This window comes from Panthera tigris, chromosome X (assembly GCF_018350195.1).
Source record: "Panthera tigris isolate Pti1 chromosome X, P.tigris_Pti1_mat1.1, whole genome shotgun sequence".
In the NCBI taxonomy this organism is placed as follows: domain Eukaryota; kingdom Metazoa; phylum Chordata; class Mammalia; order Carnivora; family Felidae; genus Panthera; species Panthera tigris.
This window is the reverse complement of record NC_056677.1, coordinates 94,404,746-94,548,924: the sequence shown is the minus strand read 5'-3', so window position 1 is coordinate 94,548,924 and position 144,179 is coordinate 94,404,746. Positions and strand designations below refer to the sequence as shown.

At 42.0% G+C, this 144,179-nt stretch overlaps 1 protein-coding gene across 4 annotated transcripts; it reads right to left on the bottom strand.

Moving 5' to 3' along the window:
- Positions 1-37,145: 37,145 nt before the first annotated feature.
- On the bottom strand, positions 37,146-128,138 carry PLS3 (plastin 3). Of its 4 annotated transcripts, none has more exons than XM_042974026.1 (17): positions 128,059-128,138; positions 83,795-83,879; positions 81,740-81,820; positions 68,434-68,597; positions 61,609-61,738; positions 61,195-61,327; positions 58,100-58,181; positions 56,574-56,739; positions 54,018-54,160; positions 51,293-51,388; positions 46,818-47,013; positions 45,201-45,279; positions 43,663-43,777; positions 43,306-43,439; positions 41,941-42,064; positions 41,616-41,740; positions 37,146-38,341 (listed from the first exon to the last, which is right to left on the bottom strand). In XM_042974026.1, exons 3-17 carry the CDS (start codon positions 81,810-81,812, stop codon positions 38,209-38,211), a joined length of 1,893 nt encoding a protein of 630 aa, XP_042829960.1. In that variant the 5' UTR covers positions 81,813-81,820; positions 83,795-83,879; positions 128,059-128,138; the 3' UTR covers positions 37,146-38,208. The 4 variants fall into 4 exon arrangements, with proteins under 4 accessions (XP_042829960.1, XP_015391360.1, XP_042829961.1 ...); XM_015535874.2 differs by lacking the exon at positions 128,059-128,138 and adding an exon at positions 97,267-97,335; XM_042974027.1 differs by lacking the exon at positions 83,795-83,879 and having other exon boundaries at positions 128,059-128,136.
- Between the last annotated feature and the right edge of the window lie 16,041 nt (positions 128,139-144,179).

Sequence of the window (144,179 nt, the reverse complement as noted above, 5' to 3'; positions counted from 1 at the left end):
AGCCCTACATCGGGCTCGATCTCATGAACCATGAGATCATGAACCAAGCTGAAATCAAGAGTTGGAGGCTTAACCAACTGAGGCACCTAGGCACCCCAAGGAATCTAAAACACAAATGAATAAACAATAAAATAGACTCTTAAATACAGAGGACAAACTATCAATTGCTAGAGTGGTGGTGGGTGAAGGGATAGGCAAAAAGATAAAGAGGATGAAAAGGTAAAACCTTCCAGTTACTAAGGGTTCCTGGGTGACTCAGTCAGTTAAGCTTCGACTCTTGGTTTCAGCTTAGGTCATAATCTGACGGTTTGTGCGTTCAAGCCCCTCATCAGGCTCCCGGCTGAAAGTGCAGAACCTAATTGCGATTCTCTCTCTCTCCCTCTCTGCCCCTCCTGTGCACGTACTCTTTCTCAAAATAAATAAATAAACTTAAAAAAAAAAACTTCCAGTCACTAAGTAAATAAGTCATGGAGATATAAAGTACAGCATAGAAAATGTAGTCGATAATATTGTATAGTGACAGTGGCTATACTTATAATGGTGTGCTGGGAGTAATGTACAGAAACTAATATAATATCATATGTCAATTACACTTCAGTAAAAAAATTTAAACACACAATGTGCACGTACATACACAAATTAGCAGATCTTTCAGGAAATTTCAGGAAAACTTTGAAATCATTCTTAAGAGCACCTGGACTTAGGGAGCTCCATGTCTCTTCCAATTTTGCTCATCTGTGATTCTAGTATCTTCCAGCATTCAAATCATATAGGCATAATTTGAATTAGCATAATAATAATTTCTAAGGATGGCCAGCAAAACACAAGATCGGGATGCTTTTTGCCCTGATTACTTAGCCACATTTTTCCCTGGTTGCTTTGCCTCAAACACACAACTTTTGGGTTTTTTAAAAAAGCTTTATTAAGGGGCGCCTGGGTGGCTCAGTCGGTTAAGCGGCCGACTTCGGCTCAGGTCATAATCTCGCGGTCCGTGGGTTTGAGCCCCGCGTCGGGCTCTGTGCTGACAGCTCAGAGCCTGGAGCCTGTTTCAGATTCTGTGTCTCCCTCTCTCTGACCCTCCCCCGTTCATGCTCTGTCTCTCTCTGTCTCAAAAATAAACGTTAAAAAAAATTTTTTTTTAAAAAAAGCTTTATTAATAGAAATATAACCGACAGAACATAAACTGCCCCATTTAAGGCGTACAGTTTATGGGTGGCTCAGTTGGTTGAGCGTCCAACTCTTGATTTCAGCTCAGGTCATGATCTCATGGTTCGTGAGATTGAGCCCAACGTCAGGATTCTCTCTCTCCCTCTCTCTGCCCCTCCCCCGCTTATGTGGGACAGCTCTCTCCCTCTCAAAATAAAATAAACTTAAAAAAATAGAGTGTACAATGTATAAAATCAATATATGTTACACCTGAGAAATGATCGCCATAATCAAAGTAACAAACACATGCATTACACCATGCTTCATAATCCTTTGGAACATATAGTAAGGAGGACTACACTGTTGTTCCAAAGAGGTGATTTAGTTATTTACTTCTTGCTTAACCAGGGATAAGTTATTATTAAGGCAATTACATATATACTTTAAAAACATGCATCTGGTGTATTTGAATGCACCTGAGAAATTTCTTATGTACTTGGCACTTTCTGCCATAGATCAAATTTTATTTAAGTAATCCTTTCATAAAAATCCTGAATTAATGAGCGTTATTGTATGTCCTATCACTGATTTTGGTTTAAGGGTACTTTGAGAATTAATTGTTGTAAATATAGACTCTTTGGCATAGTTCCAACCATAAGAAATTATGAAAGAGGGGCGCCTGGGTGGCTCAGTCGGCTGAGTGTCCGACTTCGGCTCAGTTCATGATCTCACAGTTTGTGAGTTCGAGCCCCGCGTTGGGCTCTGTGCTGACAGTGCAGAGCCTGGAGCCCGCTTTGAGTTCTGTCTCCTTCTCTCTCTGCCCCTGCCCTGCTCACGCTCTCTCTCAAAAATAAACATTTAAAAAATAAAAATAAATAAATTATGAAAGAAATTTTATAGAATTCTATAATCAGAAAAATTGAAATTATTTGGAGTTTCTTAAAAATAGCAAGAACCTGGTCAATATATGTTCATGGATGCTTGGTTATGGTCCTGGAGAAGCCTCATGTTAAACTCAGTAAGTCAGCTAAGGAAACAGCAGGTACTGTCTTATGTATTATGTATGTAGTATGTGTTATGTGTGGTATGGCTCAATTTCTCTTTAATGGCAATTGGGAAAGTGACTGTCTGAATAGAAGTATAGACTGGCAGCCACCTTTTGCCTGAGGTGTCTGATACAATAATTTCTTTTTTTTTAATGCTTATTCTTATTTTTGAGAGAGAGAGAGACACAGAGAGAGACAGAGCATGAGCAGGGGAGGGACAGAGAGAGACACACACAGAATCAGAAGCAGGCTCCAGGATATCAGCACAGAGCCCGACGTGGGGCTCGAACTCACAAACTGAGATCATGACCTGAGCCGAAGTCAGACACCTAACCAACTGAGCCACCCAGGCACCCCATCTTTTGTGACACTTTTTAAATGTTATTTCAGTTATACAGTGCTTAACCTTTGTGGATTCAAAACATAACCACAGATACTGCTTATTTTTTTGGTAGCATGATAGGTAAGCACTGTAAACAAGTGAAATATCTATCAACTGGCAATAATGATAAGAAATAAATGAGAAATCTTACCAACCATGAAATATGAAGCTATTTATCTGTAGCTTTATAATTCGGAATTATAAGTATTAATACATCATGAAAATAACATATATAATTTAATAAATGCTGATGTATATGCACATCTGTGATAACATCACTAAATCAACATAAGGAACATATTCACTGTCCCCTGAAATTACCTTTTCCACTCTGTCATCCTCCCCTCACACATTCCTGTCCCCTAACCACTCCTGGAAAGCCATTGATCTGCTGTATATCACTATTCAAAATTCTACATTTTCTGGAGTTTTATATAAATGAAATCGTAGACTGTGTGCTCTTTTTTCTCTGCCCTTTTATTTTTTTAAACATTTTTTTAAAGTTTACTTATTTATTTTGAGGAAGGGGGGGAGAGAGAGGGAGAGAGAGAGACTGCAAGTAGGGGAGGGGGAGAGACGGAGAGAGAGAATCCTACGCACGAACCCCTGAGATCACGACCTAAACCAAAATAAAGCTAGATACCTATGTGTGTGGGTCACTGTGTAAACATTCATTTCATATGCCTTAATTTCTACTGAGATATACCTATGGTAAAATTCATTTGCAAAGTGTACAAAATTGTACAAGTTTGGCAAAGGTATATAGTCATGCATCCACCATCACAATCAGGATATGGAATATTTCTATATGACTCCAGAAAGTTTTCTCAGGTTCCTTTGTTGTCTGTGATCTCATTCTACTTCCAGCCCTTGGCAACTACTGATCTAATTTCTGTGTCCATATAGTTTTTAAAAGTCATATACATGGAATCGCAGAGCAATAATCCTTTTGTTTCTGGCTCCTTTCACCTAGCACAACGCTTCTGAGATTCATGCATGGTGCTTCCTATATCAGTGGCTCATTCACTCATTTTATTGTTGAGTGTCTCATTGTATGGATATATTTTATCTAATCACCAGTTGCTGGACATTTAAATCATTTCCGGGATTCGGGGTTTCTGAAAAGCCCGGATATAAGGGAGAACTTCAGATCTTCATATGGGTTTGAGTTCCAGTCTAGAATGCTTTTTATTTCAACCTAAAGGGTTTCCTTTCGCATTTCTTACGGGGCAGATGGAGTGGTCATGAACTCCCATTAGCTTTTGTTTATCTGAATTTCTCATTCCGTTTCATTTCGCTCTTTTGTTGTGGTTTTGTCCCGGTTCTTTCATTTGATTCTGTGTGTGTCTCTCTCTTTGTCCTGCTATCTTTCAACGAGAAGATGGAAAAATGTGGTCTTCTCACTTTGTCTGATCTTGAAAGCAACGGCCTTGTGAAGGTGAGGTCCTGGCGTGGCCTCTCCTGTGGTGCAATGTCCCCTGTTCGCCAGAACTAGGCACTTTAGGGGTGTCTCCTGTGTGTGCCCTGCTGTTGTGGCTAAACCACGTGGCATTCCTTCAGGTTTCACTTCCTTTCAACAGGTAGTTCTTTGTAGAACTGCAAGATAGTAACCCACTTCTGTCTGCTGTGGTCTCCAATGTCACTCCTCTCCATAGCCACAAAATGATGTAATCTCTCTCTTTCTCTCTGCTTAGAGTGAACGCTTCTTGGCTTTCTTGAAGAATCTAATTTAAACATTTCAAATGAGGGGCGCCTGACGGGCTCCATGGGTAGAGCATGCGACTCTTGATCTCCGAGTTGTGATTTCAAGCCCCACGTTGGGCATGGAGCTACTTTAAAAAAAATTTAAATAAATAAATAAATAGGGCACCTGGGTGGCTCAGTCGGTTGAGCGTCCTACTCTTGATTGTGGCTTCTCTCTCTCTCTCTCTCTCTCTCAAAAATAAATAAAAATAAACTTTCAAAAACTATTCAAAGTTATAATGAGGATCAAAGGGGATAACAGATGTGAAAACTTTGATAAGCATATATTACTATACAAATGGGTATTACTTATGTTATTAGAAGACAGCTGGGTCGCTGGTGCTGTGAGGCACACTGTTTAAAGCTAATTGGCTCCCAGGGGAATCAAACCATGACCCTATATTAATTATCCATAGTTGAACCAACTAGTCTAACAGGCCCAAGCCATATAGATTAATTCTTCTTTATAGTTGTTCATCGTGAAATCTAATTTTGCATTATTTTGGAATACTATTTCACAAAGCTTTTGATCAGGGTGCCAACCCTTCTAGCATTACTGTTAGCAGAAGTAGGCATCCTGCGGAGCTTAAAATGCTTATCAACTATCTATAGAAGTCGTTTGCATATACTGTTGCTAAATACCTTGAATGGTGACAAATAACAAAAAGCACAATAAAATGCTTGCATCACCTTGAATGTGTAAGAAAACACAAATGTCTACCATTATGAATTATTTGCTACATATGAAAAAAACTTTTTTTGTACATTTATTTATTTTAGACAGAGAGAACACTAGTAGGGGAGGGGCAGAGAGTAAAGGACACAGAATCGGAAACAGGCTCCAGGCTGTCAGCACAGAGCCCGACGCGGGGCTCGAACTCACAAACCGTGCAATCATGACCTGAGCCGCAGTCAAGACGCTTACCCGACTGAGCCACCCAGGCGCTCCTATTTGCTACATATTTTACTGCAAGCACTTAAACACTGGATTATTTATATTACAGGAACCTGGACCCTCAGGTTGCCCATAAATTTCAGGACCTCTTTGACCACATTCACAGGCAGATGGAGAGCCACGTCCACAGCCACCTCTGCACCTGCCCCCTCTATCCTGAGGAGTTGCTCCTTCTCTTCCAACTTCTTTACCTAGAACAAGTGGTAAACCATCACCACCACCATCACCTTTGTTGGGGAACCTCCTCTTCCGGTATCACCACTTGCTGTCTCTTATGGAATAAAACAGAAATAAATGTGTAAATCTCAATTCAGTGTATTAATTCTTGAATTGCATGAGTTGGTTCTCCTTTGCAGGAATCAACTCGAGAATATAAAATTGATATAGAAAGGAAAGGAGAATTAATAAAGTGGTATAGAGAGGGGCGCCTGAGTGGCTCAGTTGCTTAAGGGTCCGACTTCGGCTCAGGTCATGATCTTGCAGCTTGTGGGTTCGAGCCCCGCGTCGGGCTCTGTGCTGACAGCTTGGAGCCTGGAGCCTGCTTCGGATTCTGTGTCTCCCTCTCTCTCTGCCCTTCCCCCCGTGTCATTCTCTCTCTCTCTCTCTCTCTCTCTCTCTCTCTCTCTCTCTCTCTCTTTCTCAAAAATAAATAAACATTAAAAAATTTTAAATAAATAAATAAATGAAGTGGTGTAGGGATAAATATATTCTTTTCTAAGGTTGCCATAATAAATTCCTACAAACCGAATGGCTTCTAAAAACAAAATCTTTTCTGTCAATTCCGAAAGCCAGAAATCCCCCATCAAGGTGTTGGCAGGGCCCCACTCCCTCTGGAGGCTCTAGGAGACAACCTCTTCCTTGCGCCTTCCAGCTTCTGGTGGCTGCTGCCATCCCTTGACTCATGGCTTCATCTCCCTTTGCTCGGTGTTCACAGGGCCATCCCCTCAGCGTCTGTTTGTAATCTCCTCCTTCCTCTCTCTTATGAAGATACATGTGGTTTAAAAAAAAAGATACATGTGGTTTGGGGGCGCCTGGGTGGCTCAGTCACTTAAGGGTCCAGCTCTTGGTTTCTGCTCAGGTCATGATCTCCCAGGTTCACGGGTTCAAGCCCTGCGTCGGGTTCTGGGCTGGCAGTGAAGCCTGCCTGGGATTCTCTCTGTTTCCCTCTCTCTCTGCCCCTCCCCATCACCCACTTACCCCTCTCCCCCACCCCCCATCAACCCTCAGTTTGTTCTCAGTATCCAGGAGTCTCTTATACATTTAAATAAATAAACGTTTAAAAAAGATACATGTGATTGAATTTAGAGCCCATTCAGATAATCCACGATAAGACCCAATGCTGTAAAAAAATTTTTTACTTTTAATTCCAGTATAGTTAACATATAGTGTTATATTAGCTTCAGATGCATAGTATAATGATTCACCAATTCTGTATATCACAAGATGAGAGTGCTCTTAAACCCCTTCACCTCTGTCACCCATTGCCCCATGCACCTCACCTGGTATGATGTCATGCCACAGGAAAGCAAGCTTGAGTAAGTCAGAAACGAAAACAATCATGATGATGTCTGTGGTCGATGGGATCACTGGTCCCAATCTTCACTCCCTTGCGCATCCACACCCTTTGTCATGTGACCTTGCTGTTTCTCTCAGGAGAGTGAGAGTATATTTTCACATTTTCCAGTTTTGTCTCAGAAATAGGGTTGGCATTTGCCAAAGCCATGTGAGAAGTGACGATAGCCAGTTCTGAGCCTAGCCACCCGGCTGAGCCTAACTCAAATCATCCAACCACCAGGCAATCTGCAAATGCATGAGCAAAAACTAGGTTTACTGTCAACATCACTGAGATTGTGTAATTTTCTCTAGGCCATGATAGTTACATAATACAGTACACAGCAGTGCTCAGAAATACAGAACAAAAATTGAGAGGCAATGTAAAAAATGGCTATGAGCCCACATTTGGGGAGTTGAAGTCCAGATCTGCCATTTACTATCTGTGGGAACATCAAGAAATCACTTAAGCTCCCCGTTCCTCAGTTTCATTTGTAAAAAAAAAGAAAGAAAGAAAGAAAGAAAGAAAGAAAGAAAGAAAGAAAGAAAGAAAGAAAGAAAGAAAGAAAAGGATGATGACAGTTTTTTGTACCTTGTCATACCTTGTTGGGATAGCATATGATTATACTGATATATAAAGTACTAAGAATATTAGCTTGCACACAGGAATCACTACATGTGTTTGCTATAATTATGATTATAATCATCATCAGGGGTTGAGGATCCAGTGTGATCTACAAACTAGTCTTGAACCAGTCACAGGTGTCATAGAGAATTGCCAAAATGTAGTATAAATATTTGTTCACAATGTACATTCTCCCCAACGCTGGATGAAAGTTGCCTCGGTTTCACCAATACACCTAGATATAATAATCCTCAATACCCTACAAATTGATCTGAAGACTGAGAACAAAGTCCACAACTAAAGGGAGAGAAGAGGCCAAACCAAAGAAGATAAAAAGTGCGGAGATGCAGTTTGGGAGAGAAATGGATTATGGCTGCTGTGGGGGGGGGGGTGTGTGTGAGTTGCAGTCACATAGAAAGGTAAGAGATGAACACACAGGATAGCACGGCGAAAATGAATCCCCACAGCAATTGGCTTGGAAAGCAAGCAGGGATGAATTTCTTGACTTCTGACAACCAGTGGGGTTCAAAGCCTGGTTTTCAAAAAGGTCAGCGAAGATGTGGTTTATATATACGATGGAATACTACTTGGCAACGAGAAAGAATGAAATCTGGCCCTTTGCAGCAACATGGATGGAATTGGAAGGTATTATGCTGAGCGAAATAAGTCAGTCAGAGAAGGGCAGATATCCTATGTTTTCACTCATATGTGGATCTTGAGAAACTGAACAGAAGACCATAGGGGGAAGGGAAGGGGGGAAAAAAGTTACAGAGAAGGAGGGAGGCAAACCAGAAGAGACTCTTGGATACTGAGAACAAACTGAGGGTTGATGGGGGGTGGGAGGGAGGGGAAAGTGGGTGATGGGCATTGAGGACGGCACCTGTTGGGATGAGCACTGGGTGTTGTATGGAAACCAAGTTGACAATAAATTCTATTTAAAAAATAATGAAAAATAAAAGATAAATAAATAAAAAAGGTCAGCGAGCTTGACTGAGATAGAGCCCAGAGGGAACTGCACTATTCTTGGAGAGAAGGCAAACAACCTGCAGATGTGCAGCATGGAAACCACAATCTGAAGAATGCCTGGGGCACACACTGAGGAGGTAATTTGCTCATTTCAGAGCCACACTGGGGAGGTGATTTGCTCACTTCAGAGAGCGTCCTGGAGAGGCAGCATTCATGGAGAGACTCCTCCAGGGACAAAGGAACATGTGTGAGTTACACATAGACCCCAGATAGCCTAAGCAATCTTGAAAAAAGTAAAGCAAAGCTGGAGACATCACAACTTTGGACTTCGAGTTATATTACAATGCTGTAGTAATCAAGACAGTATGATACTAGCACAAAATAGACACATAGATCAATAGAACAGAATAGAACAGCCAGAAATAAACCCACAACTATGTGGTCATTTTATTTAGTCTTTGAGAAACAGTAAATATCCAATAGGAAAGACTCTCTCTTCAACAAATAGCGTTGGGAGGGGTGCCTGGGTGGCTCAGTTGGTTAAGCATCTGACTTCAGCTCAGGTCATGATCTTCTGGTTCGTGGGTTCAAGGCCCCGTATAGGGCTCTCTGCTATCCGCACAGAGCCTGCTTCAGATCCTCTGTCCTTCTCCTTCTGCCCCTCCCCCACTCATTCTCCCTCTCTCTCTCTCTCTCTCTCTCAAAAGTAAAATAAACATTAAAGAAAATAGTGTTGAGACACCTGAGCCTAGCTCAAATCATTTGCAACATGCAAAAGAATGAAACTAGGCCACTTTCTTATACCATACACAGACTTATATAAATTCAAAGTGGATTAAAGACCTACATGTGACATGTGAAACCATAAAAATCCTAGAGAACACAGGCAGGAACTTCTTTGACGTTGGCTGTAGCAATGTTTTTCTACATATGTCTTCTGAGGCAAGGGACACAAAACCAAAAATAAACTAGTGGGAGTACATCCAAATAAGCTGTTGCCCAGTGAAAGAAACAATCAACAAAACTAAAAGGCAACCTACGGAATGGGAGAAGATATTTGCAAATGACATATCCAATAAAATGTTAGTATCCAAAATATATAAAGAACTTACACAACTCAACACCCTGAAAACAAATAATTCAATTAAAAACGGACAGAAGACGCGAACAGACATTTCTCAAAAGAAGACATCCAGGTGGCCAATAAACACCCAAAAAGCTGTTCATCATGACTTACCATCAGGGAAATGCAAATCAAAACTAAAATGAGATGCCACCTCACACCGGTCAGAGTGACTAAAATCAACAACACAAGAAACAAGTGTTGGTGAGGATATGGAGAAAAAGGAACCCTCCTGGACTGCTGTTTACAAATAGAACTACCCTGAGACCAAGCAATTGCACCACCTAGCATTTACCCAGAGAAACACTAATTCAAAGGGATACACGCACCCCTATGTATATAAGCAGCATTATTCAGAAAAGTCAAACTATTGAAGCTGCCCAAGTGTCCATTGATAGATGAATGGATAAAGAAGATGTGGTATATATGGACAATTGGATATCATTCAGCCCTAAAAATAAATGAAATCTTGCCATTTGCAGCTATATGGATGGAGCTAGAGAGTACAATGCTGAGCAAAATAGGGCAGTTAAAGATAAATGTCCTATGATTTCACTCACACGGAGAATGTAAGAAACAAGCAAATGAGCAAATGGGAGGAAGAGGGGAGAGAGAGAGAAACCAACTCAAGAAACAGACTCTTAACGATAGAGAACAAACTGATGGTTACCAGAAGGGAGGTGGGTGGGGGGTGGGTGAAATAGATGATGGGGATTAAAGAGGGCACTTGTCTTGAGCACCAGGTGTTGTACGTTGTATGTTTAAAAAAAAAAAAAAACGAAGTAACTTCTTTCATTTATAAAAAAGCTCCCATTTGTTTACAGCCTCACAAACAATAAGAATTATCTGGTTGTGGCTTTGGCTAGTCTGATAAGGGAACCACCGGATTTCAGTATTGTTTTCTTTTCTATTTTTGAGATGGGGGAGGGGCAGAGAGAGAGAGAGAGAGAGAGAGAATCCCAAGCAGGCTCCATGCTGTCTGTGCAGAGCCCTACATGGGGCTCAAACTCACGAACCCGTGAGATCATGACCTGAGCCGAAATCAAGAGTTGGACACTTAACCAACAGAGCCACCCAGATGCCCCTCAGTGTTGTTTCCTAAAGGCATACATATAAACACTAGCCAGATGAAACATCGATTTATATATTTATAGCTTATTCTATTTCCTTTTCTTTTTAAAGTTTTTAAATGTTCATTGTTTATTTTTGACAGAGAGAGAGAGAGTGCAACCTAGCGGGGGAGGGGCAGAGAGAGAGGGAGACACAGAATCCAAAGCAGACTCCAGGCTCTGAGCTGTCAGCACAGGGCACAACAGTGGGGCTCGAACTCACGAACCGCAAGCTCATGATGTGAGCCCAAGCTGAAGTCAGACGCTTAACTGAGCCACCCAGGAGCCCCTATTTCCTTTTCTATGAGGTGCCTGATCATATCTATGTCCTATTTTTCATCAGGATGTTTGTCTTTAAATACTTATTTTTCAGAATCTATCATTAAATGCATTCAGCTTTTGTCTCTTCTTTTTGAATTTCTCAAAATTTAGTATTTAGTTTATGGCATGTGTCACAGTTTTTTTCATCTAATCAGATTTGCCAAACTCTTTCTTTTAATCTTTATTTATTTTTGAGAGAGAGGGTGAGCGGGGAGGTGCAGAGACAGAGGGGGACAGAGGATCCAAAGCAGGCTCCGCCCTCACAGAAGAGAGCCCGATGCGGGGCTTGAACCCATGAACCATGGGATCATGGCCTGAGCCGAAGTGGCCACTCAACCAACTGAGCCATCCAGGCGCCCACCAAACTCTTATTAATGCAGGGCTTTGGGTGAGGCTTAGGAGCCTGTTGAGGACAGATAGCCAGTCAACACAGGAGTTACACATACAAGCTTACAATCAGGCAGATACGATGTGAAATCTGGCTCTGCCACTTGATATGGGCATGATCTTAGGCAAGTTTCTTAATCACTCCTTACACTAGTTGTCTTCTTCGTAAAATGGGCATAATATACTTAGCTGACAGAGGACTGGTCTCACTAACAAATCTGGCTTTCAGATTAAGCAGTAAACATGCTTCTACTCAGTACTATTTTTTTTGAAATTGTATCTTCTTTTTTAGTTATGGTTTTAAACAGGCTCTCCGTCCAACGCGGGGCTTGAACTTCCAACCTCAAGATCAAGAGTCGTGTGCTCTATGGACTGAGCCAGCCAGGCATCCCGGGTCCATAGACGTTTTAAATAACATGCATTTAAATCATATAGTTGCACGGTTTTTAGTGTAGTCACAGACATGTGAAATTATCACCAGACTCAGTTGTAGAACATTGTCGTGAAATCAAAAAGCAACCCTGTACCCTTTAGTTACTACTCCCCAAACCTCATGCTTCTGTTGACCCTAAGCAACCACTAATTAACTCTGTCTCTATAGGTTTGCCTATTCTAAACATGTTATTAAAATGGAATCATAGGGGCATCTGGGTGGCTCGGTTGGTTAAGCCTCCGACTTTGGCCCAGGTGATTATCTCATCGTTCGTGGGTTCAGGCCCCGTGTCCGTCACTGTGCTGACAGCTCCCTCAGTGTATTGTGACATAACTTGCACACCATAAAATTCACTCTTCTTAAGTGTATATTTCAATGGTTTACTAAATTTACAGAGTTGTACAGCCATCATCATAATCAAGTTGATAACATTTCTATGATCGGGGCACCTGGGTGGTTCAGTCGGTTCAGCATCTAACTCTTGATTTCGGCTCAGGTCATGATCTCACAGTTTGTGAGTTCAAGTCCCATGTTAGACTCTGCACTTGACAGTGTGGAGCCTGCTTGGGATTCTCCCTCTCTCTCTCTCTGCCCCTCCCTCACTTGTGCACTCTCTGGAGGGCTCTCTCTCTTAAAATACATAAATAAAATTAAAAAAAACAGTTTAGAACATTTCTATGATCCCTAAAAGATCCCTCCTGCCTGTTTGCTGTCACTTCCCTGTCCCAGCCCCAGACCTAGGGAATCACTAATCTACTCTCTGCCTCTATGGATTTGCCGTTTTTGGACATTTCATATAAATGGCATCATACAATATGTGCTCATGTATCTGGCTCCTTTCATTTCCCATGATGCTTTTGAGGTTAATCCATGTTGTAGTTTGTACCAGTAGATTGTTCCTTTTTATTAATGAGTGCACTCCAATGTATGGAGACATGACATTTTGTTCATTCATTCATCACTTGATGGACATTTAGATTGTTTCTACCTTTTGATTATTATAAAAACTTTAAAATTTTTAACAACTTATTATGAAAAATTCCAAACGTGTTGAACTCCCACAGACCCATCAACCAGCTTCAACATTACCAGTAGCATGTGCCATTGTTATTTATCTAGACCCTTCTCAGACATCTTGTCATTTTACTCTTTAACTTTGTCCTATAAGTATATGAATTTTTATTTAATTTTCAAGAGGTAATATATTCGTAGGATTCTCAGATCAAAGAGTAAAAAGATATACAGTAAAAAGTTTCTGGAAACATCTATACCCCATCTGCTCTGTTTTCACTCAGTACCTTCCAACTACTTTTATTTTCACGTACTCTTCTAGAATGCATATACAAGAAAATATGAATATATAGTCTGCCTACTTTTTAAAATATTTATTATTTTTTTAATTTAAATCCAGGTTAGTTAACATGTAGTGTAATAATAATTTCAGAAATAGTATTTAGTGATTCATCACTTACATATGACACCCAGTGCTCATCCCAACAAGTGTTCTCCTTAATGCCCTTTTAGCCCCATGCCCCCACCCAATACCTCACCAGCAATATTCAGTTTGTTCTCTATATTTAAGAGTCTCTTATAGTTGGGGCACCTGGGTGGCTTCGTCAGTTGGGCATCCGACTTCGGCTCAGGTCATGGTCGCGCGGTCCGTGGGTTCAAGCCCCGCATCGGACTCTGTGCTGACAGCTGGGAGCCTGGAGCCTGTTTCGGATTCTGTGTCTCCCTCTCTCTTTGCCCCTCCCCTGCTCATCCACTCTCTCTCTCAAAAATAAACATTAAAAAAAAAAGAGTCTCTTATGGTTTGTCTCCCTCTCTGTTTTTATTTTATATTTACTTCCCTTCCTTTATGTTCATCTGTTTTGTATATTAAATTCCACATAAGAGTGAAATTATATATTTGTCTTTCTCTGACTGACTTATTTCACTTAGCATAATACCTTCCAGTTCCATCCACATTGTTGCAAATGGCAAGATTTCATTCTTTTTGATCACTAATATTCCATTGCATATATATACCACATCTTTGCCCATTCATCAATCAATGGACATTTGGGCTCTTTCCATACTTTGGCTATTGCTGCTAGTGCTGCTATAAACATTGGGGTGCATGTGCCCCTTTGAATCAGCACTCCTGTATCCCTTGGATAGATACCTAGTAGTGCAATTGCTGGGTCATAGAGTAGTTCTATTTTTAATTGTTTGAGGAACCTCCATACTGTTTTCCAGAGCGGCTGCACCAGTTTGCATTCCCACCAACAATGCAAAAGAGATCCTCTTTCTCTGCATCCTCACCAACATCTGTTGTTGCCCGAGTTGTTAATTTTAGCTATTCTGACAGGCGTAAGGTGATATCTCATTCTGGTTTTGATTTGTATTTCCCTGATGATGAGTGATGTTGAACATTTTTTCATGTGTCTGTTAGCCATCTGGATGTCATCTTTGGAAAAGGGCCTATTTGTGTGTTTTGCCCATTTCTTCACTGGATTATTTGTTTTGGGGGTGTTGAGTTTGAGAAATCCTTTATCGATTTGGATACTAGCCCTTTATCTGATATGTCATTTGCAAATATCTCCCATTCCATTGGTTGCATTTTAGTTTTGCTGGTTGTTTCCTTTGTTGTGCAGAAGCTTTTTATCTTGATGAGGTCCCAATTGTATAGTTTTGCTTTTGTTTCCCTTGTCTCAGTCACAGGTCAAGTAAGAAGTTGCTGCAGCTGAGGTCAAAGAGGTTGTTGCCTGTTTTATACTGTAGGATTTTGATGGCTTTCTGTCTTACATTTAGGTGTTTCATCCATTTTGAGTTTATTTTTGTGTATGGTGTAAGAAAGTGGTCCAGGTTCATTCTTCTCCATGTCGCTGTCCAGTTTTCCCAACACCACTTTCTAAAGGGACTGTCTTTATTCCACTGGATATTCTTTCCTGCTTTGTCAAAGATTAGTTGGCCATACATTTGTGGGTCCATTTCTGGTTCTCTATTCTGTTCCACTGATCTGAGTGTCTGTTCTTGTGCCAGTACCATACTGATTTGATGATTACAGCTTTATAATACAGCTTGAAGTCTGGGATTGTGATGCCTTTTGCTTTGGTTTTCTTATTCAAGATTGCTTTGGCTATTTGGGGTCTTTTCTGGTTCCATACAGATTTTAGGATTGTTTGTTCTAGCTCTGTGATGAACACCGGTGTTATTTTGATAGGGATTGCATTGAATATGTAGATTACTTTGAGTAGTATTGACATTTCAACGATATTTGTTCTTCCTATCCAGGAGCATGGGATCTTTTTCCATTTCTTTGTGTCTTCTTCAATTCCTTTCGTTAGGTTTCTATAGTTTTCAGTATATAGATTTTTTTCACCTCTTTGGTTAGGTTTTTTCCTAGGTACTTTATAGGTTTTGGTGCAATTGGAAATGGGATTGATTCCTTGATTTCTCTTTCTGCTGCTTCATTATTGGTGTATACATATGCAACCAATTTCTGTACATTGATTTTGTATCTTGCGACTTTGCTGAATTCACGCATCAATTCTAACAGTTTTTTGGTGGAGTCTTTGGGTGTCCCACATAGAGTATCATGCCATCTGTGAAGAGTGAAAATTTGACTTCCTCCTTGCTGATTTGGATGCCTTTTCTTTCTTTGTGTTGTCTGATTGCTGAGGCTAGGACTTCCAACACTATGTTGAATAACAGTGGTAAGAGTGGACATCCTTCTCGTGTTCCTGACCTTATGAGGAAAGCTCTCAGTTTTTCCCCATTGAGGATGATGTTAGCAGTGGGTCTTTCATATATGGCATTTATCATCTTGAGGTTTGATCCTTCTATCCCAACTTTCCTGAGGGTTTTTTTTTTAATCAAGGAAGGATCCTGTAATTTGTCAAATTCTTTTTCAGCATCTATTGAGAGGATCATGTGGTTCTTATCTTTTCTTTTATTAATGTGATGTATCATATTGACTGATTTATGGATATTGAACTAGCCCTGCATCCCAGGGATAAATCCCACTTGATTGTGGTGAATAATTCTTCTAATGTATTGTTGGATCCGGTTTGCTAGTATCTTGTTGAGAATTTTTGCATCCAAGTTCATCAGGGAAATTGGTCTGTAGTTCTTTTTACTGGGGTCTTTGTCTGGTTTTGGAATCAAGGTAATGCTGGCCTCATAGAATGAGTTTGGGAGTTTTCCTTCCATTTTTATTTTTTGGAACAGCTTCAAAAGAATAGGTGTTAACTCTTCTTTAAATGTTTGGTAGAATTTCCCTGGAAAGCCATCCAGCCCTGGACTCTTGTGTGTTGGGAGATTCTGATTACTGATTCAATTTCTTTACTGGTTATGGGTATATTCAAATTTTCTATCTCTTCCTGTTTCAGTTTTGGTAGTTCTTATGTTTCTAGGAATTTGTCCATTTCTTCCAGATTGCCATTTTATTGGCATAGAATTGCTCATAATATCCCCTTGTTTTTATTTCTGCTGTGTTGGTTGTGATCTCTCCTCTTTCATTTGTGATTTTATTTATTTGGGTCCTTTCCTTTTTCTTTTTGATCCGTCTGTCCAGGCGATTATCAATTTTGTAATTCTTTCGAAGAATCAGCTCCTGGTTTCATTGATCTTTAATACTGTTTTCTTGATTTTGATATCATTGATTTCTGCTCTAATCTTTATTATTTCCCTCCTGCCTGTTTTGGGCTTTATTTGCTGTTCTTTTTCCAGCTCTTTACGGCATAAGGTTAGGTTGTGTATTTGAGAACTTTCCTCCTTCTTTAGGAAGGCCTGGATTGCTATATACTTCCCTCTTATGACTGCCTTTGGTGCATCCCAGAGGTTTTGGGCTGTCGTGTTTCCATTTTCATTGGCTTTCATGTACTTTTTAATTTCCTCTTTAATTTCTTGGTTAACCCATTCATTCTGTAGTAGGATGTTCTTTAATGTCCAAGTATATATATCGTCTTTCCAAATTTTTTCTTGTGGTTGATTTTGAGTTTCATAGCGTTGTGGTCTGAAAGTATGCAAGGTATGATCTCGATCTTGTACTTGTTGAGGGCTGCTTTGTGTCCCACTATGTGTTCTATTCTAAAGAATGTTCCATGTGCACTCGAGAAGAATGTGTATTCTGATTTAGGATGAAATGTTCTGTATGTATCTGTTAAGTCCATCCAGTCCAGTGCGTCATTCAAAGCCATTGTTTCCTTGTTGATTTTATGCTTAGGTGATATGTTCATTGCTATAAGTGGAGTGTTGAAGTCCCCTACTATTATGGTATTATTGCCAATGAATTTCTTTATGTTTGTAATTGGTTTATATATTTGGGTTATTTCATGTTGGGGGCATAAATATTTATAATTATTAGAACTTCTTGGTGGAGAGACCCCTGAATTATGATATAATGCCCTTCTTCATCTTGTTACAATATTTATCTTAAAACCTAGTTTGTCTGATATAAGTATGGCTACTCCAGCTTTCTTTGGACGTCCATTAGCATGATAGACGGTTCTCCATCGCCTCACTTTCAATCTTCGGGTGTCTTTAGGTGTAAAATGAATCTCTTGTAAGCAGCATATAGATGGGTCCTATTTTCTTATCCATTCTGATACCCTATATCTTTTGATAGGAGCGTTTAGTCCATTGACATTTATTTTTTTTTAATGTTTATTTATTTTTGAGAGAGGGAGAGAGAGAAAGAGAGAGCAAGCAAGGGAGGGGCAGAAAGAGAGGGAGACACAGAATCCGAAGCAGCTCCAGGCTCTGAGCTGACAGCACAGTGCCCGATGCGGGACTTGGGCCCACAAACCATGACATCATGACCTGATTTCTTGTCTTAATGTTTGTTTTTGAGAGAGAGATGCATATACAGATCTTTTTTTATTTTAATTTTTGAATTTATTTTTGTAAGCTTTATTTTTGAGAGAGAGAAAGACAGAGTGTGAGTGGGGGAGGGGCAGAGAGAGAGGGAAACAGAACCCGGAAGCAGGCTCCAAGCTCTGAGTCATCAGCACAGAGCCCGACTTGGGGCTTGAATTCATGAACAGTGATATCATGACCTCAGCCATGAAGTTGGATGTTTAACCGGCTGAGCCACCCAGGGGCCCCTAAAGATCTTTTTTTTTTTTTTTTTTTTTTTTTTTTGAGAGAGAGAGCACGCGTGCATGAGTGGGGGAGAGGCAGAGAGTGAGGGAGAGAGATCTGAAATGGGCTCTGTGCTGACAGGCTGATGTCCTGACGAGGGGCTCGAACAAACTACGAGATCAAGCCTTGAGCCAAAGTGGGATGCTCAACTGACTAAGCCACCCAGGTGCCCCAGTATCTTTTAAAACATTCTTCTAAAGAGCTCCATAGGCCTTTGGGTAACCTCGGCTATTTGGTTACTAAACAATGGACTGTGCTGATATCTTTGTTACTCTTTTTATTTTATTTTATTAAAAAAATTTTTTTTTAATGTTTATTTATTTTTGAGACAGACAGAGCATGAACGAGGGAGGGCCAGAGAGAGGGAGACACAGAATCTGAAGCAGGCTGCAGGCTCCGAGCTGTCAGCACAGAGCCCGACGCGGGGCTTGAACTCACGGACCGCGAGATCATGACCTGAGCCGAAGTTGGCCGCTCAAACGACTGAGCCACCCAGGCGCCCCGACTCTTTTTATATTCATTGACAAATGCAATCTTTGCTTGATTGCTTTTCAAAAGAAAACATTTTCATGAATACAGATGTGTTTCAAGGGAGACTTTGAAGTCATCACACCTTTAAGACCAGTGCTGTCCAGGCTGCTCCCAGCCTGACTCAAGCTCTGACTCACAGACCCTTTTTCTCACCCTTTCCCTTGCTGTTTGGGTCGAGGTGGGTGGGAATTTCTAGGGCCAGAAGGAAGGAGGACAATAACTACGCTGAAGGGCTGTGTCCTGGCCAGGCAGCTGTTTTTTGTTTTTTGGGTTTTTTTTGTTTGTTTGTTTTTGAGAGAGAGGGAGAGAGCGCGAGTGGGGGAGGGGCAGAGAGAGAGGGAGACAGAGAATCTGAAGCGGGCTCTGTGAATGTGGAACTCGAATTCATGAGCCGTGAGATCATGACCTGAGCAGAAGTCGGATGTTTAGCCCGACTGAGCCACCCGGGTGCTCCAGGCAGCAGCCTTTTTGCATTTCAGGTCAACACCGGAAATCTCACAAAACCCAGCTGCCTTCCACTCCCAGGGGTGAAGGGAGGGGTTCATTCCCTGCCTCCCTCTCCCCACCTGGCAGAGTGGTAAATGAAAGCGTTTCCACCTCCTCCCCTGGTGGGATTACCTGACCAGCGCCTGGGCTCTGGGTCTCGGCTGCGCCTCTGGATTCCTCCCTTCACGTTAGGGAGTGGGGGTCATTTCCTCATGCAGAGATCCAAGCCAAAGCCTTTTTCTATTCCCATTCTCCGGGCAGAGACCAATTCACTAACTACTAAGTACTCACTGTACCAGGAAACCGAGGTCTAAATGGCTCTGCCGTTGTGAGCCATACACACGGGGCTCTCAAGCTGCAAAATCCATGGCTCTCTCCTTGCAATAAGTGGACATTTGATTTCACCTTAGGGTGGAGACCACTTTGACCTGCAAGCCTCCGAACACTGTCCTATTTCAATACTAATAAAGGCAAGGTCAGTATCCTCCAATTTCTTTCTCAGCCACAGGTCAGGCTGAGTTTTGCTCCAGTTTTGCCTGTGCTCAGGTCCTGAGCGATCAATTCGCCCAGCTCCAAATATCCCTAAGTCCTAGCTGGCCAATGGACTCCTTACACCTGGACACAGGCACCAAAAAAGGAAGATTCTGGGGGCGCCTGGGTGGCTCAGTAGGTTAAGCGTCTGTCTTCGGCTCAGGTCATGATCTCACGGTCCGTGGGTTCGAGCCCCGTGTTGGGCTCTGTGCTGACAGCTCAGAGCCTGGAGCCTGCTTCAGATTCTGCGTCTCCCTCTCTCTCTCTGACCCTCCCCTGTTCATGCTCTGTCTCTGTCTCAAAAATAAACGTTAAAAAAAATTAAAAAAAAAAAACAAAAAAGGAAGATTCTGTACATTCCCATGCCTCCACACCTTCCTCCCCTTAACTACAGCCCCCCACCGCTGCCTTCTGATAGACAGTCTCTCCTTTGTGGTCAGTGCCCAAACTTCTATCTCCTTTGTTCTGCCTTGGGTGAATTCTTTCACTCCCTGCGCCTCTGGCCTCCACCCATGAGGGCTGCCCCGCGTGCCTTAATGTGGATGTTTTATTAGACTAAAAGCAATCTTATCTTGACAACAGCCAGACCTCTGGGGTCCTGTAAACCTCACTTTTGGCATGAAGAACTCCCTTAGAAACTTATGTTATCTGTGCCCCACCTCTCCTCCACAAACTTCAAAGTATGTAATCAGTCACTTCTCACAACCCCAGTGCAGCTCTTTCTGCCCACGGGTCCCATCCCATGCTATAACAAAATCACCTTTTTGCACCATAAAACGTCTCGCGAATTCTTTCCTGACTGCTGTGTTCAGCAATCCTGCATCATTTTTGGTGGCCAGTTCAGGTGGGGTATCTGCATCTTCCTGCTTCCGGACTTCAAGCCTTGTGCAAACTTGGTAAGCTACTCCCTCCACTCCCTTTACTTTCATTTTAAAAAGCTTTTCAAGGAGTACTGGTCTTATTGCATCACTTTCGTGTCTATTGCACAGGCTGCAATCCTCTTGTCCCCACGGCTGTTCTGCAGGGAGGAACAAAAGCCTACCTTTTGACTGGAGGCTAGGACTTTGGCTTTCTTGGGCACAAGACAGCCACTTAAGTTACTAGGACGGTTACCAACCTTAAGACTCCGGTGTTAGGTTTCCTTCTCATTGGTCCAAGGCGAGCCCCTCCACGTCCCTGCTCCAGCCACTTCCTGCGTAAGACCTCCCCTGGGAGCCCAATGAAACCAGTAGCTGATTGAATTAAAACCATTTCCTGGGGAAGTCCACTATAAAAACTACATGTGTTGGATTTGTCAATGTCCCCTACTGACTACTTAATTGTAACATTAGGTATATCACCCTGCAAATTCTTAGTGTCTCCATGAGTTAAAACAGCGGGCTCTCTTGGTCCATCTACTGGTACCTAATTTTTTAATGTTTATTTATATTTAAGAGCGAGAGAGAGCATGAGCAGGGGAGAGGCAGAGAGAGAGACGGAGACACAGAATCCAAAGCAGGCTCCAAGCACAGAGCCGGACGCGGGGCTCAAACTCACAGAACGCGAGATCATGGCCTGAGCCGAAGTTGGATGCTTAACCGACTGAGCCACCCAGGTGCCCCTACTGGTACCTATTGTGTCCAGGAAAAAATAGGGAAGTTAAGGGACATCCACATCCCTTCAGTAGGACAGCTCAGTGTTCATAACTACTTTTTGAGGGACACTTCTGGTCACTTTGAACACTAGGAAACTTTGACATTAACCTGAGTGGGATACCACACAGGTGCAGGGGTAAGGGGGTGGGATTATGGTAATGGACTTTTCTTCTTTGGTCCCCAAGAATTCCCCCTTAGGGTGTCTCTTAACCCACTGGAGCCAACTTGGATTCCAAGATTTAAAGAAGAAAAGATTCATCTTCTGCAATAATGCATGGACTGAGTGCTCCTTAGGAGACGAGGAAAAATGGCCCATTAATGGGGCCTTAAATTTCAATACTATTTCTGCCAAGATCCTATACTTGCCTCCCTCTTTCTCTGGAATTACTCATCTCTTCTTTGTTTGCTTCTTTTGTGTGTCAGATCTGGAATATATCTTGAAAGGACTGAATCAGCGTGGCCGGACTCTTGTTGTATGGAGGGGTCTTCTCCCTCATTCATTTCCCAGGTTAACGGCTTTGAGCCTTGGAGCTAATTGTCTGGTTAGTCCACGTCGGGATGGGGACTTTAAGGAATATTCCCAAGCAGCTGCTGAAAACCCTTTTGTTTGGGGGAACTTCCCCATCTTCTCCAGCCCAACAGGGACTGCCTATTTTCACTTTTTTCTTGGTGGGAAAAAAACGTGCATCTGTTCATCTGTCCGAGCTGATAAGCTTTAGGAATGGGAGTCCCCTTTCTTCTGTCTGGGCTTCTATCTGCCTCCAGCCTTGCTGGTGGCACCTCACCTCTTCTGCCTTGCCCTCCCCCTGTTTCTGCACCGTCATGGGTACAGCTTGAATAAGCGGCTCCTAAACGATCCTCTGTGCCTCTGCCATTGGCTCTGGCTCCTCCTATCCTTGCTATCAAAGAGCAAAGAGCACCCCTCCCTGGACTTACACTGCCCACTTCAGATTCTCCCTTTGGTGCCCCAGTTAAAAATTGACAATGGAATACTACTCGGCGATGAAAAGGAATGAAATCTTGCCATTTGCAACAACGTGGATGGAACTGGAGGGTATTATGCTAAGTGAAATAAGTCAATCAGAGAAAGACAGATATCACATGATTTCACTCATATGTGGAGTTTGAGAAACACAACAGATGAACATAGGGGAAGGAAAGGAAAATAAAAACAAAGGGAGGCAGAGCACCTGGATGGCTCAGTTGGTTGAACATCTGACTTTGGCTCAGTTCATGATCTTATGGTGAGTTCAAGCCCTGCATCGAGCTCTGTGCTGACAGCTCAGAGCCTGGACCCTGCTTCGGATTCTGTGTCTCCCTCTCTGTCTGCCCGTCCCTCCCCCCCTCTCAAAAACAATAAATAAACATTTAAAAAATTTTAAGAACCAAGTACATTGAGTAAACAAAAAAGGTTGAAATGAATGGATTTTTAGGGGCACCTGGGTGGCTCAGTCGGTTGAGTGGCCGACTTCGGCTCAGGTCATGATCTCGCGGTCCGTGAGTTCGAGCCGCGCGTCAGGCTCTGTGCTGACAGCTCAGAGCCTGGAGCCTGTTTCAGATTCTGTGTCTCCCTCTCTCTGGCCCTCCCCCGTTCATGCTCTGTCTCTCTCTGTCTCAAAAATAAATAAACGTTAAAAAAAAATTTTTTTAAAAAAAGAAATGAATGGGGGTGCCTGGGTGGCTCAGTCGGTTAAGCGGCCGACTTCGGCTCAGGTCATGATCTCGCGGTCCGTGAGTTCGAGCCCCGCGTCGGGCTCTGTGCTGACAGCTCAGAGCCTGCAGCCTGTTTCAGATTCTGTGTCTCCCTCTCTCTGACCCTCCCCTGTTCATGCTCTGTCTCTCCCTGTCTCAAAAATAAATAAAACGTTAAAAAAAAAATTTTTAAAAAAAAATAAAAAAATAATTAAAAAAAAATGAAAAGAAATGAATAGATTTTTAAACTATAAAGATACAGGGCCTCCTGGCTGGCTCAGTCAGTAAAGGGTGCAACTCTTGATCTCAAGGTCATGAGCTCAAACCCCACTTTGGGTGTGGAGCCTAGTTAAAGAATTTTTTAAAAATAAAGTACACTGATACAAAATTCAAATTCTGCATTTCTCTCTGATAAAAAGACAAAATTTTCTCGGATTGTTGGTCTGCTCTTGATAAGAAAATGTAAGTTTTTTTTCTCTTTCCTTTATTTGCCCAGAAAACCAAAGCTTCTATATTTTGTCTTTATCAGGTCTTTGATTACAGGAGAAAGTTAAAACTTCTCATTGTTAAAGGGGCCAAGTTTTGCTAACAACTATATAGCTTCCTGTAGACTCCCTTATTGCCACTTTGGTTTAATGTAAATATTAAAGTTATAATGATCCATAATGCTATTTAGGCATGTGCTTTAAAACTGTCTGAAGGTTTTAACAACCTTTCCTGATATGTGAATTGTAAAGTCTTTTTGACTCATTAGGCTGGTTTATTTGGTGTGTTAAGTTACTTTGGAAGCACTGTCAAACAAATAATAAGCTTTAGGTTGTATTTTTTGGATAAATGCTGTAACTGTTCGAGACATGATACGATATTCCTAAGGTTTTTTTTTTTTTTAAGTTTATTTATTTTGAGGGAGAGAGAGAGCATGAAAGGGCGGAGAGAGAAGGTGAGAGAGGGAATCCCAAGCAGGCTTCACATTGTCAGCACAGGGCTCGAACCCACGAACCAGTGAGATCATGACCTGAGCCGAAATCAAGAGTCACATGCTGCACTGAGTGAGCCAGCCAGGTGCCCCGAAATTCCTACAGTTTTAATAAATTTTGGTGTGAGGTCGTCACTGGACATTTTAATTATGGAAGTGTTATGTATCACAGAAATAACCGGATCTCCTTGTCAGCTATATTATAATGAACTCTCATCCCAGGTTTCTAACTGTGGCCATTTTTAAAAGTCTTTTGGCATTTATTGTTATTGCTCTTGTGCCCTTGCAACAGGTGTTTTGTCCTCAAGGAGAGTCATGAAAAGGACTTCTGACAAATACAAGTTTATGGTCTTTAAGATCATTAAACTGGGTAAGAATTTCCTGAACTGATGGAAAAGCTTCATTCAAACAGAATAAGAATTTAAGAACGTGGAACTGAAAGAACTGAGAAGATGATTATAGTTTTCATGACTCGTGTTTGAAACATTATTGGTTCCCTAATGTTTGCTCTTCTAGATTACAGAATCTTTCTGTTAAGATATCTATGATATGCAGAAATATGATAAAATATCCCTTTGCAAACAAATTGAAGCATTTAACTTTTCTCCCTTCCTGAAGTCTCTGAAATTCAGACACTCTCAGTGCATTCTTTGTCTCATGGCAATTGTGTCTGCGTAAGTTCAGTGAGAATCTGTTCTCCTTGTAACAGGACACCATTGGAAACATCGGTTACGTTTATCAAGACTTTGACTGGAATCATATTTGAGACACACGCATAGACTCAGATATGACGCTACGGCTCTAAGGAACTAAGGTTGACTTTATGAAACCCGGAGCCATAAAGCCCCTTGGAAATGTTGGCCTGATACCTTGCTCACAGGGTTCCCAGCAGGCTTACCAGGTGCGTAAAGAATGTCACTTCCTGGCAGGTGCAGGAACCTCAGGATATTTTGGGGACCTCGCGAAGAGGAATTTGCCCAAATCTACAGATTGCAGGCAAGTCTGGTGACTAGTATTTGGCTTGGTTTCTGGCCTTGAGAGGATTTTAAAATTTCAATCTAGAGATTCCTTATAGGGGCGCCTGGGTGGCTCAGTCAATCTTCCGACTCCTGATTTTGGCTCAGGTCATGATCTCAGGATCCAGCCCCGTGTGTCAGGCTCCTGGCTGGCATGGAGCCTGATTGAGGCTCTCTCTCTCCCTCTCCCTCTCCCTCTGCCCTCCCCCCCCACCCCCCACCAAATTTTTCCTACTGGCAGCACTTTAGGCTCAGACACTGGGTTTGTATGTGGCTCCAAACGTTAACCTATATTTTTCTTTTGTTTCCATAAAAGTGCCTATTATTACCCGATTACTTGCTAAACAAAATAGAGTCTGTATGATGGCTAACATCACCTGCTACACAATTAAGGCCTTACACGACTCTCAAAATAGCATTACGTTGTTGTATGTGGAAATAACTCAAATGCGTAAAGCAGCTCTGCAAAACGGAATGGCATTCGAGGTCTGGACAGCTGCACGAGGAGGAACATGTGTCACCATATGACAAAAATGTAACAGGATTGCATAACATAAAATAGAGTAAATAAAGCACCAATCTGAGTAGCCATATCTTTTAGCAATCCTGTTACATTTTTGTCATGGAGCCCGGCGTGGAGCTTAAACTTGCAACTCTGAGATCAAGACCCCATCTGAGTTCAAGCCTCAGATGCTTGGCCGACCGAGCCACCCAGGCCCCCCTCAAATTGGTGCTTTAAACCATCCCTCCCTCTCCTTTAATGATTGGTGGGACTGGAGGAGGATTTTGGTCAACTCTCCAGGATCTTTTCATTGGGCCTCTTTGTCTCATAATAATATTTATCTTGTTATGTTGTCTTCTCCAATGTCTCTCTGCCTGTTGCCGAGACTCCCTCACTGCCGTAACCTCAAGCTGACAGATGATCCTTTCTACATAAGGAGATTCCTGTTTGTTGCCTACCTTGGATTCAGCTGCCTCTGCCTTTCAAAACTCCTGCATCCCCAGCTGACCAATGTTGATCCACCGGTAGGGACATCTGTAAGTCCCTCTTCGGTAGGAAGAAGTTACAGAAGAGAAGACCTTCCACACTCAGCAACCTCAAAGACTGAAGGGTCAAAATTGTTTAGGGGGGAAAATGACGAGAACTAAAGCAAGGGAAATGGTAGCTGAAATTAAATCCCCTTACAACTTGCAGCCCACTGAGAGACACCTGAGCGTGACCTTCCTCAAGGAACTCATGGCTGCCTTAATGTTGTGGTTTCTTTCAGTAGAGACTAAAAGCAACCTTATCTTGACAATAGCCAGACCTCCAAGGTCCTGTAAACCTCACTTTCAGCACAGAGAAATTCCTTAGAAACTTACGTTATCTCTAACCCCTCATCCTCCACAAACTTAAAAGGGTGTATAATCAGTATATCCTTCACTGGGATCTCCAATCCCAGTGAAGCTCTTTCTGCCCACAGGTCCTATGCCTCTGCCATAATAAAAGCACCTTTTTCTACCATAAAACGTCTCAAGAATTTTTCTTGACCATTACCCTTGGTGACCCTGCATCATGTGGACACATTCTGATTTTCAAGTTCAATACTCAGTGCATCAAGTTCACTCCCCTGGACTCTGCATCCCCCTTAACTCCACAGATCTGTCTGGCCTTCTGGGACACAAATCCTGACCCCCACAGGCTTGGCTGCACCCTTGTGGGGTTGGGGGGAGAGTAGGAGAGGCTAGTCTGGCAGAATGTTCCTGAAGTCTGCATGCTCACCTGTTGTAGGCAGGCAGATGGGTATTTCAGGACAAATACACACCCATGGTTGTGGTCAAAGGGACCTCAACTTCAAGGCCAAATCAAAAATTTTCCCAGATGAAGCCTTTTGTTTTCCCGCTAAAGGAAGACTATATCCAAAGGTTTAAAATGTTCCTTGCACCTTGAAATAGACGAGGCTTTGTTATTGTTTCATCCAAGCACGAGGAGCGTGGTGAACTTGCGGGGCTCTGTTAAATCTTTGGCTCCGTTTTACGTATAAAAGTAGCACCCTGTAATTTGGCCACTAGATGGCAGGAGTCATCAAACATAACGTGAAAATGGCTCACAACACCCCCAAGTGGTCACCAGCGCGAGTCCCAGACAAAGCAAGAGGAATTAACCAAGTTTTGATGAAAGGCATTCGTCATATGTGGGTCTTCCCAAGTTTATCCTTATCTTGATAATGATGTTAGCAAGAATAATTCTGATCTAGATTGTTTCCACACGTCTCCATATTTAAGAACCCTTCTAAGAAAAACCACTTTTATCAGAAAAAAAAAAATCTGAGACTTTTTATGGAAACATAGGGCAAACCCAGAGGCTCCCCTTTTGTGCAAAAATGTGTTTCCAAGGAAGTCTCCACGAATTAAGTAAATTCCCTGAGCACATGTGAATTCAATCATGAGGAACTGATTCAAATTTCATTCAGAGCAATTACTCACAGGTTGGTTGGTTGGTTGGTTGGTTTGTTTGTTTTACAGAGAACCCATTCTCATTCATTCATTCATTCAAGTAATCTCTACATCCCACATGGGCCTCGAACTCACAACCCCGAGATCAAGAGTCACACATGTGATCAAGAGTCACAAGAGTCACACATGGGAGCCAGCCAGGTGCCCCCCAGTTAGATCTTTAAAATCATTAGTTTCAGAGCACCTGGGTGGCTCAGTCAGTTAAGCGTCCAGTTAAGACCTCGGTCAGCTCAGGTCTTGATCTTAGGGTTGTGAGTTCAAGCCCCACACTGGGGCCCGAACTGGGCCTGGCGCCTACTTAAAAAAAATTTCACGGTAAGTTCTTCAAACTCTTTCCAAGGTGAAGTGAATGGGTTGCAAAATTGGTTACCTCTTTTTAGAAAATAAAGCCAGAGGAGACAGGAGTGGGCTGAAGGAAAACTGGAGACAAGGAGACCAGTGCTGGGCTCTTGGGAAGGGGGTAAAATGTGAGTGCATTTTCTCATTGCTTTCCTTACAAACCACCTGGAGATGCAGGCAGGGGTTTCCAGGGTCTGTAGTGAAACATATGGGAATTATTGCTTATTGAAGGAACCACGAACTGCCTCCATAAAAGGGTGTTTGAAAGGACTTCATTTACGGGGCACCTGGGTGGCTCAGTCGGTTAAGCGTCTGATTTTGGCTCAGGTCAGGATCTCGCAGTTCGTGGGTTCAAGCCCCACATCAGGTTCTGTGCTGACAGCTCGAAGCTTGGAACCTGCTTAAGACTCTGTGTGTCTCTCTCTGCCCCTCCCCGCTCACACTCGGTCTCTCCCTCTCTAAAAAATAAATAAGCATTACAAACTTTTTTAGATAAAGAAGGGACTTAATTTAGGATTAGAATTTGTATGAAATGGCTTCATAGAGAGCTTAAAGAATTAGTGCTTTGCCCTTGCTTGGATGCTGTGATCTATTAAGAAATAAATATTTGGTCTTTGGTTGCTGGCACACTGTTCCTATAACCGTTGGAATCTCCTGGGTGATGAGTGTGTTTTATATGCTAATGAGATGACAGGATGTGGGGGCCTCCAATGAACTTCCTGACAGGGGCTGGTCCCAGAAAGACCAAAGCCTGAAGTAGAGAGTTGAACCTTGCAGCCCCATCCTCTGACTTCCAGGGAGGGGAAACCTACTGGAAGGTGCATTCAGTCACTCTGAGGAGTGACCTGGCATCATCCCATCCGTGGAGAACCTGAATAGAACCAAAAGGCAGAGGAATGCGAATTCTCGCTCTTTCTTCTTGAGGTAGGATATCCATCTAATTGTGTCTTCAGATATCAAAGCTTCTGGTTTTTGGGCCTTCCAACTCTAGGAGGTAACGATATTGTAGTCTCCGCAGAGTGGAAAGGCGATTCAGTTAGAGGATCAGTAGACCGTGAGTACTCAGGTAAGGGAGGACGGAAGGGAGCGGTAAAAGTCTCACAGTCTTGTTTTAGGGGCCTCTTGTATCTTTGATTTTTCATTAGCCTTTTGCAACGAATCTTCCAAAGATGCTCTTTTGGCATTTTGAAGCCTTTTAGAGGCTTTTTAATGCCAATTAAAATAGGTAACCCATTCTGTTTGATTTTTTTTTTTAACATTTATTTATTTTTGAGACAGAGACAGAGCATGAACGGGGGAGGGTCAGAGAGAGGGAGACACAGAGTCCGAAACAGGCTCCAGGCTCCGAGCTGTCAGCACAGAGCCCGACGTGGGGCTCGAACTCACGGACCGCGAGATCGTGACCTGAGCCGAAGTTGGCCGCTCAACCAACTGAGCCACGCAGGTGCCCCTGATTTACTTTCAAATGCACTTCTTAAATGTACAATCTTGTCTAATTGGAACGTTTCCCCATGATGGCTGTTGTGGTTCTTGGTTGTATTAGTAGAACTTTGCCATTTTTGTAAATATCTACGGCTTCCAGGCACTGTTGTTCTTTTTTTAATGCTTATTTATTTTTGAGAGCGAGTGAGAGAGCAGGGGAAGGGCAGAGAGAGAGGGGGACAGAGGATCCGAAGCAAGCTCTGTGCTGACAGCAGAGAGCCCTATGCGGAGCTTGAACTCACAAACCGTGAGATCGTGACTTGAGCAGAAGTCAGACACTTAACCGACTGAGCCACCCAGGCGCCCCCGGAAAGATTTCTTTATAGTGGCAGATGTCCTATGGTTTTTACTAGTTAAGTTGTGCCTACTTAGATTTTGATGTGCCTTTGGTCAAAACGGTCTGAATTTCTTGTCTTAATTTGTTTCCCCAAGTCCCCCAACAGTTTATGCTGTGCATTTAGCTCAAGGTGTTGTGAATCCCCTGATGGCTGCCATCTTGCTTTCTTAGATTGAGGGATACCCATTATTTTCCCTTATTGAAATAATCCTTCCTTATTCAACCAGACTTACTGTTTCTGGCTGCCTGTGCACAATTCCTGACAGTTGTAAGGACCTTCCAAAGCTTTTTACCATGTAGGTGAGGCCAGCCACAAACCCAAATGTTGTGGCTCACTAAGTCCCACCTGGAAAAATCTGGCGCTTCTGACACCCCAATCTCCCACCCAGAATGATTAGGACAAACAAACTGGAAGAGCTCAGGATGCAGAATGAGCAGAACTTGATCTGAGAGAAGCTTACCAGAGATCCCGCAGAGCAGCTGAAGAGTCAGCAAACCAAAAGGGCTCTGTGGGTATCTTCACCGCCATCTTGGAGCCATCCCTGGAATCTTCAGCGGCTCTCCTCAGGTTCCATCTCATTGCCAAAACTGTCAAATGACAAAACTAAAGCAATTTGGCAATGAGTCTGATATCCCTTATTCAAAGGAAAACAATCCATGGCTTGGGGGCATACGCTCCTCACAAACAGTTGGGAGCTCTCCCTGAGGATTTGGGGCAAGAGCAAATTTTACAGAGAGCGTTACAAGAGGCAGCTCGGAAACAGGCCAGGATTGGGTAGGAGGTGGGGGATTTCCCTATAAAAGCTAGCAGGTGTTATTTTCTGGGGTGAAGGGCAAGTAGTTAAAGCTTAGTTGGAGGATGGTGGCTGGGGTATGTTTGGCTTCCTGGACAGGTGTTTCCCATAAGTGCGGGCTGACTTAGGTTTAGATTTGTGATGTGGCCAGACCACTGGGACAACTTCCTTTTTGTGGGTCCTGATGTACAAATGAACTTTATCGGTTTATCAGCAAGCAGTGTTTGCTACAGCATCAATTTCCCCTTGACCAGGTAAGAGGTCATTGAGGACCACGTGATTGCCCATAACAATCCTAGCTAATGAGATTAGGCTAATTTGTCTTTCAGAGTTGAAGTTGTGTTACTTACGATTTTTGTCAGGGCCGAGGCAAATTTGGGGCCACGTTTGCCCTAACAGGGGGATTGCAACTTATATGGTATGCCTAAAACCAGAGTCAGGTATGCCTTCTGGGAGTTTGTTGTTGTTGTTATTTTATTTTATTTATTGATTTTTAATGCTTATCTATTTTTGAGACAGAGACAGAGCGCGAGCGGGGGAGGGGCAGAGAGAGAGAGTGGGAGACACAGAATCCAAAACAGGCTCCAGACTCCGAGCTGTCAGCACAGAGCCTGACACGGGGCCGGAACCCACGCACTGTGAGATCACGACCTGGGCCGAAGTCAGATGCTCAACTGGCTGAGCCACCCAGGTGCCCCTGTTTTGTCTTGTTTTTGTTCTTGTTTTTTTTTAAATAAGCTTGTGTGCTTGGAAGTTTCTGGTAGTATTTTTTCCAGAGGACCATGTTCCCCTGGAGGGATGGTACATTTTAATATCTAAAAATCCACAATTATATCAAAGTCTGCAAAGTATCTAATATCACAATTATCCTGAATACACAGGATAAATTAGTGTATGGCTGAGCAGTATAAGCCTATCCATATAAAATGTAGTACCCCAGTTGGGGGTAAACTGTATTGGGAATATAAGTATCATTTATCACAACAAGTAAGCCAGTTTCCTGTCCTTAGTGGTAATTTTTTTTAATGGTTATTTTATTTAAAAAAATTTTTGTAATGTTTATTATTTTTGACAGAGAGAGACAGAGCATGAACGGGGGAGGGTCAGAGAGAGAGGGAGACACAGAATCTGAAGCGGGCTCCGGGCTCCGAGCTGTCAGCACAGAGCCCGCCGCGGGGCTTGAACTCACCAACCATGAGATCATGACCTGAGCCAAAGTCGGACTCGTAACTGACGAAGCCACCCAGGCGCCCCGATGTTTATTTTATTTTTAAGAGACAGAGAGCATGATCAGGGGGGTGGGGAGCAGACAGAGAAGGAAACAGAGGACCCAAAGCGTGCTCTGTGCTGACAGCAGAGAGCCCCATGGGGGGCTCGAACTCCTGAGCCTTGAGATCTTGACCTGAGCTGAAGTCAGATGCTCAACCGACCGACCCAGGCACCCCCTGGTGGTAGATTTCTTGAGTGAAGCTAGAAAAAATTCAGCAAAGCAGGGAAGGATGTGTTTTTCTGGAAGTAATTTACTGACTTTCGTGGTCGGGAGAGTGTCAATAGTACGGTCTACTCCCGAGTGGCTTGGTTTTGCTGATAGTATTATCATATAGCCTTAGCAGAAGCATTCTGATAATGTGAGGTCAAGGTCTATTTTCATAAGGCTGAAGGTCAGGACTAATGATAGGAGGGAAGTTTATTACATACCAGAAGGGGCCTATAAAAGGGAATCTACCTTCTGCGATGTTGAAAGGAATTGGTATTAAATCACGGTCAGCGGGGTCTGCTGGAGGATGTTAGATCCAGCCATTAGTTAAATTCAGAGCAGTTGCTACGACCTGGGAAGAAAACGTATAAGAGAATTTTGTTTTCCCTCAAGTGCCAGAGGAAGACCACTGGGGGGTTCAAAACAATACGATGAAAATAAAGGAGGTCACATTAACGTGCTAGAGGGCATAAAGAAAAGTCAGAAAATTAATCTCATTCTGTCACCTTGGCTGGAACCTCTCCACTTCTGATGTCAACGGCTTGTTTTGTTGTCGGGCGTAAGTCATCCACTTCTGCTGTCAGCAGCTTCTGGAGGATTCCTAAGAACCTTCTGTTGAAGGTGTTCTGATCGAATGGATTCCAGAGGAGTGGGAGGAAGTGAGGCATATGTATTAAAAGTTTTATATGTTTACAAAAACTCAAGTACCAATGTCTTGGGGTTTTACGGATAATGCCAGTTGTTGACCAATACCAAGTAACAAGATACTTAAAAAAAAAGTTTATTTTTAGGAGAGAGAGAGAGAGAGAGAGAGAGAGGATCCCAAGGAGGCTCCGTGCTGACAGTGCAGAGCCTGATGTGGGGCTCAAACTCATGAATCGTGAGATCATGACCTGAGCCGAAGTTGGCTGCCCAACCGACTGAGGCAGGCACCCCAACATCTCAAGGTCTTTTAACTCAGCATTTATTTTATAGGGGTTCCTGGAGAGGTCAGGAAATCTCTTTGTTTCTAAGCCATGTTGACATTGTGGACTAACCTAAAATCACATACTTACTATCCATGTAAAGTATCCTCTTTTTATATTTTGTCAGACGGTAAGTCTGAGCAAGGGCAATTCATTGAGCCATCTGAACCAATTTAATTTCCATGAGAAGCTTATATTTTAAGGAGAAATTTAAGATTGCGATAGCATATCCTGTTCAGCAATTTTTAGCTTTCCTTTTTTTGTGTTCGAACCGTTAACAACTACAACTAAAGCATCGTCATTGGAGAGTCTTTAGAAGGTCTGTCTAGGGCATAGATAATCTCCTAAGGGGCACCTGGGTGGCTCAGTCCATTAAGCATCCTACTCTTGATTTCAGCTCAGGTCATGATCTCATGGTTTGTGAGTTCGAGCCCCGCGTCGGGCTCTGTGCTGACAGCTTGGAGCCTGAAGCCTGCTTCGGATTCTGTGTCTCCCTCTCCCTCTGCCCCTCCCTTGCTTGCACTCTCTCTCTCTCTCTCTCTCTCTCTCTCTCTCAAGAATAAATAAACATTAAAAAAATTTTTCTTTCTTAATTTGAGAGAAAGCAAGTACGCAAGCAAGGGAGGGGGCAGAGGGAGAGACAATCTTAAGCAGGCTGCATGGTCAGTGTGGAGCCTGCTGCAGGGCTCGATCCCATGACCCTAGGATCTGGACCTCAGCCAAAATCAAGAGTCAGCTGCTCAACTGACTGGCCACCCAGGTGCTCCAGAATTGTCCTTTCTTTTACAGGAACAATCTTTGTATTCTCTAATGGCCATTTCAGGAAACCCAAAGATATTTGAAGCATAAAAGACCTCTTAATAATTTTATTATGTAGTCTGAATTTGAAGCCTGCATTTGGGAAAGGTGAAATCAAGAATAGTTGTTAGAGGGGTGCCTGGGTGGCTCAGTCGGTTAAGTGTCTGACTTCGGCTCAGGTCATGATCTTACAGTCTGTGGGTTCGAGCCCCACGTCGGGCTCTGTGCTGAGAGCTCAGAGCCTGGAGCCTGCTTTGGATTCTCTCTGCCTTTTCCCAATTTGTGCTCTCTCTCTCTCTCTGTCTCTCTCAATAATAAATAAACTTTTTAAAAATTATTAAGAAAAGTTGCTAGAGACACAGTTTAAGTCGTAAGTGACTAAAGACAAGAAATATTTACAATCAACATTGCAAAACCATACTAGATTATACCCAGGCTCAAGCTGTACTGGGAATGAAGAAAAAGCAGCAGCAATATCTCATATCAGCCAGGAGAGGGAGATGTTTGTTCATTTCTGAGAGTTGGATAGCGTTCCTATTTTGTCTGCCTTCATCACCAACACAGAGGATGCTGGTGTTCTACGAATGCGTTTATGCTCACAGGAGAACAAGGCATAGCTGTGAGTGCCAGGCCAGTTCCCATACGTCAGGGGCTATTTCCATTTTGCATTGGTGATTTTGGACTGTGAGAAGGCTGTCTTACGTATGTGTCTAAGCTGTCCAGCCTTAGGAGGAGCCCCTTCTGTGAAATCTGAATGCAGCAGTTTTGAAATAGGATTTTGAAACCAGGAAACAAGGATGGGTCAAATCTGGACCTCAAAAAGGAACCTGCAGGATTAAAAACCTACCTACCTGGCCCTTTTTATCGCCCGTCAAACTTGTAAGAAATGAAGAACCAGCCAAAGCATCACGTCGCATTGGGGATTTTACTGATCGCCACCATCTCTAACCCCTACGCATTCTGTCTGCCACTGTAAACATTATATTTTGAGAGAGAGCGTACAAGCAGGGGAGGGACAGAGAGAGAGGGAGGGAGAGAAACCCAAGCTGGTTCCATGCTGTTGGAAATCCTTAACCGACCGAGGCACCCAGGCGTCCCTACCACTGTAAAAATCTATACTTTCTGACTTTGTGCCCCTGCCTGATACAAACTTCCCTTGTTCCATTTGACGTTATGATGAGTGTTTGTGTCCCAGATGAGCAACTATAGCACCCAAGAAAAAGAATGGGCTTCATGCAGCTCTCTATGTTGTTTAATTTCCTGTTGGGTGTGGAGGTTACCTAAATACAACCTTAAAGAATTTTTTTACATGGGTGATGGGGATGAAGGAGGGCACTTGTGATGAGCACGGGGTGTTGCATGGAAGTCTTGAATCACTCTATCGTGATTCAACTAATTTTACTAATTTTACACTGTATGTTAACTAACTGGAATTGAAATAAAAACTTCAAAACGATGCAATGAACGGTTTCCAAAACAAGTAAAAAATCCTTGATGTTCCACTCCACCTCCCCAAGTAGAAGTATATTTGTACATACTACCATTAATTTTTAAAAGTGGGGTAGAATGAGACATCTTTCCTTACATAGTCATAGCAGTTTTTAAATTTACTTATTTTTATTTTTTAAAGTTTATTTGAGAGTGTGTGTGTGCATGTGTGCGAGCAGGGGAGGGGCGGAGAGAGGGAGACAGAGAATCCCAAGCCGGCTCTACACTGTCAGCCAGAGCCTGATGCAGGGTTTGATCTCACAAACTGTGAGAGCATGACCTGAACCGAAATCGAGTCAGACGCTCAACCGACTGAGCCACCCAGGCACCCCCCACAGCAGTGTTTTTAATGACTACCAAAGTATTGCATTACGTAGCTGGACTTGTTTCATTACAATACAAGATGTATCATAGCACATTGCTATATTTGCTGGCTGCCGAGTGGAAAAATACGACCGTTTTCAGTTTGGCTGTAGTTACCAAATTGCCTTCAACCAGCCGTAAACTGATCATTCTTCCATCTGGGCATTAGAGAAAGCCTGTATTTGCATACCTCCACCAACAGATCATTTATCATTGTTTTTTTAATGTTTGTTTTTGAGAGAGACAGAGACGGAATGCGAGTGGGTTAGGGGCAGAGAGAGGGAGACACAGAATCTGAAACAGGCTCCAGGCTTCAAGCTGTCAGCACAGAGCCCGATGCGGGGCTCAAACCCACAAGCTGTGAGATCATGACCTGAGCCAAAGTCCGACGCTCAACCGGCTGAGCCACCCAGGCGCCCCACTTTTTTTTTTTTAATCAATGAAAGGCAGTTTGTTAAAAAGGCAGTTCTCTCAAATGTTTCACTAAGTGAAAAAGCCAATCTGAAAAGGCTGAGTACCGTATGATTCTAACTATAGGATATCTGCAAATGGCAAAACTAGGGACACACTAAGAAGATCAGTGGTTTCCAGGGCTTAGCAGATGGGGAGGGATGAATGGGCAGAGCGCAGAGGAATTTTAGGGCGTTGAAACTATTCTGTATGATGCTGTAATGGTGGGCACGTCATTATACATTCGTCAAAACCCACAGAATGTACAACAGCAAGGGTGAACCCTAACGTCAACTATGATCTTTGGGTGATTGTGATGTGTCAATGTAGGTCCAATTGTAACAAATATACTGCTCCAGGGAGGGGTGTTGATAGTTGGAGAGGCTATGCATGTGTGGGGGGAGGTGGTACAGAACTCTCTGTACCTTTCCATTTTGCTTCCAACCTAAAACTGCTCTTAAAAGCCGTCTAAAAAAAAAAAAAAGTAATTCTTGGTTTGTTTCAATTGCATAATCCTCATTACTTGTGAGAACCAGCATTCCCTTTATATGTTCATTGGTTATAATTTTTTGAATATCGGACTCCTTTGCCCATTTTTTTCTTTTTTTAAAAAGATTATTTTTTAATATTTATTTTTGAGAGAGAGACTGAGTGTGAGTTGGGTGTGGGCGGGGGAGCAGAGAGAGGGAGACACAGAACTTGAAGCAGGCTCCGGGCTCTGAGCGGTCAGCACAGATCCCGACTCGGGGGTCGAACTCATGAACTGTGCGATCATGACCTGAGCTGAAGTCAGATGCTTAACTGAGCCACCCAGGAGCCCCTAAAGATTTTATTTTTAAATAATCTCGACACCCAACATGGGGCTCAAACTCACAGACCCCTGAGATCAAGACTTGCGTGTTCCACCAACTGAGCCAGCCAGATGCCCCTGCCCATTTTTCTAATGGAGCTTTTTCTTTAGAAGACAGGTCGTAAGATGTGATTGTCCTTATCAGTTACTCCGGTATGTTTGCAGTAAACTTGTCTTGTAGTTATTCCTTAAAGCCGTTTTTAAAAAAAAAAAAATTTTAATGTTTATTTTTGAGAGAGCAAGAGAGACACAGTGTGAGTGGGGGAGGGGTGGAAAGAGAGGGAGACACGGAATCCGAAGCAGGCTCCAGGCTCCGAGCTGTCAGCACAGAGCCCGACGCGGGGCTCGAACCCACGAACCGCAAGATCATGACCTGAGCCGAAGTCGGACACTTAACCAAGTGAGCCACGCAGGCGCCCCCACAAACATCATTTTATATAGTGTGCCAGAAAAAGAGAACGTTGGGGTGGGGGGGAATCTGGCAAGCGCTACTGGCAAACTAAGGGGCAGAAACATGAAGAGACTAATTATTATGTAAATGCCTTTATTTGAACTAATACATTGCTACCAGATTACATCACTTTTCAGAGTTAGAGTAACATTATGATCTTGAAAACTATAGCAAATAGCTGGACAAAGCAAGAGTACATTAAGTCCTACATACATATTTTTATTCTTTAGTGACCACATCTCCTTGTCTTAGGTGTAAAACTGGAAAATTGATGGTACACTTAGCATATCCTGTCTACGGTCCGAGCACACTCTCTCCTCAAACGTGTCATTCAACAACATTTTTAAATCCAAAGAGAGAGTCTGAGGATACAGGTTGTAACACAAAGAAGCATATACTGAACCAAGTGTTTTAAGATAAGATGCGTCAATTGTTTACAGCTTGGGTGTGAGAGGCCAGGGTATGCAAATTGGAAGGTCCGTTTTGTTCCTCTACCTATAATGTATGGTTTTTACTTACTTGAAGACCCCTTAAAAAAAGTAGCAAAATCAGCAGTCTTATTTAATGTAATCAAAATATTCTTAAATGTACAAAAAAGATCATGTAGAAAGAATACTGTAAAAAGATACTGATTTTCAGAATAAAAGAATACGAAAAGCTTCTATTACACTCTGCACAGCCAGTTACTTCTGCCAATTTTCAGTACTACGAAGAGAAAGCAAAAGGTACTCCTATCCAAATACCCTCCGACCACAGTTCTCGAATGAGAACGAGCATACTGGATGGAAAGCAAAATTATGGTCTAAGAATATTCATCTCCAATCATCTAAGCACGTCTCAAGATGTGGATGTTCTAGGAGGGAAAAAGATACACAGACATAACATACAGCAATGGGAAGTATCCAGGGCAGCAATCTAGGAGGAGAGAGTAAATGAGTTGGCCGTGAGCACATTTCAGGGGTGCCTGACAAATCCAACCTCGGCGATGGGAAAGGGGAGTCGTTTTCATTCAACCCCTTTCCCCTGTGGGCTCTCAGGATGACCAACAGTTCCTTAAGCCATGAGCACATCACCTGGAAATAGCTGACCTGGTAACCATGCACCTGGGAGCAAGGCTGTTTGTATTCAAATTGGTTATTTTACACTCTCTTCATTCCCCTGCCCATCAAGCATGCAAACACGGTCATGACCATCTTGGGCTTTACTTCCACAAGGTCTTCGGGGAGAGCATACACCCGGGCTCCAATTCTTCTAGCCATGGACACCGCGTACCTGTTTTTGGAGGAAACAGAAATTCAGATGAACTTCTTGTTAGCGAAGGACAGGAGAGGAGACGTCGGTTTCCTCTTATCATTTGGCTGGGATGCAAAACTTTCATAGTGTGGGAGTTCGGATGGGAACATTTTGCTTTTTTTGTTCTCTGTTTTGTTTTAAAGTTTATTTCTATTTATTTTGAGAGAGAGAAAGAGAGAGTGCATGCATGTGTGGGAGAGGGGCAGAGAGAGAGGGAGACAGAATTCTAAGCAGGCTCTGCACCATCAGCTAGAGCCTGATGTGGGGCTCGATCTCACGAACTGCAAGATCATGACCTGAGCCCAAATCGAGAGACGGACGCTTAACCGACTGAGCCACCCAGGTGCCCCTCAGTGCCGCTTTTTAAAGGCATACCTATAAACACCAGCCAGGTGAAACATCGATTTATGTATTTATAGCTTATTTCCTTTTCTATAAGGAGTCTGATCTATCCACACGTCCTATTTTTCATTAGGATGTTTGTCTTTAAATACTTATTTTTCAGAATCTATTATTATAAGTTCAGCCCTTGTCTCTTCTTTTTCATGCAAACAATTTTCAAAACTTAGTATTTAGTTTATGGTGTGCGTCACAGTTTTTTTTTCCAGACGCTTAATCAACTGAACCACCCAGACGCCCCTGGTTTTGTTTTGTTTTGTTTTGGTTTGGTTTGGTTTGGTTTTTTTGATGTCACTCTTAAGTGACACCAGATTTTTAAGCTCTACTATTTGGGACAGATTTTATCCACTCCATTTCTCCAATATGCAATGAGAATTAATTTTGGAGCACTGACATGACATGACAATGAAAAAATATGTATATATAAAATATATATTATATATAAAAAATATATATAATTATCCAGACTGGCTATATAATCAATGTTGACAGTTTCATTGAACACGTAATAGGATAACAGACACTCTCATGTGATCTTAGAGAAAGGGGGTGGAAATCTGTGTCACATGTCAAATCCAAGCTGCTTTGGTGGATACAATGAATACTTCCAAAAAGTCAAGGGCAGGGAGTCTACACGGTACATGAACGGAGTGGTCAGAATAAGGAACGGAAAAGGTACACAAAATACGGGAAGAAAGAACTGATGTGTCCAGTGGAGGAAATTTGCAAGAGCACACTTCAATTAATGCATGAGACATTTCTAGGTGTTTTGTGACACAAATCTTTGAAGAGGACCAAGTCACTGAAAAAGGAAAGTTTTTCGGTGGGCTCATTTTCAGTGTATGCTAGTCAAGCTTTCATGGGTCACCTGTAAAAGCAAGTCACAGTCTAGGTCTTTGGTGGGGAAGGGAAGGGACAGGTGGAAAAGCCCTTGTCAATATCGTTGGCTTGCAGAAAATTTTCAAGGCATAGGTAGTTTCAGTGGAGGGTTAAGCATCCTGCTCATTTAGGGACCAAGATAATAAACTCAACATATGTAGTAAAGGTGCTTTATGCCCAGTAAAAAAGACATCAGTAAATAATGTGTTTCAAAAAAGAATATTTCTATCTACTCTTATCTGCGGCATGAATGTTTTTTTTTCTTTCTTTTAACATTTATTTATTTTTGAGACAGAGAGAGACAGAGCATGAACAGGGGAGGGGCAGAGAGAGAGGGAGACACAGAATCTGAAACAGGCTCCAGGCTCTGAGCTGTCAGCACAGAGCCCGACGCGGGGCTCGAACTCACGGACTGTGAGATCATGACCTGAGCCAAAGTCGGACGCTTAACCGATCAAGCCACCCAGGCGCCCCTGTTCTTTTTTTTTTTTTAACGTTTATTTATTTTTGAGACAGAGAGAGACAGAGCACGAATGGGGGAGAGAGAGGGAGACACAGAATCCGAAGCAGGCCCCAGGCTCCGACCTGTCAGCACAGAGCCCAACGCGGGGCTTGAACTCACGGACTGCGAGATCATGACCTGAGCCGAAGTCGGACGCTTAACCGACTGAGCCACCCAGGCGCCCCGGCATGAATGTTCTTAGCTCATTTTCCTCTTGTAAGTCTGTAGCTGAGTCACATTAAAACCCAAAGTATATTATTTCGGTAATTCCCCAAAGCAACAACTGATTGAGCACCTACTATGTCAGGCACAATGCTAGGCTCATATATATTTTATTCATTTCAAAATCTCTAAGTATTATTTGTTCCCAATCTACTGATGAGTCTGAGGCTCAAAGAGGTATCCTCAGGTGACACCATTCTTCTTTTTTTTTTTTTTTTTTTTAATTTTTTTTTTCAACGTTTTTCATTTATTTTTGGGACAGAGAGAGACAGAGCATGAACGGGGGAGGGGCAGAGAGAGAGGGAGACACAGAATCGGAAACAGGCTCCAGGCTCCGAGCCATCAGGCCAGAGCCTGACGCGGGGCTCGAACTCACGGACCGCGAGATCGTGACCTGGCTGAAGTCGGACGCCCAACCGACTGCGCCACCCAGGCGCCCCCATTCTTCTTTTTTTTAAGCTTATTATTAAAAAAAAATTTTTTTTAATGTTTATTTGTTTTTGAGAGAGAGACAGAGAGAGTGAGCGAGCATGAGCAGGGGAGAGGCAGAGAGAGAGGGAGACACAGAACTCGAAGCAGTCTCCAGACTCTGTGCTGTCAGCACAGAGGCCGACACAGGGCTCGAACTCAGAGCTGTGAGATCATGACCTGAGCCAAATTTGGGCACTCAACCAACTGAGCCACTCAGGCACCTCTATTTTTTTTAAGTTTATTTATTTTGAGAGACAGAGAGAGAAAGAGAGAGAGAGAGAGAGATCACAAGCAGGGGAGGGGCAGAGAGAAGGAGAGACAGAATCCCAAGTAGGCTCCACGCCATCAGTGCAGAGCCCGATGTGGGGCTTGAACTCACAAACTGTGACATCATGGCCTGAGCTGATATCAAGAGTCGGAGGGACCCTGAACTGAATGCGCCACCCAGGCGCCCCTTTAAAGTTTATTTTCATTTACTTTGAGAGAGACAGAGAGAGAACAAGCAGGGGGAGGGCAGGAGAGAGGAAAGAGAGAATCCCAAGCAGGCTCCACGCGGCCAACGCAGAGCCCAATGCAGGGCCCGAACTCACGAAACATGAGATCATGACCTGAGCTGAAACCAAGGGTCGGACACTTCACTGACTGAGCCACCCACCTGGGCGCCCCTCAGATAACGCCATTGTTCAGCGGCAGAATCTGAGCAAGAATGCGGACGTGCCCGGCTCCAAAGCCTGTGCTCTTGCCAGGATATTAATCACTACTATCATTGGTATCTCTTACTTGGCATTATTATGCTTGTCATCTTCTGTCAGATTGCCACTCTTAACAAGGTCGTAGTTTATGCAGCCCGGCTGGATGGCATCAATTAAATCCACAACCGCCAAGCTGGAGCTGATCGTCTTGTCCTAGTGTAAAAAGGACAATGAACCTGAGAGTTTCAGTATGCACAAATTAACACGTGATTACTTATAGATTGCTTATAGATTACAAAGCCCAGTGAATTAAGAGAGTCTTGCACTGACGAAGAAACCCAACGGCTGCCCTTCCAAATTACTGGCACTTTCCGGCAAACATAACGTCTAAGAGTCAAATGTGGAACTCTTACCTTAAAACTCTGAATGGAAGTTGATTTTCCAGCCTCACTCAATGTTCTGTTCACCCAGCTTACGATGATGTCGTCATTAGCTTTCTGCCCATCTCCAAGGTCTTCCAGAACATTGAGGGTATATCTGAAAGAAGAAGCAGTGTTGTTGTAAGTGATGAATCACCGAATTCTGCTGACGCCAATATTGCACTGTATGTTAACGCACTAGAATTTAAATAAAAATTTGAAAAGAAAAACATGAAATTTGGGGGGGGGAGCCTATGTAACTTAGAACTGTAACATAAACTAATAATAAGGAAAACAAAAATAGAGGAGGTGGAAGAAAAGGTCCTAATCTACTTAAAAAAATTATTTATTTTGAGAGAGAGAGAGAGAGAGAGAGAGAGAATCCCTAGCAGGTGCCACACCGTCAGCACAGAGCCGGACGTGGGGCTTGAACTCACAAACCTTGAGATCATGACCCGAGCTGAAATCAAGAGTCAGATGCTTGGCGCCTGGGTGGCTCAGCTGTTTGACTCGGGTCATGATCTCATGGTTCGTAGGTTTGAGCCCTGTATCAGGCTCTGTGCCGATGGTGTGGAGCCTACTTGGGATTCCCTCTCTCCTTATTTCTCTGTGCTTTCCCCACTTGCACTCTCTCTCTCTCTCTTTCTCAAAATAAATAACACTTAAAAAAGAAAAGAGTCCGATGCTTAACTGACTGAGCCACCCAGGCGCCCTAGGTCCCAATCTATTTTAGGGAAAAATATGCAAACAATAGAAAGGTGCTTTGTCTTCTATTTCTTTTATCCCTTGGGTTTGAAAGACTAAAGATTTCATGGAAGGAAATTCATATTATATGAAAAAAAAATTCAAATGGATCCAGGGACTGTTCATAATTTTTGCTTCTTTTTTTTTTTAATTCACTGACACTAAATGAAGCTCAAGTCTGCATGCCAGGCTTCCTAGTAAAACAGGTGAACAGGGGTGCCTGGGTGGCTCAGTTGGTTAAGCATCTTGATTTCAGCTCAGGTCATGATCTCATGATCTTATAGATCGAGCCCCACGTCAGATCTATGTGCTGACAGCCTGTGTGGGATTCTCTCTCTCTGCCCCTCCCCGACTCATGCTCCTCTCTCTCAAAATAAATGTAAAAAACTTAAAAAAAATAAAACCAGGAAATATTCACAGTTCTGCTGCCTGGCTTTCAAGGAGGCATCTCCCACTGAACACCCAGCATGTATTCGTTACTTAAGCCCACTTAAGAGTCTAAATACAAACATTTCAAAGACATAGTCACTGACACGTCTGCCTGAAAGTAACAAGAAGTAGATCACAGACCATTGATTGCAGCGAAGCGTGAACAGCTCGAACTGCGTACCGTACCTTCTCATCAGCTGCCAGACCAAAGCTAAAGTCAGAGTTTGGTTTCCATCATTCAGGTCCTGCCCTCCAATACCGACCAGGGAGAATTTGGCAGGATGCTTCCCCAGTTCAACAGCATAGTTGCAGTTTTCCAGCTGTAAACGCACAGAAGGTAAACGGTTAAAGATTTCTCATCTGTTTACTCCGCGCACATACGTGAGTACGTGTTTGCGACGCGGGGTGCTCCACACATCAAAAGAAGTCAAGACACAGTTCCTGTTCTCAAGAAGCTCAGACTCAAGAGTGTTCTAAACGAAAGAAACACACGGAGAATAAAAACAGCCCGTAACAAATCTGTGTGGCGACTGAATGATCTACCTTTTTCATGTTGGCTCCGAGTTTTGGGTATGGAGGTTTATTGACCTTACTCCAGTCAACAGGAACTTTAATTCGTTCATACAACTGTAAGATTACCAAGGCGTCTTGTAGGTCACTAAAGATTTAAAAAGAATTCAATCAGTGTTTTCAGACAGCCAGACTTGGTTTCATGAAAAGCAGTAACAGTACAGTGGTGACTAAAACATAGAAAACCTGACCAACGATGGAAGAATAGCTGAAGAAGCTGTGGTATATATACACAATGGAATATTACTCAGCCATCAAAAAGAATGAAATCTTGCCATTTGCATCAACAGGGATGGAACTAGAGCGTATGATGCTAAGCGAAATAAGTCAGGCAGAGAATGACAAATATTGTATGATTTCACTCATATGTGGAATTTAAGAAACAAAACAGATGAACATAGGGGAAGGGAAGGAAAAATAAGATAAAAACAGAGAGGGATGCAAACCATAAGAGACTGAAATACAGAGAACAAACTGAGGGTTGATGGGGGAGTGGGAGAGAGGGGAAAATGGGTGATAGGCATTAAGGAGGGCACTTGTTGGGATGAGCGCTGGGTGTTGTATGTAAGTGATGAACCACTAAATTCTACTCCTGAAATCGTTATCACAACTATATTAACTAAATGGGATTTGAATTAAAAAAGTAAATAAAACCTAGAAAACCACAGATAATACCCCAGGCTCCTATTTTCTATCAGTCTGTCCCCAAAACAAAGGTAACATCATCTTGCTCACTTGAAATATTTATTGAGAGCTTACTTTTTGCAAGGGACTATTCTAGAAGCTGGGCAATAGGACAAAAATTCCCTGGCCTTACTTTAGAGTTACAGAGAGAGACAATAAACAAGTATATGGATAAACAGATCATTTGATTTGGGGGTGTATATAACTGCTATGGAGATAAAAAAGAACTAGGGTTAGGGTTAAGGAGCGTTAGGTGCTGGGCCGGGTCTGAATTCGTGGTTTGAATATAGTAAGGGAGTAAGGCATTAGAGGCAGAAAAGAACATTCCATGCTGAGAGAACAGTGAACACGAAGGCCTCAAGACATCATGGATGGTCTACCTAAGGCATTTCTTGGTCTCTGTTTCAAAATATTAACTATCTGTTCCCTAGGGTGTTAGAAAGACATCCTTACATTCTTTCACTTAATGATCATATAGAGAAATAATCTGGGCTTCTGCATATCTGGAAAATAATGATGGATGTCACCACTAAGCATTTTCCACTATAAATGACCATTGTAAACTAACTTTTTTTGAGAGAGAGGGAGAGAGTGCGTGCAAATGGGGAAAGGGGCAGAGGGAGGCAGGGGAGAGACGGAATCTTAAGCAGCCTCTACGCTCAGTGCGGAGCCCAACACGGGGTTCAATCTTGAGCTGAATTAGGAGTCAGCCACTCCACCAGGCACCCTGTAAACTAACATTTAGAAAATGTTTAGAGCTGTAATTATTTCTGTGGCATCCACTCATGACGTTCCTAATTGTTTATAAGAAAAGTAGAAAAGCTTACGCATAGAGATGGTTTACATGGGGATTAACACCAAGAGAGTTCATCCAGTTACGGAAGGTTCTTTCTTCACGAGTTTCTCCTATTAAGAATATTCACAAAGTTTATATATTAATGCAACACCTTGTATATGTGCATATAATATGAAAGCATATGTAAGATTATTTCATTTCCTCTGTACAGATCTAGAGGTTTTCTCCAATATGAATCTCCAAACATTCTCTACACGTTCTCTCTAGATACATGCTTTTTACTGTTTTTATTTTTTTAAAGTTCATTTCTTTATATTGAGAGAGAGAGAAAGAGAGAGAGAGAGAATCCTAAGCAGGCTCCATGCTGCCAGTGCAAAGCTTCAATGTGGGGCTCAGTCTCACAAACCATGAGATCATGACCTGAGCCAAGATCGAGAGTCGGACACTTAACCAACTGAGCTACCCAGGTGCCCCCAGATACATGCCTGTTTTTAAAAATCTATTCATTTTATTTTAAAATTAAAGAATGCAAATTTATAATCAGTTAAGCAATTTAGAGGTTTATGAAGTTTTAATAATCTTCTGTCCCTTGTAATCCTTCCCCAATATCTCCCAGAAGTAACTGATGTGATCAGTTTTACATTAAAAAAATTTTTGTGGTTAAATGAACCCTCTATACTCATGAATTTACTTCTTCTTTCTACACATTTATACATTCTAAGCTACACACGAGTACTCATTTTACATGCCTATAATACTACACCAATAAGTTACTTGAAACTGGAAAAGCATAAAGAGAGGGAGACATGGAATCCGAAGCAGGGTCCGGGCTCTGAGCTGTCAGCACAGAGCCCAACGCAGGGCTTGAAGTCACAGACCGCGAGATCATGACCTGACCCGAAGTCAGATGCTCAACCGACTGAGCCATCCAGGCACCCCATTATTATTTTTTTTTAGAGAGACAGCATGTGAGCAGGGAAGAAGGGCAGAGGAGAGAGAAAGAGAATCTCAAGCAGGTTCCACGCTCAGCACGGAGCGTGACGCAGGGCTTGACCCCACAACCCTGGGATCACGACCTGAGCTGAAATCAAGAGTCGGGCTCAACTGCCTGAACCACCCAGGCGCCCCTTAAAGATTTTATTTTTAAGTAATCTCTATACCCTACGTGGGGATCAAATTCAAAATCCCGAGACTGAGACTAGCACGCTCAACTGACTGAGCCTGCCGGGCGCCCCTAGTATTTTTTGAGTAGGGGAGTAGAAAAGGAATCGGGGCTAGTTCTGGTTAGTTCAACCATGGATGAATGAAATAATACTGTAAATTTATAGGTCAAATTTAATGCATATGTACATTTGCGGGGGGAGAGGTTTAAAAAGTGATCCAATTCTAAAATATTAAAATAAAGCACTGGTTTACTAAGTGGCCTTAAGCTAAGTGATCCGTGACTCCTTTACAAGTTTCCTTGTGTCATCCTTTTCTATCAGCTGCCACTTTGTACTCAGACTTTGGGTCTACTTCCAGCAGATATTTGCTAAGGGAAAGTGGATAAGGAAACGTATTAAGTCAAGATCCTGAAATCATCGTGGCCTACGTAAGATATTTCCACTCTGCAGTCCTGCACATTAGAATGTGAGAAACCTTCAGTTACCTTCCAATAGAGTCCAGTCAATATCCTGGTTCTCTGGCTTCGTTAGTGCTGGGTATTTATTGAACAGGTTAGCCACAAAGGCCAAGTTCAGTTTGGGGTTTCCACTGACAACATCAGCAGGGGTAACAAACTGTCTGCAACCTAACTTGTCTGCTTGTTGAAGCATACTCTCTGCTCTCTTCAAATCATCTGTTTCCTGTTGAAGTAAAGTAAGAAGACATATTGTAAAAGGCTAAAAGTACTAAAAATATAGAAACGTTTCCCTACAATGATAGGCTGGATATACAATTCTACTTTCTCTTAGCCAACACATGGTATTTATTATAAAATTGTTTGTGGAATGCAACAGAAAGTTGGCTGTATTTGATTGCAGTACCTTAAAAATACCCTAGGTGGCACCAGATGATTTATCTAAGGATGATACATTTAATTCCATTGGGATTACATCTGCTAAAACTCATCAAGAAAAAAGCGAAAACTGCTCAGATTTTTCAGTTGGGCCCTAAGGGAGGTGTAAGACTGAAAAAGAGAAAATAATTATGAGAAAATAATTTAAAAATAATAATCAAGAATCGCAGTCTCCAATGATTTGATTTCAGGTTTAAATTGTGCATTTCAAATTGTAGTTTTTCTCTTCAGGGATTTTTATTTTAGTTTATTTTATTTGTTTACGGTTTGCTTTACTTAACTTTTCCACCCAGGAAGAAGCAATGTTGTGCATTTCTGCAAAGAATACTTACTTTCGACTAATTCCTAGGACTCCCAACTTGTTACCTTCTTCCCCATTCTATTTTTTTTAATGTTCATTTTTATTTTGAGAGAGAGAGAGAGCACTAGGGTGAGTCGGGGAGGGGTAGAGAGAGAGGGAGACAGAATCTCAAGCAGGCTCTGCACTGTCAGCACAGAGCCCAACGCGGGGCTCGAACCCAGAAAATCTGAGATGACTGAGCCGAAACCAAGAGTCAGAAGCTCAACCAACTGAGCCACCCAGGTGCCCACCCCATTCTATTTTTTTCCCTTTTTCTTTTCCCCCCTGGAAAGATGCATGCTGAGCTCTTGATCAACATAGGGTTTGGTGAAGAATGTGAGTTACCCAATCATTTCAGACCAGTGTCAAAATTAGTTTCTCAGACGCCCAGTATTCCTGCCTCCCAATGCTACAAGCAAAAAAACCGGGAGCTACAGGAGGCACAGTTGCTTTGGGATTTTCTGTGTCTAGTGACCTATGTTTCGAAAAGAACACAGCAACACTCTGAGAAGTTCCTATATCTGTACACTACAGTTTGTCCCAGGGCAAATGTAGCACTTCTGGACAACAGTGTCCCCTATAAAAAGGTTTTACAATTGGTGGGAAAAGAAGAGATAAAGCTAAAGGAAGCTTGAGGAATGTTACTTTTAAAGTAACGCTGCCCAGAATGTATAATTTGAGGGTTTTAACTTTGTCTTCAAAATTTTTTTTTAACGTTGATTTATTTTTGAGACAGAGAGAGACAGAGCATGAACGGGGGAGGGTCAGAGAGAGGGAGACACAGAAACAGGCTCCAGGCTCTGAGCTGTCAGCACAGAGCCCGACGCGGGGCTTGAACTCACGGACCGCGAGATCATGACCTGAGCCGAAGTCGGCCACTCAACCGACTGAGCCACCCAGGCGCCCCTTAACTTTGTCTTTAATGGGTGATGCTCCTTAGTTTTTTAACCTCCAGTGCGATACCTTGACTGTGTAGGACTCCGGAACAATGTGTATTCATTGTGTTACCCTTGTAACCTTCTGCAGCCAGTAACCACCAGAAGATTGGCAATTGAGTGGGATTCAACGTTTCTTCAGGATTCTCTGTGAGCATATAGTGAGTTCCTCTCAGAGCCTTTTCTATTTCTTGTAACCTGTCAGTTATTACTTTAATATTGTTTGATTTATGCTATTTACCAGCTTTATCTTAAAATCCCTTCTTCACTGATCATCCTGGCATTCTTAATGAAGCATTGACATAATATTGGAACAGAAGGAAGCTTTAAAATAGATGAAAACCAAAAACTTAAATAGTCAAATATACAATAGTGAAATAAAAATAATCAAATCCAAAAAAATATATATGCAAAAATAACTTCAGCTCCTATCTTGCACTATATTCAAAATTAACTCCAAACATATATTTCTAAATGCAAAAAGCCAAACTCTAAAAACCTCTAGGAGAAAACATAGGAGGAAATACTTGTGACCTTGTATTATGCTAAAATTTCTCAGATACAACATCAAAAGCATGATCCGTAAAAGAAAAATGACTAAATTTGACTTGGCTAAAATTAAGAACGTCTGTTCTTTGAAAAACGTTGGGAGAAAACAGTTGCAAATCACATATCCGATAAAGGATTTGTATCCAAAATACATAAAAAACACTCAAAAGTTGCTAATAAGAAAACAAACAATGCAATTAAAAATGGACAAAATGTTTGAACAATGACGATACATGGATGGTAAATAATCACAAAAAAATGTTCAACATCACAGGTCACTAGGGAAATACAAATTAAAACCACAATGACAGATCTTTTAACACCTGTTAGAATGAGCCAAGTTAAAAGGGCTAACCACACTGAAGTGTTAGCGAGGACGTGGATGAACTGGAACTTTCATACACTGCTGGTGGCAATGTAAAATGGTACAACCCCTTTGGCAAATGAATTGGCAGCTTCTTCAAAAAGTTAACCGTCACCAATAACCATACCCCATCACTCAGCCATTTCACTCCTAGGTACTTCCCAAAGAGAAATGAATGCACATATTTACACAAAGACTTCTATATGAATGTTCATAGCAGCTGTAGTTGTAATAGCCCCAAACTGGAAACAATCCAAATGTTCAACAAGTGCGTGGGTTAACAAATTGTGGTATGTCCATTCATCGGAATATAATTCAGCCTTTAAGAAGGAATGAATTTATGATACATGTGACAACATGAATGAGTCTCAAAATAATTATGCCAAGCGAAAGGAGCTACACAAAAAAAGAATACATACTACAGGGGTCCATTTATATAAAATTTGCAAATATTCAAACTAATGTAAAGTGAAAGAAAGCAAATGGGCGGTTGCCTGGGAAGGGGGAGTAGGGGAAAGTGGCAGGAAGGAATTATAAAGGATCACGAGCAAACCTGATGTGATAATGGATTTAAAAAAATCAGTCATCAGTGAGGCCCTAAAGAAGGTATAAGGCTGAAAAAGATGAAGAAGGACACTGAACAACAAGGGAAAAGCGTGAGCACGGGCTCAGGGAAACATCGCTGGATAGGAGACCTGGAACAAGACTGTGTAGGGCCTTAAATGCTAAGCAGAACATTTCGGACTAAAGACTACAGTCAATGGGAATCCTTGAAGGACTCTGAGGAGGGAAGAGACAAAGGAGTGTTTTCAGATCAATCAGGGAAGACTGAATGGAGAAGAGCTGTATCAGAATCAGAATCAGTTAGTATCCTGGTGCCATTTACACAGGCATAAGGTCATCTGGTTAGCCTTCCCAGACAGCTCCCTAGTGCACAGGACAGCCCCTCATCCATACCGAGTGACTGAACCAAAGAGTCTCACATCTAACATACAGACAGAAATACACGTACACAAGTCAGTTACAAGTTCAGTTCTGATAAGGGCAGTGTAAATGGTTTAGACAGTATAATCCACTCAATCCCACTGCATAATAGGGTAGAAATGTGGATTTTCTTTCCTTCTTCTTCTCCTTTTTTTTTTTTTTTTTTTTTTTTTTTTTTAAGTAGGCTTCATGCCCAGCATGGAGCCCAACGCGGGGCTTGAACTCACAAACCGTGAGATCATGACCTGAGCTGAAACCAAGAGTCGGGCGCTTAACTGACCGAGCCACCCAGGTGCCCCCAAATTGGTACAGTGCATCCTATATCTAATAGGTACAAAGAATAAACCAGGCGAACGTAGAAACTTGAGACTAGTCTAGTCCAACTCCTTACTTTATGGATGAGCTAAGTGAGATCCAGTATGGGGAAGAAATGTGTCCAAGGTCACTGGACAAATCAATGACATAAGCAGGGAACATGTTCCGTGAATGATTCCCCATATTGGATTTCAGGGATCAGCAGTTTGTAAACATAGTCACATTACCCTCAACACAGGAATATTACAGATGCATATATGAACATAGAGTCACTAAATGTCTTACTGTGATTACAATCCAAACGCCTGGAAAAGGTTAGTTTCTAACACTTATTTCCTCACCCTCCCTTTGAATATTTTATGCAATCCATATAAACCAACAGCGCCATCACTGTGGAGCTCACTAATAAACTGTCAAAATAAACCAAAGCTAATCTTTCTGCCTTTGAATTACACCCACAGCAATACATTTTAAAGTAACGCTTAAAAGTGTCAACACCACCACACGCAATTATAACAATTCTTGCTATTTAGAAGAAATGGACAATGATTTTGTAAGACTGTAGAATTTCAATACTTACATTGAAACCCGACATGTTAATATCTATCCGTGGTTCCCCTTCTTTTTGTCCTTTTGGTGCAATTTGATTGAGAAGATGGAAATAGGCTTTGGAATCCTACAAGTGAATTGAAAATTTCAGTGAGATCACATTTACAAAGAATGAATGTATCCTCTTGTCCCATGTTTGTAAGGATATTTGCATTGGATTTTGGGAGAACAGATGGCAGAAATCTCTGCCTTCAAATCTAATGGATCTTTCCCCCAGAAAAGTCCATCTATCTGGCCTAACGTCTGCCTTGAATATGGATAACTAGATTTTATCAGGACTTCACAATTGATTAACATTACCCATAATACTAGTAAACACATAACTAGTTTTGTACCTTCACTGAATTACTGAAGTCAATAAGCTTGGTAGACAAAACAAGCAAGAAAAGAAAGTAGGAGCAGAAATCCAGGAAGCATAGGGAAAGAGAAAATAAACAGGTTACATCATTACAAAACACGATATATACCATAACCTACAGAGAAGAGATTAGCTGTGTTAAAGATGTATTTAGTTGTAGACTTAAATGACCATTCTTAAATGAGTAACACTTGAGTGGGTGAAATAACACATTTAACACTTTGTGACCTGAATATACTTAGCCAAACAAGATTTTTCTTTTTAAGCTCCTGAACTCATTTATTCTTTGAATGTTTTTGCTTGGAATTCCAATAATTAAAGCGGTGTTGCTCATATGGGGGTGGGCTGCGTGACTTCGGGCTGTGTGGACACGCCACAGAATACAACTTGAAAACCAAACATTTAATAAGGGTCCCCAACACACCTGTCAAGTAAACTGCCTTCAGGGGACTGAAACGGATCACCGCTGGGAAGGTGATCCTCCAATATAGCAGGACTCGGAATTCCTATGTAATATTTTTGTAATCCGAAGTGTTAAACATCATGATAGTAAAATAGAGGATTACTGACCCTTGACAGTCCAGACAGGCTCTAAAGGAATGTTCCTCCTAGTAAGCTCTGTAGATTATGTGCACCTTAATCCCCGGGGGGAAGCTGTCCAATATGCAGATTACTGGATCAAAACCCAGACCTACCAAATATGAACCCCTGGGAGTTACCCAGAGCTGCGTCTTAGATGAGCTAAGGCAAGTGAGTTTGACGCATAATGCCATAAATGATGCCAAGAACGGGGAGAATCAGGTGAGTGAAATCCATTTCAGACCAATTCATGAAATGCAAACCCAGATGCTACCATTAGTGGGCATAGGATTTGCCTCCCTGTAATAGGATATTTACTGTTGCAAAAATGTGTTTGCTCACAATTTCTTTCTAAAGGTGCATAAACAATTCATGATCAAATCCTATGCACTTGAGAACAGGTAAAGAGCAGGCCCAGCATTGTATGTACTATCCTGAAAAGGGCTTTGCACGTGGAAATTGAACTTGAATACAGATAAGTTGGAAGCCCTTTTTCACATTACCGAACAATGCTTTGCTTTTTAAAAAGATTCAAGGCAGGCTTTATTTATTTACTTTTAAACAGGATTTCCTTTTGTACATTTAAAATACATCCCAGAACGGAAAACCCATTTCCAAGTGGTTTTTGAGAACACATCTAATGCATACGGCAAAAATATACCTGGCCAAACATGTTGTGTAAGTTAAAAGAAGGGATGGGGAACCAGCTGGTCTTACAATTTTGGAGCTATCCTGAAGTTTCACTGATGAAATCAGTATTGCCAATATCCCATCACTTCCTCTCACCGCTGAACGCATTGATGTGACCACAGACTATTGTTTTCATAGCCCTGTGGGTCAGTGACATCTGGTGAAGATCCTTGAGTTTGTTCCCTGTGGCCCAACGTCTGGATTTTGCAGAGAGTCGAGGCAATTAATGAGGACTCTGTGATATTCGCTATGGTAATTGTGGCCCCCTCTCTCTGGGAAGCCAAAGCAACATGTGGTAAAGGACTTGATTTTCTTTTTCTTTTTTTTTTTTTTAAAGTTTATTTATTTATTTTTGGGAGAAAGAGAGAGAGAGAGAGAGAGAGAGAGACAGAGAGCACACAAGCCAGGGAGGGACAGAAAGAGAGGGGGACAGAGGACCAGAAGCAGGCTCCGTCCTGTCAGCACAGAGCCCGACGCGGGGCTCGATCTCACAAACCGCGAGATCACGACCTGAGCCGCAGTCGGACCCTTAACCGACTGAGCCACCCAGGCGCCACTTTGCAGGTCTGTTATGTGCCAGGTATCGTGTTAGAGGTGGGATTTAGCAGGAGGGCCCTAGTGCAGGGGCTGAGGTAGGAGACACAGACATATGTTAAGAGCTCATCACTACCCTCCGGAACTCAGTGTCTAATGGTGGGAGCACATGACAGAAAAGAAGCCAAACATGAAAGACGAAGGGGAATCTCGGGGCCCTTTCTCTCTCTTCTAGAGCTATACTAACAGATACACTGAGGTCTGGGAAAGGCAGTTAGGAAGAGGTTAGTCATGGCCCCCCCTTCTATACTCCATGTTTAACAGGAGGAAGAACGTAGAAGTTAGGACTAGAATACTTGTACCCTTTTTCACAGAAGCAGAGCTAGACTTGGGGCTAGTGCTCGTTACTAGGTTTTGTCTCTTACTGAAAACTACCATCGGGGCCAAGGGCCAACAAGGCCTGGTGATACACTGGCAGAATTCCCTCGCTGCTCATCACGTCGCCCAAGAGTGTGATCGTTCTCTGCACCGTTACCTTGATGTCAGCACTAAAGTTGTTGATTTTTTGCCAGCCCGAGTTTTCCAAATGAAAGTTGGCCCATCTAAGCAGAAGCTCTTCGGGAGACAGTTTCATGAGCTCCTCCAAAGTCTCCCCGTCTCGAAGTAAGGCGGCCAAGGCTATAAGGAAAAAAAACCCCACAACCAATATGTTATCTGACAATGGTCATTGTAAGTTCATTTGGTCTTCTGACGCTCCGTGAAGTTGGACGTGCAAAAACTAGCATGACCTAGGTCCTCAGTTTTAGGTACGGAGAGTCTAATAAAAGCTAAATACAGAAGTAGATAATTATGCAATGATATAAAGATACTGTGTTATGAAGATACACAGCAAATATACAATACTATAATGTATTGTTTTTATTATTCTTCACATTCCAAATGGCAAATAAGTTACAGGTTTTTGTAAATGCTTCTTTATTTAATTTAGAGAGAGAGAGAGAGAGAGAGAGAGAAAATGTGTGTGCAAGCAGGCAAAGAGCAGAGAGAGGGAGAGAGAGAATCCCAAGCAGGCTGTGCACTCAGCCACCCAGGCACCCCAAGTTACAGTTTTTGAAACATTTTTACATTATGTCATATACTTACCTAAATTGTCCTTGTTTAATAATATTAACATCAGAGATTGGGGGAAGGATGTTAAAAATATTGGAGCCTTTATACTTAACCTTTTGACTACAGAACAGTACAATACAGTACAGGAACACTACAGTATTCACATTTATTTTTTATTTTTTTAGTGTTTATTTTTGAGAGAGAGAGATAGAGTGCGAGTGGGGGAGGGGTGGAGAGAGGGGGAGACACAGAACCTAAAGCAGGCTCCAGGCTCTGAGCTGTCAGCTCAGAGCCCGACGTGGGGCTCGAACTCATGAACTGTGAGATCATGACCTGAGCTGAAGTCGGACACTTAACTGACTTGAGCCACCCAGGCGTCCTGGTATTCATATTTAAGTATAGTTAACTTACTCCTGAAGGGTTAAATATGGTTTTTAAAAAAATATTTTTACTTTTTAAAAAAAGTAATCTCTACACCCAACATGGGGCTCAAACTCACAACCCCCAAATCAAGACTTGTATGCTCTACAGACTGAGCCAGCCAGGTGCCTGGGTTAAATCTATTTTTAATGGGATATAATTCAACTTTACATTTTCTATAGCACGTAACATGTAAAAGCCCCTCAATTATTATTTTTTTAGAGATGAATGGGTGTTTTTTTATGCTTATTTTAGAGAGAGAGAGAGACAGAGACATAGAGTGTGAGTACGGAGGGGCAGAGAGAGGGAGACACAGAATCCAAAGCAGGCTCCAGGCCCTGAGCTGTCAGCACAGAGCCCGATGTGGGGCTTGAACCCACGAACTGCGAGATCATGACCTGAGCCAAAGTCGGATGCCCAACCGACTGAGCCACCCAGGCACCCCACCGCTCAATTATTTTTTGTTGTTGAATGGAATGTGTAGAAGAAGCCAAAGGTTTTTGGTAAATATTCCCTCAGGTAATAGAGAGAAGCACGGGTGTCTGCATAGAGAACCATCTAAATTTTAGCATTGTTTTAGGAGTAAGTCATGCCGTCCTAATGCAATTATTACCTCCCATAAAAGGAGGTTTATATTGAACAAGAAGACTGAAATTGCCTGATTTCCAAAGAGGTCTAAGTAATGCTTTTATCAGGCCAGTTTCATCTTTCACGGACTCTGCTTCACGCCATGTCACTTTGACCCTGAGGGATTGAAGCAAGGGCAGAGGCAGCATGGTCACTTGTCCAGGACCCTCCGTTGGCTCCCCATCTCCACCAAGTCAAAGGCTAGAAAGGATTAAACACCATGACATCTGTGCACCTGAGACCTTGGCAAAGAAGAGTCGTTTGATCTATTACACAAGCCAATGTAATTTTATTTTGTTGTCCTCTTTTCCTTTTTGAACAGACTTCAACTCCTTTAATAAGACAAACACCACCGTGAAGGTGGCTAGCAACGAGAGGAATTATACTTGTTCAAATATAGGTACCTTGGAGTGGACCAAAAGAGAAAGTGTAATGGTGTCCAAAGTGGCCCAAAAGTCTTATGATGGATGAATGTGCAAAATGAGACAGTCGACAGACAGTCTGGGACTTTGAAACTGCTGAGAACCCCAAATATATATTCCCCAGAAGTCACTAGGATTGAGAGACTGATTTCTGGAATAAAATCGGAATATTTGGAGTGGTGCTTCATATTTTAATTTAGCTTTACAGGAAGAGGGTAATGTGTAAGAAGGATGATGCTTCTGCTGGTTCAGGACATATGCGACCATCAAGAGCAGGTTGGCATGGTTCTGAAGAGATCTAAATCAGCGAGAGAATAGAAAAAGCACTAAAAATAATACTAACGAAGAAAAGTTGTAATCAGGCTGTTTTCCTGAATAACACTATAGCATTACCTTCTGTTAATTCTAGTTATCATCTAATCACCTCAATTAAGTGAAAGCACAACAGTCTGCATGACTAGGAACAAAATAACCAACAAACAACTTTCAAAATAGTGACGATGTTCCATTACCTTCATTCCTGCTTAATTCAATGTCGGCGAACAAACCGATCTTAATGATCTGCCAGAGCAGTCCCAAAACCAGATGGGGTTTCCCAGCCCGCAAATCCTCTGCACCGATGTTCACAACGTGACACCCAATGGCAGAAGCAGAGTTCAGTGCCAAGTTCAAGTTTTCCTGCAAGACAGCCAGTTTACACATTTGCTTCTTGACCTTTCCATTTTTTTAGGAGCCTACACCCTTCACTGAAAATCATGCTCAGCGACGAAATGAGTTTCAGCCATACAGGATCCATAGAAAACAAACTCCAGACAACAAATTCCAGACTTTGGCGTTAAAAGCCTAGCTGCAACAAATCTCATCCTTATAGTTATTGTCCTTTCCAGAATTCTATGGGAAGTTACCGTGGTATTTTAATTTGGTCTCTTATTTGGTCCTTTCTCACAAAAGGAAATGGACGAGAGACGTAGAGTCAGTATATCCATGTGGGTTAAGTGTTGCATTTTTTTTAAGACTGTATTTTTTAAATTTTTTAATTTATTTTTTAAATTTACATCCAAGTTAGTTAGCATATAGTGCAACAATGATTTGAGGGGTAGACTCCTTAATGCCCCTTACCCATTTAGCCCATCCCCCCTCCCATCACCCTTCCAGTAACCCTCTGTCTGTTCTCCATATTTAAGTCTCTTCTGTTTTGTTCCCCCCCCCCCGTTTTTATATTAGTTTTGCTTCCCTTCCCTTATGTTCATCTGTTTTGTATCTTAAAGTCCTCATATGAGTGGAGTCATATGATATTTGTCTTTCTCTAATTCCACTTAGCATAATCCCCTCTAGATCCATCCACGTAGTTGCAAATGGCAAGATTTCATTCTTTTTGATTGCTGAGTAATACTCCACTGTATATATAAACCACATCTTCTTTATCCATTCATGCACCGATGGACATTTGGGCTTTTAAGATTGTATTTTTAAGGAATCTCAACACTCAACACGGGGCTGAAACTTACAACCCCGGGATCAATAGTCGCATGCTCTACTGACTGAGCCAGCCAGGTGTCCCAACTGTTGGGTTTCTCAAATTACCTAAACGAGGTCTATTCCACGCACCTGAAAAAGTTCTAGAGGTTTCAAGCTCCACATCCCAAGAGGTGCTCTTGCCTGAGGGAATTTTGTTATCTAACAGGGTAATACTCACTTGATGGAAAGGGAAAATGCTCCATTCCTTAAGCATGCTAATTAACTAAGAGCTTAAATATTTTTTCCTTATTTCTGCATGCTTGAACACAGTATGTAATGAAAAGAACATAGGGCTTTGGAGTTGGACCTGGATTTGAACTTCAGTTCCAACATCAAGCTTGGACAAGCTCAGAAGCCTTTCAGAGTCCCAGCTCTCCTCTGTCAAATCTGGATAATGGTCCTCAACTCAAGAGTTGTTATAAGAGTTACACGGGAAGATACACAGGGCAGAACCTATGGTCTACAGAATAGGTCCTCACATGGCAGTTTCCCCGAAGAGGACAGGAAGACCGATGCGCACCTGAATGATGAAGGGCGTAAGTTTCTTCTTGTTGATGGCTCTTTCATCAATTGTATCAGGAACTGAAAGGTTGATCATTTTACTGAAACAAAAATTAAACAAGGAGTTGGTTTACTTTTAAAGAGCCTGTAAACATCACAATATTTTAAGGCTTATCCCAAAACGCCACTCGTGTAATCTGAAAACGATACATGCAATATGTGACTTTCATCATGTTGATCACACAAGAAAAACTATACATGTGAAAAACTCAAGTTGAAAAAAAAGACCAACGTGTTTGGTCCAGTAGCTGGGTATTTCTGAGTTGGGCATGGGGGCATACTCTCTCATTTAAATTTTTTGTATTTTCCGCATTATTTTATTAGAATAATTTGGATGGTGAAAAAAACCTTACTAAATAACTTTAAAACATTTTTTAATGTTCATTTATTTTTGAGAGAAAAAGAGACAGAGCACAAGTGGGAGGGGGTCAGAGAGAGAGGGAGACACAGAATCTGAAACAGGCTCCAGGCTCTGAGCTGTCGGCGCAGAGCCCGATGCGGGGCTCGAACCCATGCACCACGAGCTCATGACCTGAGCCAAAGTTGGATGCCCCACCGGCTGAGCCACCCAGGCACCCCCATAAGCATTTTTAATTGAATTTTACATACAAGTAGCTTTTACTAATATTTAAAAAATTAATTAGACATAGCACAGAATACTAGATCATTTAAAATAGAAGAACTCTTGGATCATCTAGACTAGCGTTTCTCAACTCTTGACTATGTATTAGAATTTATCTGTTGTTTTTGAGGGGGGCGGAGAGGCAGAGAGAGAGGGAGACACAGGATCCAAAGCAGGATCCAGGCTCTGATCTGTCAGCACAGAGCCCGATGCGGGGCTTGAACCCACGAGCTGTGACATCATGACGTGAGCCGAAGTCATACTCTTAACGGACTGAGCCACCCAGGCACCCCCTGAATAAATTTTAAAAACAGATAAAACCCCACACTGAAATTCTGTCTCTTCTAGATTGTGTAATTCACAATTAAAAATGACCATTTATTGGGACACCTGGGTGGCTCAGTCAGTTAAGCGACTGACTTCACGATCTCACAGTTTGTGAGTTCGAGCCCCGCGTCCGGCTCTGTGCTGACAGCTCAGAGCCTGAAGCCTGCTTCAGATTCTGTGTCTCCCCCTCTCTCTACCCCTTCCCTGTTCAGGCTCTGTGTCTCTCTGTCTCTCAATGATAAATAAACGTTTAAAAAACTTAAAAAAAATAATTTAAAAAAATGACCATTTATTCACAAGGAGGTAAATTCGTTGAGCATGAGATTCTTTCATTCACCATATTTACTGAGCGCCTAAATGATGAGTTAGGCACTACATTTGGTGCTAATTCAGTGGTGAGAGAAAGGAAGGTTCTGCTAATTATACAAGAATCTAGGACTTCTTTGGAAGAATCTCATCTGGTAAAATTTGGACTGAGATGCTAACATTTTAGATGTTTATAAACACTGCCTTAAAACATGTTATTCTGCACAGGGAAAACCATGCTTCTTTCCATGTAAAATTTCAATATGAAATAAATAGCATCATGTGATTATTTCTCTGTATTAAAACACAGGGGGGCATTATTTCTTTAGTGCCTATATATAGACAGAAGAGGAGATCTCTTACGGGTTTTAAAAACATTTCTTTATTTACTTATTTATATTTGAGAGAGAGAGAGAGTGCGAGCAGGGAAGGGGCCGAGAGAGAGAGAATCTTAAGCAGGTTCCATGCCCAGCACAGAGCCCGAGGTGGGGCTTGATCTCCCAACCCTGAGATCATGACCTGAGCCGAAAGCAAGAGTCCCATGCTCCACCGACTGAGCCACCCAGGCGCCCCTTCTTACTTTTTTAAAAAAATTATTTATTTATTTATTTATTTTTTAACGTTTATTTATTTTTGAGACAGAGAGAGACAGAGCATGAACAGGGGAGGGGCAGAGAGAGAGGGAGACACAGAATCTGAAATGGGCACCAGGCTCTGAGCTGTCAGCACAGAGCCCGACGCGGGGCTTGAACTCACAGACCGTGAGATCATGACCTGAGCCGAAGTCGGACGCTTAACCGACTGAGCCACCCAGGCGCCCCTTCTTACTTTTTTTTTTTTTTTAGAAGAAATGTTAAAAATTTTTTATTTATGAGAGAGAGAGAGACAGAGTGTCAGCCAGGGAGGGGCAGAGAGAGAGGGAAGCAGAATCTGAAGCAGGGCTCACACCCATGAACCATGAGATCATGACCTGAGCCAAAGTCAGAGGGTTAACTGACTGAGCCACCCGGGCGCCCCCTGGAGCCCGCTCTTAGCCATCATGCCGCACTGCTTCAACAGAGTCCATCAACCGACAAAGTGTTGGTAATCTTACATCCTTTCTGCCAAGATACTGCTGCCTCTGGGGCAGCAGGAAGAACACCCACATTTTTCAGAAATAAGTAATTGGAGAGTGAGAACTGAAGAGGAGTGTCGCTTCTTTTTTTCAAAGCCACGGTACTTTAGAGATAAGTGGACACCGACATACTTAAGTCCAGCAAAGCTGGTCCTGGTCTGCTTGCTCAAGTGATGAGAAGAAGCTGGAAGCTGATGGCTTCTTTATAAAGTGGTCCCCACTCTAAATGACTGAGTTTTAGATTCATATTTTGGTGGTCCTTTCTCAGACACGCTCAGAGATGAAGTGGGGAGAGCCCTGACAATGTTTTTAATAATTTTTTTAAGTTTCTTTCTTTCTTTCTTTCTTGAGAGAGAGAGAGAGAGAGAGAGAGAGAGAGAGAGAGAAAGAGAGAGAGAGCATGCGTGGGGAAGAGGCAGAAAGACAGGGAGAGAGAGAATCCCAAGCAGGCTCTGCGCTAATGGCCCAGAGCCCGAAATGAGGCTCGAACCCAAAAACCAGGAGACTGTGACCTGAGTCGAAATCAAGAGTCGGACCCTTAACCGACTGAGCCACCCAGGCGCCCCTGAGCCGGGACAACTGTCAATTCTAGTTATTTCCCAATGTCAAGCATCCAGAAACAGATATATCAATCATGTGGAAGACTGTCTGGGAAACCTGGATCTCAAATCAACCAACATCTTACCAAAGCACAATTCCGTCACCAACAGCTTTGAACAGGTCATCGGTGTTTGGGTTCATTGGTATAACGTGTCTGCAATCGGGATCATTTTCCAAAGCTTTGTTTATCCAGTTAACAAAAGCGTATTTTTCTTCCTCTAGAATTATGTTGAATAACAAGAAATTATTACTTTTATTGCTGTAGAGCTCTGCTATAACAAAGCCTATCCTTGCACACATTCTATAGCATCTCTCGCAAGCTACAGTAAATAGTCATAATGCCTTTATGGCAAGAAGTGATCCCGAGTTGAATACAGGCCACAAAGTGCTTCTACTGTATTCTTAATTAGGAGGCAATGTTTTTCTCGGTCCCCTCCTTGACATGCATTCTACTTAGTTCATTGTGTTAGCCTAACACGGGCGAAACTATTACTATTACCTGAGTAAGAATGCTGTGTTCCTTCACTGGAAAGCTCTGAAGTGCCTCCCAGAGCACAAATCCCTTCTTTCCTGTTGATCGCTTTGCGGAAGGTTTTGGCAATATCACTGCTTTTTACCTCTTGGAAAATCTATTGATGAAAATGCATCGTTAATTCGCGATTCATTTTAAATTAGGCACGAGGAGAAGCCCAGCCCTCTTCTTTCACACTGCGATCAGCTGCATGGTCCCACACAGGTGCCGAGCGTTAAAGGCCACGGAACACTGCGCTCGAGGTTTGAAGCTGGTAAATGAGTACCACGATACTGAAAATGAAGCCAGAGGCAATCGCACACACTTGTGGAAAACGTTAAGTGCCACATGCATTGAATCTGCTTTAAGCCGAAAACTGGCGTGGTTCAAAAGCATACATAAATCTGTTAATTTTCTACCAACAAGTGAGCCTTTGTTCGTTCCCTGGAGAGAAAAGGCTGAGGGATCTATCTCCCTTCTTTAACCACAATTCTTAGTGCAAAGAAAGGTGAAATTTTTAGGACTCAACCCCCCCCCCCCAAAAAAAACACACACACACACACACACCTTTTTGGATACAATGGTAAGGGCTTGTTCAATCAAAGTTTACAGAGTAATAAGGTGAAAGAATGCATTCAGTTGGCAGCAAAGAGACAACTATGGAGAATGAACACAAAAAAGGAGCTTTTCAGTGATTGTCTTGTTTGAGCATTTATAAAATCCAGCTTCTCTTCAAAATAAGGAGCATGGCTAACAAAATTAACATGTACATTCTAATTATACAAAGCTTAATTTCACACCCTACCCTAACCGCCTGATTGAATGAATGGACATTCTAAAGGACTACCTGTATATGTCTGTCTATTTATTTATTTTTAAGTGTTTATTTATTTTGAGAAAGAGATAGTGAACTAGTGGGGGAGAGGCGAAGAGGGAGAGAGAGAATCCCAAGCAGGCTCCACGCTGCCAGCACAGAGCCCGACATGGGGCTCGATCCCACAAACCGCGAGATCAGGACCTGAGCGGAAATCAAGAGTCGGACACTCAGTGCATTGAGCCATCCAGGTGCCCAGGACTATCTGTATATTTTTCAAGACTGGAACTCCCCTAGGCCCAAATTTGTTCCTGATCTACCAATGCACATGGCTCAAGTAGCCACCTCCAGTAAAAAGAGAGCAAGACGCAGTATCTTCATAAAAATTTCTTTACAAGGTGTTTACAACACGTAAGTGGACTTACAGAAAGAAACGTATGACCCTAATGGAAAAGTTGCTCAACAAACAGAAAAGAAGTCAAAGGCCTTTGGCATTATTGACAAGTACATACATACACATACACACACACACACACACACACACACACACACACACACACACACACACATACACACAGCACATCTCAGGAGGTACAGCCTGTGTTTGAAGTTCATAGACCAGGATCACGATATCTAGCAGTTCAGGTTGTATCTGTGAAAGCAGGCAAGAGGAGAAGCTTTAGATCCAGCTCCCTGTGCCATTAACCAAGTCCTGGTTTTGCACAAGACAGTGTCGGGCCCAAAGCAGGGAGGGCCTTTTGATATTTAGATTTTCCAGAAGGGCACCTTTCTGTCCTTAATTCACTAATCTATTAATCCAAATCAGAGTGACTTTTTTGTAACTGGTGTAAAAGTTGTAGGTATTGCTGGTGGCCCTGTCACAACGTCATGCTTTCCTCTTAACCTTTCTAAGATCCTGACTCTCCTTGGACTTACAAACCCAATTTTATTTAGGAAAATAGTTAGGAAGCAGTTAAGTTCCACAAAATCAAGCTTACTCAGTTTCCACAGCTGTGAGGTTTTTTTTCTTTTTTTGCTATAACTGTAATTTCTTGAGGTAGAGTTTTGTTATTTCTTTAATTTAAAAATTTGTAATCAATTAATTTTTTTTTTTTTGAGAGACAGAGAGCGCACATGTGAGCAGGGGAGGGACAGAGAGGGAGGGAGAGGGGGAAGAGAATTTTAGCAGGCTCCATGCCTGGAGTCCCACAAGGGGCTCAATCTCGTGAACCCTGAGATCACGACCTGAGCCGAAATCAAGAGTCGGATGCTTAACCGACTGAGCCACCCAGGCGCCCCTATTTTTACGTTTTTAAAGATTTTATTTTTTAAGAAATCTCTACACCCAACATGGGGCTCCAACTCACAATCCTAAGATCAAGAGTCGCATGTTCTGCCGAGTGAGCCAAACAGGCACCCCTCTCGACATAGAATTTTAGAACGAGTATGCACACAACCAACAAGATCACTTTTCCTCCTTTCTGGCCATTATACTGACTCCTATTAAGTACCAGTAGCATAGAGCTGATTACTCATGCAATCTGGATAATTTCTGAATTATTGAAGTGATTTTTATGTACAATCTAATTTTTTAAGTCCAACTTTAATTTCATTTACCTCAATTTCACAGCCAAGATCATACAACAAAATGGCGACCAGCCATTATCAAAGGGCGACCGACCCCCTTTGATAACAATATATCTACTCAGCAAAAACATAATATTTGGGGCACCTGAGTGGCTCAGTCGCTTAAGCATCTGACTTCGGCTCCGGTCATGATCTCACCGTCGGTGAGTTTGAGCCCCGCATCGAGCTCTGTGCTGAGAGCTCAGAGCCTGGAGCCTGCTTCGGATTCTGTGACTCCCTCTCCCTCTCTCCCTCCCCTACTCACTCTCTTTCTCTCTCTCTCTCAAAAATAAACAAATATTAAGAAAATAAAAAAAAAAACCAATGTTCACTATTCTACCTCGTTCTGAACTCTACTTCATTTAGTAAAACACTATCTAGTAAATTAAAATCTGAAATGTGTGCTTTTCCTCATGACATAAATCACTGGCATGACAAGAAAACATCCAAATCCAAAATGTTACTGCCTCAGAAATGACCTTCGAAGAGTTATTTATTTTTTTTTTATTGTAACTATTTTTGCCTCAAGGATCATCTGCTTCTAAAAATTCGGTTGAGGGGCGCCTGGGTGGCTCAGTCGTTTGAGTGTCTGACTCTTGATTTCAGCTCAGGCTGTGGGATCTCAGGGTTGTGGGATCGAGCCCCGTGCACGGAGCCTGCTTAAGATTCTCTCTCTGCCCCACTCTCCCACTTGCACTCTCTCTAAAATAAAACAATAAAAAATAAAAATAAAAATTAGGCTGATTTCCATGATCGCACTTGCAGCTGAAAAATAAATAAATCCGAATTTATATACATCGCGGAAAAGAGGAATAATATAAATAATGAGTTAACAAAAAGAATGCCTGCTTTCTCGTATCCTCATGCAATTACTTACGTTGCTCTAGTTAAGCTCACGCTTGGGAATGAAAGCAAAGTTGCGATTAAAATAAACTTTCTAATTGCCTTACAAAGGTTATATGACCTTCATCTTCTAAATATTTTTAAATAAATTATCCTAGCCAAGCTCAAATTTTCAGGTTCACGGTATTTTCTTCTGTGCCTTCGAGAAAAAAAAAAACAAAAAAAACTTTAAAGGGATAATTGAAGATTTACGTATCTTACACTGCTTCACTGCAGGAGGTGATAACGCTATTTGAGTAGAAGCCCTGGCTTAACAAGAATCTCAGAAATCAGAGATAACACAAGGCCAGCTACTGTCTTCTCAATGAATCTTTTCAAAGCTGCCTGTTGTGATACTAATGAGCTCACTGTTTCGAGCTGTTTTCCCTTGCCGAGGAGGGATGGGCTTTGTCAGGCGCGCAGAAGCTCTGGGTATAAGCTGCTTGCTCTGTTTCTATCCATCTTTGCGGGTCTCTTATGGACTGTATAAATGTGTCTGATTCCTTTTTAAAGTTTCGTCACCTTTCTAGCTCAGTGCAGGACTAGTGAGTGGCCAGACGAAAGCAATCCAGAGGCATAATGACTGAAGCGGAAGGAAAGATTTCAGAAAGAATTGCAAAATATTGACTGGCTTCCAGGGTTTGAGGCTTGCTTCCAAAGTGTTTCCAAAGTAATACGTTTGAATTTTTCCCTTTGTGTGTGTGTGTGTGTGGGGGGGGGGGGGGGATCTGTTGTAAGCCTAAACTTAGTAATAATAGGAAAAGAACACTGGTTGTTTTTTTTTTTTTTTTAAATAGAAATAGCAACCCCCAGCAAGTAATACCTACATAACATTTGCTATATGCCTGGCACTGTTCTAAGCACTTAGGTAAAGTTATTTAATCTGGCGAGGTCAGCGCTATTAGCAAAAGTCCTAAAACAGGTCAACAACTTATTACCATTATGCAAGACCAAGTTTCTCACTGTGAAAATAAGAGTCTAATGCAGACATCTCTGCTGAAAGAAACGGCCATGCCAGTCTTTTTAAAGATGCAGGGAAAAACCCCACTATAACCTTGTAGGTATAAAAATCCAGTAATTTAGTTTTGAAATACTTAGAAGAAACAAAATCAGAGTATTAAATTTAACTTGAACGTGTGAAGTTTACATATAATCTAGGGACTCTTTTCTGCCTATATATATATATATATATATATATATATATGTTCTTCTCTGAAATTAACATAAACTGATTTTATCTGTAGGCTGGTTTGCAATTAATACCTCTTATGCAGTAATTTAAAAACACCCTAAGATGCACGAACATGTTTATTTCTACTGCTTTATGTTAATACCTGCCAGGAATAACTCGCCTCCTTTTTCATGGATAACTAAGATCTACCCATATTTTGACAATTTTTAAGATGTCTCACTGGTGACAAAGCAGATGTAAATGGATAGATATTGGATTGGACATCGATCTTTCAGTACGGTCATGCTGGTATCATTCTGAAACTTCAGGCAAGTTATTTTACTGTCCTTTATATTTCAAATTTCTTCAATAGAAGGGAGCTAACTGGAAAAAGCATTGGTCCCCTGTGTAAAGTCCGGGAAGCCACTTCCTTTTTTCAGGAATCCAGGCTTTTGTTTTTAATTTGAAAAATGAAGGCGTATAAGCATATTGATTCCTTCCAATTTTAAAATGTACATACGAACATAAAATGCGCTCATTAATATTTTTAAAAAATTCCTAGTGATGCCAGAATTATGATGCATATCATTTACTTTTTAAGGATATAGTAAGGTAATCAAACCTCCTCACTTTAAAAAGCCTCAAACAGCTGTGCAGAATCTGCCACATTTCAAAATATACAAAATTAAATATTTCCCCGAGGTCATTTTTCTCAGAGACACTTTCATAATTCTGTCCTTAATAATACCAGCACGCTGCAAATCTTAATGATTTAGGTCTGCTCTTTCTAGTAGATCAAAATTCTAAGCAGTAAATTATATCAGAAAATAACCAATCATAGTTAACTACTACTGCTCTATGCTGCTTTAAATTCACAATTCAACATGCAGTTATAAGGGGAGCACGTTACACATCAGAGGACATACAACTTACTACTGAACACAGAATTCAAAACAAAAGGCTTTGGCAATAACTGAGGACAAAAACAGTGGGGAGGAAATCAGCATTTCAAAAGAAGTCGGCATGAACGATACCATTATAATTACGACGCATGCCTACATTTTTAAAACAGTAGCACCCCCACAGAATGCTATCAGCTCAGTAGACATCATTACTTAGTCAATTTCCTTCTGGAACACTGACAGTGTTTTAAAGGGGTTCGTTCTAATGGGAGAAAATATACCAGAATTTCACTGGCTACACTGAGCCTCAGTTAGCATGGTAAGAGGATAAGAGTGCTAGGAAGTTTGTGATAAACAGGAGGCACGAATTCCCTGTTTGTGATACAGTGAAAAGAATGCCTAATTAGATCTAGTCAAACTCAGCCTTCAAGTAATAATAAATAAAACCAATAAAATCTTTAAAAAAAATTTTTTTTATGCTTATTTATTTTTGAGAGAGAGACGCAGAGTGTGAGTGGGGGAGGAGCAGAGAGAGAGAGATGAAGAGAGAGAGTCTGAAGCAGACTCCAGGCTCTGAGCTGTCAGCACAGAGCCCGATGCGGGGCTCGAACCCGTGAATCATGAGATCATGACCTGAGCCAGTCGGACGTTCAACCGACTGAGCCACCCAGGCGCCCCTAAAACCAATAAAATCTTAATGGCGTTCTTAATTGAGGGAAGAGGCAACCGCTATTCTTTAATATGCATCTCAAATACTCTGCCAATGAATATGGATGGAAAATGGCCTAGGTAACCTCGCCCACTGGCAGCTAAAGCATCAAGCTTCAATCAGAAGAGCTACGCATACACTCTCCAAGCACGGAGTACAGAACTAGAAACTACGTGCTTGGGACTCAAAAGATACGCTTCTAACTTTTAATTAGCCAAATTATCATCCTCGAGAAAATGGCACACTTAAATACTACCACCGCAAGAGAAGGAACCATCTTTTTAATCAGAAAGTTCAACTCAGGAAGCTTCCAAGACTGTGAGTCAGGGTGTAGTGTTAAGATTTGGGAGCACACCGTTCCCCCCGGGAGACGGAGCATCTCAAGGGTGGCACGTAGCACCTTGAAAAATGCCCTTTAATGATGCCCCCGAAGGAAACGGTTCGCATTTTACAGCGAGTCGTGAGTTCTGCCTTTGATTCTGTCTTCTTCTCGATTGGTTCTTCTTCTCGTGTTCTTCTTCTTGATCGGTTTAAGATACTCCGATGGCTAAAAGGACTAACTCAATTTGGTGGGGTGAGAGAAATTGCATTAGTTGTAACAAGACGAATACGGTATATTTAGGGACTTGGGAAGACTTATTACCAGAAGATCCCTCTAGACAAAGGAACAATCATTACTCTGAATAATGGGGGATTTTCACATACTTACATAAACAAATTCATCGAAACTTATCTTCCCATCTTTATTCCTGTCACCATCCAGCATGAGTTTTTGAATTATTTCTCTCACTTTATATCCCGGTAATGGCATATTGGCTTCCTTGAAAAGTTCATGAAGTTCATAGTCACAGATGAATCCATTGCTGTTGAGATCTTTGGACGAAGGGAGGGCAGGCGAGGAAGGAGAAAATTTAGGAGAAATAAATTAATCTGTGAGTATTTTTACGATCAGAGTGTTTTTCTTCATTTGAGACTTGGTTCATAAGCTTGCCTAAATATAGTGTTTGTTCTTGTTACTGTTTGGTATCTACGGTTGTTTAAAAGGGAAATGCAACTTTTAACTCAAAGGGCATGGGTTTACATCATGTTTCCTGTATTTTAAACAGTGTATAAGTAGCTTCACTTACAATTGGTAGCCCTAATATTAACAAAGCATAGTTGTCTCATAAACTTATTTTTAAATCATGAAGCTGACAGGACTTTAAAAAAAAATTAATAGGGGCGCCTGGGTAGCTCGGTCGGTTGGGCGGCCGACTTCGCCTCAGGTCATGATCTCGCGGTCTGTGAGTTCGAGCCCCGCGTCGGGCTCTGGGCTGACAGCTCAGAGCCTGGAGCCTGTTTCAGATTCTGTGTCTCCCTCTCCCTCTGCCCCTCCCCTGTTCATGCTCTGTCTCTCTCTGTCTCAAAAATAAATAAACGTTAAAAAAAATTAAAAAGAAAATTAATAGACTATACACCAAGAAAATGCTGCCATGGCATAAAACGATTTCTATGGTACCTACTTAAAAGTTTTATGCCCCTCATTCTAACATCGGTCCAATAGAATATTTTATGAATTGATGCTGATTACATTACACAGCACACCTGAAATTCAGCTACCCTCTCCAGTGCCAATTTTTTTCAAGAGTTAATGTAAATAAACGTTAATCCAAGACAAACATAGAGTTCATAAAAATAAATGCAGTCCTAAAGTAATGCAAATATTTACCACGATTCTAGAAATAATCTTTTTATCTTTGTGCTAGGACAATTCTAACAGTATATATCTTAAGTGCCAAAAAATATGTATCTTTAGTCTGAAACTGTTAAAAATGTGGAAAAAAAAAAAAAAACTGAGGTGCCTGGGCGGCTCAGTCGGTTGAGTGTCCAACACTTGATTTCTGCTCACGTCATGATCCCAGGGTTGTAGGATTGAGTCCCACATGGGGCTCTGTGCTGAGCAAGGAGCTTGCTTGAGATTCTCCCTCTTTCTCTCTCTCTCTCCCTCTGCCCCTCTCCCCAGCTCATGCTCTCTCTCTCTCTCTCTCTCAAAAAAAAAAAAAAAAAAAAAGGGAGTGGGGGGAGGACTGATGAATGACCAAAAGTTAATTTGCTGGGAAAGAGGGCTAATGTCCTGGGTGTTATAATCACTCGGGCATATTTTTTTTTTTTTAACTAAAAAAAAATTGGACTTTCACCAGCAATTTCAAACACCTCCTGTTCAACAATCCTTCTTATTCCTTAGGTCACCACTGAATTTCATATGTAAATTTAATTATTCTAATAAAAGGATACGATCTCAATAGAGAAATGACTCAAGATGACCACAGCACTGTTCAAGAAAATATACTGGGCAGTTAATTTACTTGATATGTGACTTTATTAAAAAAATTTTGTTAATGCTTATTGATGTTTGAGAGAGCAAGAGAGGGAGAGCAGGGGAGGGGCAGAGAGAGGGAGGCAGAGGATCAGAAGCAGGCTCTGTGCCGTTAGTGGGGCTCGAACTCTCAAACCATGAGATCATGACCTGAGCCAAAGTCGGACGCTTAACCATCTGAGCCACCCAGGCGCCCCGCCCCTCTATCTGACACGTCACTTTAAAACTGTACCAGGTACAGTTCTGGGAATTGGGGCCGTCACCACCAACGAAAGAAAGTCCTGCTGTCCAAGGGCTCACATTCTAATGGCAACTAAACAGCAAATAACATATATCGTGAGGTAGAACTGTAAAATCACACAATATAAATAAGTGCTATGATGGAAAATAAAGCAGGGTAAGGGGTCGCAGACTGGGGGCTATTTTGCCCCTCGGGGAAACTTCAGAAATGTCTGGAGACATTTTTGGTTGCTACGATGGGGGGGGGCAGGGGGAGGTGTATACAGCCGCCAAATATCCTACAAGGCCCATGACCCCCACTCACGATCCAGAATTATGCAGCTCAAAAGGTCAGTGGTCAAGGACAGCCACTTTGCTGAGGTTATATCTGGATGAAGACCTCTGTGAGGTAAGGGAGCGCATCACGTGGGTATCTGGGGGAAGAGATTTCAGGCAGAGGAAAGAGCACATGCGACATCGGTGATGCGGAAGAGTGTCTGGTATGTTTTGAGAACAGTGAGGATCCCGTGTGAGTTGAGCATTTTAATGAAGTGTACTTCTAGAGTAAGCGAATGACTCTTAAACATAACTAGTACGTTTAAATCCATCACCGAGAGTATGTATACTTCCGAAACGGCATCCTCAAACTACCCAAAACTTCTGAAAATCGTGAATATTTCCTTCCACAAAGGGCGCTCAATGTCCCTAGGGCACATCTTTACGTTCTTTGCTTTGAATTAATGAAAGGCCATAGATCCAACACTTCATTAGTAAAGTGTTTATATGCAGAAGTCAGTCCAGCAGCAACATCTGCAGTTGCTAAAAAGAACAAAGTAATCCACATGGTACCGTGGCAGGATTTTAGCAATTTTTGATGAATGAAATTCTTGAGTTTAAATAGACCTCCTCCCATGCATATATCAATCTCTTTCTCCCATTTTCTTTAAAAAGTTAAAATAGAGGGAGACCTGGGTAGCTCAGTCAGTTAAATGTCTGACTCTTGGCTTCGGCTCAGGTCATGATCTCACGGTTCGTGGGTTCGAGCCCCGCATCGGGCTCCGCGCTGACAGTGCAGAGCCTGCTTGGGATTCTCTCTCCTTCTCCCTCTTTCTCTGCCCCTCCCTGCTCTCTCTCTCTCTCTCTCTCTCCCTCTCTCTCATGATAAACAAATAAACTTTAAAAAATGTTAAAATAGAAAAATTAAAAACAAATAGAGCTCAGTTCTAGGGTGTAAGTGTGGCATAGTGAAAGAGATACAGCATAGTTGAAGGACAAGTGGGAGTATTGTGACATAGGATTTGCATAAGTCACCTCTGTAGGTCTTTGTTTACCCATGTGTAAAGGAGTCCTTTGGATCAAATGACCTCCAAGGTCCCTTGCTGATTCTAACACTCTGATTCTAAATTTGAGCAGCTAAGACTTCAGAAACCATACACACACACACACACACACACACTTTAAAAAGATATTGGAGGTAAAATCATAATGCATCTTAAAAACAAATATACAGTAATAACATTCTTATTTAAAATGTTTATTATTTTGAGAGAGGCAGGGGAGGGGCGGGGTGGGGGGGAATCCCAAGCAGGCTCTGTGGTGTCAGCGCAGCGCCTGACATGGGGCTCTATCTCATCAACTGCAAGATCATGACTTGAGCAGAAATCCAGAGCCAGACGCTTAACCCACTGAGCCACCCAAGTGCCCCTACAGTAACAACATTCTGATCACTACTATATCACATTATCTAAATACAACACTCCTTCGTTTTTCGATCTTTTAGAAAGAGATAGCTGATTCCTTGCAACTATCAAAAAGTCCACTTGGCAATTTCTGAGAGAAAAATATTTTTAAATGTATTCTCCTTTACCTTGACTTCTGAAAGGACATATCTGAGCATAATTTAACCTGTGATTGATTCCAGTTTCGACCTAGCATACAACAGGGGCTTCATTGTTCCCTTTGTGTTCTCAGTGGTACAATAGAAGCAGAAGGTAGAGAGGTTTTAAAATAAATATCAGAGAACTGTAAATGCAAAACTACAGGAAACTGACCAAAGCTCGGAGAGTCTGATCTACTTGGCAGTTTATTGGCCTTAGGTAGACTAGAGGTGTAGGCAATGCGGAGAATGAGCATTTGCGTGAGAGCCCTCTGTGAAATAACCTCTGTTGGGCATTAATTAGAAGACAGCTCACTGATGTGATTAAAAGATGCGAGGAAGCGTACTCACCCTAAAATATAACTAACATACAATAACCACATGCAGAAACTCCATTTTGAAGTAACAGTAGTAATAACAGATGCTGTTAGTAACTGACAGGAGCATTTGAAAAGGGGGTTGGAGGAATACGACTTGGTCATTACAGAGCCATCTTCCTTATTAGGTTGCAAACCTCTTGGGTAAAGATTCTTTTGAATCTTTTTATCTCCACCCCAATATGTAGCACAGTACCTTGCACATAACAAGCGATGTGAAAACTAGTTTTTGTAGAACTGCTGATTCTCAAGTATTAACTAGGAGAATAATGCTCTAATCTAATGAGCATTTTAACAACAGAATTAAACAATAACAAAAGATACAGAAATAGCACTAGAAGACTGAATGGCAATTCACCAGGAAACCATAACGACAGAAATATCTCTTAAATAACATTCAATCTCATTCCCTTTGTTCTAATCCTGTCCCCACCCGGCAGCCTTCAGATCTGTAATTTGGTTTTCTAAGTGAACACACCCACCAACGAGTACCCAAGTAGACAACCAGTGATGGTTGTCAGGTTGGGACTTCTCCTGTTCTAAATGTAGAAACCTGCTTTGGCTGTATTAAGAAATACCATGTGAACTTGTTTGGGCAGAAGTCGACCTCCAGAGAAAGCTGAGTACCTACTCTGTGGCAGGCACTGAGCTAGATACCAAAGATACAGAAATTAATCCGACAGAATCTCTTTGGCTCTTACTTGAAACTGTGCCTTTAAAATCCTTGTGGAAGGGGCGCCTGGGTGGCTCAGTCGGTTAAGCGTCCGACTCTTGATTTCTGCTCAGGTCATGATCTCACAGTTCGTGAGTTTGAGCCCCCCATCGGGCTCTGCACTGACAGTGTGGTGCCTGCTTGGGATATTCTCTCTCTCTCTCTCTCTCTCTCTCTCTCTCTCTAAATAAACATTAAAAAAGTTAAAAAAAAAAATAAAATCCTCGTGAAAATACGAAGTACTTGGAATATCTAGCTATCCTTTATCTTTCCGGAGAGGGGAAAAGAATCATTGAACATATGCATCTAGTTTGACATATTTTAAAAGTTTAACCTACTCTGCTATCTTTCCATATTTTATCAGCAGATCTAGCTTTTACTACCTCCCGTAATCAAAGACATTTTAGTGTTAGTACTAGTAAATTATCGCAAGCCTTTCTTAGAAGTCCTAAATCATATCTTTTGAAGACAACAATTTCAGTTTCAATAAAAAGGCAGAGGGAGCCTAAAAAGGCAGCTTGCAATTAATTTTACAAAATCTCCCAGCTGGAAAAGTACTTGAAAGACAAAATAGGGTGCAATTATTTTTAAAGAGTTTTATGCTAATTTTATTTCCAATCCCTTGCCAACACACACACACACACACACACACACCACGCACATGCATGCTCACGCTCACACACACACACACACACACCCTTGAACGATTATCAGAGATCTAATATGCTGTGCTTTAGAAAGCCAGAAAATGAGATCACACAATGGCATTTTAGAAAGCTTCTATCTCATTAGTGACATTATTAACCAGGATCTCAAAACTATGTTTGACAGCGAACTTTTTCTATTCTGCATTTTGATACAAACATGAAAATTTAATAATAAGCTGACCCCCAAAAACAGAGATCTAGATCAAAAACAGTTTTAACAACTGGAAACTAACATCACAACCTGCTGGCATAATGGTGGCCCTTTATTTTCTCATTAAAGCTGCCGATATTCTGGAACCCCTTTCTGGCTCATTTGTCACTTAATTACCTACACATTGGCATGGAGTTGGCCAGGTTCTGCACTTAGAAGACTCTTCTGTTCTAGCACCCTGTTTTCTTTTTTTTTTTTTTTAAATTTTTGTTAATGTTTTTATTTGTTTTTGAGACAGAGAGAGACAGAGCATGAGCAGGGGACGGGCAGAGAGAGAGGGACACACAGAATCCGAAGCAGGCTCCAGGCTCTGAGCTGTCAGCACAGAGCCTGACACGGGGCTTGAACTCTTTAATTCTTTAAATTAAATTTTAAATTCTTTAAATTAAAATTTAATTTTTGAGAGAGATTTATTTTGATTTATTTTTGAGAAAGAGAGAGAGAGCCAGAGAGAGAGAGGGAGTTGGGGCGGGGCAGAGGGAAAAGGAGACACAGAATCTGAAGCAGGCTCCAGGCTCTGAGCTTGTCAGCATAGAGTCCGACACGGGGCTTGAACCCATGGACCGTGAGATCGTGACCTGAGCCGAAGTTGGACGCTTAACCGACTGAGCCGCCCAAGGCGCCCCTATCCAGAACATTCTTAATGTTTCTGCAAGCAAGTCTCAACTTTTGGGTTCAGAAAATATGATCGGTGCAAGTTGACATTAATGAATGGCAGGGAAAAAAAAACCTACGCATCTACCCACTGAACAAAGTTCTTGCAGAAAGTGAGCAGCTAAATCTCAATAAATTGACAAAGTGTTCCTATTTTTAAAGCAAAATCACTACACTTAAAGGAAATCACTAACAGGTTCCCAATGCTGCTGAGTTCATCAGACAGGAACCAACTGTTTGTAACAACAGATTCTGTCTGTCGCTCTCTCTCTGTCTCTCTCTCTCTCTCTGATGACACATGTAGGTTCACATCTGCAGTCTGCTTTAAAAGAAACCCCCTTATGCTCTCGTACCATGTATTATTTTAAAGGCCCGTTAACTCAACGCCCTCCCCCAAGCAACCTTAAAGTAAATAAACTTATTATACGGCCATGTTCCTGCAGAAGTTTGAATCACACCAAGAATGCATATCCTTAAAAGGAAATGTTTTCCCTCCCCTTGCATCCTGTTATTTAAGCTATTTTAAGTACTTGTCTGGAGAAAGCTGAGCCAGAATTCAAGTGGTTTTGATTTTAGCTGCTGTTTTACACTGCCCATGTCCAGGTGCTATGTGGTGCAATTTATCACTTCAAACGCATCTCTTGCGGTGCTACGTCGTCTTATAAATCTGACAGTAAGAAAGAGTGGGATTTCCTTTGACCCCCAGGTTGTGTGTGTGTGTGTGTGTTGCTTTAACCATCCTTGAATCCGTCTAAATCTAGTGTCTTTCTCTATAAAGAGGTTGCATATGTGTGTCCTCATGTGCAACACGTATTCAACGTCTTTACTAACTAACCCTTCCCGGACAGTGCTCATTAGGACTTAAAGAAGAAAAACCAATCAAGTACAGATGCACATCCTTTCAGAAGAGCTGGGTTTAAAAGTTCCATTTAGTTGAGCCAATATATTCCACAAAATTTTTCGCACTAACACAACGATAAAAGGAACCTGTGAGTCTAACGGTAACGCATTTGCACACGTGTGCGCGCACACATGCGCGATCCTGAATGCCCATGGAAGCAAATGGAATGTTGATTTAAAAGACTTGGCCAAAAGGCTTGTGCCGAAGAATTTAGATTATATTCCATCCTCAGATCTAAGCAGTGAAGTCGAGCTTTCATTAGGCATTAAAACTTTAGAAAAGGCAGCTGCTAAACATCTCCAGATGCTTAACTAAACGTGAGTTTTGCCTCTCACAGCTTATACCTATTGAGGTAGCTCAGTCCAGCCAATGGAAGAGGCAGTTTAATGAGTCCCAGCTAAGGGCAGAAGAGAGGTCGCTACCTAAGAGTTCATCCTAATAGTGGATCCTCAAAGGTGGAGGTCAAGTATAGCTGAAGGCTGGGCAAGATTAGAAGGCTGAGACCAAGCGATCAAAAATGTTGTCTATTGATCCTTTTCCACCTCAAAATTTCCAGCGGTTTGGCCATCATTTGCCACCTGCCGCCACTCTCCCACTTTAAAAACATAGATGCGCCTCCACCCATGCTCCCAGAGCACGTTCTCACGCACGTGTGCCCTTGCTCCTCACCTTGCACGTTCACATATTTGTGCGTCTATCTTCCACACCATCGAAACAGGGTTTGCAGCCTCTCCCAAGACCTCCATCTCTAATATTCCCCCGATAATTAACCAGATGGCTCAGGGAAACAGCCCAGGTTAAGTTTCTTTCCTGGGGGGGGGGGGAGGGGTTGGGCTATAGTTTTTATTTTTTAAGTCATAATTAAACAAATATGCACTGGTGTAGTTTTATTGAATACTGGAAGTAAATTAAACTAAACCACTCTCCTCTTTGTGGCATCATCCTGATGTGGTTTTTATGTACTACAGAATATCGAGTAACTTGAAACAACTCTGCTTCCTGGGAGGAGAAAATCACCATAACCAAAATTTTTTGACTTAGTGTGGTGGGCAGCCACAAGGGAATATACCCACAGTATTCCTAGTCATTTACAAAACCCCGTTATTCTTTTATTTCAAAAATGCTGAATTTGTGTTTTTGTTCTCAGTAGCGTGCTTAGGAAAGAAGTCAGATGTCAGTGTTTGCAGGGCTAAAGCCAATCTGAAAAGATTCACATTATGCACATTTATCTTTATGACAACTAATCACCCAAAGGACTTCTAGCTCTGAAAGTTTTATTTATTCTTGTTTTTTTTTTTTTTTTTAGAAAGAACTTCTAGGCGTTTAAATTAAAACGGAAACATTATGAAGTAGGAAAAAAACAAAACAAAAACAACCAGCACCACGGCTTCTGCTATCCCAGTGGGAAATCCTGGAAACAAACGTTGAGAAAATTGAAATAATTAAATGAAAATGTACTGCTTGGAGTGTAACACTAAGCAGGTGCAGAAAATGAAAGAGGGACTTTAAATCTTAATACGCAATGTATTGCTAGTAAAGAGAATTTCAAAGCACTATTAATTGATTGGACAAAACCTACGATTAGCAGTAATTACAGAGCGTTTCTTCACACACTATGATTTTGCTGAATTTCTAAAGAGATAATCAAGGCTATTATTGTTAATAGATGGGGGAAAAAAAAAATCACATAATGATTTCCATATTTTGTCACCACCGAACAAAGTAGCCCTCCCTGCCGTCCCCCCACCAATAAGAAAAATTGTGCTTGACAGGAAAATCAGTTCTAGAGCTTGTTTTTAAAATCATGTTTCCCTGGGGCACCTGGTTGGCTCAGTCGGTTAAGTGTCCCACTCCAGCCCAGGTCATCTTGAGGTTTGTGAGTTCAAGCCCCGCATCGGGCTCTGTGCCGACAGGCAAGAGTCTGGAGCCTGCTTTGGATTCTGTGTCTCCCTCTCTCTCTCTGCCCCTGCTCTGCTCGCACTCTCTCTCTCTCTCTCTCACTCTCTCTCTCTCTCTCTCTCTCTCTCAAAAATAAAAATAAATATTAAAAAAAATTTCAAATCACGTTTCTCTGAATGAAAAACAAAAAAAAGATTTCCATAACACCTTTGACAGTTGCCTGAGGGCTCCGTAACTAATAACTAAAAACTACAGAGGTTTTAAAGGAAAATCAAAAGATTCAGCTGGGTCTTTAAACACTATTCTAAAAGACACACTACTTACAAGCCTTTATTATGCTGAAAAATATATATAAATTTTATGTGCTACAATGTGATGGCCAAAACCTTTAGTAATAAATTCCACCATGATGAAAATCTTCGCAACAAAGGCCCTTTTAGTTTACAGTTGATAGTGACAAAATCTCAGAGCAAGAAAAGATTATGTATAATTCCTTGGGATTCAGTCATTAAATATTTATTGAGAACCTGATGTGTATGCAACACTGAGCTAGATACAGAGTGGGGAATGCAAAAGAATAATATGCAGAAGAGGCAGGAATTGTGGACTCTGGAATTTCCATTTACAGCATATAGAGTAATAAGGGTCTGCGTATCTTAGGAATTAAAAAAAATTTTTTTGATGTTTACTTATTTTTTTTTTTAATTTTTTTTAACGTTTATTTATTTTTGAGACAGAGAGAGACAGAGCATGAACGGGGGAAGGTCAGAAAGAGGGAGACACGGAATCTGAAACAGGCTCCAGGCTCCGAGCTGTCAGCACAGAGCCCGACGCGGGGCTCGAACTCACGGACTGTGAGATCATGACGTGAGCCGAAGTCAGCCGCTCAACCGACTGAGCCACCCAGGTGCCCCTTGATGTTTATTTTTGAGAGAGAGAAAGAGACAGAGAGAGACAGAGTGTGAGTGGGGGAGGGGCAGGGAGAGAGGGAGACACAGGAATCAAAGCAGGCTCCAGGCTCCGAGCTGTCAGCACGGAGCCCGATGAAGGGCTCGAACCTACAATCTGTGAGATCATGACCTGAGTGGAAGTCGGATGCTTAACCAACTGAGCCACCCAGGCGCCCCCACAAACATCATTTTATACAGTGTGCCAGAAAAAGAGTTAGAATATTGGGGTCGGGGGGACATCTGTCAAGTGTTACTAGCAAACTACTAAGGGGCAGAAACAAGTTTTTGAGAGACAGAGCGTGAGTGGGGGAAGGGCAGAGAGAGAGGGAGATACAGAATCCGAAGCAGGCTCCAGGCTCCGAGCTGTCAGCGCAGAGCCCGACAAGGGGCTCGAACCTATGAACCGTGAGATCATGACCCGAACCAAAGTCAGATGCTTAACCGACTGAGCCACCCAGGCACCCCTATTTGAAATAAATATATGTCTATTAGGGACATCAGTAGGACGTATGATCCAATCTGCTGTCTTTGGGAAACTCCCCGTCCACCCTAACCCCTGCAGGATTGATTGATTGATTGATTGATTGATTTTAAATGTTTACTTATTTTTGAGAGAGACAGAGACAATGCGAGTGGGTTAGGGACAGAGAAAGAGTGAGACACAGAATCCAAAGCAGGCTCCAGGTTCTGAGGTGTCAGCACAGAGCCCGACGCGGGGCTCGAACTCACAAGCTGTGAGATCATGACCTGAGCCGAAGTCAGACGCTCAACCGACTGAGCCACCCAGGCGCCCCAAGGTGCAGGATTTAAAATAGACAGTAGTTCTACAGTGACTCTTGCCTTCAGTCCAAGCTCTAACTGATCCCTCATGTTTTGTACTTAACCCTGGTTCCTATGTGGAGATAACTGGTCAACCCTCTTTGTGTCTTTAAAGCTTTTGAGGAGCAGTTAAGCTCTTTTACGGATAAGAGTATTTCAGTGCCCTCAAGTAAAACATATTTGAAGAGCTTTAATTTTAAAACGAAATTGCACACAATTGTTTTCAAGGTGCTGCACATGAGAACAAGGCCTGTATGAAACGATAAACATGTATTTGAGGAAACGAGGCCTTTAAGATTCAATAATGGCAATAATAAGTCACGGTCCTTACCCCAAGATTCTATTCATAAAGACAGAAATTAGGCCGTCCCTCATACTGAAAGACGAACATAAGAAAAAAAAGAAGGTTCAAAGGATATGCGATGCTAAAACAATTATGACAAGGATATTTCTATAGAATAATGAGATTTAAAAAATCTTGCAGCCAGGAATTCACCTGTCATTTTCTTGCAATCAATCAAACATCAGGAAAGTACCAGATAATACTCTCCTTATGGTAAGTAGTAACTATGGCCAGTTAACAGACTCCTTTTTTTTTTTTTTTTCTCATAGACACCCAGAAAATTATGTTCGATTCAGGCCTACCCAATTTTTTCCACTTAGGGTTATTTTTTTTAATGTTTATTTTGAGACAGAGAAAGAGTGTGCACACACGTGAGTTGGGGAGGGACAGAGAGAGAGGGAGAGAGAGAATCCCAAGCAGGCTCCACACTCTCAGAGCAGAGCCCGAAGTGGGGCTCGATCCCACGAATCACGAACTTGAGAGCCGAAATCACCTGAGCAGAAAACAAGAGTCGGAAGCTTAACAGACTGAGCCACCCAGGGGCACCTCTGCTTAGAATTCTGAGGAGATTATGAATAGTCACCCTGGTGAGGCATCATTATTCTTCCCAAGGCCTGCTGTTAGCCTTAAACGCCTTCGCAGAAAATGCTGTTCCGAAATGTACGGAAATAGAGATGTACATGTCCTGGCTTTTCATTAATGAGGTTTGTAACATAGGTCAGAGAGTCAGTTCTGATTTAAATAACAGATCATTATGATCTAACTTGACACCCTTTGATCAAGGAGATACCACATACTAGAAGCTTACCTCTTTTTTTTAAATTTTTTTTTAATGTTTATTTATTTTTGAGACAGAGAGAGACAGAGCATGAACGGGGGAGGGTCAGAGAGAGGGAGACACAGAATCTGAAACAGGCTCCAGGCTCTGAGCCGTCAGCACAGAGCCCGATGCGGGGCTCGAACTCACGGACCGCGAGATCATGACCTGAGCCGAAGTCGGCCGCTTAACCGACTGAGCCACCCAGGCGCCCCGAAGCTTACCTCTTTAGGCCCATGTTGACTCACGTGAGTACATACATCAATCATCAGTTCTTACCCTGTTTTCTCACTATCTTCTATTGATAGGACATGAGCACTGAAATTTGGAATGTAAATACTATCAACTGCTTCCATAGCTGCTAAATTCTAAGACATGTTCTGTGATGTTTAAGGAAAAACCGAATGGCATGCTACGTCTTCCCATCTTATGCTGCTACTACAGCTTAACGTGAGAAGGTTGAACAGACTGTGTTATCCAAAGACACAGAAGCTCCATGAAAAAGGCCACAAAGCCAAGCTAATCAGGGAAAGGCAAAGCATCAGCTAATTGAAGGAATCACCTAATGTTTTCAGGGGTCACACGTCCCTCTGAGAATATGGTGAAGGCTCCAATACTCTCCTAAGAAATATATGCTATATAATACAGTTAACAACCAAAGATTTGTCTAAGAATTTCAGGAGCCACAGTGGCCCCCAGTGAAGGACTGGTACCCAGGACTAAAAACCTTTGACCATATTAGATAATCTACCTTTTTTATTTTTCTTATTGGTATGCTGTGGAATTTATTTCATAGGACCACTTTTTTTTTTTTTTTTTTTTTTTTTTTTTTTTTTTTTTTTTTTTTTACAAAGAAGTACATCACCCTGTTTGTTATTTATTTATTGTTAAGTAATCTCTGGGCACAACACGGTGCTTGAACTCATGACCCCAAGATCAAGAGTCACACGCTCTATTAACGGAGCCATTCAGCCAGCCCTTGACCATATTAGATAATAGACGTAATTAGAAATAATAGTTTAACGTGTTGCTCCTAAAACTTTATCCCGTTGATTTTAACTACCTTGCCCTACGGTTCACGATTAACCATTCATATAATTTTTTAGAGAAATAACTTTTATCAGGGCCACATAATTATTGCTTTACTATAGGTAACGCTGTAAAAAATACTCACCAACTTTTGCAAAGGCCTCTTTCAGTTCATCAAGCTCATCTTTGGAAATCTGAGTGGTAGCCATCTCGTCCATTTAAAGGTCTAAAGACAAAACCAAAAAGGTTTACGACTGAGCGATGTTTGTGATGAATGTACGATAAGCATTCCTGTGAAATTCTCATCTTAGAATTTAAACAGAATTGCAAACTGCTAAAAGCATCTGAATACGTTCCCACATTTATAGCTAAAGCCATCATGAAGAAAACAAACACATGAGAAGTCATGATTTACCAAAAGTTATTCAGACCAAAAAAGTCTCTGAATCTTCCTTTCAAGAACAAAATCTTACGCTCCTAAGTGTAAGGAAGGGGCAAGGTACCCAGCAATGACAGGAAAGAGATACATCCTAGAAATTCTTGGTTATTCATGCCAAAACTAAAAGTCAAAATCGCCTGGCCAAAGACTCACGTACAATGGAACGGTTCGATTAAGCCTTTATCTCTCTTTCTTTCTTACTGGCTCTTTACATTTTTTTCCGGTTTTATTGAGATATAATTGGCATGTAATATCGTGTACGTTTAAGGTGTATACCACGATGATTGGATATACTAACATACTGTGAAATGATTACTACAACAAGGTTAGTTAGCACATCCAGCACCTCACACAGTTACCATTTTTTCCATTAAGTCACTTTAAAATCATTCATTGCGGGGGCATCTGGGTGGCTCAGCTGGTTAAGCGTCCGGCTCTTGGTTTCAGCTAAGATCATAATCTCACAGTTTGCGGGACGAAGCCCTGCGTCGGGCTCTGAGCTGACAGCATGGAGCCTGCTTGGGATTCTCCCTCTCTCCCTCTCTCTCTGCCCCTCCCCCACTCGTGCTCTTTCTCTCAAAATAGATAAACATTAAAAATAAATAAATAAATCACTAAGGGTGCACTGGGTGGCTCAGTTCGTTGAGAGTCCAGCTTCTGCTCGGGTCATGATCTCGCCGTTTGTGAGTTCGAGCCCCGCGTCGGGCTCTGTGCTGACAGCTGGGAACCTGGGGCCTGCTTCGGATTCTGTGTCTCCCTCTCTCTCTCTGCCCCCCCCCCCCACCCCGCTTGCACTCTGTCTCTCTCTTGCTCTCAAAAATAAATAAGCATTTAAAATAAATAAATAAAACCAGTCCTTGTGAAAACATTGATTTTCAAATAGGATACTAACACCTATCAATCACTCCCATTAAAGGAGCGTTCACATAACTTACATAATTTGGGTTTAACACATAATTGGGTTCCAAATACATAATTTGCATTCTGACCGGGCCCTATTTTACCCACTTAACCAACAGAGCTGGGGTTGACAAACTGTGGCCTGTGGGCCACATCTGAACTACTGCCTATTTCTGCACGGCCCCCAAGCTAAATATGGTTTGTAAAGAAAGAAAAACATTTGCAGTCAGTTTTGATAAGGCACGTTAACTTTGAGCCCTAATTAAGGGAAAGGTTATCCCCCTCCAAGAGCGAATTCTATTTTTCTCATCAGTAGATGTGTATTACAAAAAAGTACTCTATTATTAGTAGTAGTAGTATAGTTTGAATTTTGTCAGCAAAAATTCGTGGAAATAATATTATTACATCCTTGATATTAATAATATAATATTTTTGATTTTGCCTCTTGGCCCATAACACTTATGATCTGGACCTTTATAGAAAAATCTTCCTGAGCTCCGCAACAGAGGAAGGAGGTCTGTATCACAATGGGGAATCCCCAAATACAAGCCTGTCCACAATTTTTGGACAGAGAGGAATAAAAATAATTATGTCTTGCTCTGGGTTTGTTTATTTGAGGGGGGAGGGGGATTTATTTTTTCTCAGTCTTTTTTAAGGACTTTATTTTTATAGCAGACTTTTAGGTTCGTAGTAAAACTGAACAGGGAGCACAGAGATTTCAGGCCTTGTGCAATCCTTCAGCAGTCACATGCACAGCCAACACCATTATCAACATCCCCCACCAGAGGTGGCTCCTTGGTTAGAAAAACAGACTTTTAAAAAACAGAAAACAGAACTTGCTTCTTCATAAACTTTTCTTACCTAGGATGTTAAAATGTCACGAAAGAGGGACAAATGTCTCAGTAGATAAGTTGGGTAAAAACACCTTTCAGAGTAGTCTGAGGCTCTATAAGGTAAAGAAAGATCTTCAGTTAGAGATGAGGTAGGCATTTTAAAAAGTTAAGAGTAAAAAGCGATTTTTCATGTTAAGCTATAACGTAATGACGACGGTACTTTTAAAAAGTATCCTTTATTTTACTATTATGATGTTTAACACTTCTGATTACAAAAATACTATATAGGATTTACTCCAATTTTCTTTTCTGTTTAAAAATAAGGTTATTTATTTTGAGAGAGAGAGAGCACAAGGGGGGGAGAGAGAGAGAAAGAGAGAGAGACAGAGAGAGAGAGAGAATCCCAAGCAGGTTCCGCACTGTCGGCACAGAGCCCGATGTGGGGCTGGAACCCACAAACCGTGAGATCGTGACCTGAGCTGAAACCAAGAGTATGGCGCTCACCCAACTGAACGACCCAGGCGCCCTCCAAGTTTCTTTACACAAGTTTTACATAGTCAAGTTTTCAATACGAAATCATTAACCATCTCCATGAACTTCACCATGTACAACAAGGGCACAGAAAGTTTGAAAGTGAGACTGTCTCAGAAAATCCAAAACATGCGGCTTCTCCTTATCTCTGAAGGTCCTTTCCAGTTTGGGCAGTTTGGGCATCAGTAATGATCTAAAGTATTTGAGTTAAAGAAACAAAGACAAGTGATTTATTCTCATACTACCCTATCACTCCCTTACGAAAGGGAATATTAGATAAAGAGGGTTCTAGACATAGCTCCCCCTCCTGCCCCACGCTTCATCCCTGTTGACTAAACCCTTCTCCCCCACCCCCATGGTTTCTCCCCTTTGCGGGTCCGCAAGGCTGAACAGGGCAGAAATCTCTTTCCCTCTTCTTCACGCTCCTCCCCAACGCCAACACACCTATCCTCACACACTTTTGCCAATATTTTAGGCATCAGTTGTAGGTCTAGTTCCTGCCCTCAAGGAATTTACAGTCTGGGGAAGGCAACGTATAAATAATTATAATTGGACACAAAGGGAATTAGTGGCTGCAATAAAGAGATAGAAGGGAAAAGGCTCTGGAGACTTGGAAGAATATTCATTTCTGTTCAGATAGGCCAGGAAAGAGGTAGTTTTGTTCTTCCTGCAAAATTAGGAAATACTTCGATCTCACAGAAATGACTTCAAGGCAACCATTTACTTACAAAAGAGTATTAACAGAGGGGTGCCTGGGTGGCTCAGTTCAGTTCAGCGCCTGACTCTTGATTTTGGTTCAGGTCATGATCTCTCAGTTCTTGGGTTCGAGCCCCACAGCAGGCTCTGCAGTGATAGCACGAAGCCTGCTTGGGATTCCTCTCTCTTTCTCTGCTTCTCCCTTGCATGTGCTCGCTCTCTCTCAGAAATAAAATGGGTAAATTTTATTAAAATATTAATACAGTTGGAAACTACACTTACGGTGGTGAGCATTGAGCAATGTATAGAATTGTTGAATCACTAAGCAATCTACCTGAAACGAATCATTACGTCAACTACACTTCGATAATAACAATTTTAAAAAATCAATATGACTCAGCATTAAAAAAAGACACCAGAATATACTTTCAGGTTTTAATTTTTTTTTTTTAATATTATTTTTGAGAGAGAGTGACAGAGCATGAGCAAGGGAGGGACAGAGAGAGAGGGAGACACAGAATCCGAAGCAGGTTCCAGGCTCTGAGCTTTCAGCACAGATCCCGACTCGGGGCTCGAACTCACGAACTGTGAGATCATGACCTGAGCTGAAGTCAGGTGCTTAACCAACTAAGCTACCCAGGCACCCCTCCTTTCAGGTTTTCTAATTTCTTATTCTTGTCTAATTATCTCAATGAAAGCCTAAAGTGATTTCTTTTACACTATAGGGGAGCAAATATACCACCCCAAAATAGGCCTCTTTGGCATATTATTTTCAGCTGGTTATTTTTAATAGCGAACACTGGCGGGGCTCTGGAAACTGAGAAGTTAACCTTTTGTACAAAATATTTACATTCATAAGGGAACTCTCCATTTGTCCTGGCATCTCCCGGCTATAACAGGAAGAGAATATTGAAATCTCTAGAAACTCTTATTAATGGAGGAAGGCACAGTCTTAAATCTGCATGACAAGCTTACTGTTGTTTACTGCGCTTTTCCTGGTTACCTCCCATGACTGACTCCCCACCTCCAGCAGCTTCTTTTGTTTTTAGCCTAGAAGTGGTATTTAAAGTGGTAGCTTCAGCCATTTCAGAGAGGTGCTCAGTTTTCCAGGGTCTCTCCCATGGATGCAGGAGGTATATATGTTATTAAACTTTTTTTTTTATTTAAAAAAATTTTTTAATGTTTATTTATTTTTGAGAGAGAGAGAGAGAGAGAGAGACGGGGAGAGAGAGAGAGAGAGACAGAGCATGAGAGGGCAAGAGGCAGACACAGAATCCAAAGCAGGCTCCAGGCTCTGAGCTGTCAGCGCAGAGCCCGACAAGGGGCTCGAACCCACAAACGGTGACATCATGACCTGAGCTGAAGCTGGATGCTCAAGCGACAGAGCCACCCAGCGCCCCTATGTTATTAAACTTCTGTATGTCTCCTGTTAATCTTTATCATGTCAATTTAATCAGACCAGCCAAAGAACCTAGAAGGGTGGAAGAAGACATTTTTTTTTTCTCCCCAACAACACCTACAACTCACAGGAGACTTCGGGAGGCACATCTGAATAAGAATGAAAAGAATTGGAACATGCATATGTCCCCAAAACAACATTTCCAGGCAAGATGGTCCAGGAAAACAGAATAGTTTAGGAGTTTCTCGCTTAAATAAACTCAATCTCGTTTATTTGTAATTACATAAAATAAATGCTACCCTGAGGCACCTGAGCCACTACTAAATACAAAGTCAAATTTAAAAGCCTTGCCATATATGCTTTAGTTGATAAAAGTCACAATTTTTAAAATAATTTTTATTTATTTACTTTTGTGAGGGACAGAGACAGTGTGAGCAGGGGAGGGGCAGAAGGAGTGGGAGAGAAAGGTAATCTCAAGCAGGCTCTGAACTGCCAGCACAGAGCCAGACGCAGGGCTCGAACCCACGAAACCGTGAGATCATGACCTGAGCTGAAACCGAGAGTCTGATGCTTAACCAACTGAGCCACCCAGGCACCCGATAAAAGTCACAATTTTTATTTTATTTTTTTAAATGTTTATTTATTTTTGAGAGAGAGAAAGAGAGAGAGCCCGCGCGAGCGAGCAGGGGAGGGACAGAGAGAAAGGGAGACACTCAATCTGAAGCAGGTTCCAGGCTCTGAGCGGTCAGCCCAGAGCCCGACGCGAGGCTCGAACTCATGAACCCTGAGATCATGACCTGAGCTGAAGTCGGCTGCCTAACCGACTGAGCCACCCAGGTGCCCCTGATGGTATCTTTCTTTCCAGTTTATTTATTTATTCTGAGGGGGGGGGGCGCTGCCAGGTAGGTATTTAACATTAAGGTTTTAAAAATTAAAATCTTACAAATTAAAATGACAGCAGCTCTATTTCTCTTCACGGGGCATGCCTTGAAATATGGGAAGACTTGGATGTGGGATCCGAAAAGGTCAGTGTCCCAGTTCTGCTGTTTCCTAGCAGTGTGTCCATGAGCAAGATTATTTAATCGGACCCTCAGTCTCCTCATTTGAAGACAGCAATAATAATACCTACTTCTCTCAGGTCCTCATGAAGATTAAGGATGGGATATGTAGGGCACCTGGGTGGGTCAGGCGGTTAATCTCATGTCATGGTTCGTGAGTTCAAGCCCCACATCAGTTAGTGCAGAGACTGCTTGGGGTTCTCTCTCTCAAAATAAACTTAAAAAATACAAAAAAAAAAAAATGAAAAAGGAGGGCATATGTGAAGGCACACTGTAATATATAAATTATTCTACAGTAACTTCAGATCCTTGATGAAAGAAAACAGGGAATAAATATCTAGATCATTGTGAGAGGCTATATAAAAATAGGCCTAAGTTCTAGTAAGAACCTTTTAAATGGGATCTATGAAAAGTTATTCCATTTTCCCTATAAGTATTGACTACAGCGTCTAAAGATGTCCTTCATACCTAAAAATTCTAGGCCTTTAGTCAATATCATTTCAGAAGGAGGGGCCTAAAGAAAACCTGTCAGCCACTTTTCACCCATGACTCAATTTAACTCCTTCATTAAGGCCAGTTTCCAAATACAACTTGAAGAGTGGCCAGAAGACATTTTTTAAAAATGCAAATTTTACTTTAAGTATTTCAGGACCACTTTAAAAGACACCTAACAGCTTGTCAATATTGTCATTTTCCTCCCAATCTGCCCATTCCCCCCCCCCCCCATCAGCACTGAAAAATAAAAGGTCAAGAGGTAAAAAGTAAATTTACTTGCTGAAGTTTAACCTTAGGTTCTCGGTATGCGGTTGCCAGGCCAAAAGAAAAGGGTGACTTTTGAAAAAGGTCTTCCTCCCGAGTCTATCTTACCAACGAACTGAACTTTATTTTACAAGGGAGGGAGAGAGCGAGCGAGCGAGAGAAAGTGTGCTGTTTTTAAAAAAAAAATCTATATTTTCCTTCCATTTAAATGTAGCCAAATGAAATCCCAATCAAAAGTAAAAGCTCCCAGGGTCTCTGCATTTTTCTGAGTTCTCTCACTGTCCCAAATTCTGTCTCCTCCCTTGCTCCTATGCCTGCCTCCCCTAGGACCAAAAAACCACACAAAACAAAACAAAAACAAAAAAAAACCAAACCCAAAACAACAACAACAGCAAAAACAAATCCTCTCTCTCCCTAAACATCTGAGACAAAGGAAAACAGATTTTCAAAAAGGGGAATAAAAGAAAAAGCAAACAAAACCTTGTTTGTTTGTGTTTTTCATAAAAGGATATGGTGTACAACCGGGCCTGAATTCAGGGCGTCACCCATAGAGGAATCTTAGGCCTATGAAGTCATCCCTAATTACAGAGTTTGACTAACAATGCGGCAATTATGAAACCACTCCACTGGCTCGTTTAACTACACTTCAACCCTGAACACAAATCTTTGCTGAGAAAGGCGTACCGACCAGGAGCTACCTGAAACTATTACTCAAATTCTGAAAGGTATGTGGCGGAGATGAGGAGGGGTGCCTGTTTTCATTCCCTAAAGCGATTCACTTGAGGAATGCAGCTGACGGAATAATCTATTTACTAATCTTGGTCATCCGGGACCACGTGGGGCAGGAGGCCCGGCGCCCCGCACTGGGAAACTCACCCGTGGATAATCAGGAGTTGCTGATGAACTCTGGATTTCTTTTTCTCGAAGCCGAAAGGGAACTACGGGATAAAAGTGGGGGCTGGGGGTGGGGGGGAGGCGATTCAACCCTAGACCCCGCCACACTAGCGTGCCAGGGAAACACAACTGGGAAGGCGAGGCAACAAAGGGTGGCCAGAAAACATGGAAGAAGACCCTATTTCACAATAAGTGAAGGGAAGAAACCTCCAGAGCCTCTGCGATGTATGAATAATTCGAGATCGGTCACCTTCCTTTGTCCACACCAGGCAGCGCTTTGGGTCACCCACACTTCACATACCCGTGCCCACAGAAACCGCCGCCCTGCCTCCTCCCTAGTTGGGCAAGTCAACAGCACTGGTCTCCAGGTCACGCGGGTGCTCGACCCTGAGCTAAAAGCCCCGCTGCTCTTACTAGGATTACTCAAGCTCCAAACCTGTATTTCCCAATGGCTTTCTAGATTTCAACTTGACTGTCCGTCCACCGCAGTCACTCACTCCTCCGTTCACATCCCAGCCTTCATGGAAGGCTTGGCAGGCACCAGGCTTGGGTTGGGTGCTGCATATGGAGAGAATTAGGACCCCAAGTCCCCTTCTCTTGAAGGGCTTACTATCTAGTGGCAGAAATAGCAAAACAGACACATGATATTGGTGCCACCAGGCTATTAGTGTTTCCTGAGTGGGGAGGGTCAGGAAAGGTTTTCCAAAGAAGACCTTTGGTTTTCTAGGTTTCTTTATTTATTTTTGAGAGCGAGCGAGCGAGCGAGCATGAACAGGGGAGGGGCAGAGAGAGAGAGAGAGAGAATCCGAAGCAGGCTCCGCACCGTCACGGGATCATGACCTGAGCGGAAACCAGAAGGTCAGTGAGAAGGATCCCAGTCAGGAAAGCCAAAGCGCCTACGTTGAATTCGCTGCCCCCTTAGTGCCTTTTCAACTGCCTCTCCTGCCGCCTCAGCTTTCCCTTTCAAGTTGCCCACTTTCCTCCGTCTCCAGGGTTCCAGATCTGAGGCCGAAGTTGGGCCACAAGAAACAGAGGGAGGGTGAAGTAAATAATTAAGCGGTCCGGGTTCTCCCAGCATACCCCCTTTATTACCTCAGGTCCGGCCCGTGCCAAAAGCCTTTTAGCTGGTCTATCGCCCCTCGTGTCCCTCCAATGCCATCTTAACACTGCCGGCGCCCTGGGGAGATGATCTACGACCTGTTCTACACGAAACAAAGTCCCACCGTTTATGCACGACACTCAAGGCCCCACACGTTTCTGTACCGATCCCTGCGTGTCTTTGCGATGTCACTTCCCATCACGTGCCCGGCACCCTCGACTCACTCGAGAAAGATACCGTTTCCCAAGCAGGCCACGGAGCTTCCCGTTCCCATTCCTTCTCCTCTGTGCTTCTCTCCGGTGGAATGTTCTCCACCCATCTCCCATCTGCCCTTCAAAAAGCACCTTTAAGGGAGTCTCTTCAGATTGAACCCACCTGAGAGTAACAAGCCCCTCTGCCCGGTACTGGCTGTGTTTTCTTCTTTCAGACAGCTCCAATTTTATTTTATTATTACTTTTTTAAATGTTTATTTAGTTTTGAGAGACAGAGCACGAGTGGGGGAGGGGCAGAGAGCAAGGGAGACCCAGAAGCCGAAGCCGGCTCCAGGCTCCGAGCTGTCAGCACAGAGCCCGACGCGGGGCTCGAACTCGCGAACCGCGAGATGGTGACCTGAGCCAAAGTCGGATGCTTAAACTCATTGAGCCTGCCCAGGCACCCCCGGACAGCTCCAATTTTAAATCTTTTGTTTTACTGTCACAGCCTATGTACCAATGTCTGGATGGGAAAATACTGTCACCACAAGGACAGCATTTATAAGAGAGCTCTTTGATGGAAAGGGCCATATCCCATTTTCATCTTCATATTCCCAGCCCTGATCGCAGTGCCTACAGAGTAGGTAATAATAATCATTAAGATAGTATAATAACATATCATTGTAAGCTTACATTACAGCTGACATTTACAGAAGGCTTATTATTTACGTGCATTCTGCTAAATGCTGTATGTGTATATATATATATATATATGTATATATATATATATATATGTATATATATATATATATATTATGGAAGTTACATCTCTCTAGAGACGTTTTTAGAAAAAAAAGTCTCTAAACTGGGTGATACTGTTATTCCCACTTTACAGAAGAGCAAGTAAGCTCAGAGAAGTTGTGTAACTTTCCCAAAGTCACACAGCTATTGAGAGGTAGAGCCAGGTCTCAAACCCAGGTCTGCCTGCCACTACAGTCAGGATTCTCAACCATTTTGCTATTGTAGACTCCTCCACGACAGCTTATTGAGTGAATTTCTTGCCCCCCAGCAAGACCATAACCTTTATCAGACTGGAAGTACAGCTCACGTATCTCTGTATTCACCACAGCACGTAGAATAATGCACACAGTGCATTTTCAATACATATTTTCTGAGTCAAAAGTGGCCCACAGCTAGTGCCCACGACCATTTCGATCCCGTTGGTCGCCCTTTAAGGAAGCTATCATTGCTTATGCCTAAAACGGCTTGTCTAAATCTCTGCCTGATATTTATGTCCTCTAGAGCGGTCCTACCAGGCACACTAACCAGTTTTCCACTTCCAAACACTCAAACTTGGCTTTTTTTAAAGTTTATTTTTATTTTGAGAGAGAGAGAGTGAGAGAGCAAGGGAGGGGGAAGAGACAGAATCCCAGGCAGGTTCTAGACTGTCAGCGCAGAGCCCGATGCGGGGCTCGACCTCACAAACCGGAGATCGTGACCTGAGCTGAAATCAAGAGTGGGACGCTTAACCGACTGAGCCATTGAGGCACCCCCAAAATTAGCTTTTGGATCACAACCATCCTTCTGAACATGTCCTGTTAACTTTACATCACTACTGTTTGTTCTATCCGGCCCCGTTCCCCTTTCCCTCTCTCCCACTAAGGACTCCTCTCTGTATCCACCTCTCACGTCGTCGGGTCCCGGGCAGAGGCACGACTCAATGTTTTGAGGGTAGTGCTAATTCCCAGCAAGCCCAATATCCAATGACTATGGAAGCTGTATTGGGGAAGAAACAAGAGCCTAGGGTAGTTACAGGATTTTGCCCAAGACACAAAGCTGTGCAGCAAATGTAAAATTAAAAGCGTGTGGGGGGCACCTGGGTGGCTCAGTCGGCGAAGCCTCCGACTTCGGCTCGGGTCATGATCTCAGTTTGTGGGTTCGAGCCCTGCACTGGGTTCTGCACTGACAGTGTGGGGCCTGCCTGGGATTCTCTCTCTCCCTCTCTCTGTCTGCCTCTCCCCCACTCATGCGCTCTCTCTCTCTCTCAAAAAGAAATAAACTGGAAAAAAAAAAAGCGTGTGTGTGAGTGGAGGTAATTAAGTATTCTTACTGTAAAAGCAAAAACACTGCTTTGTGGAAAGAAGGCCCACGCCTATTAGAGAGTATGGAAGATCATTGAAAAGCTCCTAACAAAAGTGACTGTGGCATTGAGAAGTATGCACAGTTATCAGAAAATGTAGATAGTGTCCCCTGTAGCCAATACTAACTTGTTCTCATTACTTAAAGGATAAGGGATTCACTAATTCTTGTATTGAAACCACTAAAAAGGATTGTGTAAAATATACAGAACACAGGTAACAGGTTCAGTAAAGACTGTATATTATAGAATTCTAAAAGTTCTTTCTTCAAAACATTAATGTTAAAACAGGCTGTAAATTCTTTTAAGTAGGCTCCACGCTCCAACGCAAGGCTCGAACTCACGACCCTGAGATCAGGGCCCGAGCTGAGATCAACAGTCGGACGCTCGACCGACTGAGCCACCCAGGCACCCCAAACAGGCTGTACTTTTGAAAAATCGGGACACAACTGCTTACCACGCCTTGTGGCACATTCATTTCCCCTATGTGACAGGCTTGTGCCTCACCGTATTTAATATTACTTAATTTCAGCCTCTTAAATGCTAAGTACAGTGAAGAACCACTCCCACTGGATGGGTGCTAATAACTTAGTACAAACATAACCAAACACTCAAGTATCTGTGTGATTTACTTTTTAAGGATTCTTTTCATACGTAAGCCATCACTATGGCACCCATAGTTTTTTTGTGGGTTTTTTTTTTTTTTTAGTGTTTATTTATTTTTGAGAGAGCAAGGGAGGGGCAGGGAGAGGAGGAGAGAATCCCAAGCTGGGCTCCCCGATTCAGGGCTCGAACCTGCGAACCGGGAGATCATGACCTGAGCCAAAACCAAGAGTCAAAAGCTCAACCGACTGAGCCACCCAGGAGCCCCGGTGTTCTTGTTTTGTTTTGTTTTGTTTTAGCGATTAGTTCTTAAACGTAACAGCTGATTTTTCTCAAGGAGCAAGCAAGTTGTCTGCCGTTATTTTTAGAAAACTTTAAGGATTTGTTGCTCTGAAAGTCAAAACAACTGAGCCAAACTCTAAATGCCCCCCAGACGTCACAGGTTCCTAGATCTGAAAGTTCAGGAAAGGTTCAAGCACGAAGAAGTGGCGACGGATTTTACTGTCGACTACTCCAGCACTTGAGCATTATTACAAACGGCTTCTGATGCCGATGCATTTGTACCGCATACTTTATTCAGTGAAGCTGTTTTTCAAGCCTAGATCTTCTGCTAATTCTACTTGACACTGCAGCCACAAATTGGGAAAACTTAACAGAGGACATGGCTAGGTGACCCCAAATGAAACTGACAGCATTTTCCCATGAGGCACTGTTGTGTATTCTGTTAGGTTATCCAGAACCGAGGACTACAGAGAATAAAGGAACTGGCTGACGGAACTATAACGCACTTGGATTAAAAGAGTATGAACACAAAAATACATTGCTTCTGTGGCGCCTGGGTGGTTCAGTTGGCTGAGCGTCCGGTTTCCGCTCAGGTCACGATCTCCCGGTTTGTGGGTTCAAGCCCCGCGCTGGGCTCTGTGCAGCCAGTGCGGAGCCTGCTTGGGATTCTCTCTCTCTCCCTCTCTCTCTTGACTCCTCCCCCGCTTGTGCTCTCTCTCTCTCTCTCTCTCTCTCCCTCTCAAAATAAATAAATAAACCTAAAAAATAATTATATTACTTCAGGTAACACAGTATATCATTTCAGGGACATTTGTGAAGTGACCTGAAAAACCTTAACTACGGCCTCCATGACAAAATAGGTTTCAAATTCCAAGTCAATTGAGAAATGGCCTGTAGAAAGCTCACCAGTGACTCAAGGCTAACTCTGATCTTTTTAAATGAATGTTTATTTATTTTTGAGAGAGAGAGACAGAGCGTGAGTGGGGCAAGGGACGAGAGAGAGGGAGACACAGAATCCCAAGCAGCCTCTAGGCTTCAGGCTCTGAGCGGTCAGCACAGAGCCCGACGCGGGGCTCGAACCCACGAACCGCGAGGTCATGACCTGAGCCAAAGTCGGACGCTCAAAGGACTCAGCCACCCAGGTGCCCCTGTTTGCATTGTTTTAAAGGAGGCACAGCACTGGGGCGCCTGGGTGGCTCAGTTGGTTAGGCGACTGACTTCGGCTCAGGTCGTGATCTCACGGTTCGTGAGTTCGAGCCCCACGTTGGGCTCTGTGCTGACAGCTTGGGGCCTGGAGCCTGCTTCGGATTCTGGGTCTCCCTCTCTCTCTGCCCCTCCCCTACTCACACTCTGTGTCTGTCTCTCAATAATAAATAAACGTTAAAAAAAATTTTAAAGGAGGCACACCATGGAGTTCTAGCTGCTAGCCACTAACTTCCCTTCCCCAATTCCCGTAGCCTCGCCCCTTTCAGTATGAACATCTCCTTGTCTATTTCTTCCACTAGTCTGTGAGCTCCTTGAAAGCAGGTTTAGTATCTTATTTGACTTTGTATCTTGGCCCACATTAAGCACCTACTAAATGTGTGAAGAAACTTTGATGGAGGCAAGTAGGGAAAGTGAACATACTTAAATAGCCTACATAGTTGCCTCCTGTGGTTTTAAAAAATGCAGTCTGTTAGAGAAAGCTGTGAACAAAGTAGTCAAGACATAATAATGTTCCCACATTCTTCACATGCAATTGCCTTATTAGCATGCTTTAACTATCTCCTCTTGTTTAATGCTTCAAGATACTACAAAACTACTCAAGATGTTTGCAGCCTGTCCTTTGAATTGAGCTGAAAGTCAAACAGAAAGTTTTGCTCCCCCCCAACACACACGTTTGTACTTGCTACAATTTTGACAATCAGGCAGCACAGTTCACCTTTACAATGACACACATCACGCGGCAAATCATGTTTCGACAGATCTGCAATTTCTAGGTAAAACTAATGTTTGGAAATAAATGTCAATTGCCCCCAAACTAAAGCTATGCTCAAATGTTTTATTATGAAAACGTTTCAATATACACAAAAGAGGAAACAGTACAATAAACACCCATGAACCCATCACTCCAGACATCTCATGATTTTGCCCTACATAGCTCTCTTAAGAAACAAGTTCATTTTCTGGAAACACCTCTATTCTATTCTAGAATCTAGCATTGGCTAGATTCGAATTGATCTTTTTTTTTCAAGTACCAATATCTAGGAGTCACTTAAACCCCAAAGGGTGGCTAATCCTGTGTCATTTCCTGGAGGCATATCAAATACTTCCATTTAAAGTAAACGTTGCCTGTCTTCTTTTTGTACTTAATAATAAAAAAAAAAAGGATAAGATCTTGAAGTAATGGCTATTTAAAAATAGGTTAGTAACCTTTCCAATAATGGAAACATTCACTTCAATTTAGTCAGATTGAAGACATTCTTTAAATTCTTACCAGGCAAGGGTCCCACAGATATTTAATATATGTCCTTATCATAGTCGAAAAGCCCCTTTCCCTGTGATGGAGAATACTATCAAAGCCAAAGATAAAACATCACAGTGACACCTCTCCTTCTCCCATCTTTACAAAGCTAAGGTTGTATTAACTCCTTGGATTGAAACTGCCTTCTCTCCTTTTCAAAGGTCTAAGCCCGTCCATATTTCCTAAGTAAACATCAACACTCCCTAAATATCTGAATAATTCATGACAAAATGTCTCTGCTGCTGATGAAATTAATTGACCTCTGAGGGGTATTCCCATTGTCCTTTCCTGTGAAAATTAACACTGAAGCCAAGGGCAACCTTCAGGTGTGTGTGTGTGTGTGTGTGTGTGTGTGTGTGTATACACACACACATATACACACACATGGAGGCAATATATATATATGTATACACACACATATACACACGTACACACACATCACAAGATCAGACTAGTTAACTAACATGCTTCAATTCAAGGCAAAATATTATGATGTTACAACTCAAAAATCACTAGCGATACAATTTTAGCTTTGACTTTGAGCTAAACTGAAAGCCTATCTATTCGTCACTGGACGTGTCTCCTGCATTGTTACATACCCTGCGTATACGTTCTCAGATATAGCACTTGTTAACCGAGAAAACACTTTTCACTTCAGCCGGGTATCGGAGTCAGAGGTTTAGCTTTGTTGAAATAAGGAGAAATAAAACTTACACGATCCCCACCTGATGGAAACCCGGGACGAATACGTGGGCACCGAAATCACTATTACTACCACGATACAGTAACAGCACCAAAATTCCACCACCACCGATTTTCAGGTACCTTGTAAAGTATAAGCAAATACTCTCACAACGTTTGTCGTGAGTCATTTTATAAGAGTAGAATACTGGTCTAATCATGACAGCTACCTCATCTCCTTCACAGAATTCTGAAACACGATTTATGGCTCAAAGGCATCAAAGACATTTGAAATTCCATCCCCTTCACACACACACAAGATACAAAGTAATAGTTTCTGTCATTTAAGCCTTTGGGCCTCTAACTTGACAGATACGGGTATATAATGAAGATTTCAAGACCAATTTTTAAAAAAGCACAACGTCCCTAGACTCTGCCCCAAATGAAGAAAAGGCAGACTATAAAGAGACATTTGGAGACTCTCAAACTTCAAACATGTTTCTCTTCGAGTTGATTCTACTTGAATAAGTAAGGTTTCAAATGCATCTCCAAATGTTGAACTACCCAAACACAGAGGAAGAATTTCGAACTTTTTAAAAGGAAATTTCTGCTTAAATATCCAGTCATTTAAAGTTAGAGCCTAACAAAATAATATGAAAATAGTTACCCTTCCACGACGACGAGAGCAAACCTGTTTCTTTCTCTCTGGCAGCACTAATAGAAGGAACCTCCCACGCCCAGAAACGCCAATCTGGAAACCCAACATTCTTCTTACAATTGCAACTTTAGAGAGCAAGTCATAACACTTCCTGCTAGAAAAGGAGAACACCCTGACAAAAGAGTGGTATTTTGCCAAGTATTAGTAAACTCTAACTTTACGACATTAGGCAAAAAGTTAATTTTTTAAAAAATGTTTTATTGAGTTTTGAGACAGTGTAAGTAGGGGAGGGGCAGAGGATCCAAAGTGGGCTCTGAGCTGGCAGCACAGAGCCCGACGTGGGGCTCGAACTCACGAACCGTGAGATCACGACCTGAGCCAAAGTCGGATGCTTAACCGATTGAGCCAGCCAGGCGCCCCAGTGAAAGGTTAATTTTTAAAATTCCAGCTTCACTCAAATCTTGCAAGAGCATAGGGGAATTTAAAAGTTGGTTTAGGTCAAATAGCTACAACCCACATACCTATTTAGAGCTTGAACGTTAGCCAAGTAACCTGCTTATTTTAGAACACATGGAACCAGCTTCTCCCCAGTGCCCCAGTCACTCGTCCATAGGAAAGTACAATACTCAGAAAGGCAAATGAACCGTCTCAGACCACTTATGTTCTCCATTGTTCGTTTCAATCTATACCTAATCATGCCTTCATACAACATTTATGCTCCTTATGATAGGCGTTGTAGGCATTGATTGCAAGTATCTGTGTCTTGTTTTCTTTCGAAAATGTAAGCTGTTAAGTATAGGGATTATATCTTCTACCAGCATAGCACAAAGGAACTAAAGCCAATACTCGGCTGAACGGAATAATTTTGTATTCAGAGGCAGTGTCACCCAGCAGTTAAGGGCTATGTGAGTCCTTGGGCAAGTTGCTTAAGCTACTGTGCCTCTATTTTCTCCTCCAGGGATGGTCATAGTAACAACTTCCCCTAAGAATCACTTAAGACACGTTCAAAATTTAGATCACGTCCTGGCGCATGGTAGGCGTTAGGTTATGCGACACCTGCTATTCTTGTTACTGAAATTTGCTTTAGAGCCAATCAAGCGGTATCTGATCAGTAAACTGCTGAATTAAGCCACCAGGTATCTGAGGATGCCCATTAGGGGAGAGGACAGAAAATCAATAGGGGTACTGTGCTCAAGAAACCACTTCTAATACTGACACGGGGCAAGTGGATCGTTTGGAAGGAAATGGAGCACGGTGCAAGCATCAGGGTCTCAGGAGCGAGCCAGCCTTGAATTCCGTGTGACCTTGAACAATTCCTTAGCTTCTCTGAGCCCTAGGGTCATACCTGTATCAATGGAGCTAATTCCACATACTTCAGAGGGTTACTCTAAAGATGCGATGAGATGCAACAGCCAGAGAATACCATCTGCCCTATCTACCTAATATGAATCAAAGGGACGTAACAGATACTCCAGTCCTTTTGAAATAACGTAAAGCAACCCGAAGCATTTTCTGACATCCTGAATTCTCGAAAACAAGGAGGCAGCTCGAACCTGCGCTCACTCGTGACAAGGTTCAGGATGGTCCACGCTATGAGGCAGAGTGCTCTCCTGTCCTCATCAGGAACCGCCACGAGCCACCAGTCGATTACAGTTTGCCTCCTTCACGGAAGCGCTTTCTTCCATCAGTCACAAAAACTGCGTGAAGTATCAAAAGGCAACAAATGCAGAACAGAAGGAACCAGAGGCTGTGTGTTTCCATCTGTCTCCGTTGCTGACTCACTAGGTGAAGCCTGTTCCACTTTCTGGAGTCTCAATTCCTCCATGTGTAAAAGCAGCTCGCCAACACTTTGAGCTGACTGGAAGGAAGGAGGCACACGCATGCATTATCATGCGTTTTACCGACAGAAAACGGGGGCGCAGACAACTGCCTAAGGTAAGAGGACTGTATCAGTGCTGGATCAGAAATGTTGGGTTTTCCCAGTGTTACCTTTGCTGTGTCATACTTGTCCCTTCAGACCACTCAGATGGGTCTGTCTCAAGCACTGTTAACCTCTTCAATAATAACGCTACCTGGAATCAGCTTCCTGGACTTTCCCTTCCGTGGCCGTCTGGATTGAATGCAAATGCTTTCTAGCTTTCTGAACGCTATGGCTTTTTTTTTTTAAGCTTATTTATTTATTTTGAGAGAGAGAGAGAGAACACAAGTAGAGAAGGGGCAGAGAGAGAGAGAGAGAGAATCCCAGGCAGGCTTGACGCGGGGCTTTGAGCTCACAAACCACAAGACCATGGCCTGAGCCAAAGTCGGACGCTTAACTGCCTGAACCACCCAGGTGCCTCAGTACAAGGACATTTTCTTAAAGACTGTTCTATCACATCAGTAGTTCAGCCAGTTTTAGTCTGTGGCCCATTTGGTAACCTAAATGTCTCATCATCGGGTATGTGTGGGTGTGCAGGGTCGGGGTGGGGAGGCGGAGTGCGTCTGTGCGTGTGCACGTCTGAGACTCCGTCTGCGAACAGAATCTCTGATTATACGGTGGGCAACAAAAGCTGGTTTGGGAACAGAAGACGGTGGCAAGGGTTGTGTAAGACGCTTCACGTGTTTCTAAGCAGGCCACGGAATGAAAACCACTTTTACACTGCATTCCAAATTCACCACGATGAGTGCTGAGGAAAGCCAATGGAAACCAACCTGTTTTATCTGCACGCGTAAAGCTCTCTCTCTCTCTCTCTCTCTCTCTCTCTCTCTTTCTCTCAGATGGTACAAACAAATCCATAAAGTTAAAAGTTCACACACACATGCACCTCTGAGCACACACACACCCCGAAGGGCGGAAAGGAAGGAAGGAGGCACACCCAAAGTTGCCTGAGCCTTTCACAGACGTATCAGGGTAACTTTCATTCAAACGTCATGCTTTCCACCCCGCCCAGTACCAGGTATATTCTTTCCATGTGTGACATACACGCTGGAGGCCTCTCCCACTGTGCTCGGTGACGCACCTCAGGAACACTGACCTATTGTCCTCTAATGAAATTGGATTTTACCCATCTTCGTGACTTACAAAGCAAACAAACAAATAAGAACACCCACAGTGAGTGAAGCATTGAAGCCAAGGGATCTTACGTCAATTACCATGCTGGGAACTGCTACCGTATTTTGGACTATACGGCAAAGTATAGGCAATTTACACCGGGAGGAGTATTAGGCACACAACCCTCCCGCGGCACAGATGTGTCCGTTTTAACAACCAAGTGTGTCTGGTTTGTGTTATCATTCTTTTCATACCTGAGGGGGAAATAAGCCACAAATATATCTTAATTATTCCAGTAATCCAAGGGATGTCTCCTCAGTAGTATTTATTAGCTCTGCATTTGTGTAAGAAAGTAATCAAGGTTTTCAAGTGCGGTGTCTTGGTACACGTTCAATTATACGCTTTGCCCTAATGCACTGAAACAAAAAATGGAAATAAATAGAAGGTAGATGTAAGTAGGAGTCCTCCAAAACTAGTCAGCGGAACTACAGACGGGGCGAGGAGCCGACTGAAAAGACGTCTGTTGGGGCTACAGTTAACAATACCGAATTGTATATTTGAAGTTTGCTAAGACAGTAAACCCGGAACGTCTCATCCTAAGAAAATGCCTACCTATGTGAGGAGCTGGAGGTTAACCAGCCTTTTTGTGGTCGTCATTTCATAATGTATATAAATATGCAATCATTATGCGGTACGCCTGAAACTAATGCTATGTTAATGTCAATTACATCTCAGTAACACTGGAAAAGAAGCCATCTGTGTTCTGTTCATAGCTAATAAAACCATATAAAGGAACAACTCAGACGTCCCACACTTTTCTATCCTGAGGGTCTCTCATTCAAAAAAAAAGAAGGAAATGGGAGAGGAGAAAGGAAAAGACTGGAAACAACAAAAACTCAACTCAGAGTTTCCTGAATTTTTGGCCTCAGGACCTGAGGACCCCAAAGAGGTCTTTCATATGTAGGTTTGATCTATCAATGCATTTATCATATTAGAAACTACAACTGTGGGGTGCTTGAGTGGCTCAGTCGGTTAAGCATCTGACTTCGGCTCAGATCACGATCTCGCAGTCTGTGAGTTCGAGCCCCTGCATCGGGCTCTGTGCTGACAGCTCAGTCTGGAGCCTGCTTCGGATTCTGTGTCTCCCCCTCTCTCTGTCCTTCCCCCACTCGCACTCTGTCTCTCTCTCTCTCTCTGTGTCTCTGTCTCTCTCTCTCAAAAATAAATAAACATTACAAAAAAAAAAAAGAAACTACAACTGGGAAATCTTAAGATATTTATTTAAAAATAACAATAAACTATTACGTGTTAACACGAATAACATTTTTAACGCAAATCACTATATCCCCCCCAAAATGAGTGAAGAGTGTATTGTTTACATTTTTGCAAACTGCTTTATCATTTAACTAAATACAAAAACAGCTGGATTTCCATGTATGCTTCTGCCTTCAATGTTGTTTTAGGTTCAAGTGTAATGAAGAAAATACAGCCTCATATAAGATACATTGTTGAAAGAAGTGTTTTAAGAGCCCTTTCAGATAATTATGGATATTCTTCCTTGTAACGCTACAGCAAAACTTGAGAAGTGGGAGTTTTGTAAATGTTCCTTGCAGTGTGGAATCTGATACCAAACCTATGAATTTTTCATACTCTGTTACATTAAAATCCATTGGTCTACCTTGCACATTAAATGGACCTTTTACCCATGCTTGATTTTGTAACATCATGCACCGGTCATTTGGAACAATATTGTGTGACTGATGCACTTCTTCCAAATGTTGTCTCACTTCATTTTACGATACCCAATCAACCACTTTCATTAAAAATACCACCACTATGACTTCACTCACATGAGGACTTGAAGAGACAAAACAGACGAACATACGGGAAGGGAAACAAAAATCATATAAAAACAGGGAGGGGGACAAAACAGAAGAGACTCATAAATATGGAGAACAGACTGAGGGTTCCTGGAGGAGTTGTGAGAGGGGGGATGGGCTAAATGGGTCAGGGGCATTAAGGAATCTACTGAAATCATCGCTTCACTATATACGAACTAATTTGGATGTAAATTTTAAAAAATACAAAAGAAAGTTAAATTAAAAAAAATAAAAAAATAAATAAAAAAAATAAAAATACCACCGAGCTCAGAAAAATCTAAGTATTGACACTTGATGCAAGTTTTCAAAAATTTGAATTTTTGCTTGAAAGCTCTAATTTTACCATTGGCAACAGATACGCTCAGTTGTTTTCCTTGCAGTAACAGGCACACCTGGTTCATTTTTGAAAGTTTTTAAGTAATTGCTGTGCCCAACGTGGGGCTCAAAATCACGATCCCGAGATCAAGAGTGACAGTCTCTTCCGATTGAGCCAGCCGGGCGCCCTTCACTTGGTTCCTTTTTGATAAAGTATCTGCCAGATACTCAGGTCTGAATAACCAGTTAATGTGCCATTCAATCTTTCAAGTAAAAAGTTTGCTATTTAAAAAAAAAAAAATGCGGCTAATTTAGCTCGCAACTCTAACAACCGCACAGGTACTTTTCCTCAAGGCAGCCGGTGTACGTCCACTCCCCGGTGAGAAAGCTTTATGCGTGCTTCCCGTCTCATCACACAGAATAGTGAAAGATGTATGCCCAGGGGTGCCTGGGTGGCTCAGTCGGTTAAGCGACTGACTCTCGATCTCAGCTCAGGCCTTGATCTCAGGGTCGTGAGTTCAAGCCCCATGTCGGGCTCCATGCTGGGCATGCAGCTTACTTAAAAAAAAGAAAAAAAGAAAAAAAAGATGTATGCCCAAGAGTTCAGATTTAATAAAATTAATTTTTCTTGCTTCCTTGAGGACATTCATAAATGAAACGCTAAAGCGTCGGTAGTTTTACCGTCCTTGCAAATGTTAACACGGATGAAGAAGCAGGTAACATCTTAGTGTCGGTATGCAAGTAATTTTGATCCCCAAGGGCCTGTATGCCAACACTTTTTTTGAGAACTGGTGCTTTATTTAGCAACATGTATCACGGAGTCATCAAATTTTAGAGAGACAAAACACGTACGGTGTGTAGGGCTTGACAAGCAATTTCAAAACTGAAAATATAATGGCCAAAAGTGCTCTTCTAGGGTTTAATGGGAGTTCTGTGGCTGTTGAATTATGAAAAGAAAAATTAATGCATTAGTATCAATTCTGAGGGGACCATGACATAGCACATTTTGCAGAATCAGGTTAATGCCCGTAAGACGTGAATTTATCATGACGGTATAGTTTAGAAACTTCCAATAATTTTTTTTAAAAGATGAAGAATGGCGATGTATTTCTTACAAAGTTGTTTCAAAATACCCGGCTCCTAGGTGGCAAATCATTTTCCTTCTGATAAACAGGAAGCGTTGCTCTGACATCAACTAAAACAGAAAGGGTTTGAAAGCTAAAGTCTGTGTGAAATGCAGAAATTATTACTATTTTAAAATATTAAAAACTAGGGGTGCCTGGCTGGCTAGGTCGGTGGACCATGTGACTCTTGACCTTGGGGTCATGAGTTCAAGCCCCACATTAGGCCTGGAGGTTACTTAACAAAAGAAAAAGAAAAAGAAAAAGAAAAAGAAACATTAAAAATCAGGTGCGCTGTAGTATTCATGGGTAACATATGGGGTATTTTAGAGCAAGCCCCAACAACAAATATAAAGGAAGGGGAGAGAAAAGATGAAATAAGAACGGTAAATATTGATCATTGTTGAAGCGGGGGGGGGGGGGTTCATGATGTTATTTTTACTTTGTGTGTTTGAAAATTTCCATGAAAATAAGTTTTAAAAAATTCCGTGTGCTTATAAGAAAGTATTCAGTATACTGGCAAGCAAAAACAAAATTCCTGGCTCGTATTCACTCACTTAGACAAACAGTGTAAAAGGCAGTGTATTAGATGGCATCAGGAAATATAAAAGTTATGAAACATGCCTTCCACACCCCTCAGTCAGAGCGTCTGTGCCCATATATGTAAAGGACTCCCTAAAATGGGTATCATGCCTCTGCCGTGGCCACCATAAGTGGCACCCACACTACTGCAAAGCACAATGGGAGCCGATGGAATTCCAAATCATCAATGCAATTTTCAGAAAAGGGAGAGGAAAACCGGCATGAAAAGAAAATGCGAAGAGGAAACGTAAAAACTAGGAAACGAAAGTCTCTTTGGTGTTCCTCTATAAAAGGAAACGAACAAGGGATGTGAGCAAATATGGGCATGACCTCGTCAGTTTTCCACCCCAAGCCATCATCTTATTTCACTGCAGGACAGGAACCATCATGTCATCTCCTTTGAGTCAGCTCTTGCAAAAATAACTGAGCAATACATTCATTTTCCATGGGGAACACGAAGTATGCTAGAATTCTTCAGAGGACCGAAGGCAACATTTACAAATGCCATATGTTAGCATTAATTTCTAGGGCTAGTGAGTCTTTTCAGCACCTCCCTGCACACAAACGAAGCCCATCCTAAAGAATAAATCCCCATGTTAAACTAGTACCCTTCCTCGGTCACCCAAGGGGTCTAATGAGAACACTCGTTAATGAAAAATGAAAGTGACAGCCCAAAAGTCAACTATTTACTTATCAGTTTCCAGTTTATTGCCATATATTCCAAACAAATTGTCAATTTTTCCCTATTCAAACTTCAGATAAAATGTAGAACACTGTTCTCGAAACTCATGCCCTGGAAGTCTTTAAAAGTTGAGAGCATTAAATAATTTAAGATCGCTCTACTGCCTTAATATTTAATATTTATTAAGCTCCATGAAGGCAATGATTTGTCTGCTTTGTTTGCCAATGTATCTCAAGCATCTAGAACACTGCCTGGCACACAGTAGGGACTCAGTCAGTATCTGTTAAATGAATATATGCTAATGACATTGTATCAAAGGAATGAAAGTCACCTGCTATCGTGGTTTATTACATAACAAAGAGCAAACATAGCTCTTTTAATGCAAACCAAACAAATACAAACGTAAAAGGCATCTACTCTTGTCACATTGGGTAACTCTACAAAACAAGATGATTCCTGAGAGCTAATGTGGCAAAACAAATGATAGGTTACGTCTTTCCAGTGGCCCCGAATCCATGATGGTATCTGAATGAAATATGTAGGAAAGGATTTTTAAAATTCTCCACTTTGAGAAAATGAAGGCACTTCAGAGAAAAGAAGGAGAGTGGAAAGTATAAAGAACTCTGAATTCTATCGAGTTTTCCCTCAAACTTACCACACAAAGAAAGAGAAATCTCACTTAGCTGTCAAGACACCACTGCTTTAGTTTTCTAAACTTTAAAACGAGCACTTTTGGACCTCACAAGGAATACTGAAACCTTCAAAAGAAAGAGCGGCTTTTGCATTTGCTGCCTGCCTGCCAGCCCTAGTCCAAGATTAACCTTGTCGGTTCTTAGGAAGACATAGAAAACCCCTTTAAATGACTAATTCAGATGAAGTGGTAACATGAAACCATAGTTTATAAGACGCTGGTTTCTACTTGTTACCAGATGTCGCCATCACCTCAAAGTGTTAAATGCATTCATGAAGAGGTTCAGATATATTTGCATATGAAATAGTTTCTGACTTCCCCTATTATTGTGGAGACATGTTCCCAGAGAAAAACTGTTGCCTCGTTGTCTAATAAAATGTCTCTAAGATTGCCAATATTCACTTTAAGAATCACCAAGTACTCCATAGGAGCCTAATTCTTCCCTGTAATTCTTGCAAGCACATATATACGTTTTCAGAACACAACACAAATTAATTCCATTTCACTGGGAGTTTGTCATGAACAGCTGGCTTAAAGGTCTAGCTGAAAAATCTAATTTTTTGTGCATGTATACATTTGGAATTCTTTAGACAAACAGTCCCCAGCTTTAGACAGCTTAGGGTTCCTGTACTAGGTATAATTCCACAATTGCACTAGGTTTTCAGCTCCTATCCATTCTCTTATATTATGTTAATTTCTTTGGTTATGTTGCCATTAATTTTTATTAGCTTCATGAAAAGATTTTTTTGATCTCCAGAGAGAGTTTAATTCAACAACAATGGCTGCTATTTTCCACGCATAATGGTCATTTGTTAAATTTAGCCCAACACAGAATCCTGAGTACAATGTAGGGTTATCCCTCCGATTGGCCACAAAAATACTGGGGCGTCATAAAGTGTTACAGGGCCTTACTCTTCAAGCATATGGGAGATGCCCCATAAATGTTATTAATTATATTTTTGCTGAGATGCCCCGGTTTTATTTCCTTGAGAATGAAGTTGGATCCATAAACATTATACTTAGCTGGCTCACATTTTTAGAGAATGAATTGTAACTGACCAGTGTTGCTCGCTCAATATTTTATTTGGCAATCTGTTAACCTGGTACAGCTAAAAAGTCTCATTATAATTCTGCCACAAATCAAATGGCTTGTGTGGCCTTCACTTGGTAAAAATCATATTGTTAGCAAAAAGTCATCCACGCAAGGATAACTTCTTTCCTCTCTGTTTATCCCCCTGCCTGGTACTATGCTACCTTGAAAACTGGCTAAAGCCATCAGCAGTGTTCTTTTGATGGGGTAGACTGTCATAGGCTTACTGATTCTGAGAACTCACTGCCTTAAAGAATGAACTATTAAGTCCCTCATTAGACCAAATAAATACCAAAAAGTGCAGATAACCTATGTGTGAAAAAAGAAATTAGAATATCTGTTTACGATGAGTACCATTTCACTGCATTCTTCCTTAAATCACACTTTTTTTTTTTTTTCCAATTATGGGGAAGGTTATGGTGCAGCTGCGACCATCACCTAAGGCAAAGTTAGGTGTTGTTGCGGGAAGAAACTACGGTTGATATTAGCGGTAGTAATCCTCACTGTAATGATCGCACTGAAACTATCAGCCATTGGCTCCAACCCAGGGAAGTTTTCATTATTGAGAAGTAATTCTGCTAACCGTATTTAAGGTAGTAGAATTGGACTGTGTTTTTCAAATTCCTGCTTTCTAAGCCTAACCACTTAATACCACATTCACAATGTTATAGGCCACCAGTGATATATTTTGTTAAAGCAATAAAAGCCAATCTAGAATATAAACAGGACAGGAAAGGTATCCAGAGGTTTGGGTTTTTTTTTTGTTGGGGGGGGGTGCCTCCACCCTAAATCATTTAGCAGAAAGAAGCATGGAAAAGTTTTATCTTGAGAAAGCAAGACAGAAATGAAAGCATGACCTCATTCACTTTCCCTCACCCAAAAGCAACAAGGTGACATTTTCTCTTCCATTCTTCTTAAGCCCTAATCAATTTAACAGTCCCCCCCCCTTTTTTTTTTAACACCTACGGGTAAGTTTCCAAGTGTCCTACTTAAACTAAGAGGTTTACCAGATTCTTTTTGTAATGTTTAAGTTTTTCTTTTGCAGAATCAAAGATCAAAGCATGAGAATAATAAGCACATCCCAAACTGCAATACCCTAAATCCCGATGCTTTAGTGGCATATCCTCTTTTGCGCTGAGGAAATGTATTTGTTTAAAACAACGGGAGAGGTAAACCATAACTTCCTTAAGGCAGAACAATAGGTTTAGGAATCTTGTACATAAAAATCTGATGCGGGGGGAGGGGGTCTTAAAAATTCTGGAAGTAAGCCTTCAAGAAAGTTTTAAATTTAAAAATAGATCAATAATTTCGAACCTACAAGTTATATATGTAAATCAAGAATGTGGCAATCCTTGGGGGAAAAAAAAAGGTAATTTTCGCAATTAAAAAAGACACCCAAGTTATATCTGAAGCGAAATGACCAATTAATAGTCATTCAGTGTTTTAAAAATCATAGCAGTTGGGGGGGCCTGGCTGGCTCAGTCGGTGGAGCATGTGGCTCTTGACCTCCCGGCCATGAGTTCGAGTCCCACTCTGGGTGCAGAGATTGTGTAAATAAATAAATAAATAAATAAATAAATCTTTAACAGAACAAATAAGAAATGAAAACCATAAAAATTGGGATCCCTGTAGAAAATGAGACCCAGCATGAGACCACAGAGGAAAATAAATTGTCTTCCTTATTGGAATTACCCTTTTTTAACCTCTTTAACATCACATACGCCATCACAAAATTCTACGGCATTAGAATTTCTAGCAACACCCTAGCACGGTTTTGTGGAGTCACAGACCGGCTTGTTCTAAAAATTTGTGTGGAAAGAAACAGGTCTTAGCATAGGGAAAATACCTTGAAAAGTAAAGTGGGTGGGATCATTCTGCCTGGTGTTAAGTCCTGCCTCGTGGCTGCAGGAACCAAGACAGAAGATGCAGAACAATGGAACAGTCAACAGAACCCAGAACCAGACTTACGCGAATATGCTCAACCGATCTGTGACAAGGGTGAGGAAGTACTTCAGTGAACGAGTGGTGCTGGGGCAAGTGGACAACCACAAAAAAACAGAACTCTACCCTGAGCCTCACACCTTTATACAAAAATTAACTCAAGGGGCACCTGGGTGGCTCGGTTGATTAAGCGTCCGACTCTTGATTTCAGCTCAGGTCACAATCCCAGGGTCGTGGGATCTAGCCCTGCATCGGGCATCCATACTGAGCATGGAGCCTGCTTAAGATTCTCTCTCCCTCCCTCCCTCTCTCTCTCTCTCTGCCCCTCCACTGGTCCCCCCCCCCCCACGGCTGGAGCACAAGCACACAGGCACTCCCGCTCTCCCTCAAATAAAAAAAAAAAAATAACTCAAAATGGGACACATGCTTAAATGTGAAACATAACATCACAGAACCTTAGAACACAAATTTGAAAAACTCTTCAGGAACCATGTTTGGTGAGGAGGTGTTAGATGGGACATCAAAAAGACAATCCCTAAAAAGAAATAGTGATGAATTTGGCCTCGTCAAAATAAATACCTTTGTTCCGTGAAAGACCTTGGTTCAGAGGATGGAAAGAGAAGTGATGGATTAAGAGAAAATAGTTGTATACCACATATTAGACAAAGGGCTATTATCCAGAATATATAAAGACTTTTGAAAACTCAACATTTAAAATATACAGTTAGAAAAATAAGCTAAAGACACGAACCGATATTATGCCAAAGGGGATATACAGATAGGAAACAAACACGTAAAAAGATGCTCAACATCGTTAACCACCGGGAAGTGCAAAATGAAAACACAATGAGATATCCCTACACACCTATCAGAAGAGCTAAAATAAAAAAAAACAGTGACGATACCAAATGCTGGCAAGGATGCGTAAAAACTGCTGGTGGGAGAATACATGGCACAGTCATTCTGGAAAAACAGCTTGGCAGTTTCTTACAAAACTAAACATGCAACTCTCCTACAACCCAGAAACTGCATTCTTTGGGCATTAATCCTAGAGAAACAAAAACTTACATCCACACAAAAACCTATACACCAATGTTTACAGTGGCTTCATTTGTAATAGCTCCAAACGGAAATGGCCCAAACATCTACACCATGGAACACGACTCAGCAAGGAAAAGGAAGCGAGTGTTGATATACACAGCTTGGATGAGTCTCTGGAGAATTTATGCGGACTGAAAAAAAAAAAAACCCAAGATGTTATATACTCTGTGATTTCATTTATATCATATTTTTGAAATGACAGAATCATAGAAAGGCAGAACAGATTAATGGTTCTCAGGGGTAGAGACGGCAGAGGGGGAAGGAGGTATGTGTTGTTATAGAAGGGTAACAAAAGGGAGTCTAGCAGTGATGGGACTGTTCTGCATCTTGGCCTGAATCAGTATCAACACCTTGGCTTTGATAACTGCACTATGGTCATGGCAAAGTAAAATTTAAAAAATCTAATTAAGACTTAAACACAGACTATAGTACAACTAAACTGATAAGGAAAAGAGAAGAAAATCTACTCTCAATAATTCCATATTCTGTTTTTCTAATTAAAAAAAAATTTATTTGTTTTGAAAGAGAGAGAGCGGGGGAGGGGCAGAAAAAAGAGGGAGAGCGAGAATCCCAAGCAGGCTCCGTGCTGTCAGCATGTAACCCGACTTGGGCATCGATCTCAAGACCCTGAGGTCATGACCTGAGCTGCAATCAAGAGTCCAATGGGGAGCCTGGATGGCTCAGTTGGTTAAGCGTCCAACTTCAGCTCAGGCCACGATCTCACGGCCTCTGTGCTGACAGCTCAGAGCCTGCATGCAGCCTGCTTCGGATTCTGTGTGTCCCTCTCTCTCTTTCTCTCGCCCCTCCCCTGCTCACGCTCTGTCTCTCTCTATCAAAAATAAAGAAACACTCGGGGCGCCTGGGTGGCTCAGTCAGTTAAGCGTCCGACTTCGGCTCAGGTCACGATCTCGCGGTCCGTGAGTTCGAGCCCCGCGTCGGGCTCTGTGCTGACCGCTGGGAGCCTGGAGCCTGTTTCCGATTCTGTGTCTCCCTCTCTCTGACCCTCCCCCGTTCATGCCCTGTCTCCCTCTGTCTCAAAAATAAATAAATGTTAAAAAAAAAATAAAGAAACACTAAAAAAAATTGTTAAAAAGAGTCTGATATTAAATGACTGAGCCACCCAGGCGCCCCCCATATTCTGTTTTCAGCATTATTCCCACTAATCTTTCCAAAACATTATTGATATAACCATTAACATAGTAGTCTTAGCATAGATGGTCAATCCATGACTCCATTAGAGTATCTGATCTGGGTAAAAGATACTTTTTTTTCCCTCTTCGATACCAAAATAAAAAGCAGAAATAAAGGAGAATTTCAGGGCTAAAACGCATCCATGCATGATAAGTTAGGTATCTGTTATTGGAATTTTTTACTTAAGTGCCACTTCTCCCCAGATATTCATGTGGCTCACTCGTTGGTCTCCTTCGTGTCTTTTTTGAAAGTTCGTTTATTTTATAGCGCTGTAAGTGCAGAGCCTAACGTGGGGCCCTCTTCCCCGTCCCTGTAACCTTAATCTTGCTGTAATTTTCTTCACAACACATTACCATCGAATACACTACACCATTGCTTACTTTTTATCTCTCCCGAGTAGGATGTAAACCTCATAAGGGTGGTAATTTTTGTCTGTTTCAGTGTAGTACCTGATTCGTAGAAGGCACTCGGTGAATCTTTGAGTAAATAAATGAAATGGATTTGTGTGTGTGTGTGTGTGTGTGTGTGTGTGTGTGTGTGTGTGAGGAGTAAAACAAAGAGGAAATACTGGCTCCCCAGGATTGATAAAATCCAGTTTCAGAGAAATCAAGAGTGATAAATCCTATAACGTATATCCAATATGTATCGGCATTAGAGTTTTCAAAGTCTTCTGGATGCATCACAGTGTAAGAAACTCTTTAAGACTGGTAATTAAACCTGCAGCTTTGGTAGCGTAAGAGTCACCCGGACTGAATATATGGCCTAGAAAAATAATTTACCACTCGAAAGCTATTGCTAATGAATTCCCATTAGCGACGGCAGAGCTGGTCCAGTTAAACCAAGCTGCTGAAGTTACAGGTGAAGCGCGTCTCGGAGAGTTCATGTCAACACTAATGCCTTGACACCTGCCATTTTGTTAACATCTGAAAGAAAACACCATTTAAAATAAGCTAATTCAGAGAGGAATTGGTTTTCCTAGTAAACAAAGTTGGCTTCTGGCTGTGGTGTTTACATTTAAAGCGAGAAGAGCAACTAGACCTCGGTCACCTCATCTGTAAAACTCCGTGGCCGGATTAGACGCTGAGCTCTTCAAATGATGGCGCATTGCTTTATTTATCTTTTTTTTTTTTTAACGTTTATTTATTTTTGAGACAGAGAGAGACAGAGCATGAACGGGGGAGGGGCAGGGAGAGAGGGAGACACAGAATCGGAAGCAGGCTCCAGGCTCCGGGCCATCAGCCCAGAGCCCGACGCGGGGCTCGAACCCACGGACCGCGAGATCGTGACCTGAGCTGAAGTCGGACGCTTAACCGACTGAGCCACCCAGGCGCCCCTGCTTTATTTATCTTGGTGATACCACTGCCTGGCACACTGTTGACGATTCATAAAGGCCTGTTAAATGAATTAAGTAATTATGCAGGAAGTTCAAAATGGCTCGCCTGGAAATGATATCTTTTCTTGACTGAACTACAACCCTTCTCTTCAGGGCTGCCTAGTCTTACTCAGTGCCCATAAGAGTAAGGAGCCTGGGTCCAAGAACTTCTCTGTGGGTTGACTCGAGGACATAATGGCAGAGGCGGTTTCTAGGTATCATTAGCTATTTTGACCCGATGCCATGCAGGTGAATCTGGGGTGGTCAAGGGTGCTAGAAAGAAAATCTCTGATCTGAAACTGAAGGTGATTCTTTTCATTCTCCTTTGATAATCTCTCATTCTCACAGTTAAGTCAAAAGGTAAAGAATCCCTCAACTGTAACATCACACTTCCTAAATGTAAAACACCAAGCTCTTCTGAACATGTCAAGCGTTAAATGTACTCGATACTGGGGTGCCTGGGTGGCTCGGTAGGTTAAGTGTTCCAACCCTTGGTTTCTGCTCAGCTCATGATCTCACGGTTCGTGAGTTTGAGTCCTGTGATGGGCTCTTCACTGACCATGCAAAGCCTGCTTGGGATTCTCTCCTCTCTTCTGCCTCTTTCTCTCTCTCTCTCAAAATAAATAAATATATAAATAAATACATACATAAGTAAATAAATAAAATGTCCTCCATATTATTTCTGGATGGATACACAAGAAACTAGTTCTAATGGTCACCTCCTGGAAAAGGAAATCGGAGACTGGGGTCAGGGGCAGGAGACTCATTTTCTTTTCTTTACGTCCCTTTACAGCTTTTGAATTTGATTCTGTGAATACGTTTCATGTTTGAGAAGTAAATTAAAAAACAAATACATTAGGGGCACCTAGGCGGTTCAGTCGGTTAAGCATCGTACTCTTAATTTTGGCTCAGGTCATGATCTCACGGTTTGTGAGATCGAGCTCCAAGTTGGGCACTGACAGCGGGGAGCCTGCTTGCGATTCTCTCTTCCCTCTCTGCCCTTCCTCTGCTCGTGCTGTGCGCTCTCTCTCTCTCTCAAAATAAATAAACTTCCAAAATAAATAAAAAGTAAAAATATTAGATGTGCTCAATAATGCTCTAGGTCAACTGAAACCATTATGTTTCAAAGCATTTAACATTTAGTTGTGCACTACTTAATATTTAAAACTTAATAGTAGGTGTTCAATAAATGTGAATAAGAAATTTTATACAGATATATTACTATAGTAACTTTTAGCAAAGGTGATTACACAATTTTTGTAGGCTTTCAATTATTCAAGTACAAATATTACTAAGGAGGGGGACCTGGGTGGCTCAGTCAATTAAGTGTCCCACTCTTGGTTTTGGCTCAGGTCATGATCTCATGGTTCGTGGAGTTGAGCCCCGGGCTGGTCTCCATGGTTGACAACATGGAGCCTGCTTGGGATTCTCTTTCTCTCCCTCTCTCTCTGCACCCCCCCCCCCACTCATGCACGCACTCTCTGTCTCTCTTTCTCAAAATAAACTTAAAACATATTACTAAGGAAAAAAGAATTAGGAACAAGTTGATAATAAGCTACTAAACATTAGGAAACTAAAAATGAGCTACATATAGACACAGAAATCAGTATTGCTCAGAGTCAATCAAAGCAAAGATTTACAATAACAGCAGAATTGGAATAAATGAAATGTCATCTTGTCAATACCACCTCGACCTCATTAGCTGACCTGTGGTTAGACATTTAATATTAAAAAAAATTTTTGTGGGGCGCCTGGGTGGCTCAGTCGGTTAAGCGTTCGACTTCGGCTCAGGTCACGATCTCGCGGTCTGTGAGTTCGAGCCCTGCCATCGGGCTCTGGGCTGATGGCTCAGAGCCTGGGGCCTGCTTCCGATTCTGTGTCTCCCTCTCTCTCTGACCCTCCCCTGTTCATGCTCTGTCTCTCTCTGTCTCAAAAATAAATAAACGTCAAAAAAAATTAAAAAAATATTTTGTAATGTTTATTTAATTTTGAGTGAGAGAGAGACAGAACAGGAGCAGGTGAGGGGCTGAGAGGGAGGGAGACAGAATCTGAAGCAGGCTCCAGGCTCTGAGCTGTCAGCACAGAGTCCGACGTGGGGCTCGAACCCACAGACCGCGAGATCACGACCTGAGCCGAAGTCGGACGCTTAACCAACTGAGCCACCCAGGTGCCCTGACATTTAATATTAACATTGCCCATTATTCCTAATAGCCAAAAAGCGGGAACAATCCACATGTCTCTCAACAGATAAATGGACAAATAAAATGTGGTACAATGGAATATTATTCAGCTATAAAAAGTAATGAAGTACATGCTATCATGTATCTTGAACCTTGAAAATACTATCCTAAGTGAAAGAAGCCAGTCACAGAAGACCACATGGCTATATGTTCCATTTATATGAAAGTCCAGAATGAGGAAACTTATAAAGACAGTTACTTAAGGTTGGAGAGGTGGGAGGTTGAGGAGGTAGGCGGTTGGGGAGAATGAGAGCTTAAGTGTATGAGGTTTCTGGGATGCCTGGGTGGCTTAGTCGGTTGAGCTTGATTTTGGCTCAGGTCATGATCCCAGGGTTGTAGGATCGAGCCCCATGCTCAGCATGGAGCCTGTTTAAGATCCTCTCTCCCTCTGTCCCTCTCCCCCGCTCTCCCTCTTTCTCTCTAAAATAAAAAAAAAAAGAAGAAGAAGAAATAACTGATTTTAAAAAAAGAAAAAGAAAAATGGGGCACCTGGGTGGCTCAGTTGGTCACAAGTCTGATTCTCGATTTTGGCTCAGGTCGCGATCTCATGGTTTGTCGGTTCGAGCCCCAAATAGGGCTGACAGCGCAGAACCTGCTTGGGATTCTCTCTCTCTCAAAATAAATAAATAAACATTAAAAAACAAAAAAAACAAAAATGAAATCTTTAGGGGCACCTGGGTGGCTCTGTTGGTTAAAGGTCTGACTCTTGATTTTGGCCCAAGTCATGATCTCATGGTTCGTGAGATTGAGACCCAGAGTCAGGCCCTGCGTTGAGCATGGAGCCTGCTTAAGATTCTCTCTCTGTTCTCTCTCTCTCTCTCTCTCTTAAAAAAAAAAAAGAGTATGAGGTTTCTTTCTGAGGTAATGAAAATGTTTGAAAATTGACTGTGGTGATGGTTATATGTATCTCAATACATTAAAATCCACTGAAACTGTATACTTTACTCAATAAAACTGCTTCAAAAAGTATATATATATACATATATATATAGGGGCACCTGGATGGCTCAGTCGGTTAAGCGTCTGACTTTGGCTCAGGTCATGATCTCACAGTTTGTGAGTTCGAGCCCCACATCAGGCTCTGTGCTGACAGCTTAGAGCCTGGAGCCTGCTTCAAATTCTAGGTCTCCCTCTCTCTCTGCTCCTCTCCCGCTCATGCTCTGTCTCTCTCTGTCTCAAAAATAAATAAAAACATTTAATAAAAAAGTGTATATACATATATATATGTGTATATACATATATATATGTATTTCCTCTTTGGTTCTAAAATTAATCAGTTATCACAATGCAGGTGCCATCCATAACATTCACTCCTGACCATTTGTTTAAAACAACTGAAAGAGAAAGAAAACCAAGGAACCCATTTGCTTAGTCTTCTTATAGATTTACATCATTATGTAGTTTATTAAGTGTGCTTCATAAGTTACTAATTTGCTGATTAGGTTTTCATAATTTTATCGTTATCAGCAAAGGCCACTCACAGCCGTTTATTTTTTTCACTCTTTCAAATGTATATATGGAGACCTGCCTTGTACCAGGTACGGTGAAAGAACCAGGAGAATGGGGCTTGCCCCTCGGGGTTTCTTTTCCTTTCTCCCTAGAAGTACGGTTCTTTTCATGGTGCGTCCACAGTACAGAGAGCATTCGATGCTCTCCCACCAAAATGAAACAACGATGAGACTTTGAATCCTGGCTTCTCCTGCTCAATTTAAAGCCTGTGGCAATCAAGAAGTTTAAGGCAGGAAATGAAGGAGTAGTTACCTGCTACCTTCCTGGAGTCAGAGAAGACTGACCAGAACGCTATGCCCCAGAAATTATGAGAACTGCACGTATGAATAATGGCTTATCGATGTTTCTTAGGGCTTCTGCACACATGGCTGTTTCCACAGCTGCAGGATCATCTACTGCAGAACTACATGCACACATCTACAATTTAGTGAAGCTGGAAAGAATTTTATTTTTGCAAAAACGAAATGGGGTGTGGCTCATTTTCTTGCCAAAGGGCTATTTTATTCCAAGACACTGCTGTCTGCTGACCTTCATTTATAGGCTGAGCAATGTTCTATTTAAGTCAAATTAACTCATAGTGGGCACTTTTTTTAGGATGCAGTAATTATTGCAAAGAAATAACAATGTTTAAATTTGATTTGTTCTTAGTTTAGATTTGATTACATTGGGTTATAAACGCATGTCTTTGTTCACACAAGGTTTAAATTTAGGAATATTTTACGTTGAGAATAAGGGCCATATTTAAGTTCATTTTCCCTTTTTTTTTTAATGTTTATTTATTTATTTTGAGGCAGAGCGAGTGCGAGGGAGGGGCAGGGAAAGAGGGGGAGAGAGGGAATCCGAAGCAGGCTCCGAACGGTCAGCGCAGAGCCAGCCGCAGGGCTCGATGCCGTGAACGGTGAGATCCTGACCTGAGCCGAAACCGAGAGTCGGACACTCCACTGACTGAGCCACCCCGGTGCCCCCATTTTCTACATGTCAGAATATTTTTAGGCTTCATGAAATGCAGTATTTTGTGTTTTTCTCGTCTACGAGACTGCAGGTGTATCTTATCCACCTTGGTGGCCGTGGCACCTAACAGTCTAACAGTCTTCATTAAACATTTCAGTTGAATGATGAAACCACCCCACAGACTAATTGAGGAATTGTCTGTGTCCCCTTTTTTTTTCCTAAAGATTTATTTATCTGAGAGACAGAGAGAGAGAGTGGGGGAGGGGCAGAAAGAGAGAGAGAGAGAGAGAGAGAGAGGGAGAGGGAGAGGGAGACGCAGGGCTCCAGCCCATGAACTATGAGATCACGACCTGAACCAAGAGTCAGATGCTTAACCAACTGAGCCACCCAGGCGCCCCATCCTTCCCTTCCTCTTAACACAAATCTCTGGTTAGGGAAGTTTCCCATCTTTGGCTTGCACCTATAAATATACTCTAGTTTGCTTTTTTTTTTTTTTTTTTTTTTTTTTTTGGTCAGCAGGCCAACAAATCCCGGAACACTTTGATTCAGGGTCAGACACCCAACGTATGGGCCAGCCTATATTTTTAAACATGTAAACCTGTCAATATTACTTTTTGCTTATCTACGGTCATGACCATTTGGCTGTATTTGTTTTTTAATTATCCTAAGACGAAATAACACACTTTTCATTCTACGTAGCCACTTGTAAAAATGATTCAACTGTAGCTTTAAACCGGAGACCCACAAACTGCTCAAAATATTTGTTGAATGTGTCAGTGTCCTTCATCATTTCCTGGTTTTTGCTTTTGAAAACTTCCATTACAGGAAATAACGGGCATCATAAATCTAAGATTAATACCTTTTGGATTCAACCATTTCTAAAGGCCACACGTCTGTCGTCTTGGAAAGAAGTTGATTTCGTTTATAACCCTCTGCCTTCCCCAGCACTTGAATTTTTTTACTAGTTTATTTTCTCTTTTCTCGTATTTTTACCAAGGTAAACTTTTTAACATTCACGTGTCTATTTATCCTGCGGTAGTAACACTGAAGATTTTGAAGCTTTTTTTCCCCTCTTCCCCCAGTCAAGCATCAACATTACCTATTATTACCTTTTCTCCTGATCTAATTATATTTGTTAGTAGTAATAAGTTCATAATGGTCTCTCTAATGTATGAATAGAGTCATGTTTCCAATGGTCCTTTGAGGGCAAGCTCTTTAAACCGTTGGATGGCATAACTTCACAAAAGGATACACTAAATGGTAAACAGTTTTCCTAGCTTAAGTCAAGAAGCTTCTTCAACCTACATCATTGTTAAAAATCTTCCCTATGTACAATAAAAAGCAATGGAAAGCGATATTTTCACAATGCCATTAAGTAAAGCAGAAAAAATAAACTCCCTGATTTATCCTGAACGGTGATACGTAAGGAAAAACAGTTTGAATTTGAGGAAAATTGACCAGATAGATATCTAGACACCTGACAAGATCATCTAAGGCAACATTCATTGGCCTGTAAAAGGGAAATATTTATGGAGCACCTACTATCTGCTAGTTTCTTTATAAATGTTCTCATTCGATTTTATGGACAACACTGAAAACAAGTCGTATTAGCCCCATTTTGTAAATGGTGAATCTAGAACTTCCCCAGTGTCACAGAGATATAAGTTAGCAGAGCCCTTGGAACTCACATTTCAAGCTAAAACACATCCTGACTATAAAACACAGTTGGAGATGATCCCTCTGGAAAGAAAACACAAGGAGGTGGTAGGACTGAGGTGTCAGGTCAGACCCATCTTCCACGTTACTTCTGGGTCATCGTGCTATGTCCAGGCCGGCATGGCACTTAGTGAGACTGCTGAACTGGGAGACGGAGAGAAACACCAGGGGAGAGGCTGTGTAACAGCACGGGATACATTTAGAGAGGGACATGCAGTGTATGTACTATGAGCCATTCAAATATACGAAATATTTGGGGTTTTTTCCATTTTTTAATGTTTATTTGTTTTTGAGAGAAAGAGAACACGTGGGGTAGGGGCAGAGAGAGAAACAGAGGATCCCAAGCGCAGAGAACCCAATGCGGGGCTCAAACTCAGGAGCCATGAGATCATGACCTGAGCTGAAGTCAGATACTTAACCGACTGAGCCACCCAGGCGCCCCCCCCCCGCCCCCCGACCGCCTTCAAAACTTTTTTTTTTAGTATTTATTTATTTTTTAATTTTATTTTACTTACAAAATTTTTTTCATGTTTTATTTATTTTTGAGAGAGAGACAGAGAGAGACAAACAGTGAGTGGGGGAGGGGCAGAGAGAGAGGGAGACACAGAATCCGAAGCAGGCTCCAGGCTCCGAGCTGTCAGCACAGAGCCGGACGCGGGGCTCGAACTCACGGACCGTGAGATCATGACCTGAGCTGAAGTCGGACGCTTAACCAACTGAGCCACCCAGGCGCCCCAATGTTTGTTTATTTTTGAGAGAGCAAATATACAAAATATTTGTTAAATCTAGTGTTTGTAATCTGGGGAGTCACTGCACACTGAAACTAGGCACAAATTAAGTGGCAGCATCAGAATTCCTACCACGGTTGGAGCTCTGCTTATGAATGAAATGTAAAACTTTGAATTTGTTGAGTGACATCATGGTAATTTAAGGGACCAACAGCCTGAGACAAAAAAAAAAAAAAAAAAAGCCTATCGACAAACACAGTCATGTTACCAACTCCAAGACTAAAAGTTCCTTTAGGATATGGAAGGTACACGGTCACAAATAAGCTCTGTATACTTGAACTGAGTTTTAGAACAACCTGAAATCTAAAGGCAACTTAAAAATAAACCTGTCTCCCCTCCCCCATTAACAGTTCCGTTTTAAAAAATAGAACTTCCTATGATTGTATATACCCCACACGATTCTCCTTCATCCTGCTTCGCACCTGCGAAGTAGATCAGAGGAAACCAAAATATTTCCGAGACATATACTTTACCTAAACCAGCTTCAGTTTAGAGTCAAATACCATATACTATATAAAGAACAGCCTTTTTTATGTTTTTGTTTTTGGAATACACTGTTTGCAATCAAAGCTCTTTTCTGCTTAAGCCAATGTTTAAATTTCAGAGATTGTCAAAGGACTTCATCTTTAAAAACAAAAATCTTTGCAATTTCTCTTCTAAACACTTATCTCAAAGAAACAATCTGAGTTGCAAAAATGGTTTTGGCCCAAGGATGTTCACTGAAGCGCTATCTATAAGAAATGGAAGCAACATAAACTTGCAGCAACCTGGAATTAGTGAAAAGAAATGAGGAGATGCTCATTATGTGGAAGATCACAGTGATTTAAAAATTTTTCAAAAATATTTGATTACGTGAAAACATGTTCATAACGTAGTGAGTGGAAAGAATGGAATACAAACTGTATACACAGTATGATCCCAATTTTTAAAATATCTAACTTTCTCGGTGAGGGATGGGCTAGCTGGCTGATGGGTACTGAGGGCGCTTGTGATGAGCACCGGGTGTTGCATGTACGTGATGAATCACCGAATCCTACTCCTGAAACCAACGTTGCACTGTATGTTAACTAACTAGAATTTAAATAAAAAATTTAAAAAGAAAAAAAAATACCTAAGTTTCTTTCTACACTGGAAAAAGATAAAAAATATGAACAGGTGGTTTGATTATGAGTAAGTTTCATTTTCTTTTTTATAAATCCTTTTATAGTTTCTTCTAACATTTTTACAGTGACTGTATTTTTTAACCCAAAGTGATTAAAAAAATTTTAAGTCTGCACTACTTAAGATACTTTTTCAGTAAATTAAATCATACATGTGGATTATTATAGCATTTCCTATCATTCGCAGTTCTAGAAAACACTTTGCAGTCTATAATAGTAATTCTCTCTCACCTGAAATACAAGCCCCCAAATGCCCAAAAGAATAAAAAGAAATGACAAAAATGGGAATACACAAACTAGTTATGAAATACAGAAAAAAAATGCTGAAAAATTACACTAGTCTGTGAAAGATAGTGTCAATTACAGAATGTTAATCTGCATGCAATACTATGTACTCAGCATATAATGAAGAATGTAATAATAAATATTCAAAGCTATTACACTGATTTTACAAATTTATTTCATAGAAGATAAAAACTTTATATATGCTACATGTAAATTATATCTATAATGTATATATAATGTATATATATAATACGTGTGTGTGTGTGTGTGTGTGTGTATATATACACACATATATATATATATATATACACATATATACACAGCTTAAAAGAATCAGAGTTGGATTTTCAATAAATGGGTTACAAGATTACAAAAAATAATTTGCTATTGAATCTTAAAAAAACTTTTTAATGTTTATTTATTTTTGAGAGAGAGACAGAGTGTGAGCAGGGGAGGGGTACATAGAGAGGGAGACACAGAATCCGAAACAGGTTCCAGGCTCTGAGCTGTCAGCACAGAGGCCCCCGTGGGGCTCGAACCCACAAACAATGAGATCACGACCTGAGCTGAAGTCCGACGCTTAACCGACTGAGCCACCCAGGCACCCCACTATTCAGTCTTTTAAAGCAGAGATAGTAGAAATAAGAGATGAGATTTTATAAAAGAAATTGACTTCTATTAGCAAAAAGAGCCCACTCTTCAGAAGTAGTCACATGGTACCAGGTTATTTCAAAAGTCCTTTAACTCCTGGCCTTTTGCTTATTTCATTTTAATTAAGTACTATCACTTTACAACTGCTTATTTCATTTTAATTAAGTACTATCACTTTACAAATGATATTTTGACAAATGCTATCGAATACCGTATGATTCCACTCATGTGTGCAATGTAAGAAACAAAACAAATGAACAAAGAAAAAAAAAGAAAAAAGTCTCTTAAATGTAGAGACTGGTGGTTGCTAGAGGGGTGGTAGATGGGGGATGGGTGAAATAGGCAAAAGGGATTAAGAGTTCATTTCTGGTGCTGAGCACTGAGAAATGTACAGAACTGTTGAATCGCTATTATCGTACAGCCGAAACTAATATAAACACCGTATTTTGCTTATACTGGCATTTAATAGATAAAAACATAATTTTCACCAACAAAATAAAAATGCATGATAATGCAAGGAATGACAATGGTTAATGCACCAGCATATAAATGGCAAGGTGACAATAAACACTGAAAATTAATTCCGTGTTAACCGTTTTAAGGGTGGGAGGTAAAAAGGGCACCTCAGAAGCCAGCTATCCAACTTGCTTTTCAAACACAGATCTACCTAACTTCTCATCTTTTCAGTGTTAATGATGGCACTGCACTTAAATATACAGATTATCTCCTCCATTAGGAGCTTTTCCAAACCTGCACTCCTTTAAAGGGTACTTGCTTAAGGAGAAGCACTTGGCTTTCTCCGTGGGCAGTTTTACACAAGACCTCCCATTGTGGGCAGTCACAAAACTAAGAATGAAGTAGGATAAGCCAAAGGATTCTGTAATGATTACCAACAAACACTAAAATACTGCTCAGTAGTTACTTGAGAAGGAGGGGGGGAAAAACCCCATCACATTAATGGCTTTACCAGGCTGCCTGGCATAATATTTGAGAGGAAAAAAAAAACATATAAGAAAGTATTACATATAGGTTTTTATTCTCTTGTCATTAACCATTTCTCTTATTTTTCATTTTATTATGTCTGCCTTTATTTCTCCTTTGCTTGTAAAACCGGAGGGCTGGAGAATATTTACAGACAAGTTAAAATGGGGCGAGACTTCAGTGATGAGATTTCTACCATTTCCGTAAAACCTTGTTGACGTTTTAGCGTTTCAGTGATATACTGTTACAGTACTTTGATTTTATATAGCACCTGTCTGCTGAAGAACCAAGGCTCACTTATCCATATCTCACTTATCCTTTCAGCATGCCTGGGAAATACATAGATTGGAAACAGATGGCTTAATAAAGTAAGATCCAAACATGAACATCGAGAACTTGTGTGATTTACCTACAATGGCCTGTGTGTCCCAACCGTAGAGAGCGAAAAGCCGCTGCCTTCCATGCTCAGTGCCTTTTCCAATAAACGACACTACCTCCTTACCATCAAACACATTTCCAGACCTTTAAGAAAAACGAAGCTTTCCTGAAGCTACCAGTCTGCCAACAAGGTATTTAGCTTGGTTCCATACAGGTGCATTAAAAATTTTTAAATCAACTAATGTAACTGAAATAAGACTATAACTATTTGAAAAAAAAAATCGAAGCAAAACAAAAACCTGGAGTCATGCTCTCAGCCGTATAAATGAGAAAATGCAAAATGTATTCAATGTTAGTTAGCAACATAAGCTTAAGTGACTTTCTCAAGGTCAAAGTAGGAGTCAATAGCAGAGCCATGTCTAGAATCGAGTTCTTCTGAAGCTAAGTCCAACATACTTTTCCTCTAGTATTTTAATTTTCACTTAAAGGCATTGTTTTTTCCTCCCTAAAACATTTCATACTGACAGTTGCCTTTTGAGTGCTAAGATGAAGGTAAATTACATATTATTAAGCATATTGAATTTTTATGACCTTCTAAGACTGACATTTCAGGAGTAGACAGTTTATATTTTTAAGCCATAACTATAACCAAAGCTGTATCATAACTAAAAACAGCTAGGGCTGACCATTCGTACCTAAAATAGCTTCCAACAGTGTAATGTATCCGAAAAGCTTTTGAAACCTCCAACACAGTGAAGGTACATTATAGGGTATATCATTCTCTAGAATAATCACACAGACTCAAAACATGATCTGGCTGTTTTCTTCTAAACTGTGTTTTATTAGTTTCACAGATCAAATTTTTCCCGCTCTGGATTACTTTTAACCAAAAGAAAACTTATTATATGAGCAAACATGAAATGATTCTAAAACCAGATACCCAAGTTGTCATGTACTGATAGATGTTCATTTTCAATTTTATACCAGCATCTTTTGGAATCTGTCCTAAACAGCAAAAAAGAGTTTAGCAGTCATGTTTCACCTAGATTGGGCTACATGAAATACAGTAAGAAATTCATGACTTTATCATATGTGGTAAGAATATCATGTCAGTAAATTTCTTGGAAAGGCAAGTGGAAGTAATGCCTAAAACAGAATATGGAATCATGGAAAGTGGTCTTTCTTCCTATTTCCCGGTCAGTTTCACCAAAAAGAAATCACTTTCGTTCTCCAGCACCATGGCCAAGCTACCCCTTCTTTTCAGTAACACTCATGTGGTTTGCCAAGGAGCAAAATTTCATTTGGTTCAGATAGTGCTCTGGATACTGACGTTCTGCCAGTATAAACAGTTGGGTCTAATGTGCATGTAACCATTTGTAGAAGAGATGTAATCTCAACCAAAATATTACTTACCAATTATAATTAATCCTTCCACCCAAAATGCCGTAAGCCAAGACATTTTTAGCAATGGTATCTAAATGATGGTATCAGACTAGAGACCCTGGACTTCAGTGTGGAGTGTCTGTACTAAGTCAAGGCAGAGCATAATTTGGCTCCCTACCCCAAATAAAGAAAGAGGTTGATAACTTGCTAGATCAAACAGAGATTCAGAATTAGACTCACAACCCCCTGATGGTAAAACCTGAGTTCACTAAACGATACCCCCCAAATGAAGTCAGTAACAAAGTCAGTGGTTTTAAATGAGTGCACATCTGAAGACAAATGAAATGCCGTGTAGGCTGAGAGCCTAGAGATGATCCCGTTTTGACATGAGTTAATAATATTTTTTATGAGTTTTTTTACGTTCATTTATTTATTTTGAGAGACTGTGTGCGCACCGCCCCCAACCCAGCTGTCAGCAGGTGGATCCCACCGCGAGATCATGACCTGAGCTGAAATCAAGGGTCGAACACTTAACTGACTGAGCCCCCCAGGAGCCTTGGGTTTAATAATATTTTGAAAAGGGCTCATTTCCCTTCCACTTCAACCTCATTGGATAGTTGTACTCTCTTTTTGAGGTTAAATATTTATTAGGAGTTCAATCTAAAATGTTATTATCACCTCACCTCCACTAGGGGGTTCTATCAACCAGCATAGTTAACTTCAATAACCCAGGTGTAGCTTAAATCCACTTTGAGCTAATCTGTGCCACAAGGCTAGCCTTGGGGTCAGAACTACATGCTTTAGAGGAGTTCTTGTTTTTAGGCTCAGGAACCCAAGCACAGCACAAAAAAAAAGAGTGCTCAAGTCGTTCCGAGGTTGCTGCAGTAGACGAAGGGTTATTTTGGCTAATGCATACAAAGCCAAAACGTCTTAACTGTTCCCAGTTTCATTTATAGCTGCCCTAGTTTCAAGGCTGAATATGTATCAACTGGATCCATTTTTGTAAATAAGGAAAGCTTTTAAACTCCTGACCTCAGAGATTCCTCTGCCCACTGCCCACTTTTATTATTTTTTTTTCCTCTGCCCATTTCAGTACTCTGGGGTATATTCTCTATCAGCCCTGCCACGTTTTTCCAACAGCAACCTTATCTTGGGCCACCTGGGCAGGTAATGGTCCTCTCATTACTGCATCAAGAATCTGACGGCTAAAGATACTGAGTGGCTCAGCTGGTTGAGCCTCCCACTCTTTTTTTTTTTTTTTTAATGTTTTATTTTTGAGAGAGCACAAGCGGGGGAGGGGCAGAAAAAGGGGGACAGAGGATCCGAAGGGGGCTCTTGGCTGACAGCAGCGAGCTGACGAGGAGGTCCCTCCCACTCACGAACCCGGAGATCATGACCTGAGCCAAAGTCTGAAGCTCAACCAACTGAGCCACCCGGGCGCCCCAAGCCTCCCACTCTTGATTTTGGCTCGGGTCATGATCTCCTGGTGGTGACACTGAGCCTCAGCCTTGGGCTCTGGTCTGACCGTGCAGAGCCTGCTTGGGATTTTCTCCCTCTCTCTCTGCCCCTCCCTGCTTGTAGGAGCCTGCGCCCTGTCTCTCAAAATAAATAAATAATTATTTAAAAAAAGAGACACTTTTTTAAAAAACAGATTCTGACAGGCAAAGTCGCAACCAGCTCAACTTATCAAATTTAGAATCCACAGTTTTTGTGCCTGATTTCTGATCCAATTAATTCCAAACCACAAATAACTGGTGGTTAATTTTAGTCAAGAAATGATCCATCACCTTCAAGTAGATGCCTAATAAAGAGAACAGTTCAATTAGAATATAGGCCAGAACCAGGAATATGGGTAAATCCTAATTTTTTTTTAACACCATCTTACAGAATACAGCTTCAAAAGTATCATTTAGGCATGAGGTGGGTGTAAATTAGAAGGATGATTTTCCTGGAAAATAATCAGTAAGATATGCTTTGAATTCAGGAAAGCCTTAAGTAGATTGAAAGGCCCCTGGGGAGGTATACGTCCCAGCACAAACACAGTTCAAGCCCTTATTTCAAAAACAGCTCCTGTCTTTATTTTGGGTAAAATCTGAGCACCAAATTCCCTTTCTGTTCCCCTCGTCCAAATCCAAGCAGAATTCCCTGGAGTACGGGCTAGCTCACACTCCCCCTCTGCTTTTTTGTCGCGGTTGTTTTTGGAAAATGGGCTTCAGCCATTACATTCCAGTTTTAAAGGCAAAAGAAGTCATGTGACCATTACCCTAGGGGCATCAGAGATTTGCGGCACGTGATGCCAATCAGCAAGTGTGGGACATCGGTCGCTTCGGTGGAATTCACTGTAAATTGCATCTCCAGGATCACGTTGAGGCTCCCAAACACAGTGTGACATCGGTAAAGTCGAGTTTAAGTGCTTACCTCTCAGGAGTCTGTCATTTCGCTTTACGTTTTCTACCTACAGTGCGGCCAGCCAGGCTCTGTGCCCCCACTCCACCCCCTCCCTCGAAACAGGCCAGGCACCCCCAGCATCCTGTCGGGGTGATCCTATACGGTGAGGCTCTCCAACGCAGTTAGTTCTAAGCCCAACCTGCACCACTAGGGATGGTGTGCAGAACTGGTGAGGAGCAAGAGGCAGCGCGTCGGGCAAGTGTCAGAAAGCATTAACCTCATTCCACCTCCCAGCCTGGGATCGTCTCCGGTGCTGGAGCCGGGCCGTCGGAGCCGCCAGCACGCTAGAGCGGTAGCAGCGGCGGCGGCAACTTTGGGACTGGCAAGAAGCCAGGGAGGGGGTGGTCAGCGTCCCCCGGCCTCTCATTAGAGCGCTTAAGTACCGCGGGTGGAAAAAAGTAAACAGCGGCAAGTGCAGCTGTGGGGGGGGGGGAGGCGGGGAGGGCACATCACCCCCTCCCACTGCCCCCGCCGCTCAGCCTCTCAGGGAGCCCCGGGAGGTCCCGGGCTGCCGCTGCCCCGACCGCGCGCTCGGGGCTACAGAGCCCGAGGAGCCGAGCAGGGAGCAGCCCGAGGGCGCGGAGTCGGGGGAGACGAGAGCCGAAAGGTTCTGCCCTACTGGCCCGGAGATGTTGTGCTACTGAAAGGAAAAAAGTGCTTACTCATAGGGAGATGCGGTGCGATCGCGGCGCTCTCGCGAATGGCCAGGGAAACGAGCGGGAGGCCGGCAGTCGGAGCCCCGCTCCTTCCCTGGGCCAAGGCAGCCGCTCAGCGCCCCGGAACTGGCGTGAGCCCGCGAGGTCAGCCGAGGCGGGCGAGCCGGGGCTGGAGGCGTCGCAGGCGGCCGGCTCCGGGATTTCCTGAGTCCGGGGCGGGAGGGGGCGGGGGGCGGGGGATGGCAGTAGCCGGGGAAGGACGACGGAGGGAAGTTAGGCGCTCGGTTTCCACTTCGGGGCGGCCGCCACGGAAGGGGAGAAGGGCAAGGGTTGGCGTCCAGGACTGCAGCCGCAGGTAGGCAACAAGTTAAGAGCAACTAGCGAGAAAGCACCATCCCTGCGGTTAAGAGCAGAAAACGTGTTTGCGGCGGGTGGTCGTGGGGCCCGCTGTCACTCCCACCCATCGCGGTTGCCAACGATCGCTTTGGCGCCCGAGGGCTGGGACTGGAATTTTTGCAGCCCCCTCTCCGCCCCGCGTCCCCGCGCGCGGGGCACGTTCCGGCAGAGGTGCCCGGAGATGCTCTCCCCGGGACCCACGCCTGCCCACGCCCCGGGCACTCGCTCCCGTCGTGCCCTCCCGTGCCCACAAAGCACTTACATAAAGTCGCAGAGTCCCGGATCTGGCCCGACAGCCTCCGACCGACGCGCCCGGACAACTTCTGCCTCTCGGAATCTTTGCGGCAGTGGTTCTAAAGCCAGCGCTCCCTCCGCCCCTCGGCCGCCGCCATTGGCTCGGGTGGTGCTAGCCCTCGGCCTGGGAACCTGGAAGGGGATTGGGCCACGAGCCTGTCACATCAACTGGGTGGGGAACTGGGAGAAGAGTCGCCAGGGTGGACACCCCGGTGGGATGGGGACTCTAACTCTGCGGCGGGGAGCGCGAGAAACCTCGCGCCGGTTTCTCCCCCTCCCCGGCTAAAAAGAGATTAGAAGTCCACAGTGCCTGGCTCAGCGTAATGTGCAAAAAGGAAAAAAAAAAAGTGGAAACAATGTAAAGATGTGAATGTTGGGAATGGGAGTTTGAAAGTCACTAAGCCCCTACTTAAGTCTGAGGGTACAGTTTTTTCCCCTGAATGGCGAAGAGAGCCTGGGCGCGGAAAGGGACATTTCTAGTAGTTTCGACTGTTCGGATCAGCCCAGGTGCGAAACAACGCAGAGGGGAAACCTCAGCAATCTTCCCTTTAACCTTCCGAGGTCCAAGGGGCAGAATATGGACGGGACCGGCTCTCGGGTCTTTGGTTTCGTGCCAAGTACATCGTTGACCCCAGTCACCTTGTGTGGCCGCTTTGTCCAAGCGGCAAGGGGTGAGAAGTCGAGGTGGGAAGGCATGGTGCAAGTAACCGCGTTCCGCTCGGTTGGCTGGAAATGGATGTCAACTCTCATCCGTCTCTTTCCACCAGAGAAAACTTGGGAGACGCGCTTCCCGGATTACCTTCTCTGTTACCCAGAGCACCCTTTCTTCTTCTTTGCCCAGCAGATTGCCTCCAGGTTACCACAGCTGGCTTCTTGCAAGAACAGACGCGGAGGTTTCCCCTCCGGATCTGCATTCCAATCCTTTGGCTCGCTGCAGGTCCAAAATCAGCTCCGAGGGCCAGAGTTGGAGGGATTCTCCAGGGTCAGGTCAAGGGATTGGCTTGTGGGACAGCTGCGGAGGAGAAAGTCTAAGCCCTTTCCCGTTCCAGTCGTAACCATTTTGTTCCGGAAATGTGTGCTTGGAATTTTTTTTTTTTTTTGAATTTAAAATGGGTTCAATTGCATCCCATTTTACACGCATTTTAGGGAAAATGCTAAATTAGGAGTGGCCTCAAAAATTGAATGCTCCTGTAAAGAAGCCCCCGCTTGATCTGCCGTTATGAATTTGCTTAGAGAAATTAACCCGTAGTGAGTGCCCGGACTTGTTAAATGGGAAGAGGTACGGGGGTCCATAGACTGCCTAAAAGCTACATAACCAGAGAAGGACTTGACACGGAGAGGGGGGAGGAGGGAACCTGGAAGGGGATTAATGATTAACCAACTAGAAGGACTTATGAAAGGCACGGGAAGGTGAAAAAGAAACGAGAGGGCAATCATGCCTTCAGAAACATTGAGCTTCTGTTATGAGAGATTTCTTACTGGGTCAGGTTTGGGTCAGCACGAAAATACTGATTTCAGCATGTTGCTGTTACATTGACCATGCCACACACATTTACAACAGGCTCCAGAACGAGAATCCTGGCTTCCAATAATTGGCCCAAGGTTTGGTATGGTTTCTATAATTCTTTGCACAAAATCTCTAGACACACTGAATATGGTACTTCAGTTGTCCACCTTGCGTCAGTCACCACGGAAAAGCTTCCACCTGCTTTTACTTATTTATTTTTAATGTTTATTTATTTTCGAGAGAGAGAGAGAGAGAGAGAGAGAGAGGACAGAGTGTGAGTGGGGGAGGGGCAGAGAGAGAGAGGGAGACACAGAATCCGAAGCAGGCTCCAGGCTCTGAGCTTGTCAGCACAGAGCCCGTCGCGGGGCTTGAACTCACGAACTGTGAGATCATGACCTGAGCCAAGTTGGCCGCTTAGCGGACTGAGCCACCCAGGTGTTCCCCCCCCCCCCCACGTGCTTTTAGACTTCAACGTACAGACTTAGCCATAGCTTGAGGGGACTCTGCAAGCTAAGTTTTCCAGTATGGATATATTTGTCTCAATTACTTCACTTAATTTTCTACTTCCGTTTACTTCTCAAGTTTTAGAATTTGGAGTAAGGGAAAATATTAAGAACCCTGTGCATATGCTATTTTTGCTTTCCTGTTTCTTAATCAGAAAACCTTACATCGGAAACTTTAATAAAGGTCTTTGTTCACTAATTAACACTGAGGCTAGGCTCCAGGCTCTAAGCTGTCAGCACAGAGCCCCCCCCCCCCACCTGGGGCTTGAACCAAACTGCTGTGGGATCATGACCTGAGTGGAGGAAGTCGGAAGCCCAACCGACTGAGCCACCCAGGCACCCCTGAGAAATGTCACTTTAATAGAAGTGTAGTGGTCTATAGTTTCAAAGCCTCAAGGTTGCCCACGCAGTGGCACTAGTCAGGGTCTCAGAAGTCTCCCCCAGAAAAAAGATGCCTTAAACACGGAAGCACCTATTTGGATGCTAATTAAGATCCCTAACTCAATAGTATAATCCGAGTAGAAGTGCATTTTAATCAATATTATTAAAATAGGCATTTTGATGTAACTAAGCTACCTTTGTGTTGCCCCAAATTTAAAAGTCTCTTCAAAGCCAAACGTTTTCCCTAAGAAAGGAGCTTCAGATTCAAACCTTTACTCAAACTGCACTTCGTTTTGATTGAACTCTTATGGGATCATTCACAAACTAACCCCAAATTGGTCATTTTCCTATCTATGTAGAAAAGGCTTGCACAGGAGGCCTCCAGTGTGCCTCATAGATGCTTATAGTCAAGATAGAGGCAATAATTCATCTTTTTAAAAATGTCTATTTTGAGAGGGAGAAAGAGAGAGCAGGAGGCAGGGAGTGGCAGAGAGAGTGAGAGACGGACTCCTAGCTGTCAGCACAGAGCCAGCTGCACGGGCTGATCCCACAAACCGTTAGACCGTGACCTGAGCCTAAATCAAAGTCAGACACTTAACTGACTGGAGACTCTAATTCAGCCTACAGCACCTTGCATGTTGCAGTTCAGTAAATGATTGTTGAACTAATGGTTATTTTATCGTTCTATTCTTGTAAAAATGAAAACAAAACAAAAAGTCTATTACGTATGTAGATTTCTCGCAGACCCTGTGAATCAACAGCCTGAAAGTTTTCACCCTTTCCTTCCATCTCCAATTTTCAATCCCACGGACCTTTGTAATAAATAGCTTAAAATCAATATCACACAATTTTGAAAACCACTTCTTCTTCCTGTATTTGTTTGATGTCATAGAAGGCTTGGGTCTCACCCTTAGGTTTTCTCTCTGTCCAACATACCTTTCTTTCTTCCTCTCCATAAGCATATCCTCCTTTTCTTTGCTGTGTTTTCTACAGAGCTCTCCCCAGTCCAGTGCACAATTTATTATGTGCACATATTCTGACTTTTTTCCTGAAAATTTCTTAGGGTAAATTATGTTTCCCATTTACCCATTTTTTTAAAACCTCTTTTCTATAGTCTGTTAAAAGGTGACTTTGCAGGGCGCCTGGATGGCTCAGTCGGTTAATCGTCTGACTCTTGATTTCGGCTCAGGTAATGATCTTGTGAGGTTGAGCCCCAAGTCAGGCTCTGGGCTGACTGAGCAGAGCCTGCTTGGGATTCTCTCTCTCCCTCTCTCTCTGTGCCTCCCCCACTTGCACTCAAGCTCTCTCAAAATAAATAAATAACTTTTAGGGGCACCTGGGTGGCTCAGTCGGTTAAGCATCTGACTTCAGCTCAGGTCATGATCTCTCAGTCAGTGAGTTTGAGCCCCGTGTCAGGCTCTGTCTGTCCCTCTTGTGCTCATGCTCTGTCTCTCAAAAATGAATAAATGTTAAAAAAATTTTTTTAAATAAATAAATTTTTTTAAAAATGTGATTTTGCTACACAACCATTATATAACAGAGGAAATAAACAATCCTGATCAGTTCAATGCAAATAATTTCTTCTAATTCACCTAATTGTTTTCTTACTGTCTAAATGTGTAATTGTGTACCAATCTAATTTAAAGTTTTTTAATGTTTATTTATTTTTGAGAGAGAGAGAGAGAGACAGAGAGACAGAGCACTAGCGGGGGAGGGACACAGAGAGAGGGAGACACAGAATCTGAAGCAGGCTCCAGGCTCCCAGCTGTGAGCACAGAGCCAGACGTGGGGCTTGAACTCATGAGCACGGAGATCATGACCTGAGCCAAAGTTGGACGCTTAACCGACTGAGCCACCCAGGTGCCCCTGTACCAATCTGTTCTAATTAATTGCTTCTCAATTTATCAGTTCATTTCCAGGAACTAATATATTTTGCTTTCATCTTATGTTTTAATATGATAATTCTATTCCATATCATGATGTCTTAGGTTCTTGGATTGATTCTTGATTCTACTTTTTATTCACCGTGTTATTTCTGGTTACAAATACAGCCTCTATGATAATATCCATAGCAAATACTGACATGAAAAATTTTAAATTAAGTTTGATATTAAAGATTTCTCTTATCCTCAAAATATTAGACATGGAGGTGATCTTAGTAGACCTGGAAATTTCTTAAAAATTTTTGACCCACAATATAATAATTGCAAGTTATTTCCATTGTTTACTAAGTGAAGGTTGTTTTCATGTTTCCAACTCCAAATGTGTGCGTGTATAACACATGAATGTTAATTCCATGTATAAACACTTTCAAATATTTTTCAAGTCTCAGTGATTACTATCAACCTGAATGTCTGATAAAAAAAAACCTGCCAATTTTAAGCACATTCTCATAAAGAAATTATTATGATGTGTCCAAGAGTATTTTCATATTTTCACTTGCTAAAAAGAAGAACAAAAGATCAAAAACCTCAAGTAAAATGACTTTACTAGGTTTAGGACATATTTGATTAACATTAACCTTCTATTATGTAGATCCAATGAAGTTCGCTATCATCACTGGAAATGCTCAAAATTAAAATGTTACCCTCAGGTTTCCTGTCAAATATTAATTGATAATATCCTTTTTTTTTAAAGTTTATTTATTTTGAGAGAGAGAGAGAGAGTCCAAGTGGGGGAGGGTCAGAGAGAGAGAGACAGACAGAAACAGAAAGAATCTCAAGTAGGGCCCACACTGTCTGCTTGGATCCTGGCACAGGGCTCGAACCCACAAACCATGAGATCACGACCTGAGCCGAATCAAGAATCAGACGCTTAACCCAATGAACCACCCAGGCACCCCAATTGACAATATTCTTTTAAGTGCCTATTATGTTCTTGGCATTGAATTAAATACTATAAGCAACATAGAAAAAATATAGTCTTAATGCACATAGAATTAAAAGGCTAATGATAACTCGATGGCAAAACCAACATACAAGAAATACTGAGGAAACCAGACAGAATATATAAGGGGTGTTGTGTGTATTCTGTGAAGAATGGGAATGATTAAGCTGAAGCAGTCAGAGAAGGCATCTTTTGTGTCACTGGGAGCTTGCAAATTACAGGTCTTCCTTTTGTTTACAGCAATTTTGATAGTTGCTTTAGATATAGCCATGTGAGTGCCCCCCCCCCATGAGGTTTACATAACCAACTGGCACATGTCACATTTTGATTTGGGAGGAAAAATGCCCATGCCTGTAAATTACAGGGCAAGGTAGGTGAGTGCACTAGCTCGCACACATATCTTGACTTCGCTGTTTTGTGCGTCTGGGTTATAAGAGCATCCTTTTCGATGAAATAGTCAACCTAAACTTACGTCCGAATGTAACTTCAAACCCTGAGGGTTTCCTGTAAGAAGGGTCTGTTAAAGATATCCTGGAGAACTTTCAGAATAAATTGTACAGCATATTCCAAAATTCATAAGGATTATGCATAATTTTCCACACCACTAATCAGGCTTCTAAAGAAACAGTCATGTCTAGCCTATTGTGTATGATTGTTAGGTTCTCTTTCCGTGTGTGTGAATGTGTGTGTGCGTGTGTGCATGTGTGCATGTGTTTGTGTGTGTGAGAGGGAAAATGTAATCAGATTTTTAAATGCCCCCAAATTTTGGGGTCCATGTCCACTAAATATGCAAAATGTGATTCTAAAAAGAGATTGACCATGTTGCAACATGGATGAACTTTGAAAACATGCTAAATGAAATAATTCCGTTACAAAAGACCACATATTATGTGATTCCATTTATATAAAATACACAAAAAGGGAACATCCTTAAAGACATCTCTGGAGGAAAATGGGGAATTACTGCTAATGAGGTTCCTTCTTGGGGTCCTGAAAACGTTCTGAAATAGATTGTGATAGGGGCACCTGGGTGGCTCAGGCAGTTCAGCGTCTGCCTCTTGATTTCAGTCCAAGTCACGAACTCACGGTTTGTAGGATCGAGCCCCGTGTAAGGCTCTGCACTGACAGTGTGGAGTCTGCTTGGGGTTCTCTCTCACTCCTTCTCTCTCTGCCCTTCCCCTGCTCACGTGTGTGTGCGTGTGTGTGTGCATGTGCATGCTCTCTTTCTCTCAAAATAAATAAATAAGCTTTATTAAAAAATAAATAGATTGCAATAATGTTTGTACAACTAAAAATCACTGAGCTGTACCATTTAAGCAGGTGAATTAGATCTCAATAAAGGTGGTATTAAAAAAGGGAGAATGACACAATTAGTCTGCTTAAACACAGGAAACCCATACTAATGAGGGTATGACATGTGATGGCAGAAAACAAGTATTCTAAGGATCTGCACTCCAAGAGACAAACTACACTCAGAAATCCAGAGGGTTTCGGAAGATAAAGGAGTCTATGTCCTGGTCAAGTGTGAGCCCTTATTTGCCAGTGTCTTTGAAAGAAGGGCAAAATGCTTTGATATACAAAAGAGGGCAAAATGCTTTGATATACAAAAGAGACTTAAATGTTGCAAAAACATTTTAAGCCAGAAACAGAATCCAGGTAGCAAAAGATGATATATTTCCTTTTTTTTGGCACTTTTAGAATTAAACATGCGGCTATATTGGTTTAAAGATTTAAATCGTGCCAAGGTTTTAATAACTCAATGCAGTTAGAAGATCTTGTCTAAATAATCTTAGAAAGTGTCACAGAAGTTTCATTTTTTGGTTTGTTAAGAAAATTTTTTAACATTTATTTTTGAGAGAGACAGAGACAGAACGCGAGTGGGTTGGGGCAGAGAGAGAGGGAGACGCAGAATCTGAAGCAGGCTCCAGGCTCTGAGCTGTCAGCACAGAGCCCGACGCGGGGCTCGAACCCACGAACTGTGAGATCATGACCTGAGGTGAAGTAGATGCTTTAACCGACTGACCCACCCAGGCGCCCCTGTTTAAAATTTTTGTTTAATGTTTATTAATTATTGTTGAGAGAGGGAGACAGACAGAACGTGAGCGGGGGAGGGGCAGAGAGAGAGGGAGACAGAATCGGAAGCGAGCTCCAGGCACAGAACCTGATGTGGGGTTCCATCCCACAAACCGCGAGATCATGACCTGAGCCACCCAGGCACCTCACAGAAGTTTCATTTTGAATCAACACACATCTTTGATCATTCAGAACCAGATGCTTTCACGTGTCTGTTTCTTTATCAGTTTCATAGGGTCACCAGAACCAGGGTGTAAATGGAACGTAAAGCTGTCCAATCAGGGAAGGATTTCTTTTCACCCATCGGGTAACATTACAGGAAGATACATTTCATTCAATGGATGGAATGGTCTAGGCCTATAACTAATTCAAGTTGACTAAGCTTTTGAAAAATTTTTAAATATTTGGGAGTCCCCTGGAAAGGACATCATCTGAAGTGAGATCAGACTCCAGGAATATTCTAGCTCAGGAGTCAGCAGACATTCATTGTGTATGAAGGGCCAGAGAGCCAATATTTTTGGCACACAGGTCATACAGTCTTTGTTGTAACTGCTCAACTCTGCTGCTCTAGTACAAAAGGACCCATAGACAGCAAGTAAACAAATGGGCATGGTGGTGTGCCAATAAAACTTTATTTATAAGAACAAGCAGCAGCAGATTGGGTTTGCTGCTGCAGTTTGCCAGTGGACCCCTGTCTAGGCTCCTGTGTTTGCTCCAATATGGATTTGGCACCCGGATACGTTTGTGTTCTTAGAGGAGTGTTTAAGTAGGAGTTGGTTCACCACTGGCGATACGAAACAGAGCAAGGTAGAAATTGGCTCCCTTCCTTCATTACCATCTTAGGTCTTTACAATCTTTACTACCAAGCAATAGACAGATGGTTACATTCCACTCTCATTTCTTTCTCACCTTCCAAAGTTGAATGTAATCACAATGACACAATGTCACCGAGGGAAAAAAAATGACAACATTTACAATTGCCCCTTACTGAGTTCTTCAGTGTGGTAGGACTTGTACTAGGAACTTGGGGTATATTGCCTCATTTAGTGCTGATAGGTAGTCGGTGAATGGAAATATTATTATCCCCATCTTCAGATGAGAAAGCTAAAGCTTACAGTGTAATTCAACTTTTTGCCCAAGGTCATTGGGCCGGTAATGCAGGAGCTGGGTGTATGCGGGAGTGGGGAGGCAAATACTCCATCCCGACAGCCTGTGAGTAGAACCATAGGATCCTGGGGCACCTGGGTGGCTCAGTCAGTTAAGCTTCTGACTCTTGGTCTCAGCTCAGGTCATGATCTCACGGTTCGTGAGATCGAGACTCACGTCGGGCTCCACGCTGACAGCGCAGAGCCTGCTTGGGATTCTCTCTAACTCCCTCTCTCTCTGCCCCTCCCCCTCTCAAAATAAATAAATTAAAAACTTGGGAGAAAAAAGAACCATGGGACCTTACAGGAAATGTTCACTACTTTTCCCAAGAAATAAAGCACCTTTCTTCTCTCTTCCATGGAAAATTGGTTACCCATTAGGAGTAAATATCATAGATGAGCCGTCATGTTTATTACATGAATGCCTGATCTAATGTTACGTACTGTTTTCATAAATGTACCCTTGGTGTTTTCCTTCCAACAAAGGGCAATGTCAGGTTTAAAGAGTAAGGAATGGATCCACGTAATAGCAATTTAGGCCAATGGCAACAGGACGACTATGATTCTATCTTTCTCTTTAGTAAGATTTGTAGGCGATGTCTAGAATTAATAACAAAGATGTTTTAGAATTATGAAGACTGGAAGCTTCCGTCACTCAGAGTACTTTATGAGCCATTTGCTTTAGAAGTAGGTATTTTTACCCTGTGTTGGGTTCTGTGCTGACAGCTCAGAGCCTGGAGCCTGCTTCGGATTCTGTGCGTGTCTCTCTCTCTGCCCCTCCCTTGCTTGCACTCCATTTCTCTCTGTCTCTCAAAAATAAATAAACGTTAACTGGGGGGCAGTGGGTGTGTCTCACATGGCCCCGAACTTTCTGGGCCTTCCTCAGTCTGGATGGCACGTCGGCAGCACAGGCGAAAGAGCTAGGGTGGCATTTTGAGGATTATAATTTTCTTTCTGTGTAATTCAACTTTAAGTGTGGATTTGCAAATATGCTGGGTAAAGATGCCTTCCAGTGACGTTGCCATGTAGCAGGGTGGAGTCCCTTGCAGCTGTTGGTTGACAAAAGGAAGTCAACAATAGGGCACTGGCTGAGGTCAAATAGCATGTAGGGCAGAAGTGGGTCTCCGAGGCCTTGCACCTACAGAACAAAAGCAGGGCCAGGACTGACCAAGATCAGGAACTCTGTCAACCAAAAGAAATGCAAAACGCAAGCTTTAAGGACCTAAGATGAGCGCTTGAGAGGAAGGAAGTCCCCATAAGGTAAAGGAAACCTGAATAGTAACTAAGCAGAGAGATGATTTGGACAGCTTTTGGAGTCTTCTAACTAATTACTCTGATTTTAGGAGGCATGGAAGGACCGACATTACTCCTTGGGAGGCTCGAGGAAATTATCTACATCATTAGGAGCAATTCAGTGTCTGCAAAGAGGTCACTTGTCAGGTCATTCTGCCCCACAATGGAAAGACTTCATCCAGTTTGCTTCCTTAATTTTCTTTTCTTCCCAATTGTCGACTCTACAAAATTCTTTCTCTTCTGTAAAAGGACAATGAAGCCCTTTGTCTTCATTAAATCTGAGAAATAGATTCTAGTTTTATCCTTTCCAGTTTCTTTTTTGACCTCGATTGAAGCAGGTACTGATCATTAAAATGGCATAACCGTTCTGGATCATGGTGAGGGACGACTTTAGCAGAGCAGAAAACCCCAAGGAGAGAGGCATAGGTAACAGATTGCAAGACATTGGAAGGACTTCCTTTAAACCCAAATATGAATACCAGCCTCTCCTACCTGCCAGCAACACATGATTATGTGTTAGAGCTCCCCAGATGCACCGAACGGATGTGCAAGACTAGAACCGGTTGTTCAGGATTTTCTTCTTGAAAATTTGTCTCGGAATATTTAAAATAGTACTATAGATCATTCTTCTCTACCAGAAATGATTCAGAACGTTAAGGTCTTTCCTATGCCTTTTTTCCATGTTGAATTAAATATAATTTTTTAAAAAACAGATCAATACTTCAATTAATATTTATATCAACCCAGTTTCGTGTGTGTGTGTGTGTGTGCATGTGTGCGTGTGTAGGAAAGAAAAATCCTCTGAAGGACGGAACGGCTCAGCCTCCAAAGATCAGGTCAGATTATCAGGCTAATTGAATGCTTATCGGGAAGAGTATCATTGTTTCCAAATGTCTCATAGCGTTTTATAAATAGTTAGAAATACACATTCAGTTTCTAAAAAGGAAGTTGATACGTAATTTATAATAATGTGTATGATGTGTATGAAAGCATGAAATATTACATAAATTCAAGAAATGCATAACCAATGTTAGGTTTTTCAATTACTTTATTTCAAATGAAAGTACAATGCTTGGAGCTGATTTCTATGTTTTCAGATATTCCTATTAAAAGCCATTAAATTAATTATAGTGCTTTGGTGCTCCACAGAAGTGAAATATTTGCTTAAACATTGATATCTATAAACTGAAAGCCAACATCTTAAACGTCAGTGCAGGGTAAAATTCTTTTCCATGATCACTAAGATCAGTCATTTCAAGTTTTGCCCTGAGGGCTAAACAGAAATCTCATGAAATGACTATAGGTTTGCACTACTCAGCAACTCAGTCTTTACTGCCAAACGTTCTTCTTTTATTTTGTTATACTACTTAACATATTTTTAGATCTTTTAACGAAATTGGATTTGGTAAGAAACGAGTTTTCAAAGCATATGCAGACCTGGGTAATGGGTATGAAATTACCTGGGTAATGGGTATGAAAACATGAAACTCCATAGACACGATACAGTTAGGATGCATTGTGAAGGTTGCCATTCGCATCATTTTTATTTGGTACTTTTCTCCACATTGGCCTCATATAGCTGTTCCCTCATCGTTGGTTGGATTCTGGCGTATTGTCTGGAAAGCCGAGTGATAAATATTCATGATATTTTAAAGTAATTGCAAGTAAAAAATGGTTGCCTTGAGAATCGATTTTAATTCCTTCTTGTTTTTTCTTCCCCTCTCAACATGGTGGGGTCATAAGTTTCTAAAAACTTGAAAAAGTTATTATTGTACCTGTTCCAGGGCCTTCTTGGAAAGGCATAAAAAAGGAATTATTTCTCCTCTTGTAAAATCAAATGCAAATGATCAGATATGTAAACCTTAACATGCAAATTAGTGAAACGTTCCACAGATTTTCTGCTGCCACTTCCCACCCCCTCCCCACATTCCCTTATATTCTAGCCAAACCAGAAATTTCATCATTTCCCAAATATGCCTGTATACCTATACAATCCCGTTTTGGGGGTAGAATGGAAAACATGTGTGTTTTGGAGAGAGTCAGAACTTGGTTTGAATCTGCCTCTTCCTATCTGTGTGGCTTCGGAAAAGTCACTTAGTCTCCGTATGCCTTTGTGTCCTCTCGTGAAAATTCAGGGAATTAGTACTTCAGCACAGTGCTAGGTATAGAGCATGTGCTGGAACAATTATTATTGAATGAAGGATCAAATGTAGCATATATAATAGTATGAGTAAATGGTTACCTCTTATCATCTATCCTCTGTCCCCTTGTGAGGTCTGCTCTCATGTTCCTTTGTAATCTAGCAAATTCCGACCCAGTCTTCAAGTCCCATATCAAATGGCGTATCTTTGGAGATGATTTCTCTAGCCCCTCCAGGCAAACCTAAATGGTTCTATCTCGGCGTCTCCATAGCCTCTCAGACCATTGTGTTGCCATTGTTGATTTGTCTATTTCCCCAACTAGGTTTAGGAAGCTCCTTTAGGGCAATGATTCCACCTTATTGGGCTTTGTGTCTCTATTTTCTAACCAAGTTCCAGGTACATAATAGAGCGACTAAATGTTTGTTGAAAGATGAAGAGACTGAGTTGTCTGCCAGAGCTTTCCTAGAATGTAGGACTTTTGATTATACTTTTTTTTTTTTTAAAGTAATCTCTACACCCGACGTGGGGCTCGAAATCACGACCCCAAGATCAGGAGTCCCATGCTCTACCGACTGAGCCAGCCAGGTGCCCCTTGACTATATACTTTGTAATTCACATATTTTCCCCATTGGACCACGAAATCTAAAGGAAGGCCTCTTTCCTTGTGTTTGCAGCACTGACACAGTGCCAAGCTCAATAAATGCCTGTTGAATTAATGTAGGCAAAATCTGTCTTTCAGGCCCTTTGACCTGTTCTTTATTTGAGTAATACTCCTGCCCCCCGTTTCACAGGATCCTTACAATATCTGTCTTTCCGTGCTTGTTCTCAGTCTCTGCTTTCTTTTGCTAAGCACCAAAGGATAGGTTTCAATCAGATAAATTCATCTCTGCTAGTGCTTCCTTAGCTAACTCCTTCTCTCTCCCCTAATCAGTGCCTCAATTCAGCTATAATGTAAATGTCCTGGCAAATGAGGGGATACCTGACTTCATGGCAACCTGTTTGGGAGGTGGGCAGATTTGGATCCATGATCCTTAAAATATCTTTCAAATGAAATTGTATATGGTGGCTCTCCAGGGTGTTAGTTGGCATGTCTAGCCCTGGGTAGAGGTGTGATAAGTTAGAAGATAGCACATTGGCTTAGGAAATCCCTCGATTTTTGAACCTGTCCTCTTAAATATAGAGCATTAACCTCATCAAGTCCAATGGCCTGCTTTGAGTTTGGGAATGTTCACGTAACGATGTCCTATGGAGCAAGGAGACAAATCTTGGTTCCACCTTCCAGATGATCTAAAGTGACCCCCACTTTGCTATTGTTTGCCCAGCAGCCAAGAAGGGATGGTTTTCCACGGTGACTTTAATTTGAAGAAATTTGTGTTCTAGATGGGTATTCAGGGAGCACGTAGTGTACCAGAATTATCTGTTTTAGCAGTCTGTCGAGCATGACCAATACAAAATTAATATGGATGCCTAAGATTCTTCAGTACCGGGCTCATGCAAAGCTCGTCTCTGATTGGGTGACGCTAGCACGTGTCATCTTCCTTTTCTGTCTATCAATTACCAAAATTAACCCCTACCCCACCATCCAATCAAGGAAACAATAAGACATTTCTCTTGTGATTGCAATTTTAAATTCTTGAAGGAAAGCCTTTTCTGTTAAAAAAAAAAAAAAAAGAAACCTCCTAACTATTAATGGCGTTATGTTGATCCATTGATGTATCAGATTGTACCAGGAGAAGCATTTTACCCTATTAAGAGGCCTAAATAAGAATGCAGTTCGACTAAGGAGTGTTAGTAAAATTTTCCTTCTACGTTATCCTGATACTTGTTTTATCTCCCTTCAGACATCTGTTCCCAGAGACTGTTGTCTTTACTCCATAGCCCCGTCTTTCAATTAGGGATACAGATAAGCAGTTGTCTTGAGAATATAAGGTCACTGGCATTCCATAAGTGGATTCCAGTGCCTGTTACAGAAACAAGTGGTGAGTGTTCTCTGTCACTTGCAAACTATAAATTAATTAAGTTGACAACTTTTCCTTCTCTATGTTATGCTTTCTGAGGGACTTCTGAAATACCATTTGTTGCAGTTTCTGATTATAAGACTAACATATGGTTATTGTAGAGAATTCATAGTACAGAAAAGTACTAAGAGGAAAATAAAAATCTCACCACCTAGAGATAAGAGCTGTTAGCATTTTGATGTATTTATTTACAGCTTTCTAATGCGCATATAAAATATTTTTATTGGGATTGTGTTATACATAAAATGCTACATCTTGGGCTTTCAAAGTCTCCTTACATTTGAAACGTTTTCAAGAACCGTTAAGTATTTGCAAACCTTTTAAATTGCTATATAACATTTTGTCACGTGACTCTACCATGCATTGTTTATTAAAAACAGCATCCTTTTACTGTTGGACATACAGTATGATTCCAATTTTTCCATCGTAAAAAGAAGTCTGTACTTAATCTCTGTCTGAATTTCTGATTGTTTTATTAGACTAGAATCCTACAAAGGAACTTCCTGGGTCTAAGTATGTGCGTGCGTGTGTGTGTTTCTCCAAAAAACACTCATGAGGGGTGCCTGGCTGCCTCAGTTGGTAGAGTGTGAAACTCTTGATCTTGGGGTCATCACTTTGAGACCCACATTGGGGGTAGAGTTTACTTAAAACACACACACACACACACACACACACACACACTCACCATAAGAATTTTTAAATTTTTTAAAGAAAGTTCGTATCAATTTACCCACCCATCAGCAGTGTTTGAGTGTGCCTGTCCATTTCACTGAAGTCTCTTCCAAATAATCATTTTTAAAATTTTTTTAACGTTTATTTACTTTTGAGAGGGAGACAGAGCACAAGCGGGGGAGGGGCAGAGAGAGAAGGAGACACAGAATCTGAAGCAGGCTCCGGGCTCTGAGCTGTTAGCACAGAGACTGACTTGGGGCTCGAACTCATGAACGGTGAGATCATGACCTGAGCCAAAGTCAGATGCTTAACCAACTGAGCCGCCCAGGCGCCCCCAAATAATCATTTAAAAGTTCTTTATTTGATGGATAGAAATGATATATATTACTGGTATTTTATTTTATTTTATTTTATTTTATTTTATTTTATTTTATTTTTTAAAATAAGCTCTATGCCCAACATGGGGCTTGAACTCATGACCCCGAGATCAAGAGTCCCATGTTCTACCGACGGAGCCAGTCAGGCACCCCTACCACTGGCATTTTAAAATACTGAACATCTTAAAAAATATATTCATTAGGTTCTTGAACTTGGGTCACGTGTATTTATCTCTGTTCCTGTTCTTTAGCCATTTTCTATTTTGATTTTTGTGAGCTTTTTAATATTTCAAATCTATCATCCCTTTTTAGTGTCTGTTGCAAATATTTTTCCCAGCTTGTGGCTTGTCTCTTAGGTTTTCTTATTTAGTAGTGGCTTCTGAGCTTCAGTGTTTTCCATTTCTCTGTAGTCTCAATCTATTGATTTTTCCATTTGTGGTTTCTTCCATTGCTTATATGCTTAAAAATTCCATTCTTATTCAGTAGATTTTTTGGTTAGTTTTCATTAGTCAGATTTATAATTTTGAAGGCAATGGATTTATTCTACACAACTGAAAATATAGCTATAGCTGCGCTTTGTTCTTTTTCAATATTTTATGCACAGATCGGGAAGTGTTACTTACAAAAGTAGGAACAGCTGTAATTCCTTTTGAACGGGACCATGTGCAGAGAGAGTGAGTCTTAAGAAGTCTTTTGAAAAAAAAAAAAAAGACTTGAAATGTTGACATTTTATTGCAGTGAACAACTGTGTTGATAGAATGTTCCACATTATTCACTTCACATTGTGTGAGAGCTCTGTAACTCGAGGCAACACAACCCTCAAACTGAAGAATCCCCCAGCAATTTTCACTTGGAAGATTCTCTTCTTTCAGAATACCTACAACGGCATTTCTCAAAGGGTGATCCCTGGACTCCCTGCATCATAATCCCTTAGATTCCTTTCCAAAACGGGGACTCCTGCGTCCTCCCTCCAAACATAATAAATCAGATCCACTGGGGTCGAGGGCTCAGAATCCGCATTTTAACAAGCATCCCGTGTGACCTTGTGCATTCTAAAGTCTGAGAATCTCTGGGCAAGGAAGGAACGTTAGTT

Bases quoted from the DNA above. Each gene is read 5' to 3' on its own strand.
- PLS3 (XM_042974026.1), bottom strand. From the start codon at position 81,812: ATGGACGAGATGGCTACCACTCAGATTTCCAAAGATGAGCTTGATGAA. The intron at 68,598-81,739 runs GTGAGTATTTTT...CTTCGTCCAAAG, and splicing joins AGAGGCCTTTGCAAAAGTTG to ATCTCAACAGCAATGGATTC. The intron at 41,741-41,940 runs GTAAGAGTTCCA...TTTTTACACTAG, and splicing joins CTTCCATTCAGAGTTTTAAG to GACAAGACGATCAGCTCCAG.